General features: G+C 36.5%; 13 protein-coding genes and 1 pseudogene across 13 annotated transcripts; 12 read left to right on the plus strand and 2 right to left on the minus strand.

The window, feature by feature from the left end:
• Positions 1–7,988: 7,988 nt before the first annotated feature.
• LOC125192127 (receptor kinase-like protein Xa21) lies at positions 7,989–12,113 on the plus strand. The gene is made up of 7 exons (XM_048089598.1): positions 7,989–8,303; positions 8,392–8,700; positions 9,260–9,410; positions 9,494–9,712; positions 10,049–11,750; positions 11,863–12,004; positions 12,093–12,113. Exons 1-7 carry the CDS (start codon positions 7,989–7,991, stop codon positions 12,111–12,113), a joined length of 2,859 nt encoding a protein of 952 aa, XP_047945555.1.
• Positions 12,114–14,711: 2,598 nt separating this feature from the next.
• Positions 14,712–20,405, minus strand: LOC125192132 (annotated as a pseudogene).
• A 95-nt stretch (positions 20,406–20,500) lies between these two features.
• On the plus strand, positions 20,501–22,039 carry LOC125203781 (GDSL esterase/lipase At2g40250-like). The gene is made up of 3 exons (XM_048102226.1): positions 20,501–21,154; positions 21,320–21,602; positions 21,690–22,039. The coding sequence occupies exons 1-3, from the start codon at positions 20,543–20,545 to the stop codon at positions 21,893–21,895; spliced, it is 1,101 nt and encodes a 366-aa protein (XP_047958183.1). The 5' UTR covers positions 20,501–20,542; the 3' UTR covers positions 21,896–22,039.
• A 6,898-nt stretch (positions 22,040–28,937) lies between these two features.
• LOC125201039 (probable LRR receptor-like serine/threonine-protein kinase At4g36180) lies at positions 28,938–59,389 on the plus strand. The gene is made up of 7 exons (XM_048098916.1): positions 28,938–29,460; positions 29,660–29,756; positions 30,441–30,679; positions 57,554–58,039; positions 58,130–58,342; positions 58,609–58,951; positions 59,050–59,389. Exons 2-7 carry the CDS (start codon positions 29,731–29,733, stop codon positions 59,051–59,053), a joined length of 1,311 nt encoding a protein of 436 aa, XP_047954873.1. The 5' UTR covers positions 28,938–29,460; positions 29,660–29,730; the 3' UTR covers positions 59,054–59,389.
• LOC125201040 (LRR receptor-like serine/threonine-protein kinase RGI5) lies at positions 36,776–39,163 on the plus strand. The gene is made up of 3 exons (XM_048098918.1): positions 36,776–37,388; positions 37,473–37,685; positions 38,708–39,163. The coding sequence occupies exons 1-3, from the start codon at positions 37,118–37,120 to the stop codon at positions 38,833–38,835; spliced, it is 612 nt and encodes a 203-aa protein (XP_047954875.1). The 5' UTR covers positions 36,776–37,117; the 3' UTR covers positions 38,836–39,163.
• Positions 42,141–42,999, plus strand: LOC125201041 (receptor kinase-like protein Xa21). The gene is made up of 3 exons (XM_048098919.1): positions 42,141–42,236; positions 42,309–42,631; positions 42,712–42,999. Exons 2-3 carry the CDS (start codon positions 42,352–42,354, stop codon positions 42,777–42,779), a joined length of 348 nt encoding a protein of 115 aa, XP_047954876.1. The 5' UTR covers positions 42,141–42,236; positions 42,309–42,351; the 3' UTR covers positions 42,780–42,999.
• Positions 59,390–62,320: 2,931 nt separating the features above from the next.
• On the plus strand, positions 62,321–65,587 carry LOC125204550. Its single transcript, XM_048103244.1, has 2 exons — positions 62,321–63,034; positions 65,158–65,587. The coding sequence occupies exons 1-2, from the start codon at positions 62,619–62,621 to the stop codon at positions 65,399–65,401; spliced, it is 660 nt and encodes a 219-aa protein (XP_047959201.1). The 5' UTR covers positions 62,321–62,618; the 3' UTR covers positions 65,402–65,587.
• A 6,141-nt stretch (positions 65,588–71,728) lies between these two features.
• On the plus strand, positions 71,729–74,302 carry LOC125213218. Its single transcript, XM_048113634.1, has 3 exons — positions 71,729–72,128; positions 72,357–72,704; positions 73,530–74,302. Exons 1-3 carry the CDS (start codon positions 71,859–71,861, stop codon positions 74,145–74,147), a joined length of 1,236 nt encoding a protein of 411 aa, XP_047969591.1. The 5' UTR covers positions 71,729–71,858; the 3' UTR covers positions 74,148–74,302.
• Positions 74,303–79,703: 5,401 nt separating this feature from the next.
• Positions 79,704–82,423, plus strand: LOC125202420 (proline transporter 1-like). The gene is made up of 8 exons (XM_048100814.1): positions 79,704–79,821; positions 79,922–80,081; positions 80,604–80,828; positions 80,923–81,017; positions 81,110–81,299; positions 81,426–81,550; positions 81,632–81,847; positions 81,926–82,423. Exons 1-8 carry the CDS (start codon positions 79,738–79,740, stop codon positions 82,301–82,303), a joined length of 1,473 nt encoding a protein of 490 aa, XP_047956771.1. The 5' UTR covers positions 79,704–79,737; the 3' UTR covers positions 82,304–82,423.
• A 679-nt stretch (positions 82,424–83,102) lies between these two features.
• LOC125201690 (immediate early response 3-interacting protein 1-like) lies at positions 83,103–85,178 on the minus strand. Its single transcript, XM_048099904.1, has 3 exons — positions 85,050–85,178; positions 83,835–84,106; positions 83,103–83,400 (listed from the first exon to the last, which is right to left on the minus strand). Exon 2 carries the CDS (start codon positions 84,102–84,104, stop codon positions 83,871–83,873), a length of 234 nt encoding a protein of 77 aa, XP_047955861.1. The 5' UTR covers positions 84,105–84,106; positions 85,050–85,178; the 3' UTR covers positions 83,103–83,400; positions 83,835–83,870.
• A 3,499-nt stretch (positions 85,179–88,677) lies between these two features.
• Positions 88,678–92,004, plus strand: LOC125192142 (receptor-like protein 19). The gene is made up of 6 exons (XM_048089619.1): positions 88,678–88,993; positions 89,591–89,734; positions 89,816–89,959; positions 90,098–90,313; positions 90,392–90,535; positions 90,647–92,004. The coding sequence occupies exons 1-6, from the start codon at positions 88,678–88,680 to the stop codon at positions 92,002–92,004; spliced, it is 2,322 nt and encodes a 773-aa protein (XP_047945576.1).
• Positions 92,005–102,753: 10,749 nt separating this feature from the next.
• Positions 102,754–104,824, plus strand: LOC125192152 (receptor-like protein 43). Its single transcript, XM_048089631.1, has 3 exons — positions 102,754–102,847; positions 103,465–103,740; positions 103,824–104,824. The coding sequence occupies exons 1-3, from the start codon at positions 102,754–102,756 to the stop codon at positions 104,822–104,824; spliced, it is 1,371 nt and encodes a 456-aa protein (XP_047945588.1).
• A 19,883-nt stretch (positions 104,825–124,707) lies between these two features.
• Positions 124,708–128,659, plus strand: LOC125202484 (receptor-like protein 19). The gene is made up of 6 exons (XM_048100881.1): positions 124,708–125,407; positions 125,644–125,787; positions 126,166–126,309; positions 126,466–126,678; positions 127,000–127,143; positions 127,210–128,659. The coding sequence occupies exons 1-6, from the start codon at positions 125,203–125,205 to the stop codon at positions 128,568–128,570; spliced, it is 2,211 nt and encodes a 736-aa protein (XP_047956838.1). The 5' UTR covers positions 124,708–125,202; the 3' UTR covers positions 128,571–128,659.
• An 11,176-nt stretch (positions 128,660–139,835) lies between these two features.
• LOC125192179 lies at positions 139,836–141,587 on the plus strand. The gene has a single exon (XM_048089692.1). The coding sequence runs from the start codon at positions 139,836–139,838 to the stop codon at positions 141,585–141,587; it is 1,752 nt and encodes a 583-aa protein (XP_047945649.1).
• The last annotated feature ends 2,592 nt before the right edge of the window (positions 141,588–144,179 follow it).

Here is a 144,179-nt window from a genome sequence, read left to right on the forward strand (position 1 = left end):
TATTCCTTTCATTTCAAAATTTAAATGATGCTTTATTTTTGTACTCCCTCCGTCCGCCATTAGGAGTCCCGGTCACTTTTGCGCACTCGTTTTATAAGAATGATAATAAATAGGTAAAGTGGATAAATGTTAAGTAAGAGAGAGAACACTTTATAAAAATGATACTCCCTCCGTCCCAAGATAAGTGATTTACTTCTTTTGGGCACGGAATTTAATGAATGGTATTTAAATAAGTTAAAGTGGAGAGAGTAAAGTATGAGAGAGGGAAAAGTAGATGAGAGAAGAGAGAATAAAGTAGGTGGAGAACAAAGTAAGAGAGATGACTTTTTGCTAAAAATGGAAATAGGTCACTTATAGTGGGACATCCCAAAAAGGAATACAAGTCACTTATCTTGGGACGGAGGGAGTAATAAATAGTTAAAGTGGATAAATGGTAAGTAAGATAGAGAATAATGTTAACAAGAGTCTCCTCAATATTATTCTCTCTCTTATTTTACCATTCCTCCACATTAACTATTTATTATCATTTTTATAAAGCGGATGTGCAAAAGTGACCGGGACTCCTAAATATGTAAATTCTACTATACCATCTTTAATTTTCATTTATAATTTTTTTTTTCTAGCAAATAGTAATTTTATGTAATGAATTTCACTCACTGATATTTATTATCTTCACAATTTAAGAAAATAAATAAATTCACATTGACTTTATTTGTACTGCACATAAGTTTATAGTTTCTATTGTCTTTTAATTATTTTCACTATTTATGTGTTCCTTTCGATGATCTCTCCTATTGCTATGCGGCTATGACTCATCGGCTCTGAATAATATTAACAAAAAAAACTGAAAAATTAAAAATCAGAAATTTGGCCCCCCATAATTAAATTCCTGGCTCCGCCACTGACTAATATATAGTGGACTTACCCATGAAAATGATAGATTAGCTAACTATTATATGCCAAACTTCTCTAGACAAGAAACTTGAGAATTTTAATAACTTGAAATAACTTGAGAATTTTAATAACTTGCGAACTGGCGAGCGGTGTTCAAAGTTCGAGCAAAGAAAATGAAGACAATGATGAAACAGAAATTCAGAGCACTGCTAGTGCTCGGACATCTTATAGAGGAGTTGACCAAGTTTCCGAGCACGTTTCGGGTGCTCGGAAAAATTTGAGTTTTGCTCGGATAGGTGCTCGGAGATAAAACTATTGTGTTTTGAAGAAGTAAAAAATACTAAAATTTAGCATCTGTTGAAAATTTGAAATCATAATTTAAGTTTATATGTCACAACATTGTTATAATTAAATTCGCTATTTTTAACAAATTTATTTTGAAAATTAAAAAATTCGGAATATAATGAACCATATTTATATTTATTAAACGTAAAAGTTATTAAATAGTATAATGTGTAATTTAGTAGGTAAAGTATGTTCTAATTTTGGATTTGCACACGTTAATTATGGACATATATAGCAATAACTTAATCCATTTTTCATTAAACATTAAATTGTTATTAACATGTGTTTGTGGTTGATTTTTTCGTAGTATAGATCGAAAAATATTTTATTGACGTGAGTTTTAGGTGCAATTTATTATTTTGGAACTTATTTGGTTATACGAGGTTTTAGTGGTATAGTAAATGGTTAATATATCTATCTATACATATATAAAAGTAAGTTTTGGGACGTTTTGAATAATAATTTTGTGCACTGAGGCGTTACTTATGCCTTTTGTAACTCCTACTAAATGCATTAAAAATAACATAAAGTGTAATACTTTCTCCCTATGAGAATGGTATTTCATGAAAAGAAGACAAACATGGTAGTTATAAGATTTTACCTCTCCATTCATGGAGATGTACAGAATAAAGATACATCTTCAAAATAGGTAAAGAATAAAGATAATTCTTCAAAATAGGAAAAAATATAATACATTCTCAAATACATCTCCCCTTCGAGAATGATTTTTCATGCAAAAAAAGGTAAATATAGTAGTTATCTGATACGGTGCAACCCCCGCAGGAGTAGGCGAAGGCAGCGGAGCCGCGACAAGAGCAGATTCAGCCGGAGGAGGCAAGAGTTCAAGCTGCGCCGGAGCCCCAGACGTCCATCGCGACGTCAAAGGCCAAAAGACGGTCGACGCAGTCGTTCAGGTTCGAGGACTATGCCCCGAAGTAGAGTCGTAGTGGGATTTAGTTTTTGATTACATTTTTTATTATTATTTATTTTCATTGTTATTTTAATTATTTGTGCGAACCAACCCTAGGGTCCTTAGATTATAAATAGGGCACTTGTTCTAACTTTGAAGAATTAAATAAGAAATACACGTTTGTGCCCAAATTATCATGCGAGACAAGGTATTCTAAAAAACCTAGACTTGACGTTGTCCGACGGGGAAGAACTCCCGCACACAGCCTCCGTCTATCAGCCGCCGACCCTATCCTTGGCGCCGGCCGTTCGTTAGGGTCGTTGCACGCCGTTGCAGACCCTCGTTAGGGGGAAAACCCTTAACAACTAGTGCTTTCTCTCGTGAACTCATGAGTCGTTTCTACAACAACGGTAAGGGAGTTTGGGGGTCTCGCCCCGATGATTTTCCGAGTGGCTCCCGCCGTGGTCAAGGGAGGGGCCATCGGGAATCTTTGCATTCTCACCGATTTCAGGCGGAGGAGGAGACCGAATTCCGTTACACGGATGAAGGTCGGAGTGATGATACGTTAGGAAGTAAGTTGGATCGTCTGGTGGATAAATTCGATTCTTGGAAGGATGAGACGGAATGACGATTTGAGTCGTTACAGTTGACGAAGACAAGTGACGTCGACCGTCCGTCAGGTTGGGATGATGGTGATGACGTAGAGTTTGTCGAAGTTAACCGATGGAGATACGGCGACAATGGCTTGCGCCCCAAGAACCCTAACTTCGCAGGTGATTGGTCGCCAGAGGGGCGAGGTCAGCGCCGACAGGTGAACGCATAAACCGTCGCCTGTTAGCCGGGTCCGGTCACGCGATGAATCTCCCGGTTACATGTTGGGACCCTTCCCAACGTTCAGGGTATGATCAGTACCATCAGGTGAAGAGGAAGCCTCCCCGTTTCGATGGTACAGACGCAGTGAATTGGATCTCGCGCGTTCAATATTATTTTGATCATATCTTGATGCCAGACGCGCAACGCCTGCACTATGCGGTCATGCTCTTTGACCCACCAGCCTCGGAATGGGTCTTTAATTACTGTGCAAACAACGACTTTGTCACATGGCAGGAGTTTCTAGAGGATGTTCGTCACCGTTTTGACCGTCGGAGCTTTAAAGATTATTATGGTTTGATCGCCAAGTTGACGCAGACGGGAACGGTCTTGGAATACCATGACACTTTCGAAAAGTACCTTAACCGCGTGCGAGGCGTGTCTGAGACCGATCTATTCACTCTGTTTGTTGCAGGCCTTAAGGCGGATATCCAGGAGCGTTTACGGTTACGTAGACCACAATCTCTCCTTGAAGCAATGTTGCTGAATTTGGGGACGAACAGGCAGACCGAGTCCCCGCGGCGCAACCTGTCTCGGTGCAGAGACGACAGTGGCAGAACCGGGACGGGAGGGCGAGCTCGGGATCCACAACAGCGCAGCCGTCAACTCAACCCGTCACAGCCGCGGGTACAGCTCAGGGCAGTCGGGTCGTGCTCCTATCCACCCGAAGTTTCCACTGATTCGGGTTTCCCAGGCAGAGAAGGCTGAGCGGTCGCGCTTGGGTCTTTGCAAACAGAGGTTACTGTATTATGTGGACGAGGATGAGGAGATGGAGACGGGACCTCTCGATGAGTATGCAGACGAGACTACTAGGGTTGATTCGGTCCACATTAACTCGATACAGGGGGACCGCCGATCACGACCTTTGAGGATCGTGGGCTCAATCCAGAACAGGGATGTGGGTATTTTGATCGACACGGGTAGTGATAGAGATTTTATGCATCCAGCGGTGGCGGAGCAACTGCACATTCCACTATCCCCTACCCGACCCTTTAAGGTGTTTGTCGGGAATGGCGCCGCACTGCTTTGCACACACATGGCGAGACAGACTAAATTAGAAGTACATGTAACAACGTTCTTAGTGGACCTTCACATCTTACCCGTCCACGGGCCCGACATTGTTTTAGGGATGGATTGGTTGGAGTCTTTGGGAAAGGTGACGACAGATTTGTAGGGAAGACTTTGGAGTTTACTCGAGGGGAAAAGCCGATCACGTCACGGGGTATTTTGCCCCCTCCACGCCGCGTATCCCTCCACTCCCTGGTTTCTTGGCTGCCCTCACACGGGGACGTTGAGTTTTATGAGAACATGATGCTCAGGCCGGAGGAACTGAGTCCGGCGACATAGGTGCAGCAGGATTTTCCGCCGGATCTTCCTCCCAGGGTGGCGGCGGTACTGGGGCAATTTGGGGACGTTTTTTGCCTGCCCGAAGGCATGCCTCTGCAGCGGCCTTTTGATCACCACATCCATCTCTTGTCGGGTTCCCGCCCAGTGAATGTCAGACCGTACAGATATCCTTACTTTCAGAAGAACGAGATCGAACGTCAGGGCGGGAAATGTTGGATCAAGGGATTATTCAGCGGAGCAGCAGCCCTTTCACGTCACCAGTACTGTTGATTCGCATGAAGGACGGCACGTTCCGTTTTTGCATCGATAATCGGGCCTTGAACACAGCCACCATACCAGATCACTTCCCTATCCCGACGACAGATGAGCTCTTTGATGAATTGGGTAAGGCTCGGGTTATCACCAAGCTAGACCTTCGATCGGGCTACCATCAGATACGAATGCATGAGGGGGACATTCACAAAACGACGTTCCGCACGCATGATGGCCAATTTGAATTTTTGGTTATGCCGTTTGGACTGACGAATGCCCCGTCCACATTCCAAGCAGCAATGAACGCATCTTCCAACCGATGCTGCGAAAGTTTGTGATAGATTTCTTTAATGATATACTTGTGTACAGTGCGACAAAGGAATTGCACGGCCAACACTTAGCTTCGGTCCTTGCGGTGCTGCATGAGCACAAATTTTTTGTGAAATTGTCCAAGTGTTCTTTTTGTAGCACTTCGGTGGAGTATCTGGGTCACATTGTACTGACGGGCTGCTGAAGGCGGATTCGACTAAGATTGAGGCTATGACTGCATAGCCTGTCCCGAAGAATGTGAAGCAGTTACGGGGTTTTTCGGGCTTGACGGGGTATTATCACCGCTTTATTGCGAATTATGCACTTATTGCTGATTGATGCACTATTTTTTTAGCACTAAATAAACCTGCAAGTATACAAAGTATATATATAGTATAGCTAAAGGTCAGTACCAGATATCGAACACGAGGAAGGCAAACACGGACTGTCTATCTTCTACTAAGACTCAATTACTATCTGGAAAAACGGAAGGTTTTGAAAACCTTTTGAAAACAGAAGACAATGGAAGACAAATAACAACTAATTGCTAATAAACACAGAGATAAAATATAGAGATAAGGGAATTCCAGGTATGTGCGTTCACAATTATGGTTATACAAATTCCAAACTACAATACCCTAGCACAGTTATTACATTGATAGGACGAGTCGCCTAGCTTATGCTGATGCGATACAAACGTTGATTACAAGATTAAGGTTGTCAATCCTAACACATAACTCCAAAAAGCTCCTAAGACCCTTGAAAAGTTCTCACTCTCAATTAACAGTGTCGTTTTAAGAGAAGCTAACTGTAGCGTCTACTAAGTGGATCTAACTCGCTAGAACTCTCTCACAGTTATGAAGCAAGTTGTATTAAATCATACAAGATTGTGTCACTCAATTATGCAGCATCAGAATTACTTAGGGAAAAAATAAAGTAAAAACAAAACGGATATTAAATAGAAAATTGGAATTGTACAACCAAAGTTGTTACTAACACATCCCTAGAATCCTATGAGTTCAGTTACACATAATGGAATAAGCTAAACACATAGATTGAAGGGAAGACAATTTGAACATAAAACTAAAGCAAATAAAACCCGTAGGTTGAATCCTTGTCGTTCTTGATGTTCTTGAAATCCTTCTCTCAACTCCTTGCACAAAGACGTACTCTAGCTTTTAATCTCTGGAGATTTATGTTGCAACCAGAAGCTCTCTGGTTGATGAAGCTTGAGGTTCTATTTATAGTGAAAAACCAATACTTATTGTAGAAGGAAAAGATCTTCAAAATATGGTAAATCTTGTAGCAGATCTAGGGCAATTTGGTTCGCCGTCTTTCTCCGCGGGCCGCCGCACCTTGGCCGGCGGTCGCCGCGTTGGAGTCCAGAGTCTCTGTTCCTTCGGCGGCGGATCGCCGCACGACTTCCGGCGGTCGCCGGGCGAGACTCTCTTCTAAGTGTAATTTTTCTGAGGCAGGCCGCTGCATTGCTCTGGCCGCCAGGCGCCGGCAGTCGCCGTACAACTTCGCGCGGTCGCCGGTCGCCGTCTAACTCCGGATTTCTAGACTTTGCGTTTTGACTCCCTTTTTCGGCTAAATTATGCACATTTCTCACAAAACACGTCAAAAATACCAAAATAGATAAAATATACAAATAATGGACGTATATAGTGACTTTGACATAAAAAACAGACCAAATAATGGCCTTAAAATAGTGCAAAATCTGAGTGTATCACTGCTCCCTGACAGACTTGCTGAAAAAGGTCGCTTTCACCTGGTCTACGGAGGCGGAGGTGAGTTTCGGGAAACTCAAGGCCGCGATGACCACAACAACTGTACTCTGTTTACCGAAATTCGATCAGCCTGTTGCAAGCAAACCACCCTATTGCATTTTTTAGTAGGAAACTGGGCCTCGCAGGAGGGCCGCTTCGACATATCATAAGGAGCTATTCACTATTGTGGAGGCGGTGCAGAAGTGACGTCAGTATCTTTTGGGTAGGGAATTTATTATTAGGAGCGATCAGAAGAGTTTGAAAGAATTGCTGCTGCAAGTGGTCCAGACGCCAGATCAACAGTTATACATCCGCAAACTCATGGGGTATAAGTTTTCGATTGAGTACGAGAAGGGGAGTCTAAACAAGGTAGCCGACACGCTATCCCGGCGTGAGGAGGAATAATCGGCCGCGCCGGAAGGGGCAGGTTTGCGGCGGAATTGGACGAGGCGGGGGCTGCTAGTGATTGTGCGCTACTCGTAGTGGCGGCACAACCTATTCCCCATTTGCTGGATCTGTTGCGGAGGGAGACGAAATCGTCCCCAGAGATGCGGGAGATTACCGCTGCTATTAAGGAGGGGCGGAGCCCTATTCATTTATCGTTTGTTGATGGTCTGGTGTTTTACAAGCGGCGGATTTATGTTAGTTCCTGTTCTGAGGCAAGGACGCCTATTCTGACGGAGTATCACTCCTCTCCTTCGGCGGGCCACCCGGGGTTCGAGCACACGATGAAGCGCGTCGCAGGGGATTTTTATTGGCCGAACATGAGGAAAGAAGTGCGGCGTTTTGTTGAGGCATGTGTGGTATGCCAAACGTCTAAGTACTCAACCTAGAAACCGGCAGGTCTGTTGCAGCCACTGCCTATTCCGTCGCAGGTATGGGAGGTCGTTTCTATGGATTTCATCACTGGCCTTCCACAATCTCAGGGTTACACAACAATTATGGTAGTGGTTGACCGTTTATCTAAGTATGCGCATTTCGCCGCTTTGCCGACATGCTTTGATGCGTTGCGAGTGGCGCAGTTGTTTGTTAACACGGTCGTGCGACATCATGGCTACCCTAAGACCTTGGTGTCGGACCACGACTCAGTATTTCTAAATGAGATTTGGGAGGAGCTGATGCGCTTGAGCGGAACTAAGTTGAATTTTTCGACGGCAAGCTCAATCAGATGGGCAAACGGAGGTCCGTAATAGGGGTCTGGAGCAGTATTTGAGAGCTTTTTCAGCGGAGCGCCCGGCTAAGTGGGCGAATTTCTTGCCGCCCTCAATTGTTTCCACCACGAGGGGTTGGGCATGTCGCCTTTTAAGGCACTATATGGGCGCGAGCCGCTGAGCTTGATATTTGACCCACCGTCGTTGGCAACGCCCCCGTCTGTGGCAGATCTGATTCGCCAGTGGGGGGAACTATTGGTGGAGCTGCGGGGAAACTTGGAGCGAGCACAACAGAGGATACGCGAGTCTGTCAACAAACACCGTCGTCATGTGGAGTTTGTGGTGGGCGATCGTGTGTTATTGAAGTTACAGCCTTACTGCGAGCATTCGATGGCGCGTCCTCTATCTGCAAAGTTGGCACGTCGCTTCTACGGACCGTTCGAGGTATTGGAGCGGGTTGGTCTGGTGGCTTACAGGCTGCGTTTGCTGGAGGGAAGTCGTATACATAATGTTTTTCATGTTAGTTTGTTGAGGCCTTTTGTAGAAGGGGTTGTCGAGCAGGGTGCAAGTTTGCCAATTGAATTTTGCGGGGATAAGCCGCTGGACAGTTCGCGTATTGGATCGTCGTATGTTGTGGCACGATAGGGAGTCGAAGGAGCATGTGCTAGTTAGGTGGTCGGACGGCACTGATTCTCCATTGTGGGAGCCGCTGGAGGTGGTGCGTCGCCGGTTTCCGAACGTGTTCCTTGAGGACAAAGAGGTTGCTATGGAAGGGGGAGTTGATACGGTGCAACCCCCACAGGAGCAGGCGGAGGCAGCGGAGCCGCCACAAGAGCAGGTTCAGCCGGAGGAGGTGATGCACTATTTTTTAGCACTATTAATACCTACAAGTATACAGAATAGAAATAGTATAGCCAAAGGTCAGTACCGGATATCGAACACGGGGAATGCAAACACAGTCTGTCTATCTTCTACTAAGACTCAATTATTATTTGGAGAAGCAAGAGAATTTTGAAAACTTTTGAAAACTAAAAACAATAGAAAGCAGTTAACAACTAGATGCAATTAAAACACAGAGATAAACGATAGAGATAAGGGAATTCCAGGGTGCGTTCACATTTATAGTTATACAAATTCCAAACTACAATACCCTAGCACAGCTATTACTTTGATAGGACGAATCCTTATGCTCATGCGATGCAAACGTTGATTACAAGATTAGGGTTATCAATCCTAACACGAAACTCCATAAAGTTCCTAAGATCCTTGAAAAGTCCCCACTCTCAATTAATAGTCTCGTTTTAAAGGAAGCTAACTTAGCGTCTACTAAGTGGATCTAACTCGTTAGAACTCTCTCACAGTTATGAAGCAAGTTATATTAAATCATACATAATTATCTTTCTACGAATCAGCTAAGTGGCCCGATTCCATCAAATCTATCCCTATGCTCACAGCTACAGGTGGTGTCCCTCTCTAAAAACTCTTTTAATGGACAGATACCTGCAGAAGTCGGCTACTTAACATCTCTTCAAGTATTATTCCTCGGTTCTAACAATTTGAAGGGTATTGTTCTTGCTCTTATAGGATTAGATTCACATAAATTTGATGTATGTATGTTTGTTTGAATAGTCACAATTATTTGACAGGTACACTACCTCCTGAGATTGGCAATCTTCACAGTCTAGTTCGTTTTAGTGTTAAAATAAATAAGATTGGTGGTACTTTGGCCTCAAAATATTTCGTGAATATGTCTTCTCTTCAAGAATTAACACTATGCCGCAACAATTTCACTGGGAATCTTTCAAGGGATTTTGGGAATCTTACAATGCTAACAGCGTTTGATATTGGCGAAAACTACATGACAGGTAAGAAGAGAAGACCTTGTGATTTCCATGCTACACATATCATCTTATTAGTATTAATGATGCTCCATATTTCTACAACTAATTATATCTTATTTTTCATTTTCGTCGATCCAAAAAAATTAGTACCCTTCCATCTTTTGGTAACATGGCTCATCACTATTTATCACTTATGTCCTACCTTTTTAACTAATACTAGTATTCAAACTACTTTTTCTCCTTAAGTTTAAATTAAATCGGTGTCGTCCACTATAGCTAGACTATTACTATTAGACAGAAGAAGTTATATATTCGTTGCATTTGGCATTATAAGTTAACAACTTATCTAATCTTTGGCAGGGATTATTCCTACTGAATTTGGCCAACTTCGCCAACTGAAGAGATTAGCGTTAGGGTTGAACAACTTCAGTGGAACTATTCCACATGAGTTCTTTAACATTTCTACTCTTCAAGGCCTTGAACTTATTCAGAATGCTATGTTTGGAGTTCTTCCAACCAATTTATGCAATACATCTCCCTCTCTCAAAGACCTTTACCTTGGCATGAATTCAATCTCTGGACCAATACCAAACTCTATATCTAATTGCTCTCAACTCAGGATCCTCTCACTTGGTGATAACATATTCAGTGGTTATATACCTATGGATCTCGGCAACCTAAGACTTCTCAAAATTCTTCATTTGTTCAGAAACAATCTTACAAATCCACCATCTTCTTCAAACTTGGGCTTCATTACATCTTTGTCCAATTACAAGTCTTTAACTTATTTGTCTATTTCAGATAATCCTTTATACGGCGTCATTCCAGCTTCTGTCGGGAATTTATCTTCCTCACTCGGACGATTCTCTGCCGGCCGTTGCAAATTAAACGGTAGCATTCCTGTTCAAATAGGAAATTTAAACAGCTTGACGGACTTGGATTTAGAGGGCAATGAGTTATCCGGTAATATTCCCGTCTCCATCGAACATATGCATAAGCTTCAAGGATTATATCTTGGTTATAACTTATTGCAAGGCCCCATTCTAAAGGTTGTATGTTATTTATACAACCTCAATTTAATAAATATTGGCCAAAATCAGTTTTCAGGATCAATTCCTAAATGTTTGGGAAACATTTCTTCTTTAAGACATATTTATATGTACTCTTCTAACATGTTCAATTCAAGCATACCATCAAGCTTATGGGATCTGCAAGATTTGTTGAATCTTAACTTGTCCTCAAATTCATTGAGTGGGTTTTTACCTCAAAAAATGAGTAACTTAGGAGCAGCAATCTCTATTGATCTATCTATGAATCAGTTGTCCGGGTCTATTCCCAGCACTATTGGAAAGCTACAGAATTTGGCTAATCTGTATTTAGCAAATAACAGACTCGAAGGTTCTATTCCAGTTTCCATGGGAAGCATGATAAGTTTGGTGAGACTTAACTTGTCCCATAACAACCTCTCTGGTTCAATCCCAAAGTCTTTGGAAGCACTTCAACACCTCAACTACTTTGATGTCTCTTTCAATACTTTGAGTGGAGAAATTCCCAGTGGTGGTCCTTTCAGAAACCTTACTATGGATTCTTTTAAGGACAACGAGGCATTGTGTGGAATTCAGAGGTTCCATGTCCCAATATGCCCTGATGTTTCAAATCACAGATCCAAGTGGAAAAAGAAGGAACAAGGTTCATTTATTGCTTTTGGTGTTGTGGCTTTCATTTCAATCGTTTCTCTAGCTTTTATCTTTGATGAGATGATATCCATTGTGCCAGAAAGAATCTCTTATTATGAGCTTCTACAAGGAACTGAACAATTTAGTGAGAGCAGTCTGCTTGGCACGGGGAGTTCTTGCTGTGTGTACAAAGGAATCCTTAACCATGGGAAGGTTGTCGATGTCAAGGTGTTTAATCTTCAGTTAGAAGGCATTTCATCGAGATTTGATGTCGAATGTGAGATTCTTAGTAGCATTCGACACGGGTGTCTGAACAGTGTCATAAGTTATTGTTCAAATGAGGCATTAGTACTTGAATGTATGCCCAATGGAAACCTTGAGAAATGGTTATATTCCCACAACTATTTCTTGAATTTCATGGAAAGATTGAATATATTGATCGATGTTGCATCGGCTTTGGAGTATCTTCATGGTCTATTCGACCCCTATTGTCCACAGTGACTTGAAGCCAAGTAATGTCTTGTTAGACAAAGATATGGTTGCTCGTGTAAGCGATTTTGGGATAGCAAAGTTGCTATGCGATGGAGATAGCATGGTCTTAACCAACACCCTAGGCACATTGGGTTACATTGCTCTCCAGGTTAATTGTTATTCTACATTAATTACGTATATACTTTTTAATAAATGATGTCTTGTTTCATACTTTGTTTTTTTTTTGGGGATTGTAGAGTATGGTTAAGAAGGACTAGTCTCCACAAGGTGCGATGTCTATAGCTACGGGGTGATGTTGATGGAAGTCTTTACTAGAAAAAAGCCAAGTGACAACATGTTTGTTGGAGATCTAAGCTTGAAGAATTGGATTGAAAGGTTTGGATTGAAAGGTCTGTTCCAGAATTCACATATCAAGTTATAGATGCCAACTTATGAATGTTGATGAAGTACATGGTGATAAAATTGTGGATTTCATATCATCCATACTGGAGTTGGCCTTCAAGTGTTGTGCAGATTCTTCTTATAAAAGGATTAATATGAAAGAAGCTCTGAGCAGAGCTGATGAAAATCCAACATTGGGTTTTTGGGATGAAGCTTAAATATGATTGGGGAAGGCCTTACAAAGTGGTTTTCCTATGAATGCCAAGACTCTGGATAATATCTTACTATATCAATTCAAAAAAAAGGTGTTACTTTTTTTCATTTTGGGTCATCCACCAATTAGTTTATACAATTAGTTTCATTTTGGTAAGTTTTTCTCTTTACTAAGGTGGATCTCATTTCGCATTAAAAATAACTAAACCTTGTTCTCTCTATCTTTTTCCTACTTTATTAATTTTGCATTAAAACATTTCGCACTAAAAACATTGATATTCTCAAAACAGGTTTAACTTCTCTGTTTTATCTTGCAGTTTTCATTAGGGTATCCACTATAGGCGAGCCGCGGCTCCCTATAGTGAGGGGGTGGGCAGCCGCGGGGGGGTGGACGTGGGCGCGCCACGATCGTGGCCCGGCCGCGGCCCTCCTATAGCATTGGCCACGAGCCGCGGCTCAGCCGCGGCGATGGCGGTGTTTTTTTATCTTTTTGTTTGCGTGTTCTAAAATAATTTTCGTTGTATAATTTTACCCCGTTCTATAATACAACGAAGATTTGATTTTCGTTTTAGTTTTCATTAAATTATGCATTTTATTTAATTATTGTAGTCTAACAATTTTTATTGTAGTAGAATTAAAATATAAACAAAATGGAAAAAATAAATTTTTGGGTGGCTTGGTCATGTCCACTATAGTGGGAAACATGGGCATTGGTGGCCCGGCCACGATTTTGTGGCCTGGCCACACTTTGTGGCTTGGCCCGGCCAACTATAGTGGACACTCTTATACTCCCTCTATCTCATAAAAATATGGGCAATTGATATACCATGAGAATTAAGACAAAATCTGTAAAGTAAGAAAGAGGAGGAGAATGATAATTAAAATAGTGCTAGTGGATAATGGGACTAATATTATTAGTAGTGTTTGATGGTGGTATAAGTTGTAAATAAGTTAATGTATAAGGGTAATAAATTGAGATAACTATCCAAAAATGGAATACACATATTTTTATGGGACGGACGAAAATGAAAAGTGCACATTTTTTATAGAACGGAGGGAGTAAAAAGTTTCAAATTGAATACATGGGAATTATAGATATATTGTATTAGTCCAATATCAAAGTACCAATGATATTTTGCATTAGTCCTTTATCCAAATTTAGCCACATCTTCTCCCCTTTCCAAAAACTGATCTTTTCTTACTTCCATCAAATCATTATTGGCCTTTACATCAAGATGCAAACCTCAATACATGCTACTTCATTATGAAGAATATGTTACATAATGTAGTCATACTATCATGTTTCTTCTCTTTTTACAACTATAACCACATTAAGGCAACAAATATCATACTTGGTTGAGAGCATTAAACGAATAGAGTGAAAAATACAGTACCTTTGTACGCCTAACATATTGTGATATCAATAGCCTTTTTACTCGTGAACCTGTTCTTTTCTCGTCTTCGTGGCTAATACTCAATAATTTATCACCTTCAGTACAAATTACATGGATCACATATAAATTAATTACCATTATGCATCCAGTTACTACGATAAGAGACATACAGTAGATCATTTTGCACATATGCATATTTTTATTCAAAATAATACTATTTCTCATGTAATTGGCATTATAGATTACAACTATGAAAGCGGACATGCTAAGGATATCCAACCATTCTTATTACACATTTACAAGCTCAAAATGTGGGTTAAAACAAGTATAGCATTGCTTTAGAAAAAGCTTGAAAGATTTATACTCAAAATGGAATATTTTGGGAAAATCTCCTCTGTTCACAACAGCAGATACAGAGGATATCTAATAAAGAAAAGAGTTCTTCAAACATGTCTCAATCATTCATCATATATAGCTACAAGTTGAAAATTCTCAAATTAAATTAAATTTCGATTCCCCCTTTTCCTTTCTCAACACATAGTTATAGTGCTCATTCTCATCCAGCAATAAAAAAATTTCAAGCTCAATTCAACCTAGGATCCAAAAAACACCAACTATTCAAGAAATATACATACCATTTGCTTGAAATCCACATAAATGGAGCAAAGATTGAGCACCCAAAAGATGGAGAGATGTCGTTGGGTGTGTGATTATCGAAAAGGAGGAGAAATATTAACTAAACATTACTCCTTTTTGTTCTAAAAGTAGTGGGCTTGTTCATATTTCTTACCAATGCTAAGCCCAACTCAACATAGCTAGGTCAGCCCAACACCTATCTCCAATTAACAGTTCAAAAATAATGTTACTTAGCTTACTTGGAAAAATTGTCATACAGCCCAAAATCAATAGTACATTTATTATTTTCTTCTAAGCCCTTTCAAAAGAAATTTGAGATTTACATTACCAATGTTTATAATGTTATGACCAATGAAATAATATAGTCAATTAGAGCATCCAAATTGGTGTATGAGGAACCTCCTCTTTCAACAGCCTTCTTAGCCATTTTGGCCATACCATCTGCCCTTTCCAAAAACTTATCCTTCCTCACTTCCATAACCTCCCTAATTGCCCTCTCAATTATCAATCTATCACAAATATCTTTAATGTCAATACCTATCTTCCATACCTCACTCACAAACCTACTATTAATAGTTTGGTCACCAAAATAAGGCCAGCATATCATAGGCACACCAGCAACAATGCTCTCTAAAGTCGAGTTCCATCCAATGTGCGTCAAAAATGCACCCACCGCAGGGTGGTTGAGAACCTCCTCCTGCGGCGCCCACTTGACCAAGTAACCCTTCGCTTTAGTACCTTCCATCAGTTCCGCGGGAATTTGATCGTCCCTGTCTTCTCCGGTGATGGAATCCGGGCGCATCACCCACAAGAACCTCTGAGAACTATTAAGCAAACCATGCCAGAACTCCATCAATTGCTCTCTCGTCACAACTGTTATGCTCCCAAAGCTCACATAGATCACCGATCTCGGCAGCTGAGCGTTCAACCAATCTATACAGCTCCGATCTTCTTCCCATAAATTACCGGCAACAATCGAGGCTTTGGATTCCTTCTCTATGAGCCTGGATTTCTGGTGCTCGTGGATAGGACCAATAGTGTAGATTCTTGGTAATTTTTCAAGCATGATTGATAAAATCGGCCCCTCTAGATCCTCGAATGTGTTGAATATGACTGCTTGTGCTCGTCCGATTTGCCTAATCGCCACTGTTAAGCTCTGAAAAAGACGGACATTTACATCGTCGTCGCGGAAGAAACCCGGTAGGTCACGGCCGCGGAGTAATCCTTCCATTCCCCGTATGCCTTTAATTTCACTAATTCATCCATCGATTTACCTTAATAATCGAGAACCATTATTTCAAACAAGAGTTTAAAATTTTGTTACCGACGAAATAGGGGAACTCATAAATCATCAAATGATACTAATTTACAGTCTTCGCCTATGTCTCAGTACTATGATATACTCCCTCCGTCCCAAGATAAGTGACTTGTATTCCTTTTTGGGGTGTCCCATTATAAGTGACCTATTTCCATTTTTAGCAAAAAGTCATCTCTCTTACTTTATTCTCCACCTACTTTATTCTCTCTTCTCTCCTCTACTTTTCCCTCTCTCATACTTTACTCTCTCTACTTTAACTTATTTAAATACCATTTCTTAAATCCCGTGCCCAAAAGAAGTAGGTCACTTATCTTGGAACGGAGGGAGTATAATAATACATGAAATAGATTAATGAGTTTATTTATTACAAATAATAAAAGTAAAATACTAGTAATATATAATGATAGATATTTTAAAATGATAATATGAGACATTAATGACTGACCGTAATAAAATGATACTCCCCCGTTTTATTTTAAGTGACATTTTCCTTTTTGAGATGTCTCATTATAAATGACTATGTATTAAAATAGAAACATCACCTCTCGATATTTTTTCAGTCATTTACTTTATTCTCTCATCTTAATTAACAAAATAACACTATATAAAATTATATGCCGAATAAAAAGTATTCCACTTACAGTGGGACAAATGAAACCTTCACACTCTAAAAGCAACCTAAATGATATAGTAGCATTGAAATTCATAAGAAATTATGAATAATTAAGTATATATTGCGTCCTGTTCCTATTAATTGTCTTATTTTTTATCCATGAAAGTTTTAAGAATTCTTTTGATATTTTACGAAAAGTAAAATAAAAGTTAGTAAATATGAGTTTTATTTTTTTATATTGTTTTTCAATAATTGTGAATGGAATAGTTGATGGTATATAAGGTTTGGTTATCGAAGGTAGTAAAAATGAAATGAATCAGTTAACAATAACGAGATGAAAATGTCAAAAATGTGTCCATTTTTGGGGACGAGAGGGAAAATTAATTAGATTACCTTGAATGGGAATATTTTGAGGTTGAATGAATGACATCATCGCCCAGAAGTAGGAGGCGCTGGGAGTTCGGAAATAGATCAAGGGAATGCCGTTCTCTTCCGCAAAGTCAGCAGCGAAACTGAAAAATCCGTCGGCAACGAAGCACGTGACCGGCCTCCGCTGAGGGGAAGCAAGGAGGTTTCCGTCAGACATCATTTTCTTGAAAAGTGGTACCATGTTGTTTGTAACGGCGGGGACCACATCAGCAGATTTGTTACCCGAGCGGGGGTGATCGTCGGGGAGGCCGTCGGGTATAGCCCGGAACTGGAAGCCGGGATCAATGGCGAAGGTGGCGGGGACGGAGGTGTTCTTGAGGAGGAGGCGGTGGGTGAACTCCGAGACGATGAAGGTGACGTGGAAGTCGGATAAACAGAAGAGATGAGCAAGATTGAGCATGCAATTCATGTGCCCCTGCGCCGGGAATGGGAATATCACCACGTGCGCCGGCAGTTTCTCTAACCATTATTCATGTAGTGATGAATTCTAGCATTTTATAGATGATGAAGGGTAACGACTATTGGGATATTTTATTGCATTTGTTTAGTTGTAGATTGAGCTTTGTTAAATATGATAATGCTGCATTCCATGTGATGCAACTGCTGCAACTAAAGAAGATCTTTAATCAAGATGCTTAGCTGGCATTGGGCATTAATTATCCAAGAAAAAATGTGAATCTTCTTAATTGCTTTTGAGCTTTATGGGAAGGTGTAGAAGACAACGAGCATATATTTTCCACACTAAAAAGAAAACAATTGTTAAGATATTTTATAATTAAACTAACGAAGTTAATTTGTATTTCTAAATATATCAACAATACTTCAAAAAGTGTCATATTGTTAGTGTCTCAACTAAAATTAAAGGACGCAAATGGAAGTGTCCTAAAACACAAAAGATTAAGTTAATTTATCCTTGATTTAAGGGACGCTTTTATTTATGGCCTAAATTGTTATTTTTTAAAACTTTCATTAAATATTTCCAATACATGAGAAACATTGAAGAATATGTTTTTATGCATTTTGAACTCAAATGAAGTTTAGACCAAGTCTATTTAAATTAATGTCATTTGAATTTTGTTTATTTTATTTATTTAATTAATAATAATTAGAAAAGTATTTACAACTAATAATTTTTAAAAATATCAACAGTATGAAAAAAAAATCCGGTGATGGCATTCTCCGGCAGCCTGGAGCGGCAGAGGGACTTGCCTCTGCTCCTCTCAACGTGGCACCACTTGTCATTCTTTTTCTACTCGTAAGCATCTTGAAAAACTTTGGCATCGCATTGGTTTTTAAAAGGTTCGACAGTGACATGGATGGAATACAACATTATACTTAGTCTAAAAATAAAATGCAAGAATTCTTCACTGCATGTGAGAAGCACGTTGACAATTCTGCATATTAGCTGTAATGTTGTAGCTAAGAGGGACACTAAACAGATCTAATCGCTCATTAATTAGTTCAAACAAGGAGCCTTTAAAATCAACTTATTAGCCACATTGATTAATATTGTGTGCAAGTGAATAAATGTTGCATGTTGCATGCATGGCTCTATCAGTGAACTACACCTTCCAATTTGCAGCCATGGAGAAAATGTGGTACTCCCTCCGTCCCACAAAAGATGTCACACTTTTCTTTTTAGTTTGTCCCACAAAAGATGTCACATTTCTCTTTTTGGAAAAAGTTCTCTCTCACATGAATATAAAAATTATATTTTCTCCCTCCATTTAACACACAAAACAAAACCTCCTAAAATCTCGTGCCGTCCCACAAATGTGACATCTTTTGTGGGACGGAGGGAGTACTGCATTCTTGCATATGCATTTCTCACCTTAGCCCATGAAAACCCTTGTTTAGCCAAACGAGCCTTGCAACATATCAAACTGCACTTCTTTCACTCAAACAACACATCATCTGACCCTTATGGTCTACTAACAACAAATTGGACTAATTCGAGCTCCGTATGTAGCTGGATTGGCGTCTCTTGCAATAATCTTCCATTTCTTGCTGGGATTTATTTATCCGTAAATCAGCTGAGTGGCGCGATTCCGACAAATCTATCCGTATTCACAGCTGCAGTTGTTGTCCCTATCCTACAACTCTTTTATTGGAAAAATTTGTCACTTATTTCCATTTTCATCCATCCCTAAAAATTTATCACTTTTCACTTATACCAATTTTAGTAGTGGACCTCACATTCCACTAACTCATTCTTACTAACATTTTATTTTAAAACTAATATATAAAATTAGGACCCATATATTCGTACCGGATTAAATAGTGCCAAATTTTAAGGGAAAGAGATCCTCTGTTGTGTTAAAAAAACACAGCAGACCTTGCTGTGCTTGAAACGCACCAAACAACAAATGAAACGCAAGAGATGTGCGCTGCCTTTTATTTTCTCTTATTATACTCTTTATTAGTTTACTTCCTTCACATGTTTAATTATTATAGGACCACAAGACTAATTGTGAATCTTACATCATTTAAAAAATGTTTTTACCAATATTTTTCAAACGATCTATGAATGTTAACATTTGGCATCTTTTTTATTTTCTTTTTTATTCTAAGAATATTCTCAAATATCATATAGAATCTTCAAGTATGTTAACTTATTTATTTAGTTGAAAATGATATATCTAGTTTTAATAAAAATAAAAATAGTGTTTTAACAAAAAAGAAAAAAATGTTATGATCTTTTCTTTTAATTTCTTCACACCATTTTATTAAGTACATAGATGTAATCACTACGGCTGTAAGTGAAAGATAATAGTGTACTATAACATAGTATTTCAAAAGAGTGAGTAGTAAAAAAAGATAGTATAAGTATAATTTGTCTGCAAATATGCCATAAACTGTTCTCTTATTTTTTACTATGACATTTTATTTTTTGTTAAAAAACACTCGATTAATTTTCAATTAAATCAATAAACTAAGATACTTATAGATTCTAATTGTGTATTAGATATTAATATTATAATAAATGATTAGCTTCGAGTATTTAAGGATAAAAGGTTAAAGAAAATAGGATAACATATTAAACAAAAAAGTAAAAAAATTAAATAAAAATTTCATTAAAAAAACAAAATCTAATAGTGTAAAGAAAAGAAAAAGTATATTGAAAACGTGACTTAGATATTTTTCAATAAGTGCACATTTGGATAATATCGGTAAATATCTGAAAAGATTATGGACATTGAGCTCCTATAAAAGTTAATTTAATGGTATGTATTGAACAAACTCAATATGATGGAAATAAAAGGCGGCGCATATCTTTTCCTATGTCTTATTTAATTTTATTTCATACCACTACAAAATGAAGTTAAAAATAAATTAAATCTTTTCCTATGTCTTATTTAATTTTATTTCATACCACTACAAAATGAAGTTAAAAATAAATTAAATACCTCCTAAGATATAGGATTCAAACACTAAAATTCTCCACCTATGATTAGATCTCCCAGTTTACTACTAACCTTGAATCGGCATAGATATAGGATTCAAACACTAAAATTCTCCACCTATGATTAGATCTCCCAGTTTACTACTAACCTTGAATCGGCATTCTTCTTTGAAAATTTCTTGCAACAAATTCTCTCTCAAGTTTGTGTATAAATATATGGCCTCTCATAGCATTTTTCATCAGAGCTCATCCACTTAATCAATTCCTATCAAAACAAAGCCGTTCCAATTCAATCAAAAATGAAGAACAATAGCCCTCTTGTCCCTCTAGCCTTCCTCCTCTTCCTGTCCATCACCACCACTCCCTCCGCCGCCACAAACGGGCCAAGCGCCATCTACGCCTTCGGCGACTCCATTCTCGACGCCGGCAACAACAACCATATCCTCACCCTCTGCCGCGCCGATCACGACCCCTACGGGTCCGACTTTCCCGGCCGAAGCCACACCGGAAGGTTCAGCAACGGCAAGATCCCCGGAGACTTCCTCGTCGCCGCTTACGGCCTCAAGGACTTCTTGCCGGCCTACTCGGACGCCTCGGTCACCAACAAGGACCTAATCACCGGTGTCAGCTTCGCATCGTCGTGCTCGGGCTACAGCCAAATGACCGCGCTGCAGCTGGGCGTCCACAACTTGGATAGACAGTTCTGGCATTTCGAAATGGCGTTCGACCAAATGCAGAAGGCATATGGCCTTCAAAAGGCAACACAAACAGTGGAGAAAGCACTCTTCTTGGTTGCAGCAGGCTCAACTGATATAATCAATGATTTCTATATGCAGCCACTCACTAGGGCCAAGTACTCTTACCCTGCCTACATTCAAATGTTGCTCCTAAACATGGAAAATTTCGTTACGGTAAGTCTCATATTCTTCATCTGTCATCCATTCTCTTTTAAATAGTATATTAATTATATTAGTGGAGTATATAACTCTACTTTAAAGTCATCTTGAATGAGATGGATGGAATATTACTGTATTAGTGACACTAATGACTAATTCAATTTTGATGTGACGGTGCAGAAATTGAGAAAAGCCGGTGCTAGGAAGATAGCACTGGTTGGCGTTCCGCCGATTGGGTGTATGCCAGTAGATGCCTTCACCAACATCCCGCCAATCAAGAACGAGAGTGGCGACCCTCTAAGGCGCGAGTGCAGAGATGACCACAACTCTGACGCCCAACAATACAACACTAATCTCGCAACCCGAATTAAGAAAATGATGGAAGCAATGCCTGATCTTAAGATTGTCTATGTGGACTACTACAACCCTATGATGAACATGATCAACAAGCCATACCAATATGGTGAGCTACCTATTTAACTAATTAATTACTAATTTCAGTAACATATTTCCTAATAATCTTGTATATGTATATAATTTTGTGATTTAGGGTTCAAGACTACACTAACCTCATGTTGTGGAACTGGTGCATTCGAGGTGGGGCCTCTTTGCAATATTGCCTCCCTCATGTGTCATGATCACTCAGAGTATGTATTTTGGGATTCATCTAATCCCACAGAAGCTGCTTACAAAGTTGTTGCAAAGAGTTTCAAAGACAGAGCGCTTAGTCAACTTTTTCCTGGAGTTAAGAATTAATTCAGGCTAGTTAGCTTGATTCTAGTTTTAGTTAGTCTATTAGTTTTAGTTAGTCTATTCCATGCATTGCAAGAATTTCATTTTTAGTCAGTTTTTGGATCATTGTACTCAACCTTAGGTTGAATTTCTATTTATTTATCAATTATAAAGAGTTTTAATACTAATAATTCAATCTTGTGTTTCACTTATTTACGATGATGAAATTAACATCAAAGTAGTGGTAATTTCAATAACAATTCATTAATATTCCATAATTATCTATGAAATATGAGATAATAATACTGGATGAATTATTATAAAAAATGCTTATAGTTTGCACATTAAAGATGCACATTAAAAAAGGCTACAACCATTAACTTTTTCAAAAATATAGTATTTCTCATAAATAATAAAAGTGGTATGAAAAACTATAAACTTTAGAAACCGTGATTTTTACCCACGACGGGTTGGAGGCAGATTAGACTGGCTGCGTGTTTGGAATGGTTGCGTTGTTCAAGTAGTTAGTGTTTGGAATGAACTTTTCGAATCGTGTTTATTTTCCCATGAATTTTATGAATTTTACGAATTGTGTTTTTTGAATAAATCCATTCGCATAGCTTACTTGGAGAAGCAAATTTGGAATGGCAGTGTCGATCGTTCAAAGGAGCAGTAACATAATCTCCCAGTGCTAAATTTTTGGATTCTTGAAATTTTGGTGGAAACGACGTCATATGGCTTAAAATTCACCGTGAGTACACACGTCCACTTGACGATTGTCCACATTGGTTGTATATAGCTGAAATTTTCTTAATATTGGGTCGAGTTGAAAAAAAACACCGTTAGTAAAGTTCATGGTTTTTCATGTCACTTTTTAGTCTATGAGAAGTACCAGATTTTTGAGAAAGTTAATTATTTTAGAGATTAAAATCCCAACTATTAATTTTTTTTAAAAATTTATAAAGATATTTATAGGCAGTAACTTTTATTTAATATATTAAAAATAGTGGATAAAATGTTTGAATTACGTATTAAAAAAGAGCAGTATGGAAAATTAGATAATACTAGTAATATACTCTTTTCGTCCCATAAAAATATACACTTTTTCTTGTGTCCCACAAGAATATGCACTTTCTAATTGTGGAAAAAAAAAAATCTCTAATGAGGTGGAACTCATTCTCCACTAACAATATTTTAATTAGTTTTTCTCTCTAACTCTCTCTTACTTCACCAATTTTGCATTAAAACTCGTGTCAAACCCAAAGTGGATATTCTTTTGGAACGGAGAGTGTATTGTTTTATTACTCCCTCCGTCTGCCATAAAATGTCTCATAATTGACCGGCACGGGATTTAAGAAATTGTTTGACTTTATGAAGTAAAGTGGGTAGAAAAGTTGGTGGAATGTGGGGCTTACTTTTATATTGGTTTTATAAAAAATGTAAGTGGGATGAGTTAGTAGGGTGTATGGTCCACTTACCAAAAATGGTAAAAGTGAAATGGGACATTTATTGGCGGACAAATGAAAAAGAAAAAATGGGACATTTAATGGCGTACGGAGGGAGTAACTACTACTCACTCTGTCCTAAGATGTCTTACGTTCCTTTTTAGTTTATCTCACTAAAAATATCACATTTTTATTTTTCAAAAAAAATCTCTTAATACAAAAATTATATTTTCTCTCTTGTTTAACACAAAAAACAAAATCTCATCAAATCCTTCGTCATGAGATAAGTGTTATATTTTGTGTGTTAAGAGGAGAGAGTAAAGTAAGAGAGAGGGAATAAAGTAGAGATAAAGGTGTTTCCATTTTAAGTAATGAGTCATCTTAATTGGGACAAATCAAAAAGGAAAGTGGGTCATCTTCAATGAGACGGAGAGAGTAAGTCTTAGTGAGTACTCCCTCCGTCCCACAAAAGATGTCACACTTTCCTTTTTAGTTTGTCCCACAAAAGATGTCATATTTCCCCTTTTGGAAAAAGTTCGCTCTCACATGAATATAAAAATTATATTTTCTCTCTCCATTTAACACTCAAAACAAAACTTCCTAAAATCTCGTGTCGTCCCACAAATATGACATCTTTTGTGGGACGGACGGAGTATTAGTTAGGACTTGGAGAGCAATATGGCTTCAACTAGGCCATCTCCTTTTCTCATCCACTAGAGTTAAAAATAAGTTTATATCTCAAGGTAAGTGTGTTATTTGTTTATTTTTTTCGCATTCTCTCTCTTACTATTTTCTCTTATTATTCTATTTTACTTAACTAATAAAACTCTATTTTTTAAATATCGTATCTAAAAGCTACGTTTCTTTTAGGGGAACGGAAGGAGTAAATACCAACACAGATTACCTATATATATATTACAGTGCAAATAGAAAAAAAAAACTAGGCAATAAAGTACTACTTCTATTTTAAGTAATTTTTTCTATAAATAACTTTTTCATATATTATCACTAGTTTTAGAGAAAAAAATAATTAAAATATTATTCAAGGATAAGGGATAAAAATGACATTAATAATGAAAAGAAATTAAAATAATAAGAGTAAAGGCCAAAACTGGTCCTGAACATATGCCCATTTTATGTGGTCATATATTTTATCTTTTGAATTTTTGTATCCTGAACATTTCAACTCGGATCACAATTGGTCTTACACTAACAATTTCGTCAATTTTTAAACGGTTTTAACCTGATTTTGACCGATTTTGATGGTTTTAACAGTCTCATTCGGGTTAAAACTGTTTAAAAATCGGGTTAAAACCGTTTAAAAATCGATAGAATTGTTAGTGTAGGACCAATTGTGATTCGAATTGAAATGTTTAGGATGCAAAAATTTCAAAAGATAAAGTATAAGACCAAAAATCATAAAATCGGTATATGTTTAGTTTTGACCTTTACTCATTTAATAAATATCCGGAGTAATAGCAAAACCATATTTTACGAAAACAAATTTCGTTTTTACATATCACATGTTGAATTAAAACTCACATGTCTGCCGCAGCTATAAGATACTACCTCCGTCCTCCAAATTTTGACACACTTTGACCCGGCACGAGTTTTAAGAAATATAATGAAAAGTGAGTTGAAAAAGTTGGTGGGATGTGGTTCCTACTTTTAAAGTATTAGTTTTATAATAAAATGTGAGTACGAATGAATTAGTGGAATATGGAGTCCACTACCAAAAATGGTAAAAAGTGAAGTGTGTCAAATTTTCAGGGACGGACCGAAATTGTAACATCCCGAATTTTCGAACCCTAATTTTAGAGCCCAAAAATTTATTATTGATGACGTGGAGTCGTGAATGCATTTATTGCATGAGATGCTATGGCCGAGTCGAGTCTAGGGTTCTCGTTGGAAGTTTGAAGAGTCAAACATATTGATTATGTGATGTGGCATGTGATTTATTAATTTATGAGGTGAAATATTCGTTTAAGGGTGAGTGAGAATATTAGAGAAAATTTCCATAAATACTAGCCACTCAATTCTTGAGATTTTCGACCCCCTTGACTTTTGAAGAAGAAATTCTATTTTTTCGGATTTAATTTAATTCTTGGGATATTTATCCAAATTAAATCCAAGACCCAATTATTCCTTATTTTAATGGGAAAATCGACACCTCCTTATTTAATAGTGATTTTCGAAAATCACCATGTTGGGAAGGAAATAATATTTTGCTTATTTTATTGATTCCTTATTTGATTTCCTTCCATACCTAGAATTTAAATATTCTACCAAATCTTTCCATACCTCAAGAGATCTTATCATATCCTATTTTAATTAATATTAAAAAAAAATCCATTTCCTTATTGAAAGGCCAACTACACGCCTCTTTTTTTTCAATCTCAAGTTGGGAGATTTTTATTTTATTTATTTTGCTCCGTGATATTTTATTCTATTCCGTGAAAATACCAAATTAAATCCTAGGCTAATTAAATAGCCTAGAGTTCGAAAATTCCTTATTTCCCTACCCTAATTCACGCCACTTTTCTTCTTCCCTACTTCACAATATTTATTTAATTGTGAAGAATAAGATCTTACCAAATATTCTATTAATTTACCTAAAGATCTTATTGGACTCTATAAATAAGGAGCCAAAACCTAACCCTAGCCCCCATGTATTTTTCATCCCTCCCCCTCTTTCACTCTCTCTCAATTTTCTCCTACTTTACTCCATTAATCCTTCATCCATTGAGAAGAAATTGAAGTTTGATCCAAGAATTTTCGAAGAACCAAGTCTTTATTTACTTTCTACCGATCGTTTTTCTTAAAAAGGTAACCCTATGATTATCTTCTTCTTTCTACTCGATTCCTCTTCTTTCTAACCGATTGATCGGTATTCTTGAACCCTCATGCATCTTGTTTGAGAGATAGTGGGATAAAAAGGGATATAGAAAATATGTATGTGGTGTGTTGTGTGCGTGTGTGTGTTGTGTTGTACGTGTGTGTTGTATACTCGTGTGCGATACATGTTGATGTTAGATCTAGAGTTGAGATGCGAATGAATTATATATTTAGTAAACTTGATGTTGATTGGTCATAATAAGTTAAGTCGAGAGAAAAAGGGAAAGTGTCGAGACATGCATGTATTAAGAGTCGAGTTATGAATCTAATTTGTGATATGTGCCTATGTGCTTTAAAAAGGTGAAACCTTGGTTGCGAAGCCAGATAAAGGAAAAGAGAAACTTACTTGAAATCTAAGCAGTCGAGGTGGGCTATATTCTTAAACTCTTTTACTTCTTGCAAAATATTGATTGGTGTTATAAGGGTGGTTTAACTGTTATGTCATACCTATGTTTGTTTTATTGTGATATTGTGCGCCTGAAGCCTAGTTTGTGAGTTCGATCCATTGGGCTAAGGCGGTGGATATGTTATACGAATTCGGGTCTGAGTACGGGCCGCAAACCCTACCAGGCTGTGTACACGAGGGGATCGTGAGCCGTCCTTGCTAGTCGGTCGGTTTCGTGGGCGAAAAGTGTGGCCACACTTTCGTCGCACCATGGATATGATTGAGATTGTGGAATTTGATGAGAAAATGGGAGATATTTGATTGGCCAATCTATGAAAATATTTTGTGATACTCGATGATATTTTTGTTTTGATAAAATGTAAAACTCGAGTACACTTGGTAAGGGTGGCATAGCTTATAAAATGTTTTGGCAACGAGCTCACTGAGTATTTCAAAATACTCAGCCCTGCATGTGTTTTCCTTATGTGCAGGTTGAATGGCGACGAGCGGTGGCGGGTGTTGACCTCATTAATTAATTAAGACGGTTGTTCTGAACACTGAGTGTAGTCGTGTCTCCATACATGGCTCCACTACTCTTGGTCTTTTCCGCTGAATTCTTGACATATTCTAGTACTTTTTGATTACTTTGAGTTTGCCCCTTTTGAGTTAGATGTTTGAGACTTGTTGTGGTTCTGTTGACTCATGTTGAATCCCCTTCTGATTTCGATCACGTTTTATGATATTTATCCTTCATTTATTCCTCTTGACTAAATCGTTGACTTAGGGCTTGTTAGATCGTTTAATGCCTTAGTCGAACCTCTTTTATTGAAACCCTAGGCTTTATTCTCAGTGCTTTGAAGTCCGTTTTGGTAGCAGCCCCCGTATTTATTGTACCCTAGAAATCCGGGCTGTTACAGTTGGTATCAGAGCCTCAGTTCTTTCCGCTCTGGACCCAAGAGTCTTTGTTCAAAATATAGAAGTTTATCTTTGTACTCTTATACAAATGAACTAAATGTGAGAGGCTCAACACCGCACCTCGTCCCGTTCAACCATGAAGGAAGAGGTACAATGTATTACTATGACTTGTGATTTAAAACTTTATGCTTTTGAAAATCCGGGCTGTTAAAGAAATAGTAATCTGTGTCAAAATTTGGGCGACGGAGGTAGTACTTTTCGTGAACAATTATGTCAAAAGTTTGGATTAACAGAAAAAAGAGGGGGCAGAGGCGAATGGTTATCCCTAACACAGTCGGGATAATTACATATTTCATACAAAATATTTTACCTTTGTTTTAGTTTAGTACAAAAAGTATTAAGTTTACATATTTCATACAAATAGTTTACTTAGTGTACCAAAATAATACATTCTGTCAAGTCCCTACTAATACTGTTACTTCCAATTACTCCCTCCGTCCCACATAAGATGTCACACTTGTGGGACGACACGAGATTTTAGGAGGTTTTGTTTTGTGTGTTAAATGGAGAGAAAAAGTATAATTTTTATATTCATGTGCGAGAGAACTTTTTCCAAAAAGGAAAATGTGACATCTTTTGTGGGACAAACTAAAAAGGAAAGTGTGACATCTTTTGTTGGACGGAGGGAGTACATCATATATACAAAAAGTTTCATCGATGTTTCAGATTTGTACAAAAAATTTTAAAATAAAACTTTTCATTAATTATATCAAACACAGTTATTTTTATTACTCACAAAAATAAAAAACACATAAAAAAATCACCACTCTTCACCATGAAATTAGCAAATTGCATTTTATTGTCGAAGCTTTCTCGTGTAACAATGGAGAATACAACTAAAAAGATATTGAATCTTTTTGTAAAAATTAAATATTGACTTATTGACTAATGGAAGCTCAAATGAGCCATTTTGTAAAGATGAAATATAGACTTTATTTTATATTGTGTTCTATAAAGAATACAATAGAAAATGGAGTATATTGAAAGACATAATTTTTGTAAATCACAGTCAATTGCGGTAAGAATTGATATTGACATTTTTTTAGAGTGATTAATTGTATTAAATTTTTAATTATTCTTTTATTATAATGATAAGTAGGACAAATTATAAACTAACTAACGGTGTTTAAAATGTTTAATAGAATGTATTAACTTAAAAACACCAATGTAATTTTTTGTATGAAATATATAAATTTAATACTTTTTATACTAAATTGTACTAAATTAAAACAAAGGTAAAACATTTTGTATGGAATATGTATTATTCACAACACAGTGACACCGACGCTTTTTTCTTCTAATTATACAGAATTATTCATTGTAAGAACTAAAAAGCTTATTTCTTTGTTGGCTGCTCCCCCGTCCCAATCAAATGACAGTCTTGATAAAGAGAGGGAAAGAACAATAGGGTGATGATTAATTTTTGATATTCAGTCTTGTTTCTGCTGTTCATGAAGAATCTTGATCTGGGCTACTGTAAAAATGCAATCTTTACAGCAATCCAGTGATGCTGATTTAGTTTCAGCTAAAACCACTCATGTCGGCGGCGGCGGGGTGGTCCGGCAGTAGTAGCCGCCGAGAGAGGAGGTGATGCACCGCCTTCCGCTAATGGAAATGAGATTCATGTTAATATGAATGAGAAGGATGAGAGGAGGGATTCAGATGTTTCAAGAGTGCTCAGTGGAGATTGTGGATCTGGAATCTGGTGCAGAGGAATCTAAGCTGCATCTGATTAGAATCGTCAAGGATTGCTGGATTTGAAATCTCAGCAGGGATGCAACCAATCAGGAATCTAGGATCCCTATTGAGCTAGGTTGTTCTTGCAAAGATGATTTGGCTGCCTCCCACAAACAATGTGCAGAAGCATGGTTCAAGATTAAGGGAAACAAGTAAGTTTAGCTGCAATTCAAACAATTTTATGAGTTATTTTGTTTAAAGTTTACTTTTTTTGCTTCAAATTCATCATTACATGCTTGTATATCATAATTTAGGAATAAATGTGGGATTGTGTGGATTGTTATGTTATGATATTTATGTCTCTGTGTGCATTTGTAGTTGGGCTTTTGATCATTGATTCTTTGAATATAGTGCAATGTTGAGTTGAGGTGGATAATGGAAAAAGCTTAGTTTGAAACAACTGTAACTTTTGGTGTGGTCTCATGCAAATTGTGGGGAAAGGGAAGAGGTTAGGAAAGGAAGCCTCAAACTGATTCTGCTTTTTGTGGCAGCTGGTTATATTTACATTACTTTGTGAACATTGACTTTGATTTTAGTATTTGTGGGGTCATAATTATTTTAAATTGGAACGAACCAAGTAATTGCTTCTTCAAAATGTAAAACAGAGAAAATAATAAATGTTACTATTAGTAAATGTAAAAGCTTCACACAACACATACAATTTAGAATTATGACAGAAGATAATATCTACAAGTTTAACAAAGAGTCCAAATTTCACTCATATTAGGAGATTATTCTTTTGTAATGATGAAACTACATAAAATTGGTCTTAAAACCACATCCTTTGTTCATACTACTGTCACCTACTCAAATCGAAGACTTTATTTACTCAACATATAAATGGCCTTAAGATTAGGCTTCCTACCGTCAATGTTGCATGGCTCTTATTTTTATGGTAGAAATATATCTCTCTATCAATCAACCACACCTTCCAATTTGTAGACATGGAGAAAATGTTGTATTACTACATTCTTGCATATGCATTCCTTACCATAACCTTTCAAACACCTTGTTCAGCCGAAATAAGCCTTGCCACTGATCAAACTGCCCTTCTTTCACTAAAACAACACATCATCTCTGACCCTTCTGGTCTACTTGCAACAAATTGGACTGATTCGAGCTCCGTATGCAGCTGGATCGGAGTCTCTTGCAGCTCGCGCCACAACAGAGTATCCACCCTGAATCTCTCTTACATGAATCTCTCCGGCACCATTCCACCACAGCTCGGGCGCCTAACCTTTCTCGTCTCCCTCAACCTCACCAGCAACCACTTCACCGGAGCTTTGCCTCACGAGCTCTCTTTCCTTCACCGGTTAAAGATCATATCCCTCCGTCGTAACAACTTCACCGGAGTCATTTCTCCTCTCTTTGGTCAACTACCAAAGTTAGAGAGATTGGACTTCCGCAACAACAGCTTCACAGGTTCCATCCCCAAATCTCTCTCAAACCTAACAAACCTACAATTTCTTGGCATATCTTTCAATACTCTGAGTGGAGAGATCCCAAAGGAGTTAGGGAAACTCCAGAATTTGCAAACTCTGGCGATCGAATTCAATCATCTCTCCGGCGCTATACCATCTGAGATATTCAACATGTCGAAGCTCGTGAATATAGCGTTGACAGGAAATGAATTGAACGGAAGTCTTCCAGCAGACATGTGCAGTAATCTTCCATTTCTTGGTGGGATTTATCTATCCGTGAATCAGCTGAGTGGCGCTATTCCGAAAAATCTATCCGTATGTTCACAGCTGCTTTGTTGTCCCTATCCTACAACTCTTTTAGTGGGCAGATACCTGCAGAAATCGGCTACTTAACATCTCTGCGGATATTAAACCTCGGTGGTAACAATTTGAGTGGTATTGTTCCTGCTCTTATAGCAATAGATTCACATAAATTTGATGCAAGTATTTATGTTTGTTTGAATAGTCATAATTACTATTTGACAGGTACACTACCTCCTGAGATTGGCAATGTTCAGAATCTGGTTGGTTTTGGTTGTGAAAGAAATCAGATTGGGGGATCATTGAATATTCTCGTCAACATGTCTTCTTTGCAAGAATTAACACTACGGCGCAATAATTTCACTGGGAATCTTTCAAGGGATATTGGGAATCTTACAATGCTAACAAAGTTTGACATCGGCGAAAACTACATGACTGGTAAGAAGAGAAGGCCTTATGATATTCATGATACCCATATAATCTTATCAATCCACTAAAGTCAATATCTTTCCATTTTGGGTAAATGGCTCATCACTATTTTTCACTTCATCTACTAGTACTTTTTTTAACAAATGAAGTAATACTCAAACTACTTTTTCTCCTTCCAATGCTTTACCAATTTTACATTAAATCGGTGTCTTCGACTTTTAGTAATATGTTTGTTGCATTTAACATCTAATCTAACAATTTGTCTAATCTTTGGCAGGGATTATTCCAGCTGAATTTGGTCAACTACACCAACTGGAGAGATTAGTGTTAGGGTTGAACAGCTTTAGTGGATCTATTCCACATGAGCTCTTTAACATTTCAACTCTTCAAATCCTTGATCTTGTTAAGAATGATATATCTGGAGTTCTTCCAACCAGTCTATGCCATACCTCTCCCATTCTTGAAGTGCTTACTCTTGCAGTTAATTCAATCTCTGGTCCAATACCAAATTCTATATCAAATTGTTCCCAACTCAGAATTCTCGCACTTAGTGCAAACAAATTGAGTGGTTATGTACCTGTTGATCTCGGCAACCTAAGACTTCTCGAAGACCTTAGAATGTTCGGCAACAATCTTACATATGCACCATCTTCTTCAAACATGGCCTTCCTTATATCACTGTAGAATTGCAGGTCTTTAACTCATTTGTATATTTCAGATAATCCTCTATACGGCACCATTCCAGCGTCCATTGGGAATTTGTCTTCCTCACTTGGAATATTCAGAGCCGCCCGCTGCAAATTAAATGGCAGCATTCCTGATCAAATAGGCAACTTAAGAAACTTGACGCTCTTGGCATTAGAGGGCAATGAGTTATCTGGTAATATTCCCCTATCCATCAAACATATACATAATCTTCAAGGATTATATCTTGATGCTAACAAGTTGCAAGGCTCCATTCCAGAGGTTGTCTGTGAAAACCAATTATCAGGTTCAATTCCTACATGTTTGGGAAAGATCTCTTCTTTAAGATATATCTTTATGCAGTCCAACATGTTGCATTCAAGCATACCTACAAGCTTATGGGATCTAAAAGATTTGCTGATTCTTAACTTGTCCTTCAATTCATTGAGTGGGGTTTTACCTCAAAAGATAAGTAACTTACGAGCAGCAATCGATATAGATCTATCGATGAATCAGTTGTCGGGGTCTATTCCCAGCACTATTGGAAAGCTACAGAATTTGGTTAATCTATCTTTAGGAAGCATGATAAATTTGGTGAGTCTTAACTTGTCCCATAACAACCTCTCTGGTTCAATTCCAAAGTCTTTGGAAGCTCTTCAACATCTCAACTACTTCAATGTCTCTTTCAATAATCTGAGTGGAGAGATTCCAAGTGGCGGTTCTTTCAGAAACTTCACTATGGATTCTTTTAAGGGCAATAAGGCATTGTGTGGAAGTCCGAGTTTCAATGTTCCAATTTGCCCCGCGGTTTCTAGTCACATATCAAAGAGGAAAAAGGTGGAACTAGCTTCATTTATTGCTTTTGGGGTTGTGGCTTTCATTTCTATTGTTTCTCTAGCTCTTATCTTTCTCAGAAACAGAAGGAAAGATAAGACAATTATAGAAGTTGATGAGATGATATCCATTGTGCCAGAAAGAATCTCTTATTATGAACTTGTGCAAGCAACTGAACAATTCAGTGAGAGCAATTTGCTTGGCACTGGAAGTTCTTGCTCTGTGTACAAAGGAGTTCTTAACAATTGAAAGGTTGTCGCTGTCAAGGTGTTTAATATGCGGTTGGAAGGTGTTTCAAAGATATTTGATGTCGAATGTGAGATACTTCGTAGCATTCGACACAGGTGTCTGAATAGTGTCATAAGTTGTTGTTCCAATGAAGACTTCAAAGCGTTAGTACTTGAGTATATGCCTAATGGAAATCTAGAGAAATGGTTATATTCTCAAAATCATTTCTTGAATTTCATGGAAAGATTGAATATAATGATCGATGTTGCATCGGCTTTGGAGTATCTTCACAGTGGCTATTCGACGCCAATTGTCCACATTGACTTAAAGCCAAGTAATGTCTTGTTAGACAAAGATATGGTTGCTCGTGTAAGCGATCTTGGGATAGCAAAGTTGCTATACGATGGAGATAGCACGGTGTTAACCAACACCCTGGGAACATTTGGTTACATTGCTCCTGGTGAAATGTTATTCTACATAAATATGTATATATACTTTATAATAAATGAAATGTTATTCTACATAAATTCTAATTGGCCTCCTCGTCAGGATTATTTTCTTGTGTTTCTTTTGTTCGATTAATTCTAATGATCTCAGTTTCTGTTCTTTAAATCTTTGAGCTTCTTTCTAGTTTATATTCTTGTTCGTCAGCCTTTACTCCTATCAGAGTAGAATATATTTTGCCTTACTCTTTATAGCATCATTTGAATATATGGTTGGAAAACTTTGCTATGATAATATTAAATAAATTTGATGTGTTATTAACTTTCTCAAAAATTTGATCTGGGCTACTGTAAAAATATCATCTTTACAGCAATCCAGGGATGTTGATTTGGAATCAGCTAACACCACTTCTGTCGGGGGTGGCGGCGGTGGTCCGGCAGCAGTGGCCGCCGAGAGAGGAGGTGACGCACCGCTTTCCTTTAATGGAAATGAAGATAATTGTTAATGGGAATGAGAAGAATGAGAGGAGGGATTCAAATGTTTCTGTGTGCTCAGTGGAGATGGTGGATGTGGAATCTGTGCAGAGGAATCTATGCTGCGTCCGACAAGAATATTCAAGGAATCTGGGATCCCTATTGAGCTAGGTTGTTCTTGCAAAGATGATTTGGCCGTTTCCCACAAGCAATGTGCAGTTGCAGAAGCATTGGTTCACGATTAAAGGAAACAAGTAAGTTTTAGCTGAAATTCAAACATACTATAGTTATTTTTGAATAAAGTTTTCTCTCTCTCTCTCTCTTTTTTTTTTTTGCTTCAAATTCATCATTATATGCTTGTGGCTGGAGTATATCATGATTTAATTCTGTGGATTGTTATGTTATGCTTTATGTCTCTGTGTGCATTTGTGAGTTGGGCTTTTGATCATTGATTCTTTGAGTATAGTGCAATGTTGAGGTGGATAACAGAAACAGCTTAGTTTGAAACGACTACTATAACTTTAAAGGAAAAGATAAAGAGAATTTTGATGTGGCCATGGCAACTGTGGGGAAAAGGAAGAGGTTAGGAAGGAAAAATGCCTCAAACTGTATCTATTAGAGAAAAAGAGAAAAGATGTGATTATGAAACTACATAAAATTGGTCTTAAAAAGTAAATCCACATCCTTTATTTATACTACTATCAGTATCATATCACTTACTGAAATGGAAGACATTTTTTACTCAACCAGAGATATCAATGCCCTTAAGATTAGGCTTCCTACTGTCATCCAGCACTCTGTCGCCAACTTCACCTACTCCAGCTTGACATTCTCCTCTCAACGCGATGCCACTTGTGGTTCTTTTTCTCCTCCTCGTCAGCATCTTAAATAACTTTGGCATCACATTCTTCTTTCATAGGTGCCAAAGTTGGATGGAATGCAACATTTATACTAATAGTTAATAAAAATAATTAAAACATTTCAGTTGTTGTTATTTACTGCATGCATGTGAGAAGCACGTTGACAATTCTTCATATCTATACATATATAAAAATGAGTTTTGGCCTTCTTTTGAAATAATTATAACTTTTGTCCTTATTCTGTAATATTTGTAAGTTATGCAATCAATTTCAAAATATTTATGGAATACCTAATTATTTCCAATGGCCATTACATGATAATTAATATATATTGCATTTTGATGTTTCATTTAATTATTAATTAAAATTAAAATGCCGTTTTCTTAGTAACTGCCCAAATAAAGAGTGCTATAAGTAACATATAACTCTCAGTACGTTTCTTAATCTTAATTTGTAGTAAGTTGTAACAGCCATCAATCATGCTATAATTTCTCCATCTATGATAACTTCTTAATATTCTTTGTCTATAAATATGTATATATGGTAGCTGTTAATTCAATCTCATTTGTCTTCCTCCCGTTGCATCACAACTTTTCTGCAAAGAGAATAATTTGTTTTTAGTGTGGTTATTATGTTCTTAATATTGTGATCTTACTAGGGGAAGAAAATAGAAGCCATAGAGACAATATTTCATCAGTCTTCAGAATTTGGTGGTATGTGTATTTTTAGAACAACTAAACATAGAGACAAATCAAATGTAGCCTCCTTGGAATATGTTTTCCATGATCGTATGGTATGAGTGTTATTTCTTATTTAATTAAATTTTTATAGTTATTTATCTAAAATCATTCATTATTATTGTTTCCCATGTAGGGTAATAGGATTGTAGGATCGTTTCCCTGCATTTTACAAAATAATTGTGAACAAATTAGGAAAGGATTAAATGTTTCTATTTGTCAAATATGAATGAAAAGTTATATGGAGTATATATTTATATGTGGATTTTTTTTTAGTTTATTATTTTATCTTTTTTATGGCGATATCATTACGCTCCTAATATCTTTTAGTTGTATATTAAATATATTCTTTTGGCTTTTGTATAGAAGTATTTTAGTATGAAGTGTGTATGTTGTGAAGCATGGGTGGAACTACATGTATAGGGGAAGGGGCTTTAGCCCTTAATGAATTCATCTTTTTTAAAACTTTTTTCTATTATAATATTTTAAAATTTATTCATATTTTTTATATATAATTATATAAAAGTCTTTATTAATAATCTAAATTACATAAAAATTTATATTTATATTTAAGTGCAATTTTGAAAACTTAAACCCTGCTTTTGTATATGCATCCGCAACTGTTGTGAAAGATGATATTTTTCTTTGTTGTAATCTAAGTGTTGTAATTAAAAAATTACTATTTTCTTATTCATTTAATTTAGTTTATCCATGCAATCAAATTAATAAAACAAAAATATTTTATCTTGTACATGGCGCAAGTGTTAACACTAATTATTGGTAGTTCTGTACTTATATAAAAGAAGAATCTTCTAAAATCTATACTTATATGAAAGAGGTTTGCTATCATTTCATCCCTGAAAAATAGTATATATAAACATTTGGTTAGTAGTATATTTTAAAAAGAATATAATAGGTCATGCAACACACGGGGTTGATACTAGTTAGCTGTAATGTTGCAGCTGAGAGTGACTCTAAACAGATCTAACAACTCATTAATTAGTTCTAACAGTGAGTTTTTAATTAAATTCAACTTATTAGCTCTGTTGCATATATACATGTGCAAGTGAAGTAAATGGTGCATGTTGCATGGCTCATATAATATGGTAAAAAAAAAAAATCTCTCTCTATCAATCAACCACGTCTTCCGATTTTTAGCCAACTAGCCATGGAGAAAATGTTGAATTACATTCTTGCATATGCATTCCTCACCAACAACAGCTTCACAGGTTCCATCCACTAATCTCTCTCAAACTTAACAAACCAACGATCCCTTGACCTACCTTACAATTCTCTGAGTGGAGAAATCCCAAAAGAGTTAGGTAAACTTCAGAAATTACGAAGGCTGTGAATCGAATTCAATCATCTCTCTGGTGCTATACCATCCGAGATATTCAACATGTCAAAGCTGGTATATATAGCCCTGGGACTAAATGAATTGAGTGGAAGTCTTCCAACAGACCTCTGCGGTAATCTTCCATTTCTTGCTGGGAATGGGATTTATCTATCCAGAAATCAGCTGAGTGGCGCGATTCTGTCAAATCTATCCCTATGTTCACATCTGCAGGTGGTGTCCCTATCTGGCAACTCTTTTAATGGGCAGATACCTGCAGAAATCGGCTACTTAACATCTCTTCGAATATTATTCCCCGGTTCTAACAATTTGAATGGTATTGTTCTTAGCATTAGATTCACAATAAAATTTTGATGTATGTATGTTTGTTTGAATAGTCATAATTACTATTATTTGACAGGTAAACTACCTCCTGAGATTGGAAATCTTCACAACCTGGTTGATTTTGCTGGTGAAAATAATCAGATTGGGGGCACTTTAAATATTTTGGTGAATATGTCTTCTCTGCACGAATTATCACTATGGCGCAATAATTTCACTGGGAATCTTTCAAGGGATTTTGGGAATCTTACTATGCTAACCAAGTTTGTTATCTTCGAAAACTACATGACAGGTAAGAAGAACATGTGATTTTCATGCTGCCCATATCATATTATCAAAAATGATACGTGCTCCATCTTTCTACAGCTAATAATCTTATTTTTTTCATTATTGTCGATCCACAAAAATTAGTGTCCTTCGATTTTTGGTTACATGGCTCATCACAATCTTGTTTCCCTTGGAAAGAAAGAACAAGTTCATAATTTTCCAACAATATCTTGAAGCAATTTGTTCTGGTGGTGATTCTTATCTAATTGGAACCTATAAGTTGATTAGAATTCTGTTGTTGCAAATTTGCTATTCCTACTTGTCCCAGCATGTCGTCTCTTGTGTACTGCCACCAGATATTTGCATGATAATAATCATAGATCTATCGGTGAAGGAATCAACAATGCTGTTGCTGCTGCAATATTACCTGTAAATAGTGTATTAAGTTAACTAGACTAGAAAAGATTATACGTCATTTTTATCTATTAATGAAATAAAGTAATTGAGTAAATTGAATTACATCACAAATTATATGTAGTAGTATAAGATACTAAATTTAGTATTCATTTTGAAATAAATTAGATTTTACTCCCTCCGTCCCAGATAGTTCGACCCAGTATTCCATTTCGGCCGTCCCACATAATTTGTCCCACTTCACTTTTACCATTTTTGGTAGTGGACCCCATATTCCACTAACTCATTCCTACTCACATTTTATTATAAAACTAATACTTTAAAAGTAGGACCCACGTCCCACCAACTTTTTCAACTCACTTTCCATTAGATTTCTTAAAACCCGTGCTGGGTCAAAGTGTCCCAAATTGTTTGGGACGGAGGGAGTAGTAACTAATTGATTTGATACGAGTAACATAATTTGGTAACTTTTTATGTAATTAGTCCCATTTATTAGCAATTACTCAAACTAATTTTTCCTTTCACGTATTTTACCAATTTTTATTAACTCGATGTTATCGACTATTAGTAATGACCAGACATAGCAATATGTTTGTTACATTCTAATCTATTAAATCATCTACTCTTTGTCAGGGCATATTCCTACTGAATTTGGCCGACTGAAGAAATTAGTGTTAGGGTTGAACAACTTCAGTGGATCTATTCCACATGAGCTCTTTAACATTTCAACTCTTCAAACCCTTCTTGTTCCCTTTAAGTGATGGAATCAAAGTCACAATGGACTTCTTCACACTTGCGTATTTGTCCTCCATCGACTCATACGAAGTGGATGCACCATCTTGGCTCCTACTAAACTCAGAATCTACATGAGTTGTGGCATAACTTCGAAAATGGACTCCTTTATACTTGGGTATTTGGAGTCCATATAGTTTCCTTCGACCTCACTAGGCCCCCTCACTTCTATGCTTCTTGATGTTTTCTTCGACCTTTCCTTGACTTTTTCTTTTTTTCTTTTCATTTTCTTCATTGGTTGCTTCTTGCCAACAAAATTTGTTATATTCCGACGAGGTAAATATGTAACACCGAAAAATTCTTCTTCATTCAAAGACTTGATATATTTTGTTTTTAATTCATCTTCCGTCGGTTCCATATGTGTAACAATCAACTGTTAATGTATATAGACAAACAATTGATATTCATGTAATAATTTTAAGAAATATAATATAACAAAACTTACGTCTGCTTTATCCAACAAAGGGCCATATGTACCATTGTTTAGAATATGCCGCCATCTCAAACATCGAGGAAATTTTGCACCAGCAGCTATATATGCCTATTTGGGAAAGGTCTCATATACCCAATAATGCAAAACCCAAACCGGACCATTTAAACGGTATTTTTGTTTACTATCATTAATATGAACCTTGTCCACGTAATCAAACATCATCTGATATGCGTATGCACTCCATGGAAAATTATTCCATTCCTTCAAATCTTCAACCAACACCCAAGCCCATTCATCTATCGTGCAATCCTCTAGGGCAAGGAGGAAAGAGTATCAAGGAGAGGATTGCACGATAGATGAATGGGCTTGGGTGTTGGTTGAAGATTTGAAGGAATGGAATAATTTTCCATAGGGTGCATACGCACATCAGATGATGTTTGATTACGTGGACAAGGTTCATGTGAAGGATAGTAAACAAAAATACCGTTTAAATGGTCCCGTTTGGGTGTTGCATTACTGGGTATATGAGACCTTCCCTAACTAGCATATATGGCTTCAGAATAGATTGATGGTGCAAAATTTCCTCGATGTTTGAGACGGCAGTAGATTTTAAACAAGGGTCCATATGGCTCTTTGTTGGATAAAGCATTTGTAAGTTTTGTTATATTGTACTTCCTCCGTCCCGCTTTAGGAGTCCCGGTTGATCAATTTTGGGCGTCCCACTTTAGGAGTCCCGGTTGAGATAAATTAATAAAAAATGCTTACAAAGTGTTAAAAGTGGGTCCCAACATCCACTACAACTAATAAAAAAGTGTTAAAAGTGGGTCCCAACATCCACTACAATATTTATTTATTACACACTAAACACTTTTTTTTTAAAACATGTGCGCGACTCAACCGGGACTCCTAAAGCGGGACGGAGGGAGTATTTCTTAAAATTATTACATGAATATCGATTATTTATCTAATATACATTAAAATATATTTTGCAACTGATTGTTATACCTATGGAACCGACGACGGAGGAATTAAAAACAAAATATATCAAGCCTTTGAATGAAGAAGAGCTGTTCGGTGTTACATATTTACCTCGTTAGAATATAACAAATTTTCATGACAAGAAGCAACCAGTGAAGAAAACGAAGAGAAAAACAGAAAAAGTCAAGAAGGAGAGGGTCAAAGAAAACATCAAGAAGCATAGGAGTGAGGTGGCCTAGTGAGGTCGAAGGAAACGATATGGACTCTCCAAATACTCAAGTATAAAGGAGTCCAATTTCAAAATTATGCCACAGCTCATGCAGATTCTGAAATAGATCAATAGGAGCCAAGATGGTGCATCCACTTCGTATGAGTCGATGGACGACAAATATGCAAGTGTGAAGAAGTCCATTATGACTTTGTTTCCATCACTTAAAGGGTAAACTGATCAGTTCGGTTCTATCAAGGCTCCAATGGTAGTGTATCATAGGAACAAAAGGTCATACTCTTTTTTATAATTGCAAATATTTTACTCTTTTATAATTGAATAGAACTAGCATAATTTTTGACTTATTACTGCACTGGTCATGTGTTGGACAAATTGATGCTACGCGAGAAGGAATAGGAATAGTTAATGTCCGAAAGTTGGATATCCACCGGGGTAAGCAAGACCATAACACTTGTATAAGTAGTGGTAGCCATTTACTCTCTTTCACAGCTTTTAGCCATTTACTCTCTTTTAATTTCTATCCCTAACTATATACATCCCGAGGATTCTTTTAGCAACTCAAGATTCTTCATTTCAAAATTTGCCTTTAATTGAGCTTTCACCTTTCTGATTTCATTAGCATCTGGACTATCATAGAGTGATTTGCAGAATCCCAATTTTGCTAGACTTTCAACAAATTTTAAGTACCATTGCTGCTCTGCTTAAGGCCATAAATGTTTTTCTTGAGCATACACACTTTCTGTTCTGAGCCAGGAACTTCCAAAGCCTTGTGGCTGCGCCATATAGATAGTCTCTTCTAGATCCCCATTTTGAAAGGTTGTTTTCACATCCAACTGCTCTAGCTCCCAATCTCTTTTTGCTGCTATTGCAAACAAAACTCTAATGGAATTGTGCTTAACAAAACTCTTGGTTGAACTCACCTGATGTCTTTCCCAAACCCACAGTCCGCCGCAAATTGTTCGACGAAGACGTCGAGGCCACTGACAGGGAGTCCACGACTGCTAAGGCTGATAACATGTTGCAAGACTCCATTCCAGAGGCTGTATGTGATTTATACAACCTTAATATCTTAAGTATTAGCCAAAACCAAATATCTGGTTCAATTCCTAAATGTTTGGGAAAGATCTCTTCTTTACCTACAAGCTTATGGGATCTAAAAGATTTGCTGGTTCTTGACTTGTCCTTTAATTCATTAAGTGGGATTTTATCTCAAAAGATGAGTAACTTAGGAGCAGCATTCTATATAAATCTATCAATGAATCACTTCAACATCTCACTACTTTAATGTCTCCTTCAATACTTTGAGTGGATAAATTCCAAGTGGTGGTTCTTTCATAAACTTCACTATAGATTCTTTTAAGGACAATAAGGCATTGTGTGGAATTCTGAGGTACCATGTCCCAGTTTGCCCCGCAGTTTCTAACCATATACCAAAGAGGAAAAAGGTGAAATGAGCTTCATTTATTGCTTTTGGAGTTGTGGCTTTCAATTCAATTGTTTCTCTAGCTATTATCTTTGTCAGATACAAAGGGAAAGATAAGATAACCGGATATGTGATGAGATGATATCTATTGTGCCAGAGAGAATCTCTTATTATGAACTTCTGCAAGCAACTGAACAATTCAATGAGAGCAATTTGCTTGGCACTGGGAGTTTTTGTAGTGTCGACTGAGGAGTTCTTAACAATGGGAAGGTTGTTGCAGTCGAGGTGTTTAATCTTCAGTTAGAAGGTATTTCAAATTTGATGTCGAATGTGAGATTCTTTGTAGCATTCGACACATGTGTCTAAACAGTGTCATCAGTTGTTGTTCCAATGCAGAGTTCAAAGCATTAGTACTTGAATGTATGCCCAATGGAAATCTTGAGAAATGGTTGTATTCCCACAATTATTTCTTGAATTTCATGGAGAGATTGAATATAATGATCGATGTTGCATCGGCTTTGGATTATCTTCAAGGTGGCTATTCAGCCCCTATTGTCCACAGTGACTTGAAGCCAAGTAATGTCTTGTTAGACAAAGATATGATTGCTCATGTAAGCGATTTTGGGATAGCAAAGTTACTATGCGATGGAGACAGTATGGTGTTAACCAACACCCTAGGAACATTGGGTTACATTGCTCCAGGTGAATTGTTATCTACTTTAATTATGTACTTACTCTTTAATAAATGAAGTCTTGCTTCATACTTTGTTTTGTGATTGTAGACTATGGTTCAGATGGACTAGTCTCCACAAGGTGTGACGTGTATAGCTATGGGGTGATGTTGATGTAAGTGTTTACGAGAAAAAAGCCAAGTGATGACATGTTTGTTGGAGACCTAAGCTTGAAGAGCTGGATTGAAATATCAGTATCACAGTTCACATATCAGGTTGTAGATGCCAACTTGCTAATGAACGTTAACGAAGAACATGGCGATAAAATAGTGGAATTCACATCATTCATATTGAAGTTGGCGTTAAAGTGTTGTACAGATTCTTCTCATAAAAGGATTAATATGAAAGAAGCTCTAGCTGGGATGCAGAAAATCCAACGTGGATTTTTGGATTGAAGCGGAATGCAAAGTTGTTTTCCTATGAATGCCAAGACTGAGAAAATTATTTGTCCTTACTATTTATGTCTCTGTCATGTTAGCGAATATTAGCCCCATTCGAGAATTTATGTTAAAATAGTTCGTAAAACATTTGAATTGCCTATGTGCGCTTGTATGGAAAATTGTTTAGGACTTCGAGAGTAGTATTGACCAAACTAGACCATCTCTTTTTTCTCCACAGGATGAGTTGAAATCAATTTTTAAAAACAACACCTTAGTTTAAATATATGGAGTAATAAAGTGTAATTAACTTTCTCTTCACATACCAAACACCGTCTACTATAAATATTTTTTCATCTATTTCTCTAGTTTTAGAGAAAACATAATTAAAATATTATTGGAGGATAGATAAAGAAGAGAAAAAAGGTAAAAAATGATTGAATGAAAAGAAATTAATTTAAATATATGGAGTAATAGCTAAACCATATTTTACGAAAACAAATTCTTTTACGGACGGAAAAGTACAATAATATATGTCTGGGACTGGGAAAGTTGTAAGGACTCCTTTTAAAATCCACAAAAGTTGAAAATAGTATATTTTGATAAACAAAACAGTTACTGCCTATATTAGATGGCACATTGAAATAAAACTAGGCTATTAATTAAGTATATTAAATTTTCTCTTAGTATACACTTCATCGAATCTGCAAAATTTGGTACATGTTTTAAGAATATAATTGAGAATGAATTGAAAAAATTAGTGATATACCGAGTTCACTGCAAAAAAATGGTAGTAACATGTAACAAACCTAGTGAGACGATTAAGTTTAGCTAAAATTCAAACAATACAAGGAGTTATTTTTGTATAAATTTTCCTCAAATTCATTATTATATGCTTTAGGTTGGAGTATATCATAATTTAGGAATAATAAATGTGGGATTCTGTGGATTGTTATGTTATGATTTTTCATGTCTCTGTGTGCATTTGTGAGTAGGGCTTTTGATCATTGATTCTTTGAGTATAGTGCAATGTTGCGGATAATAGAAAAAGCTTAATTTGAAACAATTGTAACTTTAAAGGAAAAGATAAAGAGTATTTTGGTGTGGCCATGGCTACTGTGGAAGAAAAGGAAGAGATTAGGAAAGGAAAAGCCTCAAACTGTAGCTATGATAAGAATCAATAATAGAGAAAAAGAGAAAAGCGAAAGGATGAAAGAAGAAAGATGAAAGATGAAACCACTCCACTAGGCACTAGCAATAATGTGCAAGTGAAATAAGTGATGCATGTTGCATGGATCATATAATATGGAAGAAAAATCTCTCTCTTAATCAATCAATCAACCACAGCTTGTAATTTGAAGCCATGGAGAAAATGTTGTATTGCGTTCTTGCATTTGCATTCCTTACCATAACCTTTGGAAACCCTTGTTTAGCCCAAATGAGCCTTAGCACTGATCAAACTGCACTTCTTTCAATCAAACAACACATCATCTCTGACCCTTCTCATATACTCGCAACAAATTGGACTAATTCGAGCTCCGTATGCAGCTGGATTGGCGTCTCTTGCAGCTTGCGCCACCATAGAGTATCTGCATTGAATCTCTCTTACATGAGTTTCTCCGGCACCATTCCCCCACAGCTCGGGCAACTCTCCTTCCTCGTCTCCCTCGACCTCTGCAACAACAGCTTCACAGGTTCCATCCCCAAATCTCTTTCAAACCTAACAAACCTACAATTTCTTGGCCTATCTTTCAATACTCTGAGTGGAGAGATCCCAAAGGAGTTAGGCAAACTTCGGAATTTGCAAAGGCCGGGGATAGAATACAATCATCTTTTCGGAACTATACCATCTGAGATATTCAACATGTCTACTGAATTCGGCCAACTTGGTTACTTTTCTCATTTTTATTTGTGCACATAAATTAGTACTCCATTTTTGGTAACATGGCTCATCGCTATTTTTCACTTCATATCCTACCTTTTTATAAGAGAAAATTTTCGATTAAATTAACTTTTAGTTAACTTCTAATCAATCCCACAACTTAAAAAGATATCTAATTAAATCACAAATTATAGTTGTTTGGCAATTGTCCCATAACATAAACTTTTTTTTTGGCAATTACATGGCTTTATTTATTGACATGACATTTATGTGGCATTATTTATTCACGTGATATTCTAATGTGATATTTCTCTTCCATCAATGACGCGCATTATATAGTAATTAAAAAAGACGCTGCCTCTTTTCATTCTCATACAATTTAGCTCTAATTCTCACCCCCTCTTCGCATTCTCACACAAATTTAAAGAATTTTTTATCATATGCCATGTTTTTGTTGTTTTATTAGTCCTGTTCAGCTAAATTTTTTTTATCTTACGGAACATTTGCGAAACTTTTATAAGGTGTGATTTAATTAGCTAACGTTGTAATTTATGGGAATCTCAATGCTCACAGTTCAAACCACTGGTTCAGGTTTTCAAAATGGTGTAACCGTAACCGAACCGTCAAGGCATTAGCCGGTTCCGGTTTAGGGCCCGGAGCCGGCAGTTCCGGTTTAAAACCACTGAGTTTTTGCCGATTTTGGCGGTACCGGTTTCGGAACTGGCGGTTTGACTATTTTTTTAAAATAAAACATTTATTTTAGGATTCAAATCAATTGGTCATATTTAAAGTAAGATCTTTTGATATTTTTAGTTCCAACACTTAATGTTGGACTTGGACCTTTGAATATGAAGAGATTGTATAGGGTGATTCTCTTTAATAGCTTCACAAATCATTAGTGTTTTGCTCTTTCTTTCAATTAGGGATAAAAGTATTCATGATTTCATTTATGTATAATTCTTTTTTATAACTAAGATATTTATTCTTTATTTTAATGTAGGATAAAAAGTCATTCATTTATAAATTTATTTATAACTACATGATAGATTTCTCAATCATTCTTCGTCTATATGATATGTATCATTCATTATTTGTTTATCAATATCAATCATATTATGCGTACAAATTTATGTATTCAACTAATAAATTTATTTATTATATGGATTATACTCAATATGAGAAAAATTATTATACAAATGGTAGTAATTTATCAATATACAATTCTTATTATTTATTAATTATACCCATGACCTCACCAACGACAGCTTCACAGGTGCCATCCCCAAATCTCTCTCAAACTTAATTAGCCTACAATCCCTTAACCTAACTTCCAATTCTCTGAGTGGAGAGATCCCAAAGGAGTTAGGGAGACTTCGGAATTTGCAAAGTCTGGAGATCGAATACAATCATCTCTCTGGTGCTATACCATCTGAGATATTCAACATGTCGAAGCTGGTGTATATAGCGTTGAGACATAATGAATTGAGTGGACGTCTTCCAGCAGATATTTGTAGTGATCTTCCATTTCTTGCTGTGATTTATCTCTCTGGAAATCAGCTAAGTGGCGCGATTCCGAGAAATCTAACCCTATGTTCACAGCTGAAGGCGTTGTCCCTATCAAAAAACTCTTTTAATGGGCAGATACCTGCAGAAATCGGCTACTTAACATCTCTTCGGATATTATACCTCGGTGGTAACAATTTGAATGGTATTGTTCTTGTTCTTATAGCATTAGATTCACATGAATTTGATGTTAGTATATTTGTTTGAATATTCATAATTATTTGACAGGTACACTACCACCTGAGATTGGCAATCTTCATAACCTGGTTAAATTTGGTGTTGAATATAATCACATTGGGGACTCCTTAAATATTTTGGTGAATATGTCATCTTTGCAAGAATTAAGCCTATGGCGCAACAAGTTCACCGGGAATCTTTCAAGGGATTTTGGGAATCTTACGTTGCTAACTGACTTTTCAATCACCGAAAACCACATGACAGGTACGAAGAACTGTGATTTTCATGCTACCCGTATCATCTTATCAAAAATGATGCTCCATCTTTCTCCAACTAATAGTCTTGTTTTTCATTTTTGTCAACCCACAAAAATTAGTACTCCATTTACGGTAACATGGATCATCACTATTTCTCAATAGATCTGCTACTTTTTTACAACCTCCGTCCCCCAAATTTTATCCCTCTTTGACCCGACACGGGTTTTAAGAAATGTAATGGAAAGTGAGTTGAAAAAGTTAGTGGATTGTGGGTCCTACTTTTATATATTAGTTTTATAATAAAATATGAGTGGGATTGAGTTAGTGGAATGTAGGGTTCACTATAAAAAATGACAAAAAAATGTGAAATGAGACAAATTTTGGGGGACGGACGGAAATGGAAAAATGGACAAATTTTTAGAGAATGAGGTAGTAAATTATAAATCTCATTTATACATATACTCCCTCCATCAAAAGAAATCGTCTCATTTTAAAAATTAAAACTCTCATATTTTATTTACTTTTTCTCATCTCTTTTCTTACCTTTTCTCTTAATTTCCGTCCTATTTCACTAATTTCTGATTAAAACTCATAATGATGCAAATATTTTTTGTGACGTATAAGTTTTATGAATGAAATGTGACTAGTAGTAATAGTATTTAACTGACCAGTAGTGACACAAAGAAAAATAGGAACTTCTATTGCAAAGCAGAGTACTACAATAACTTGAAACTCACAATTTTGAGCATTTTGGTTCTGTTAAATAATGAATAATATAACGCTTAAGAAAATCTAATTATATAATAATGATAGTAATAAATAAAAAATCTTAATATATTTTTATTATTATTTTATTATTAATAAAAAAATAGTACTCCCTCCGTCCCACATAATTTTACACAATTTGACTTGGCACGGGTTTTAAGAAATGTAATAGAAAGTGAGTTGAAAAAGTTGGTGGGATGTGGGTCCTACTTTTAAAGTATTGGTTTTATAATAAAATGTGAGTAAGAATGAGTTAGTAGAATATGGGGTCCACTACCAAAAATGGTAAAAGTGAAATGGGTAAAATTATATGGGACGGACTAAAATGGAATACTGGGTAAAATTATGTGGGACGGAGGGAGTACTTATTAATTAAATCAAATATAAAATTAAAATCTTGATTTTTTTTCAAGCACGGGAAAGTAAAATTGTTAGTAACCGTCAATCAAACATGGCCAAAGTACTTTTTTCTCCTTCCGATTTCTAGTATCACGTCTGTGCTATGCACAGATTAATACTCCCTCCGTCCCAATAAATATGAAACGTTTACTTTTCGGCACAGGATTTTATGTAGTGTTGTTTTGTGAGTTAAAGAAGAGAGAGTAAAGTAAGAGAGAGAGAAAAGTAGAGATAAAGTTATTTCTATTTTAAGAAACGTTTCATTTTTAATGGGACAACCCAAAAATGAAAACGTTTCATTTCTAGTGGGACAGAGGGAGTATATTATTAACACGTTAATTTGCAATTTTAAATTAATTAAACAAAATTAGAATCAATATGAACAATGAGCAATATGAGTAACAATTTTAGTTATATGAGAATCAAAAATCCACGCAAATAACTTTAAAATTAATATCAATCCAATCTTTATAAACTAAACCTTCAATTCTTCACAATTCACTCTTCAACATAACTCATAGGTAAAATAATTTGTTTGTCAATAAGGAATAAAATCAATTTGACATGCACAAAATCAATAATCAATATGTATTAAAACGATCATCCGTAGAGCAAAGCATAAGATGAGACTTATGAAAGTACACAATCGAACAATGTGGTGTGAATTGTTCGATTGTGAACTTTTATGAGTCTCATCTTATGCTTTGCATGCTCTACGGATATTTGAGCCCTCGAACGTTGCAATTCCTCCCTCTTTGTTGAGGTAAGATTCAATCCATTCCGCTCAAAATCCTGAACCTATCACTATATGGAGTATTAACGATAAAGACTTGACAAATAAAAAGTGCTTTGAAAACCAATAGTAATAATACAATAGGAAAGAAATCCTCATCATGAATAAAGTTAGGCATAATATGCTGACAGGTGCATACCAAATACTCCCTTTGTCCCACAAAAGTTGAGACAAAACTTTTGAGCACGGAGATTAAAAATTTATATTAAATAAATAGGAGAGATGAAAAAAGTATAAAAGATAAGAGAGTAAAGTAAATGATGGAATAAAGTAAGAGTGATTAGATGTTTTGTCTTTTGTTAAAAAAAGGAAATAACTCAACTTTGTTGAGACGGACTAAAAAGAAATACGATTCAACTTTTATGGGACGGATGGAGTACTGTGCATAACGCTCGACTTCAGAACTCATTGAATCACCTCCTGTTGTGAAAGCTTTGATTACATGGTAAACATATTCCAGAATGCTGTGTTATTTCCAAGAAACAGACAACATAAGGATCCTCCGAATATATAAAAGTCTAATCAGGTATAAACAGATGTTTCCTCAACAAAAGCAACTATCAAAAACTGTTTTACTCTCTTTACCTTGTTCAAAATCAAAAGAAAGTAGTATACCACAATATTTTCAACGGCCCAGCGGGGCTACAAGATGAAAATTTTATTAAAGTGAAACCTGCATACGGAAATATGGGCATCAATCCTTCGCTCAGCTTCAATGCTTGCTTTACGAATATCTTCCGAAGAATGACACCAATTTTGGGAAGGCACAAGACTGTATTAGAGGAAATTGCCGTGCTTCTAATTTTGCCAAAGGTAGTATCGTGTTGGCATAAATTTGAAGCATAATGTTTAAACCAAATTTAAATAAAATTGTAAAACCTGCAACTCACTCCACTTAATCACGCCACTCATTTTTATTAAATGAGTGGTCCAGATTTTTCCACATGAAAAATATCTTTAGATTAATTAATTATGAAAGGGCAGAATGGTAATATCATAGTAAATTTTATTCAATAAATATTTTTTTTAATTTTTTATTTAACTTTTTATTAATTTTTTTAAAAAAAATTAAATTTTTTTTAATTTTTTTTAATTTTTTTTTACTTTTTTTAATTTTTTTTTAATTTCTTTTTTGTTTTTTTTTTATTTTTTTAAAAATTTTATTTTTCAACTACATATACAATTCATGTCAACTACACACATATAATGTGAACTATGTGTACAATCCATGTCAACTACATATACAATTCATGTCAACTACATATACAATTCATGTTAACTACACAATATAATGTCAACTACATGTACAATTCATGTCAAATAGTATTTTTGAATAAAGTTGTTGACATTTGATGTGTAGTTGACATGAATAAATGTATATGTAGTTGAAAAAAAATTAAAAAAAAAATTAAAAATAATAAGAAAAACGAAAAAAAAAAAATTCAAAAAAAATTAGTAAAATTACAATTATGCCCCTCTGTTAACATAAACTACATGCTGTTGACATTTCACAAATATTCTGGATGAGTGGTTGAGATTGCATCTCAATTCTCAATTAGGTTGATAAATCTCAACCTAACAAGACCCTATATATATATAGAGCTGTGATCAATGTCGAACCCTTGTTAAAGACCGAACTAGAGACCAAATTTGGGCCACTCATTTTTCTTTATCTTATAGTTATGATTAATTTAGAATTAATTTAATATTTTATTAAATAAAAACGTTTTTTTTTTTTAAATTTTTTTTTTTTTTTTTTTTAAATTTTTTTTTCTATTCAATTAAAACTTGCTAGAGTAAATAATGAACTATATTCACTACATAATGAACTAAATGAAAGTATGTTATGAAGTAATTTTTCGCATTCATTATATACTGAATTTACTTCAACTGAAAGATAATTATATCATAACACATGATGAAGTAATAAACTAATGAAATGAAGTAATAACATAACTGAATGAAGTAATAAACTAACGGAATGAAGTAATAGCATGGACTAATTAAGTACTCCCTCCGTCCCAAGATAAGTGACTTGTATTCCTTTTTGGGGTGTCCCACTATAAGTGACCTATTTCCATTTTTAGCAAAAAGTCATCTCCCTTACTTTATTCTCCACCTACTTTATTCTCTCCTCTCTCCTCTACTTTTCCCTCTCTCATACTTTACTCTCTCCACTTTTAACTTATTTAAATACCATTCCAAATCCCGCGTCTAAAAGAAGAGGGGTCACTTATCTCGGGGATCTTATGAAAGAATAAACTAATTAACGTAAAGAATAAACTAATGTAACTAAGACTAAAATAATAGAATGAAGTAATAACATGATCGGACGAACTTATAAACTAACAGAATGAAGTAATAACCCTAAACCTAACTGAAAGATAATTATGTCATAACACATTATGAAGTAATAAACTAATGTAATGAAGTAATAATGAACGTAAGAATAAATATGACTGAATGAAGTGATAAACTAACGTAATGAAGTAATAACCCTAAACCTAACTGCTTAAAGATAATTAATGAAGTAATAAGTTCATAACATACATTCATTAGTTCATTATGTAGTGAATATAGTTCATTATTTACTCCAACAAGTTTTTATCAAATAAAAAAACTAAAAAATAAAAAATAAAATTAAAATTTTTTTTAAAAAAAATTAGAAAAAAATTTAAAAATTTTTAAAAAAAATGTAAAAAATTTTAAAATTAAACCAAAATTTAAAAAAAAAATTAAAAAAATTAAAAAAACATTTTTATTTGATAAAATATTAAATTAATTGTAAATTAATCATAACCATAAGATTTAGAAAAATGAGTGGCCCTAATTTGGTCTCTAGTTCGGTCTTTAAGGGTGGATTTGTGGTTAATAGGACTCTATATAGGAATGTGATCAAATGAAAACTCTAAATATTGTACAAACTCAATACTATGATCTGGACCATTGAAAAATGTCAACAAGGTCACAAAAAAGCATCAACAGGAAAATATCAAGAGAATTTCAACGGTAGTCAATGATTGATGTTGTGTTGATATTGTGTTGATATTGTGTTGATACTGTGTTGACATTAAAATCTTGAAATTTTACACTATGTTTATATTGTATTGAAACTGTGTTGAAGCTGGGTTGAGGAGTTTTGAGTTTTTAAAATATATAAGTTTGCATTTTATCACTACCCAACCTATACATATATATATATATAGGTTTGTGTTAAAATGACAACCTCTCTTAAAATGACACCGTGACAACCGCTTATACAACAATATTATAAACGCTACACACCAATATTACAAACACTACACATCAATCTATAGATTGTTGTATAGTGTGTCATATATTGCTGGACAAGAAATATTGCTGGATAAAGACCAGCAAATTGCTGACCGTCTTTTTTCAGTTTTTTTTTTTTTTTTTTTGCCACGTGGCAGCTTATTATTCGTCCACGTATACAAATGATTGGCTAGGAATGGTAGTATGGTGTTATTTTAAGGGGTGGTGGTACCCTAACATGCCTATATATATATATATATATATATAGGTGTGTGATTAAATACTAACTAATTTACAGTAATAACTAATAAATAATATCAATGTTGTATGTTAAAAATATCAACATAGAGGTATAAATTTATCAATCTTCTTGTGCTGATAAACTTATGTCTATGTGTTGATATTTAAATTTTACATGTTGTATTGATATAATTATGTCTTTGTGTTGATATTTTTAATACACAAGAATTGAAAGTTATTAGTTATTAATGTAAATTAGTTAGCGCACTAGCATAACCATATATATATATATATATATATATATATATATATAGGGACGTGATCAAATGCAAACTCTAAATATTATACAAACTCCAAACTTTGATCTGGACCGTTAGAAAATATCAACAGATCATGAAATAATAGCAACAAAAAATGTCAACACAATGTCAACGGTTGATGTTGTGTTGAAATTGTGGTCGACATTGTGTTGATATCGACCTTCAAATTTTATAATCGCGGCTTCATTACTATATCGATATTGGCAATAAAAAAGTCGAGTTTGTACAATATATGGGTTTGTACATTAAATATGTAACGTTTGCTTTTGCGCACTTGTTTTGGAAAAATTATAATAAATAACTAATGTGGTGAAAAAATCATTTAAGAGAGAGAATAATGTAGAGAAGAGTCCCCTTTATATTATTCTCTTTTTTACTTTATTTTTTTTTCACTCTAACTATTTATTATTATTTTTTCAAAATACGTGTGAAAAAGCAAACGTTTCATTTCTAATGGAACAGAAGGAGTATATTGTATAGATCAATGGACTGAGTGAGTAATGGCATTCTAGGCTAATAATTTATCTAATCTTTGGCAGGGATTATCCCCACTGAATTTGGCCAACTTCGCCGACTGAAGACATTAGCGTTAGGGCAGAACAGATTCAGCGGTACTATTCCACATGAGCTCTTCAACATTTCAACTCTTCAAGCTCTTTCACTTGTTCAGAATGCTATGTCTGGAGTTCTTCCAAACAATTTATGCCATAACTTTCGCAGTCTAGAAAAACTTTATCTTAGTAGGAATTCACTCTCTGGACCAATACCAAATTCTATCTCTAATTGCTCACGACTCAGTATTCTCTCACTTGGTGATAACAAATTGAGTGGTTATATACCTATGGATCTCGGCAACCTAAGACTTCTCCAAATTCTCCTCCTGTACGGAAACAATCTTACAAATGCACCATCTTCTACAAACTTGGGCTTCATTACATCATTGTCAAATTGCAGGTCTTTAACTCATTTGGTTATTTCTTATAATCCACTATACGGAATCATTCCAGCTTCTGTTGGGAATTTATCTTCCTCACTTGGAGAATTCATGGCCTTCGAATGCAAATTAAATGGCATCATTCCTGTTGAAATAGGCAATCTAAGCAGCTTGATGGACTTGGAATTAGATGGCAATGAGTTATCCGGTAAGATGCCGCATTCCATCAAACATTTGCATAAGCTTCAAGGATTAAATCTTGGTAGTAACATGTTGCAAGGCCCCATTCCTGAGGCTGTATGTCATTTATACAATCTCCACTTTATAAGGATTCACCGAAATCAGTTTTCAGGTTCAATTCCTATATGTTTGGGAAACATCTCTTCTTTAAGATATATTGTTATGTACTCCAACATGTTGCATTCAAGCATTCCTTCAAGCTTATGGGATCTAAAAGATTTGCTGATTCTTAACTTGTCATTCAATTCACTGAGTGGGTTTTTACCTCAAAAGATGAGTAACTTAGGAGCAGCAATCGATATAGATCTATCGATGAATCAGTTGTCGGGGTCTATTCCCAGCACTATTGGAAAGCTACAGAATTTGGTTAATCTGTCTTTGGCAAATAACAGACTCGAAGGTTCTATTCCAGTTTCCATGGGAAGCATGATAAGTTTGGTGAGCCTTGACTTGTCCCACAATAACCTCTCTGGTTCAATTCCCAAGTCTTTGGAAGCACTTCAATATCTCATTTACTTTAATGTCTCATTCAATACTCTAAGTGGAGAAATTCCAAGCGGTGGTTCTTTCAGAAACTTCACTATGGATTCTTTTAAGGAAAATGAGGCGTTGTGTGGAATTCAAAGGTTCCATGTCCCAATATGTCATGCTGTTTCTGATCACAGATCAAAGAAGAAAAAGGTGGAACGAGCTTCATTCATTGCATTGGGGGTTGTGGCTTTCGTTTCAATTGTTTTCCTAGCTTTTATCTTTGTCAGATACAAAAGGAAAGATAAGACAGTTAGAGAAGTTGATGAGTTGATAACTATTATGCCAGAAAGAATCTCTTATTTTGAACTTCTACAAGCAACTGAACAATTCAATGAGAGCAATCTGCTTGGGACTGGGAGTTCTTGTAGTGTGTACAAAGGAATTCTTAACAATGGGAAGGCTGTCGCTGTCAAGGTGTTTAATCTTCAGTTAGAATGTATTTCAAAGATATTTGATGTCGAATGTGAGATTCTTCGCAGCATTCGACACAGGTGTCTGAACAGTGTTATAAGTTGTTGCTCCAATGAAGAGTTCAAGGCATTAGTACTTGAATATATGCCCAACGGAAGCCTAGAGAAATGGTTATATTCCCACAATTATTTCTTGAATTTCATGGAAAGATTGAGTATAATGGTAGATGTTGCATCGGCTTTGGAGTATCTTCATGGTGGATATTCGCCACCAATTGTCCACAGTGATTTGAAGCCAAGTAATGTCTTGTTAGACGAAGATATGGTTGCCCATGTAAGCGATTTTGGGATAGCAAAGTTGTTGTGCAATGGAGATAGCTCGGTGTTAACCAACACCCTAGGAACATTGGGTTACATTGCTCCAGGTGAATTGTTACATTTATATCGATTATGTATATAGAGTACTTTTTAATTATATGAAGTCTTGTTTCATATTTTTTTGTGAATGTAGAGTATGGTTCAGAAGGACTAGTCTCCACAAGGTGTGACGTCTATAGCTACGGTGTGATGTTGATGGAAGTCTTTACGAGAAAAAGGCCAAGTGACGACATGTTTGTTGGAGATCTAAGCTTGAAGAGTTGGATTGAAAGGTCAGTTCCACAGTTCACATATCAAGTTGTAGATGCCAACTTGCTAATGAACATTGACGAAGACCATGGCGATAAAATAGTGGAATTCACATCATCCATATTGGAGTTGGCTTTGAAGTGTTGCGTAGATTCTTCTCATGAAAGGATTAATATGAAAGAAGCTCTAGCACAGCTGCAGAAAATCCAACATGGGTTTTTGGGATGAAGCTTAAATCTGAGTGGCGAAGGTGTTACAATGTTGTTTTCCTATTAATGCCAAGAGTGAGAATTATATATGTACTACGAGTATATTACTTAACTTTTGCTGAAGACATGTAGTAGTAAAACATATTTGCTATACTCTTTATATGTCACTGTCACGCCAGCTTATAATGGTTGGAAAACTTTTTAGTTCTTTCGTCTTGTTCAAGATGTCTATCTTTTCGTTATAGTTTATCCACTTTTTATATTTAAAAATAATTTCTTTTATTTTCTTTCTTACTTTACTTTATCCATTTTATCCTTTAACACATCAATTTCTTAAATTTCAGGCTCAAAAGAAATGTTCCAATCATGGACTGATGATTCTCATAAACTATAAAAGTGGTATGAAAATACATAAACTTTACAAACTGTGTTTTTCACCCATGGCAGGTGGGATCCGACTGGCAGTGTGTGTGAAATGGTTGTGTTGTTCAAATAATTAGTGTTTGGAATGAATTTACGAACCGTATTTTTTTCCCATTAATTTTACAAACCGTGTTTTTTGAACAAATTTGGAATGATTGTGCCTTTCAGAAAACAATAACATAATCTCCCACTGCTAAATTTTGGGATTCTTGAAGAATATCGGTTACTTAGGATTTAAGATTTGGTGAAAACGACGTCATATGGCTTAAAATTCACCGTGAGTACACACTGAGTTAACAATTGTCCACGTAGATTGTATATTATCGAAATTTTGTTAATATTGGGTGGTTGGGGAAAAAAACCACAGTTCGTAAAGTTCATGGTTTTCGATACCACTTTTATAGTCTACGAGAAAGTAACAGATTTTGAGAGAAAGTTAATTATTTTATAGTCTATGAGACTAAAATTCTTACTATTAATTTTTTTAAAAAATTTATAAAGATATTTATAGGCAATAATTTTTTATTTAATATACTTGAAATAGTTGGTAAAACATTTGAATTGCATACATAAAAGAGCGGTATGGAAAATTATATACGTAGTATAATGTTTTATTAACTAATGTTCCCTCTATCCCAAGATGTTTGCCCGATGTCATATTTTTATTTTTGGAAAAAAGTTCTTAATTTCGTATAGTAAAAATTATATTTTCTCTTTCTATTTAATATACAAAATAAAATCTCATAAAATCATGTATCATTCTATAAGTGTGATATTTTTTGTGGGACCGAGTAAGTACTACTCTATTCGTTCCATAGTAGTAGAAACATTTCTTTTCGACACGCGATTTAAGAAAAATTGTGTTAAGTGAGTTAAATAAAGGAAGAACAAAGTAGGAAATGAAAAAAGTAGGGAGATGAAGAGAGAATAAAATAAGAGTGAGTAAAGTAAGTGAGAAGAAATGTGTTTAATTTTACTAAAAAAGGAAATAGCTTTACTAGAACGTACCAAAATGAAAAAATAACTCCACTACTATGAAATAGATGGAGTATTAGGGCATCCGCAACGCTTTCTCTTATCCGTCTCTTAACCGTCTCATCTCTTCACTATTCATGGGCCCCACTGTACTTTTCAGCTCATCTCTTAACTAAGAGACAACACCTACATCCCTCCATCTCTTAACCATCTCTTAACCATCTCTTAACTATTCATTCAATTTCATTTTTTATTTTTAATTCCAACAAATTCAATTAATAAAAACACACTTCATTATAAATAAAATAAAATTACAATTTAAATACCTAAAAAAATAAAAAAGACATAATTAAAAAACTAGAAATTACAAATTGCACACTTAAACTCAAATAAAAAAAAATGGAGGCAAAAAAGCAGAAAAAGGAGTTCTCTAGTGACGATCATCTAACGGTTGCCAAATTTTGCCCAAATGTGCTCCATTAGATCCTCCTCTCTTTGGTCAACTACCAAAGTTAGAGAGATTGGACTTCCGCAACAACAGCTTCACAGGTTCCATCCCCAAATCTCTCTCAAACCTAACAAACCTACAATTTCTTGGCATATCTTTCAATACTCTGAGTGGAGAGATCCCAAAGGAGTTAGGGAAACTCCAGAATTTGCAAACTCTGGCGATCGAATTCAATCATCTCTCCGGCGCTATACCATCTGAGATATTCAACATGTCGAAGCTCGTGAATATAGCGTTGACAGGAAATGAATTGAACGGAAGTCTTCCAGCAGACATGTGCAGTAATCTTCCATTTCTTGGTGGGATTTATCTATCCGTGAATCAGCTGAGTGGCGCTATTCCGAAAAATCTATCCGTATGTTCACAGCTGCAGTTGTTGTCCCTATCCTACAACTCTTTTAGTGGGCAGATACCTGCAGAAATCGGCTACTTAACATCTCTGCGGATATTAAACCTCGGTGGTAACAATTTGAGTGGTATTGTTCCTGCTCTTATAGCAATAGATTCACATAAATTTGATGCAAGTATTTATGTTTGTTTGAATAGTCATAATTACTATTTGACAGGTACACTACCTCCTGAGATTGGCAATGTTCAGAATCTGGTTGGTTTTGGTTGTGAAAGAAATCAGATTGGGGGATCATTGAATATTCTCGTCAACATGTCTTCTTTGCAAGAATTAACACTACGGCGCAACAATTTCACTGGGAATCTTTCAAGGGATATTGGGAATCTTACAATGCTAACAAAGTTTGACATCGGCGAAAACTACATGACTGGTAAGAAGAGAAGGCCTTATGATATTCATGATACCCATATAATCTTATCAATCCACTAAAGTCAATATCTTTCCATTTTGGGTAAATGGCTCATCACTATTTTTCACTTCATCTACTAGTACTTTTTAACAAATAGAGTAATACTCAAACTACTTTTTCTCCTTCCAATGCTTTACCAATTTTACGCTAAATCGATGTCTTCGACTTTTAGTAATATGTTTGTGACATTTAACATCTAATCTAATAATTTGTCTCATCTTTGGCAGGGATTATTCCTGCTGAATTTGGTCAACTATACCAACTGGAGAGATTAGTGTTAGGGTTGAACAGCTTCAGTGGACCTATTCCACATGAGCTCTTTAACATTTCAACTCTTCAAATCCTTGATCTTGTTAAGAATGATATATCTGGAGTTCTTCCAACCAGTCTATGCCATACCTCTCCCATTCTTGAAGTGCTTAATCTTGCAGTTAATTCAATCTCTGGTCCAATACCAAATTCTATATCTAATTGTTCCCAACTCAGAATTTTCGCACTTAGTGCAAACAAATTGAGTGGTTATATACCTGTTGATCTCGGCAACCTAAGACTTCTCGAAGACCTTAGAATGTTCGGCAACAATAATACAAATGCACCATCTTCTTCAAACATGGCCTTCCTTACATCACTGTCGAATTGCAGGTCTTTAACTCATTTGTATATTTCAGATAATCCTCTATACGGCACCATTCCAGCGTCCATTGGGAATTTGTCTTCCTCACTTGGAATATTCAGAGCCGCCCGCTGCAAATTAAATGGCAGCATTCCTGATCAAATAGGCAACTTAAGAAACTTGACGCTCTTGGCATTAGAGGGCAATGAGTTATCTGGTAATATTCCCCTATCCATCAAACATATACATAATCTTCAAGGATTATATCTTGATGCTAACAAGTTGCAAGGCTCCATTCCAGAGGTTGTATGTGATTTATACTACCTTAATTTATTAAGTATTGGCCAAAACCAATTATCAGGTTCAATTCCTACATGTTTGGGAAAGATCTCTTCTTTAAGATATATGTATATGCAGTCCAACATGTTGCATGCAAGCATACCTACAAGCTTATGGGATCTAAAAGATTTGCTGATTCTTAACTTGTCCTTCAATTCATTGAGTGGGGTTTTACCTCAAAAGATAAGTAACTTAGGAGCAGCAATCGATATAGATCTATCGATGAATCAGTTGTCGGGGTCTATTCCCAGCACTATTGGAAAGCTACAGAATTTGGTTAATCTGTCTTTGGCAAATAACAGACTCGAAGGTTCTATTCCAGTTTCCATGGGAAACATGATAAATTTGGTGAGACTTGACTTGTCCCATAACAACCTCTCTGGTTCAATTCCAAAATCTTTGGAAGCTCTTCAACACCTCAACTACTTCAATGTCTCTTTCAATAATCTGAGTGGAGAGATTCCAAGTGGCGGTTCTTTCAGAAACATCACTATGGATTCTTTTAAGGGCAATAAGGCATTGTGTGGAAGTTCGAGGTTCAATTTTCCAATTTGCCCCGTGGTTTCTAGTCACTTATCAAAGGGGAAAAAAGTGGAACGAGCTTCATTTATTGCTTTTGGGTTGTGGCTTTCATTTCAATTGTTTCTCTAGCTCTTATCTTTCTCAGAAACAGAAGGAAAGGTAAGACAACTATAGAAGTTGATGAGATGATACCCATTGTGCCAGAAAGAATCTCTTATTATGAACTTGTGCAAGCAACTGAACAATTCAGTGAGAGCAATTTGCTTGGCACTGGGAAGTCTTGCTCTGTGTACAAAGGAATTCTTAACAATGGGAAGGTTGTTGCTGTCAAGGTGTTTAATCTTCGGTTGGAAGGTATTTCAAAGATATTTGATGTCGAATGTGAGATTCTTCGTAGCATTCAACACAGGTGTCTGAATTGTGTCATAAGTTGTTGCTCCAATGAAGACTTCAAGGCATTAGTACTTGAGTATATGCCCAATGGAAATCTTGAGAAATGGTTATATTCTCAAAAACATTTCTTGAATTTCATGGAAAGAATGAATATAATGATCGATGTTGCATCGGCTTTGGAGTATCTTCACAGTGGCTATTCAACGCCAATTGTCCACAGTGACTTGAAGCCGAGTAATGTCTTGTTAGACAAAGATATGGTTGCCCGTGTAAGCGATTTTGGGATAGCAAAGCTGCTATAGCAAAGCTGCTATACGATGGAGATAGCACGGTTTTAACCAACACGCTGGGAACATTGGGTTACATTGCTCCCGGTGAATTTTTATTCTACATTTATATAGTATAATGCTTTATAATAAATGAAAATTGTTTCATAGTAGTACATTTTTTTGTGATTGTAGAGTATGGTTTAGAAGGACAAGTGTCCACAAGGTGCGACGTCTATAGCTACGGGGTGATGCTGATGGAAGTGTTTACGAAAAAAAAGCCAAGTGACGACATGTTTGATGGAGATTAAGCTTGAAGAGTTGGATTGAAAGGTCGGTTCCACAATTCACCCATCGAGTTATAGATGCCAACTTACTGATGAACCACGAAGAACATGGCGACAAAATTGTGGAATTTACTTCATCCATGTTGGAGTTGGCCTTAAAGTGTTGTGCAGATTCTTCTCATAAAAGGATTAATATGAAAGAAGCTCTAGCAGAGCTGCAGAAAATCCAACATAGGTTTTTGGGATGAAGCTTAAATCTGACTGGGGAAGGCCTTACAAATTTATTTTCCTATTAATGTCAAAAGTGAGAATAATGTTATGCACTGTATTATTAGTACTCCCTCCGTCCCAAGGTATTAGACCAACTTTCCCTTTTGGGATGTCCCAACATATTAGACTCATTTCCTTTTTTAGCAAAAAGCATCTATCTTATTTTATTCTCCACCTACTTTTTTCTCTCTTCTCTCTCCTACTTTTTCCCTATCTCATACTTTATTCTCTCCACTTTAACTATTTAAATATCAATTTCTTAAATCATGTGCCAAAAGAGTGAGTCTAATACTTTTTTGCTGATGACATGTAGATATATTTTGCTTTACTCTTTATATGTCACTGCCATGTCAGCTAGAAATTACTCCGCATCTTTTGAAATTATGGCTGGAAAACATTTTACTATGATAAAATTAAATAAAGTTGATGTGTTACTATGATAAGGGATTTTGGTCCCTAAAAGGCTACGATCATTAACATTCTCAAAAATCTAGTATTTCTCGTAAATTATAAAAGTGGTATAAAAAACTATGAACTTTACAAATTGTATTTTCTTATGAACTTTATGAATTTTACGAACCGTGGTTTTTGAATAAATCCATTCGCATAGCTTACTTGGAGAAGCAAATTTGGAATGGTTGTGACCATTCAAAAGAGCAGTAACAAAGCGAGTAAAAAACAACAAAGACTATATATTAGATGACAAATTGAAAAAAAAAAAAAAAGGCAATAAAGTATATTCTAATTTTTCTCTTACTGTTGACGGTAAATAATTTTTTCGTATATTATCACTAGTTTTAGAGAAAAAATAATTAAAATATTATTAAAGGGCGGATAAACAGGAGAGAAAAGGTAAAAATGAAAAGAAATTAATTTACTAAATTCGTTTCTCATAAGTACTCTCTCCGTCCCAATAAATATGAAACATTTGGTTTCCGGCACAGAATTTTATGCAAGTGTTGTTTTGTGAGTTAATGAAGAGAGAGTAAAGTAAGAGAGAGGGAAAAGTAGAGAGAGTGATATTTCCATTTTAAGAAACGTTTTATTTTTAGTGGGACAATTCAAAAAGGAAAACGTTGCATTTCTAATGGGACAGATGGAGTATATTTTACGAAGACATATTCTTTTTTATACAAATCACATGTTGAATTACGTGTACACATGAAAATGTCATTAAAACTCACATGTCTACCGCAGCTATAATAGATACTTTTCGTGAACAATTATGTCAAAAATTTGGATAAAGGTTTGGCAATATATCCCAGCAAAAAGAGGGGGCAGAGGAAGCGAATGGTTATCCCTCACACCGACGCTCCTGTTTCACTTGTTGCAATGCTTTTTTCTTCTATTTATACAGAATCATTCAATGTATAAAGCTTATTTCTTTGTTGGCTGCTCCACCGTCACAATCAAATGACAGTCTAGTGCCAGAAAAGTATAAACCTAGAAATAGAGAGAGAGAGAGGACAATTGTGTGATGATTCATTCTTGATGTTGAGTCTTGTTTTTGCTGTTCATGAAGAATCTTGATCTGGGCTACTGTAAAAATGTCATCTTTACAGCAATCCGGGGATGTTAATTTAGAATCAGCTAACACCACTCATGTCTGCGGCGGCGGCGGCGGTGGTGGTTGTCCGGCAGTAGTATCCGCCGAGAGAGGAGGTGATGCGCCGCCTTCCTCTAATGGAAATGAGATTATTGTTAATGTGAATGAGAAGAATGAGAGGAGGGATTCAAATGTTTCAGAGTACTCAGTGGAGATGGTGGATCTGGAATCTGGTGCAGAGGAATCTAAGCTGCATCTGACAAGAATCATCAAGGATTGCAGGATTTGCCATCTCAGCATGGATGCAACCAATCAGGAATCTGGGATCCCTATTGAGCTAGGTTGTTCTTGTAAGGATGATTTGGCTGCCTCCCACAAACAATGTGCAGAAGCATGGTTCAAGATTAAGGGAAACAAGTAAGTTTAGCTCAAATTCAAACAATTTAATGAGTTATTTTTGTATAAAGTTTACTTTTTTGCTTCAAATTCATCATTATATGCTTGTGGTTGGAGTATATCATAATTTAGGAATAAATGTGGGATTCTGTGGATTGTTATGTTATGATTTATGTCTCTGTGTGCATTTGTGAGGTGGGGTTTTGATCATTGATTCTTTGAGTATAGTGCAATGTTGAGGTGTATAATAGAAAAAGTTTAGTTTGAAACAACTGTAACTTTAAAGGAAAAGATAAAGAGTATTTTGGTGTGGCCATGGCAACTGTGGGGAAAAGGAAGATATTAGGAAAGGAAAAGCCTCAAACTGTAGCTATTTAAAGAATCTATAATAGAGTAAAGGAGAAAAGATGAAACCCCTCCACTAGGAATTCTGCTTTTTTATGGCAGCTGGTTATATTTACATTACTTTGTGAGCATTTGACTTTGATTTTAGTATTTGTGGGGTTATAATTATTTGACACTCTTCTCATGTCTCCACAATTCTTATTGCAGTCAATTTTTTAGTGGAATTCATACATATTAGGTGCTTTCTTGTTCTTAGTTTCTACTTAAAGATTGCAGCTCATACAGCCAATAACTTAGGACATAATTTTGTGTTGTATCTCAAATTAAGCTAATGGGTTCAGTTGCTAACCTTGTTTTATTCTGTCTGCGTTACATCTTGAGAGATAATCCAAAGTCGTATAAATCTTTAGTATTGTGAGATATTTCCACCTATAGATCCACACTTGCCATTATGTCAGCATAGATGCAAGTAGATAGTTTGTTCCACCATTCTGGTCCACTTAACGTGAAATATCTGTTGATTGCTAAACGTGTTGAAATAGGCTTATGTAGTTAGTGCTTGTCTCTTTTTCCTACATAGACAATATGGAGTGTCCAGATCTTATCATGTGAAAGAATGTACCGAATATTCTGCAATTTAGATGCCTATGTTAGTGCATCTTACCTATTTTGTACGGGAGTGACCGACTTGTTCTAGTTACTCTTAGAATAATGGTAAAATTACTTGAAAGTATTCCCTTATCAAAATAAGCACTTCATTTTAATTTTTACCCTTCATCGCACTTCTTGAATGTTCCTTTCGGGTACTCCTAAAACATCATACGCGGATCTTTTGGTGTACTGACATGACTTTAGATTCCTGTAACACATAGCTAGAAATATGAGGAATATAGTACAAGGTGTAGGGAACTCAAGGTTTGTTTGGGAAAGAATGGAGGAATCTTCTAACAGTGACACAAACATTTAGCATGTGTTTTATCCAACCAGTCTCACACACCACTTTGCTAAACATGTGCAAGTTGGCAATACAAACTTCAAACGAAGGGTAGTGATGATGAATCAAAAAGTTTAACTCAAAAAGTATCTGGACAACATTTTTTTTTTTAATTATTCGGACACTTTTTTCTAAAGCGATGTCAGCCATACCCTGATTGTCTTTGTAATTTCTCCTTATTTGACTACATTCAGTTCATAGCTATCATCAGTTCAATGATTAATGTGAAACCAGATTTTGTTGGTCCCATATCTTTGGGAAAAAGGTTTAGTCTGTGTATATGGTTATTTGCTCATTACAAGTTAGGAGATCGATGAATTAGGGCATGTTGTCTCTTCAATGGTTGCACGGTGCAATGTAGGCTAACTTCCTGTTTTTTTTTTTGTCACTGCAACTTTTCTGTTAAGGTACCGTTTGTTGTTGCTCGTATTGTCATGAACCTTTAGTTACTAAATTTATTTAGTCGTAACCTCACCCATTGTAGTAATATGCCTGTAAACAGTTAAAGACTATGCAGTCATCCTATACTAAGCTACTCCGGTAGCCTGTTATGAAGATACGTTATTTGAATACAAAACATCCAAGTTAGGAACAATTTTTTCAGTTAGTAGAATACAGAGATGAGAGATTTATCTACTGTTCACAATGATCTAGATTATAAGGCCTTTTGGATTTTGACTGTAACATAATATGATCGTACATATGAGTAAGTTACTCGTTGTCCAATCGTTATGAACTTTCTCTATTTCCATTTATAAGAAACTATCACTCTTGCTCATTTTTATGGCTCATTCTATACTTGCAGAATCTGTGAGATATGTGGCTCTATAGCACAAAACGTCGTTGGTGTAAATGAGGCAGACTTGATCATGGAACAATGGAATGAAGCAAATGATGCTGAAGCAGCTGCTGCAACTGCCCCGACTCGTGCACCCATTTTGGAGTCTCGAAATTTCTGGCAAGGTCATCGTTTTTTAAACTTTTTGTTGGCTTGTATGGTGTTTGCATTTGTAATCTCCTGGCTATTCCACTTCAACGTACCCTCGTGATTCTAACACGAGAGGTGAAAAGGCGAAATACCCGTGAATTGTGAGATATTTTTCGTGTATTCGCTGCTAGGTTGTGTATAAATAGTGTGGTAGAGAGGACTGAGATGGTTTTGTGCAAGTGTACATTATTTTCTCAAACCCTTTTTAATGTATGATTATATTAAGGTGGCATGCCTCTGATATTGAGTTCTTAATCTCATCTACAATTATTATCAACAAAAGTTTGTTGGCTTCGTTTTTCTTGATTTCGAGCTCTTTCTCTTAGGAATTTTGTAATCCTAAGTGAACGAACATAGGAATTTTTTTACTACTATTAAAAAGAGATAAAATTGTAACTTCACAATGTAAGTATTTAAAAAATTCCCAAGAGATTGTTGGCTTCGTTTTTCTCGATTTCAAGCTCTTCTCTGGGAATTTTATTCACCTTTTCTCATGATTAAGATCAGTGCCAGATCAAGAACATAGAACATAATTTTGGGAGTGAAAGAACATAGGAAAAGAAAAGTTTCTTTTATTATTATTAATAATAAAGGGTAAAATTGTAATTTTACAAGTATTTAAAAATTCCCAAGAGACCGTTTGATGTCTTCTTCAAAATTTGTTACCAAATTCCGAAGAGTCGGTATCAATCTATGTGGGATAATTACACTATACATACAAAATGTTTAACCACTATTTCAAATTAATACAAACCGTTTTAAGGTAACATATATCATACAAAAAATTTGACTAGTATTTCAAATTAGTACAATCCGTTAAAAACCACTAACACCGTTATTTTTATCTTATTTTTTATGCTATTCTTTCCAAAATTATTTCTTACTAATATTATTTCTTCAAATAATACCTCGTTCATTGCCATATAGGCATCTTATCACACAACAAATATGCAAATAATTGCAGCTAATCTATATAAATAATTTTCAACGAATTTTTCATCCTCCCTAACTGAACACATGCGCAAACAATTCCACCTTATCTTTGATAACGTATATAAGCCATATATTATACTACTCCCTCCGTCCGCGATTAGGAGTCTCGGTCACTTTTGCACACCCATTTTATAAAAATGATAAAAAATAGTTAAAATAGAGAAATGGTAAAGTAAAATAGAAAATAATGTTGAGAAAACTCTTGTCAACATTATTTTTTCTCTTACTTTACCATTTCTCCACTTTAACTATTTTTTATTACTTTACCTAAAAGTGACCGGGACTCCTAATCGCGGACGGAGGGAGTATATATTTCGGTGAATGATTCATCTCCTTCTAGCTGACCATGTAAATTTTTCTATTTCCTTTATCCTATTCTTAATTGGTTTTAGCCTTTTTTTCACATACAAACACACATAGATTCAATCTCTTTCTCTAAAAAATATTAAAAGAAAAATGAATGTGTTGCTGCAACTATAGTAGCTAGTTTTTGAATGACTTGCAGCACCGAAATGACCTTCTTCCACCCCAATCTCGTTATGCAAACTCCTCATGAAGATACTTATCTATTCTAATCATATTTTTAGATGATAATTTTAGAGTGAATAAGATGAAAAATAAGATAAAGTAACGGTGTTAATGGTTTTTAACGGAATGTACTAATTTTAAGCATTAATTAAACTTTTTTATGACATATGATAACTTAAAACTTTTTATATTAATTTGAAACAAAACATTTTGTATTCCTCAAACCATATTTTCTAAACTCATTTACCACAGAATACAACAATGCCTACCAAACTCATTATCATAATGAGTAACTGAATAATCGAAAAATGATTAAGGATATGTTGATTAGTAATTCAAATCATGAATCGTTAAAATAACTACAAAAATAAATAAACTAAATCAATATCCATGCATCTGATTTTAAAGCATATCACATGTATACCCATATAAAAATGCTTCATCCTCATACAACATATCCAAAAAATACACATTCCTTCTCGATCACATGATGTCAATTTTTGTCAATAAGTTCATTCTACTAATTTTATAATAATTGTTCGTTTTTTAGTTGAATAACGGATTAAGTGATCTTAAGCCGATGTGAATTATGTGACCATGTTCCCTTTCTCTCCCCCTTCATTATGAATATTTGTTGGAAATTATTTTCTTGTTTTTAATCCAACCTAGAATTATTTTCCGCATGTTGAAATTATTAATATTATAATTATTTGTTATTGACGTATATGTATATTATATATGTACTCTGGTAACTACTACACTATTAGTATAATTTATCATCAATCCTATAAATTACTACCCCCTCCGTCCCGGCTAAGATGACACATTCCTTAGCTGATATGGGGTTTTAGGAGTAATTGGTTAATGTGTTTAATTGCAGAGGGAAAATGTGGGTGAAAGTATTAAAATAGAGAGAAAGAAAGGTGAATATTTTAATAGGGGTGAGAAAAAGTGGTTGAGTGTATTAATTGGAGAGAGAAAGTTTCCAATTAAGGAAATGTGTCATCTTGGTTGGGACAAACTAAAAAGAAAAACGTGTCATCTTAAGCGGGACGGAGGGAGTAGTAAGTACTACGGTACTAGTATAATTTTTTAAATCAAATATATAAAATCACAACAAAACGTTGTTTTTTCGGAGAAAATGATGTCACTCTATTCGAGATGTTAGTTAAAACGACATTTTTTTCCGAAACAACGTGATTTTGTTTTCACATAATATTTGTTATTAACATCAGTACGAAGTAGTATTAATTTTGATTTTGACTATTATGGAAAAACTGCAAAAAATTGAAAATTAAATCTTTGATTTTATGTCTAACTTTTAGTAAAAGTTATGGAATTGATTAGAAGTAAAGCAAGTTGTATTTATATGTTATATTATTATTATTATTATTATTATTATTATTATTATTTAATCAGTTTTTGTTATTTGCACATAGTTATATTTGGCTGCAATAAATATTAGTTAGTCTTTCTCTATCCCTTCTTAAGTGACAAGACAACCAATTTATTGATGTTGGTCGCTCCATAAACATACATAAAGATGCAACTTTTAGGTACAAGACACTTTAGCCTCATCTCTTTAATTCATGAACATGTTATCCAAATTATTCAAATATAATAATAAAAATTGCAACCTCCATCTCCCACACCTTCCAATAACTTGTCTTTGTCTTTTATTTTTCTATTTGATGGTTAAAAATTCTATTTACGTCATCGCACATTTTAATATGTAGTGATATTTCATTCAAAAGGATATGCCCAATTTTTCAACTAAAGAAAATTATTAATTAAATTGCAAAAATAACTTACAACGAACCTGAACATAAAATTAATGTCAACTAGTAAGAACGTGCGTGACATGATTAGAGTATTTCTATGTCAAAGGGGGACACGTGGCCGATTCAGGTGTGATATGGAATCTGATTGATTATAGTTGCATATGTTTTAATTTAATATTTATGATAGATTTCAATTGAGATCTCGAATACATTAATTAGGATATTAAGAAAATTAAATGAAGTCGAATCTATAGATTGCCGTTTTAAACCGACCAATTTAAAAGTCGGTCGTGCATGTGATGATTCATGCTTGGGGTTGGAGTTGATGGTTACTCGAACTATTTTTGTCGTAGTTTGTTTCTAATTTATTGTCTATAAATTAAAGTTAGACACATTAGATTTAGGGGTGACGGTTTGCTAATAAATAACGTGGCCGACAAAAATACAACACAAATTAGGGAGTTTGAGGTGAAGTTTATCGAATTTATACTATTCTTCAACCAGATAATGGGTATATTAAATGCTGGAATCAATCAATCAACTGGAAGCAAGAATTGATGAATCAAATGATCAAGAGTTGATTAAGTATACTTGTATTAAATCGCATGTCATAAATGTTATAGCCTTATAGGAATTTGTTATATAAATAGTTAGCTATAATAAAAAAATAACTAAGTCTAATACGACAATCTATCAAGTTAATAATATCATTAATCCACTCAAACTATACGATGCAGTTATAAGTCGACATTGATACTTCCGAAAACTTCAACTGTATCAAAATAATTTGAAAGTTGCATGATGATTTCTTAATAAGGTGACAAGCCAAGCTCGTGTAGCTGTGACGTGCGATGAGTTTTGGATATTTGACATCATTTAAGAGGCAAAATCGTCATTTTATTATATTTCAAAGTTTTGTTTTTTTAATTTCATTTTAATTTCTTTTTTAGTTTGTTTTATTTCCAAAAAATCCTTTTTATATATTGGTTTGCATTGTTTTGCAATCAGTTTGATATTATTAATTTCAAATTCATGAAATCAGAGTTTTTATATTTTCTCTATCAATTTCAGTCATTCTCGTAGAATGGTTGCATCACTATTTTTTGTTACAATATGTACTTATTCTAAATTAATACAGAGTACTACGTTATAGTGGTCTTATCTTTCTAACTTCGACACCGATCTATCACTTATATCATCGGGATAGTATCATCAGGATAGTGAAAAAATGCAAACTTATATATTGTACAAACTCAAAACTCCTCAACACAGCTTCAAACACAGTTTCAATACAATATTAACAGTGTAAAATTTCAAAATTTTAATGTCAACACAATATCAACACAACATCAATCATTGACTACCGTTGAAATTCTATTGACATTTTCATGTTGATGCTTTTTTGTGATCTGTTGACATTTTTCAATGGTCCAGATCATAGTTTTGTGTTTATACAATATTTAAAATTTTCATTTGATCACATCCCTATATCATCATTACTACAAATTTACTAACTTTTGCCAATCTACAACAATATTTTTGGATATGAGTGGAAATGGTTGGATTTGTCAAAACTAACACTTGACTAAATTCCAAACAAAGGTTTTCTCCACTATTCTCGCAGCCAATTCCATTATAGAGTCTTTATCTTAAGAGTGGGATTTAATTCATGTATAGCTAAATTTTTCTATTACTATGAGCTATGTCTAAGAAGGATAACAACCAATTTCATTAGTTGGACAGTTTGCATTCATTTTTTCATATAAAGGTTTATTCCATTTCTTATAAACAGTTATTAATTTCTTCAATGAGATTATTCTTTTTTCTCTTTTGAGGTAATTAAAATTGTGACTAATTACTTATTTCTTTTTGTTCGTCCTTTCTTGCACTATTATTGCATTCATTTTGGTCATTGAATGAGCTGGTAGGGGTCCTAACACCGACCCCCCACCCCCCAAGTTTAAAAAAAAATTGTACTTTTAAAACTATAAAAATGTAGGTTTAACCGTTTCTTATTCGAAAATCAAATATATATGCTATAAAATTAAACTCCATAACCTTGGAAAAAATCTACAATTATACATGTACCAAAATTTTGAATTATGTTGCAATGTACTTTCTTTTTTTTTATCTCAGCTTTAATTTGCACTATCGATATAGTATTAAATTATGTGAGCCATTATAAATTTATAATCTTGCTCTGATATTTGCTGAATAAAATATAAATATATGTGTATGATGAATTATCATACAATGTAGATTATCTCTTGTTAATTGTTCACTTTTTGTCTCCTCCTCTATCTGAAAGACAAGGAAGTGAGCTGACATTTGATTTCATGAGATTGTGTCTCAAATAATGGTATTCCAATCAGTTCCCAATTTATGTATTTATTATATACGATCTCTGAATTATGGAGATTCATGTACTATTCTTTAATTAATTCTTTATTGTATATTTACTGGAAAATGTTTGTCTTCTATAAAATAAACTTTTGCCCATTCAACGAAATATACACTCTTCTAACCTTATTACAACACCATAGAATATTAATATATCTGAATTTAACAATAATTCTTAAAATAAATTTTCTCATCAGTTCTATTTGTCCATCATTAATTGTCGTATTTAAAACCAGCACATCTTTTAATAAATCCGATTAATATGAATGAAAAAAGATTAACAGAACGAGAGTCACATTTTTATATATTAATTTATAATAAAATACAAGTAAATGAATTAGCGAAATTTCAAGCGATACTAAATACAATAAAAAAGAAATAACACAAATAATGTCAAATACTTTCATATATTTGGAGTCAAATTGATATGATATTTAGTAAAGTTCATTAAATGATGAAATTATAGAAGGGTATATTTTCCAAATACCAATAAGATGCAGATTGGCCCACATTTTGTGAATCAGATAGAATCCCTTAGACAATAATGCCGTTGTAAAAAACAAATTACTTTAACACAAACAATTTGAATCCATGGAGAAAAAAAATACTAATAATATTCGAACTAAAGTTGCAATACGAAAATATAATTAAAAATTCCATTGACGAAACATTGTGCCCCCTACGATGAGAGAGAAGACTGTGCGTGCATCCACGATAACATAAACAAAGCCCCACACTCTCAATTTCTTCACAATTTAATCCTTTCTTCCACTCCTATCTTCTTCCTCCATTCCTCTCTTTCTCTCTATCTCTACAATGAGAACTTTGTGTCCGAACTTGGACCGGGAAGACGGCCTCGACACGGTGCTGGAGGTTCCGATCCCCGAAGAAATGCTCGCTTCCACCAAGAACCGGTCGTGGCAGAACATGAAGTCATGGATCACGCCGCGCCCGCCTCCCGCCTCCGTATTTGGCGGCCGCGCCGCCGAGATTCAGTTCCTCCTCGGAGTCGTCGGAGCCCCCCTCATCCCCCTGCCTATCCGCTGCGATCGCACCGTCCACAACAACTTCAAAGGCTGCCCCATCGTAAGCCTTTCATTGAGACGACACGAGTTTAAATATAAAATTAGTATAAAAATAGGACAACACGAGTTTAAATACAAAATTAGTATAAAAATAGGACAACACGAGTTTAAATACAAAATTAGTATAAAAATAGGACAGAGAAAAATTTATGGCTATATATTAAAAGTAGAAAAATATGACTATTGATTGTGGACGAGGAAAAATAAATTAACTAAATTGTGATTGTAGGAGAGTTCGATGGCGAAGTACATCGTGCAGCAGTACATAGCGGCCGCGGGGGGAGAGCACGCCTTGAACTCGATCGACAGCATGTACGCGATGGGGAAGGTGAAGATGGCGGCGTCTGAGCTTGTGGCGGGAGATGCCAAAGTGAAGAATAATGTGAGGCCGGGAGCGGGTGAATTGGGGGGCTTCGTGCTGTGGCAGAAGCGCCCCGATTTGTGGAGCTTGGAGTTGATGGTTGGTGGCTGTAAAATCAGCGCCGGCAGCGATGGTAAGGTGGCTTGGAGGCAGACCCCGTGGCAAAACTCCCACGCCTCTCGAGGCCCGCCTCGCCCCCTTCGCCGCTCTCTGCAGGTTAGTCGGCGTTTACTTTGAGTGATAGAATAAATCGACTATAAAAAAACACAACATTTTAGTCCTTTTGTGCACTAATATTTAAATTCGACTATAAAATTGAAGTTTATATATTAAATGAGTTCTCTTTCCTCAGTAGCCTAATTACTTGGGGCGTGTTCTTATATTTGATTTGTAACATTGATATTTTCATAAGAAGCCCAATTACTTGGAATGATGTGGTGTGGTCAATAACATGAGCATAGTGACATGATGTTTTTTGCATAAAGTTATCCATCTACTTTTAGATATTTTTGAAGTTTATAAATTCAGGAAGCCAGCCATTAATTTTCTTTGACAAAAAAAATGAAGTTTTTCAACAAGATTGTAATGTTGTTAACAACTCATTAAGTTCTTTGTCCAATTTTTGCTTGTCATGTGGTCCACCTACCTCACTGAGCTTACCTAATCATAAGCTCCATTAGACAAATTCATTATGACATGAACTTGTATCATTAAACACAATCATCATCACTTATAACACTAATATTCAACCCAAAAATAGTTATGTAAATTGTAATCTTAAATAACCTTTCCACACTAAAAATATTTGAAAAATTCCTAAATCGGTTCAATCGGTCAGCGGTTCATAGTCGACACGACGCGACTGCTTTTTTCCGATTCATATTAGCTCATTTATGTACGATTTTACTCTTTTTAGTGTGTCAATCGAATTGGACCAAGAACCACTTTGCCACTGAATCAGCCGAACTGGCTGGTCCGGTCCGATTTTTTAAATAGTACTCCTAAGTTTAACTAACTTGTAATGAAATGATTTGAAAACAGGGGCTCGATCCAAGATCAACAGCTAATCTCTTCTCCAACTCAATCTGCATCGGCGAGAAGACCATCAACGGCGAAGATTGCTTCGTGCTGAAGCTGGAGGCCGAGCCTCCGACGCTGAGAGCGAGAAGCAGCAGCAACGTCGAGATCATGAGGCACACAGTGTGGGGCTGTTTCAGCCAGAAAAGCGGCCTACTCATCCAGCTCGAAGACTCCCACTTGCTTCGGATAAAGGCCGCGGCCGGAAACAGAGACGACGTGTTCTGGGAGACGACGATGGAGTCGCTCATTCAGGACTACAGAACCGTGGAGGGCGTGAACATAGCGCATTCGGGGAGGACTTGCGTCTCCCTCTTCCGATTCGGAGAAAACAACGAAGGACATACGAGGACGAGGATGGAGGAGGTGTGGAGCGTGGAGGAGGTGGATTTCAACATTAAAGGGCTGTCGATGGACTGCTTCTTGCCTCCGGCTGATTTGAAGAAGGAAGACGAAGACGAAGAAGACGAAGAATGTGGCGTGGTTGGTGGTGGTGGTGGCAAGAACATAGGTGGGAGGATTCTTGGTGGTGGTAAATGTGGGAGGAGAGTTGTGGCTATTGATGAGGATATGGAGATGTAAGTGTTAATTTTTTGATGATTCAAAGATTTTGTATATATGTATATTATGGTATATAGAGAGATAGTGCTAGTGAAGCCAACCAATGCATCGTTTGTAATGTTGTTTTTTGCATAATAGTGGATTAATTCAAGGAGGCTGCGTTTTCGCCCCAATAAGTTTCATGTCACATTAATTTAGTATCATTGTCAATTGTCATGTGTAGTAGAATCAAATGCATGACTTATAGACTTATAGTATATGATGGATTTCTCACTTTCCCCTAAAAATCACTTGATTAAGGATGTAACGGAAGTAAACATGGGATTTGTAACATCTGTTCATGTAATAAACGAGGAAGTAAAATTTCAAGCTTCGGCCACGGCGTGATTAAAGGAGGTGTTGATGCAATGCAAGATAAGAACGAGAATCTCAAGACGATAAATCGTAGCTTAATTGGTAAGATACTTTTCTTCCACGAAAAGGCCGGAGATTCAAATCATCTTGAAAGGCAAATGAAGAACCGTAATTAATTTTTTTTTTTAAATGGCAATGTTTCTTTCTCATTTGGTCGGGCAGTGGTTATTCAGATATATTTGGGCATGGGCTTTCGTGGGCCTTCTGACAAGGCTTACTTCCTTCAAGAATTCGGCCCAAACCGTGAGTTTCAGAAATCAAACAAAAAAATATCTGCAGATCCAACCATAATAGAAAATGTTGCTAAAAATTTCATTGAAAAGATAAATAGGAGAATGTGCTTGAATGTAAGCCTTGTATCTTATCTGGCTTATTGGATTTAGACTTATGAGAGTTGTGCTGGAAATTAGGGCTGATAAAGTCAATAGTTTTTTTTTATTATTGTACCTTTGTATTAAAAAAATTTAATAGTGATAAAAATGTGTGTAAAAACACATTCCTAAGTCCATTTTTGAGAACTATAACATTGAACGAAATAACAAGCAAGACAAACCCACACCCACGTAATAAATTCAGAGCAAGAACAAAACTCAGAACCATATAATTAGAAAGCACCATTAAGCACAACAAGACAAAAAACAAAAACAATATAAAGACTTCAAAGACTAAACAAATGATTGGATCATGAACAAAGTAACAAATACCTCAGAAAAACTTGAAATCGGCTTAGCCTACTTCTTTGCAGTTTCTATGTTCATAGCTAATCCTAAATAATCATCCAAGCTATCAATCAAGAGACTCGGTGTAAAGGAGAATTTTGGCACTAGCCCTTGACCCAAATACAAAACGCCATAAAAGCCGTTTCTTCTCAGACCTTACAATTAAAATCTCAAATATCCACCTATACTCCAAGGAGTCATTCCTTCGTATTGAACATATTGACCTTAATTTGTTTGGGTTCCTTGAAGTATCCCATCCTCTAATCTAGTTAAATGTTTTTCATTGCCATGGATAATGGAAAGTCAAGTTATCATACTTTCACCAACATATCTAAACGCCAAAATAATTGTCACTCTCCAAACTCTCACTTTGGCTTGCAAGTTTGAAAAGTAATCTTATTTCAAAAATATTCCACATAATTTATGAGTGGTGTGGAATATAGATATCCATAATTGCTTGTCAAATTCCAAAAATGAGTTTCGAACTAGGAGAGAAGACATCATTGGTGTTTAGGAAGGCAGAAAGATATTACTAAAGTCTTATAAAATATTGGGATCGATTGACCCCAAATCCAAATTATTAGAAAATAATCGTATGGCATTGAATTAAGCTTAAAGCATCACCAGAATGAACTACTTTTTGCTAATATTATAAGTTTATGACAGTGCACGATAACATATATATTTAGTTCAATCATTTCTGCGTGCTGATATTTTTAGTCTACTAGTTTTTCACCTTATTTGGTGGTGGAGTGGTCGGGGCTACGTTTAATTTGTGAGGTAATATGATTGAATAATATTATCAATTAATTAAAAATTAAATATCGGACAGAATCTTTCAATTCCAGCTTAAAGAGAAAAAGTGGCATATTATTCGATTACTTTGTGTTACTTTATTTATGTTAATGGTGCACCTCCCATTGCATTTTAGACCACTAATCAATGAGATGTGACTATAAAAACACATTCGTCTATGGAAGTCCAGATATACTCAGTCAACCGTCTTAAATAATTTTTTGAGTGACCTTTTATAAATTACAATGTCGGACAACAATTCTAAACGATCGAATTTAATAAAGTTTTTCGACCCTCTTTAGTTGATGTTGGGATTGGTTGATTCTTGATACCAGCAGATATCGCATTTGCCCATTAATTGCTACAAAAATAATATATACTGTATACAAATAATTATAGATGCGTTTTCACTAAATATGCACATAATTGTGCATTAGCTATCAGATAATATCTCTCTAAAAAAGCTATCAAATCATAACAAAAATAAACAAGACAAGCTAGCTATAACTAAAAAGTATTATTGGAAATCAAAATCGACACCACTTGTGTTTGTTCGGGGCTATTATTGAACTTGGAATCACATAAAGTAGGAGATTCTTCAGTTAAAGAAAATGAAAGTATTCATACCATATGTACTGTATTTGTTATTAACTCATCAATTTGATCATTTGTTTAACTCCACTATATTTCAACAAAGTGTCTTCTTTTTTGTACTTTAAAAATCTAAAAGTAGAGCATGATCTCATCACCCACTTATGTATTAAAGTAATAATTGATGCTTAAAAGTAATGCACTCATATTGCTAGTCTAAATGAATGATTAGTTTTGAGTTTTGTGGCAAAAAGTTCACACCTTCGAAAATTAGTGTTTATATAAAACTGAAATATTCAAACAAAGCAAATAAGTGTATACTGTATAACAAATTGAAAAATTCGAACAAAGTAAAATAAGTGTATATTGAATAACAAAAGAATTACCCAAATAGTGTTATATGAAAAAAGATTGAATTATATTATTGAGTACTACTCCCTCCGTTCCATAGTAATGGAGGCGTTTCTTTTCGGCACGAAGATTAAGAAAAATTGTGTTAGGTGAATTAAGTAAAAAGAGAATAAAGTGGAAAATGAAAAAGGTAGAGAGATGAAGAGAAAGAAAAAGTAAGATATAGTAAAGTAGATGTGGAAAAATGTGTTGACTTTTACTTGAAAGGGAAATTATTCTATTACTATGGAACGTACGTTGAAAATAGCAAAATGACTCTATTATTATGTAACGGATGGAGTATTATTGTTTGTCCAAATAATTCAACTGAAGATTGTATTTTTTAGTCTAACAATAGATCCTGCCCCTTTTATATGGCCTAGTGGTATACTATTACATGTGCATATGAAATGTAAGACCAAGTAATAATTTTAGTATAAAAATTGAGTTGACTGAAGCAACAAAATTACTTTTTCTGGGGAAGCAACAAATTACGTACTTATAACGTATTGTTTCATATATATTCATGAAAATGTAGTTTTTTATAGTATCAATAACTACCTTGTTGTTCAATATGGCTGAATTAATATTCAAACAGAAGTTATTTGACTTTCCAAAAATTATCGATGGCGTAAGATATGAATAAGTCAGACAAAAATATTTAATCAACCATGTTTCTAAAGCTATTACGTAGAGCTCGAATAAATGATAATGTAATTCTCTGCCCACATAGATAAACAAGATAATTTAGCCATAAGTGCGACCTTTAAATTTAAATTTATTTACTAGTATAAAAATATAGTTTAGCAATTAGCATTAATTTGTTCTTCAATAAGAATAACTAATAAATTTTAAGAAAGCGCATGAGTTGTCTCGTTATTGAACATTAATTAGTAAGGGTAATTAGGTGGCTACTTTTGTCAAAATCATTCTCGTTAATGATATACATATGCATATAATTTATTTGCTGGCATGAAATTAATAACAAACCTTGTTTTGCTATTTTAGTATCGTTGTACATGGTAGGAAGGCTTAACAATATGCTGGTTTATAAATTGGGACAGATGCAAATTAGTCTACAATTTCATTTTCATACCTACAAATCAGAATAACTTTTCAACTATTTATTTCGTTTAGTTATTAGTCTACAATTTCATTTTCATACCTACAAGGCTACAAATCAGAATAACGTTTCGACTATTTTTTTCGTTTAGTTAGACCATTTGTAAAAGTATTGTACCTATTTGCTATTGTTGTACTTACCTTATACTTCTCCCGTCCCACAATAATTGTCACTCTTTTCCATTTCGGTTCGTCCCACAATAATTGTCACACTTCATTTTCACCATAAATGATAAGTGGGTCTCACATTCTACTAACTCACTTTACTCACATTTTATTATAAAACTAATATAAAAAAATAGTCTCATATTTCACTAACTTTTCCAACCAATTTTTTTTTTACATTTCTTAAAACCCGTGTCCACAATAAAAGTGATAATTATTGTGAGATGGAGGGAGTAACAAAGAAAAAAACAATATAATTTCAATAACATTAATATCAATTCAAATGAAAACTACTGTACTATGTTACATATAAAATTACAAATATAGAAGTTATATGAGTTGGCCAAGCGATAGAGTGGTGACGTCTGAAGCCTTAGATTTGAGTTCACCGTAGCAGTCTTTAAATTTAGACGGGGAAAAACTTAAGGTGCATATGACTATAAATTTTCCAATTTATGCAGCATTATATGTTCATCGATGAAACCATCATTTGAGACAAGATTTTTACAAACTAGATTAAAATGAATTAATTTTTACATACGTCCGACTTAAATGCTTTAATATTTTCAACTCAAGTCATAATTACTTATGAAACTGATGATGAATTGATGATAATTGATACGATTCCAGAATCAATATTCATCTCTATCTCTATGATTCTATATATTTCCATCCCTATCGCCATTAATCTATAGAACGAGTGATATGGTATATCTAATCTCCATAAAAAAAAAACTAATATACATAATCTAATTAATAATCCAACGTGTATGAATATTTTGAAATTAAATATCCAATTGATAATATATGCCCATAAATCGCTTACACATACGAATTGAACTTTTTAGGTAGTAATTTTATATTGAATACGTGTAAACTTATATCCATATCAAATGAAAAATCGCATGTAGCTAGATTTATCATAAAATTTTCAAACAAAATTTTTTAATAAAATTATTAAAACTATCATAGAGACATTAATTAATAATAAAAAAATAAGTACACTCCCTCCGACTACGATTTACAGTCTCATTTTGACTCTGGCGGATTTTAAAAAAATTGTGAAAGAAAATAATTTAAAAAATTTCGTTACTTCTATAATAAAAAAAAGTTAAATGAAATTTTAAATTGTGAATGTTCCAAAATGGAGACATTATTTCTTGGACAAAAAGAGTAATTAATAATAACATCAATTTAAGTGTTATTTATCCTTCCCAAAAATTGAGAAAACGGCAAGTGTGGGGCCCAACCGCAGAGTCCATAATTCCAGTTTGCACACGCTTCCATATAGATACAGATCAGTAAAATACCGACGTGGCAGAAGCTCAGCCGTTGATGGAGTCAAATCCACGGCGCAGCAACATCAACGGCCAAAAACTGTGCTTCAGTCAACGCATACAATCGAATCCGTTTACATGAAGGATCCCGAGAAGCGCGGCTATATATGTAACGAGCCCCCAATGAATGGAGCCCCGCAGCCATTTGTCCTCTCCCAGATCGTGAGCGCATTCCCACACACGCTCGTTTCTGTCTGAATTGTGTGTGTGTTGGGTTTTTCTTGATTTTTCTTGATTTTTTTACGGATACATAGCTTTGTAGCTTGATAGCGGCGGAGAGGAGGAGAAGGAGGCGACGCGGCTGCTGGCGGAACAAATGGAGTTTCCTGAAGGAAACGGCGTCGTTGGGGCCGATGGAAAAGTGCACTCCGATTACCATTTGGATGTTGAAATGCCTGATACTGCACATCAGATTAGCCACGGTTTTCTTTCTTTTTTATTGTTTCTGACATTTTATTTAAGGTTTTTTGTTTTGGCTTTACGTGTGTGTGTTTTGGAAGTTGGTTGGATTTCTTTTTTTGGTTTTCTGTTTAGTCTCTATTGGATTTTGATGTGGGGTTGAATTTGCCATTTTTCATAATTACTTCTAGTTAATAGTACAATTGTGATGATGCTATAATTCTTAAAGGTGTTTGCCGAATGAATTAATGGTAGTAGTACTTTTTTATCCGGAATAAATTTGAATAAAGAAAAAAAATTTAGTCTGGAATTCTTGATTCAGTTAAACTCTTTTATCTCTTGCAGTTTTTATGCTACATCAGTTGCTTTCTCAAAAACAATACTAGTATCTTGCAGCACTTATAGGAAAAACTAAGAAGAGATTTTTAACTTTAAAAGGAGTTTATATTTGGTGTATAGTAAAGTGATGCGGGAATTCACTATTTGTTATTTTTCTCTTAATGGAGTATTGTAGGCTAACTTCATCTTTGATAATCTCAATGTAGACTCGTGGTTTCAAGTCGGGTTTGTTCTCACAACGGGGATAAACAGTGCCTATGTGCTAGGATACTCGGGCACCATCATGGTTCCGTTGGGATGGGTAGGTGGCGTGGTTGGACTTATTCTCGCCACGATGATATCTTTGTACGCGAATACTTTAGTTGCCAAGCTTCATGAATTTGGAGGAAAGAGGCACATCAGATATAGAGACCTTGCTGGATTTATATATGGTAAGCAGAAATGTGGGACTTGCTGAATCTTTATCAGAATTGCATTACTTGGAAAATCTTGTTTTAACCGCGTGATGATGCTTTGGTCGTGCAGGTAAAAATGCGTATGCTCTTACATGGGGACTCCAGTATGTGAATCTCTTCATGATCAACGTTGGATATATTATTTTAGCTGGGAGTGCCCTTAAGGTAATCTATCGTTTGTTACATGTGATTCTGTTGTATAAGAATGGCTGTTTCCACCGTTTTCTTGATTCTTTCGATTGTGCTGCATCGTGCAGGCTGTGTATGTTCTGTTTAGAGACGACCATGATATGAAACTCCCGTACTTTATTGCTTTAGCTGGCCTTGCCTGTGCTGTCTTTGCTATTTGCATACCTCATTTATCAGCACTGCGTATTTGGCTGGCGTTCTCTACATTCTTCAGCCTTGTATACATCGTCGTAGGTTTCGCCCTGGCGCTTAAAGATGGTACACTTGCTCCCTCTTTTCTTTTTTCTGAGAATGCTGTTTAGCTGTTGTAGGCGTTCCGTATCCATTATTTCTACGGCTTTTTCTTGTTGATATCTTAGCTGATTGGATCATTCATTTTGGTAGGCATAAATGCTCCTCCAAGAGATTACAGCATTCCTGGAACAAAAGTAGGCAAGATTTTCACAATTATAGGTGCAGCAGCAAATCTCGTTTTCGCCTTCAACACTGGAATGCTTCCAGAAATACAGGTAGATACACAAACTGTAGTCTTTTGCACTTCTTAGCGCTTCCAAGAATGAGACTAACTCTTTAACAACTCTGCTCGACAGGCTACAGTGAGACCGCCGGTCGTTCAGAACATGATGAAGGCTCTGTATTTCCAGTTCACAGTTGGGGTTCTGCCAATGTATGCAGTTACCTTCATGGGATACTGGGCTTATGGATCCGCGACATCGGCCTACTTGCTGAACAACGTTAAGGGTCCGATCTGGGTGAAGACTTTTGCTAACATCTCTGCTTTCTTGCAAACAGTCATTGCTTTGCATGTAAGAACCTTCCTAATTTCATAATGTTTATCAACATCTTTCTAGTAGAAGCTGCGTTTAACATCTTCTCTTTTCCAGATATTTGCAAGTCCGATGTATGAGTATTTAGATACAAAGTTCAGTATCAAAGGTAGCGCTCTAGCTGTGCGCAATCTGTCTTTCAGAATCCTGGTGAGAGGGGGCTACTTAGCCATCACCTCGTTGGTGTCTGCGTTGCTGCCCTTTTTAGGAGATTTCATGAGCCTAACAGGGGCTGTGAGCACGTTCCCGCTCACCTTCATTCTTGCAAACCACATGTATCTCATCGCGAAGAAGAACAGGCTGAGTTTTCTGCAGAAGAAGTGGCATTGGCTCAACGTCGTCTTGTTTAGTTGCATGTCAGTTGCAGCTGCAGTTGCTGCTGTGAGACTCATTGTTGTGCATTCAACAACTTATGATGTTTTTGCTGATTTATAATTTTCATAATTTCCCCTCTAGTTTTTGCTTGAAGGGGGGTTGTGTTATCTGGCTCAAGGTTTGCTAGTGGTGTTACCATTTTAGTTCATTATTTATATATGCTTTGCTTGTTTGAATTTTGATGTTTCAACTGACTTCTATTGAGGGAGAGATGACTATACACATCAATTACAAAAGCACAGTGTGAAAACAGAAAAAATTCTACCAACTCCTTTAACAAAAAACATTAAAAACTCTGTTTAGGAACAGACATAAGGATTTTCAAAGTCAAATAATCAGCTTTTATCAAAAGTGTCAGAATTTCATCCCAATTTATCTTATTTTATTTTCATGAGTTTACCTGCTAATTTGACCATGCACAATGGCTTATAAATGAACACTAATATTTGAGGCACTAATTTATTGACATACACATAAGTGAAGAGAAACCTCTGTTCTGTTATACTACTAACAAGATTACAAGAAGATTAAGAAATAATATCCATTCATGAAGTTAAATCATAAATGGGGAAGTTTCTGTAAAGAAACCTAATTCATAAACAAACCAGAACTTCAAGCTTACAATATGATTGGAACAAATGTTTTAATGTAGTGGATCTATATTTATTTACAGAACATACAGAAAGATAACTCCATAAATCCCAGATACAGCCTATGTGTATTAGTATTGAAATTTAACAATATTGTGATGAATAATTATGTTCAATTTGACAAAGATAGCAGTATTAACATATTGCAATTTCCTTGTTTGACTCAGAATATTTGAATACAAAAACACAGCTGCACTTGCAGAAGTCAGTAACCAAAGAAGCAGATCATAGACATCCATTGCTAAAAGATGAAAACTAGGAGTCAGTTCAGAGTGTGCTTTTCCTGGAAATGTTTGTTAATGGTTCAAACATTATCAAACTAGACAATTAGCCAAAAAAATTACAGCAGCTCGATGAAGTTCTATGAATGTGAGACAATAGTAAGTTTCTACAACAGATTCTCAAGGTAAGATTAAACATCCTGTTTCAAACAGATAGTCTTGATCTTCAAAGAAACGTCACTTCTTGAAAGAACCATATAAAAATCCCTATCCCCCTGAACTATATCTGATATAAGAGAAAAGAATTTCCCATTCAGCATGGTAATCCTCAACAGTACATACTATAACAAACATAAACATGTCTGGCTTATATTAATTTGACCAAACAGGTAGAATCAAGTAAGAAGACTTCAAAAATTGTATATGAGTAAATCATAAGCGAAACAGTGCAACTTTTAATAACCTTTCTCTTTTGAAGCAACAAACTAATGTCGAGAAATCAACTATCAAGACAAAAGAAAACTATTCTAATGACCACATCTACAATGCATAGTTGGTAAAAAAACATACTGTAAACATTCAGAAGTATAGCAAGCATATTCTAATCAGCAAACAGAAATATAAAGACACACTGACACAAATTGCAACGTATAGTATTGACATGCATCGTAGTTCTTTGATCGACTTTTGTCCCACTTTCAAACTTATAAAGCCGCTTACCAACTAAAACCATCCCTTGAAAAAGGGTCACAAGCATCACCCTGACACCACCTTCACAATGATGCAGAGCAAATTAAGAAGTATAAGAGGCACTCTCATGTACTGAGTTGCGTAGATAAGGCCAAGTATCTGTCCCTTGAATGAGTTTCTCTTTATCCCAGAATACTCTTGGAAGCTCCATCCTCTAGGGGCAAGAAACCTGTCTTCATTTAATATCGCCAGGGCATTTGCAAGAAGCAGGAAGCCTTCTAGAAGTGTCCACAACCCCATTCCTGCATCATATAGCAATTCAGAATTTCTTTCCTGGACTATATGTGGAAAAACAGACTTTCATTAACTGATTGATGATATCGAAACAGATATATACAACAACGACAACATGTACTTAAGGACAGTCTACAGACCTATTCCAGCTTACAAACCAAAGTAACATCCTCATTACATTAAAAAATATAATAACATAGCTAGGCCTCTTAGAAACTAATATATATGATCCAACACAATCTTCCATTTTTAATGGTACAATTTATCTCTAGCTTAAAGAATGCCGAGCTTAACAATATTCGACCCTTGTCCATTAACATAAAGAACAGCTGTCATCATCAACATCCACACTACAATGCAGAAGCACATTGGCTAAAATGATATAACAACTTATCAATTAAGAAGAGTACTCTCCAATGCAAGCTATGCTGTTTATGGGAGTTGGGAGTCTTGGGACATATAAAAAACCAATCTTTATGGAAAAAGGAAATAATATTTATCATTCTATATGCACTAAATGATCTAACAAAGCATAAGGCATCACAAGCAGGTAGAGCAGTCTATCCAACAAAGTCAAGATCTAAATATCTAGCTGCTAAATTCTGTAAATTAGAAAATGAGATGAACCCACAACCTGAACAGGAATCTAAACTAACAAATTTGCATAATTCCAGTCTAATTCAATCGAGTTTAGATCAATTTCTTTTCTTTAGCGTTGTACAAGTGAAATATTAACATTTCCCCCATCATTTGGATCTGCATTTACTACTCCATAATCAGAAGATAAACACAGAAAAACAGCACAGAAAACAAGCCCTAAAATCGAAATACAACATGAATTAATGCGCTCGTTCCTCAACAAAGAGTTTCATAAATTAAATTTCAGTTATAAATCTAAATGGGCAATCTTCCGATATGTTTGCAGTTGGGAGAGAAGATGGAACATCTTACCGAAGAAAAACGCATACAATTAAAGGGATAGATAGAAAATTTGGTGATTGATCACAAAATCAAAAAATTATCGGCAGATCGCTACTGACGGAGGTGTGTTTGTTATAGGGACGAAGACTTTTGTTCTATTTTTACTCTAATAATTATAACTAAAATAAAACTAACTTTGGTTTGATTTATTAATTTTTCCCAAAAATAAAAAAACACTCCGTATAGTGTAGTCAGAAAAATCATGAATATTTTATCAACAACAATATTATAGTACTACTAGTATTAAGTAAATAATCAGAAAAAATGTCAATTTTGATAATATTCTTCGTTGGAGTACATTGTAAAGCAAGTATACAATTATCACTTCCGTTTTCTCAATTTTTCATTAAAAAAAAAAAATTCCAATTTCCTGATTTCAGTCTAATGACATAATCGAGTTATCTGCTAATCTTTGAGAAAAATGCTAAAATTCTTCTGTGGTGTTGTCTTAGCTAAATTTTTGCATGTCACAATAAATAGAATTTTATTGAAATTAAATCAGTGAAAAATTAAAAATAATGTTAACATTAATAATTTTATTATTGACTTTCAAAATTGCAAGATGAATTAGAATTTAACCGGTATGTGTTATTATATCTTGATTCAAGAAAAAATAGACAATTATTTACATCGGAGTTAATCGATTGGTTCTGGATGGTCGTTCTCCCATCACTGGGTATAGAGTTTCCGGAGAGCATAGAATGGCCTATGATCAGAGAATGAGCATAAAAAAGATGGCCGGGATGAGAATGTAGAAAGAGAATGTATATGATTTCATTCGCTCTTTGATAAATCAAATTGAAAATGAAAATATAAACTTCAGAACTTCTTATATGCATCTAAGCTAGTCCCTTCAATGATTTTTGTCCCACTTGCAAAGATATAGTACAACAACATTAAAATTGAAACAAAGCCTACTTACCACTAAAAACAATCCTTTTTAAAACCTAAGGGTGACAATCATCACCCTGATACCATCTCCACAAAAATGAAGAACAAATTAACAAATATAAGGGGAACTCTAATGTACTGAACTGCATGGATCAAACCAATCATCTTTCCCTTGATTGAGTTTCTATCATTCCAATACTCTTGGTAGCTCCATCCATTTGGTACGAGGAACCTTTCTTCATTTAATATGGCTAAGGAATTTGCAAAAAGCAGGCAGCTTTCTAGAAGTTTCCACACCCACAACCACAATCCTGCATCACACACCAATTCAGACTTTCTTTTGACAATAAACTGATAACTTTTGAGCATAAATTCTCATGATGCAAGTAATAAGAATACCCATTATATTGGAGTGCAATAATTGTCGTAGTCCAAGTTGTGTAGCGCCAACTGTGTTTTATCTTATTTATAGACATTCATGGAGAAGAATATATTATTATAATAAGGGATATTGGCATGAATATATTATTATAATAAGGGATATTGACATCTAATATTACGAAACTTTCAAAAAGTTAGATTTTTCCCACTAACTTTAAAATTGACAATTAATATCACGAACTTTACTCCTGGTTTATTTTTTCCTACGAATGAAAAAATTCCTACAAATAATATTATGATCGGATTTGTTTTCGTAATTTATCTAACAACAATTTTGAGAGCTTCAAGTTTTTCAATCTTTGAAGATAGTTTTTCTTGAAGCACACCCTCCAAAATTGTTCTTCAATCTATTAAAATAACATGAATTTTTTCATTCGTGGGAAAAAACAAACCGGGGGTAAAGTTCGTGATATTATTTGTCAATTTTAAAGTTCGTGGAAAAAATCCAACTTTTTGAAAGTTTCGTGATATTAGATGTCAATATCCCTTATAATAATAATGACAAAAACATAATCTTATATAGGTGCTGAAATTTCATGAATATATTATGACAATAATGATATAAATTTAATCATACAGATAGGTGGTGAAATTTTCTATGCCCTGAAATATATTCTTGTATTTAACATAGGTGTGCAATTTATTATGCCTTGAAATATAATTCTTTTATTTAACATGATGAGAGAGAAAAATTGTATTTTCACAGTGAAACTGAAAATCAAGGCCATCTTTAATTAGATGTGGTATTTGTCACTGCCGGATATCTAACTAGGGCGTGATTGGGGATTAAGATCCTGCTGTCTCTAATAGAATATTATAATAATATATAAATATTTAATTTTGTATATATTATTTACTTGATTATTTTATTGTATTATATCTAACCACAGGGCTGCTGTGCTAATTGCAGAGGATCCCCACCCCGTGATTGGTAACCTAGAAATGATAGGAACACTGGCGTAATTAATAGCTCTCTTTCTTAATCAATTTTTTTCCGAGAAATTCTAAAATTTTCGGTTCTCAATTCTCATTTGAAATTAGGGTTTTGAATTTTCTTTTAATTTTTGCAACTACTTAAGCGACGACCACTACTCAGTCTCTCTTGACAAATCCAACAAGTCAAGTTCAAGTTTCTTTGCCAAAAATCAATCCCAATACCCACATTTTCAAGCATCGATAGCATATTTCTTTTCGTAAAGTGGTTCTTGCCAGTAACTTATATTCTTACTTGGCTGGAAAGCTTAACCAGTGTGCCACGGATTCCACATAATCGTCACATATGTGACGCCATATATGGCTTAACTTAATAAATGCAATTAGCTTAAATAAATGCCACATTAATTAGTCATTAATTAAGCGGGCATCGAACGTTCAAATTTGAATTCTTTTCAAATTCTGGACTTGACTTCTTTTTGCATGTTATTTCTACTCAACTTCTGCTCAAGATTGAAAAAAATACTCCATAATAAAGGTGACACTTTATAGCAGCTAGCCAAATAACATTATAATTCTTCGTGTAATTATTTTTTCTATCAATATTTAATTACGAAATTAAAATTTTACTTTACAAAAGTTATGCATGAATATTAATTAATAATTTAACTGTTATATTAGTTAATTAATTGATTATAAATTTAGCTTATAATCAATTGGAGTTTAGAATAATAGTACTCCCAATTATTCTTGTCTCTTAATATCTAAAACTGGACCGAACACACTAGCATTCGAATTCCACAACAACATTAATTTTTTGCCAGACAAACAAGCCATATGCATCTTTCATAAAGTTCCTCACCTTTATAAACCCTTAGTATTCGAATTGATCCACAACAAATATCGATGTATTTTTTGTTTACATAATTTATTCAACGCGGACTATTGAATTATTAGTTACTTTAAGAGGCTATTTAAAGTATCTCCACTTCCTATTTTCTCAAGAAACACAAGTCTTATGGATATGTTTTCCCACCTTTTGTTACTTGCTCTTCTTTTGCCGGTCCATTGTTTAATGCATTGCACCGTAGCCTTTGTAACCGATACCAATATCGATCGCTCTTCACTTCTTGCCTTAAAATCTCATATCACATCCGATCCTCACAATTTATTGACAAAAAATTGGAGCAACGAAACATCTCTTTGTAACTGGATCGGAGTTACTTGTGATTCACGCAGTAACCGTGTGATCGGGTTGAATATTTCTAATATGCAACTCGTAGGCACCATTCCGCCTGAAATCGGAAATCTTTCTTCTCTCGTTTCACTAGACATGAACGAGAACTCCTTCTATGGTCCGATTCCTCCATCCATCTTCAACATGTCATCCATACAAATAATAACTTTATCCAGTAATGCTTTGTCAAGTAAGCTGCCAATTGACATGTGCATGCATAGTCTTCGTAACCTCAAAACGCTTAAAATATCATTCACTAAGTTGTATGGAGAAATACCATCGAGCCTGGGCCAATGTTCAAGCCTTGAAGCGCTTTCCTTGTACAACAACAGCTTGATTGGAGAGATGCCAAAAGAAATTGGAAACTTGACACATCTCACTCAGTTATTCCTTGGGTTCAACAGGTTAACTGGTATGGATATCTTCTTATCTCTATTTTTAATTTAATCTTGTCCCTCATGTTTTGTTTTTGTCGATCTATTTAGCATGCATGCATTATTTTGATTTTAGCAACTTATTTTATTTTATTTTTATCTTTTCTTGTGACTCGTAATCTTGTTATTTGTGACTTGAACTTTCGATCTATCGTTTGAAGTGTGTTTGTGTTTCGTTGTTGAACGTTAAGTTTCTAGACTTTGCGGGCAAGGTGCTGTTTTTTAAAATGAAACATAAAATAAAAAATTTTACGACGCTTTAGAGAGCCTTGAATAATTCACTAATCAGCTACAACAACAAAATTGCATATAAATGAAATTAGTGAAGTAATTAAATTTCTTTGCGAAATACTCCGTTTGGAGTTGGAATTTCTAGTGGAATCTATATTTTAATTACTTCAATTAATTCAACGCATGAAAATGACATACATGGAGTACTATTTATTTGTTTTTTATTTATGGAAACTCACTGCCATTATTTTAGTTTGCACCAGATAGATTCATATTCATTTGCAGAAGCCTAGGAAACCACACAAAACGAATAATCGTTTGAGAGAGTTATTATTATTCCACAGGTGATATTCCAAATGAGATTTGTCATCTTCGCATGTTAAATGCATTGTGGATGGAATCCAACAAATTGACTGGACCATTACCTCGAGACATTCAGAATTTGACTTCTCTTCGAGAGTTAGTTCTTTACGATAATACTCTTACTGGTATGTTTTACCTCTCTAGAACTCTTCTTTTTATGTATTCTTTATAGCGACCATTTTTTTATGAATTCTTTATTTTTGTAGGTAATATTCCTAAAGAAATTGGTTATCTTAGTAATTTAGAGACGTTAAGCATGGCATCCACCGGTTTTAATGGATCAATTCCAAAACAAATTGGAAACATGACAAACCTTCTTTATATATATCTTGAAGACAATGCATTAAGTGGTACGGTTTTGTTCTTTTTGTTAATCATTACTAGTATTATTGTTCTTGTTTTATCAATTCTATGGTTTACTATTGTTGTCACTTGTAACATTTTCTTATACATTTATAAGTATATATTGACTTTTGATTTTTCTATAGGTGGTATTCCACAAGAGATTGGCCAGCTTCATAAGTTACTAAATTTGTCCATTGATTCTAACAAGTTGACTGGCCCATTACCCCTGGCCTTTTTTAACATGTCTCATGTCCGGTTTATTTCCTTGAGACATAACACACTTAATGGGACATTGCCAAGAGAAATTGGGAACATGAAATCACTCCAAGAATTATACCTCATTAACAATACTTTAACCGGTAAGATTGTGTACACATACACACATTTTTATACTACATGTTTAACGGCTAAAATGACTAATTTTCATACTTTAATAGGTGTGATTCCAGATGAGATTGGTGGCCTTGATAAATTAGTTGAATTATACATGAATTCCAACAAGTTTATCGGCCATTTGCCTCCGGTCATATTCAACATGAAATCACTTACCGAATTATCTCTCGACAAGAATGATTTGACTGGTATATTATCATAAATCCTTAGTCAGTCAACCAACTAATCAGTCGGTTCAGTTATTAACCGAACTGACGAGTATATATATCTAACAAATACCAACTTGATATATATTACAGGTATCATTCCTAGAGAGTTGTTCACTGCCAACATTGAGAGTATTGATCTCTCCGGTAACCATTTTCAAGGCACCATACCTTCCACTGTTGAAACGTCCCTCAAGTTAACTTATCTCAACTTGGCAAATAACAGTCTCTCAGGCTTCATACCTTCCACCATTGGAAATCTCTACTCTCTCAAAACCCTAGTGCTCCACTCCAACAACTTCATTGGAGAGATTCCATCATCCATTTGCAAACTGAGTTCACTCCATTTTCTTCATCTATCATCCAACAGCCTGCATGGATCAATTCCAAAGTGTTTGGGAGAGCTAAGTAAATCCTTGCAAGTTCTGCATTTGAAGGAGAACAACCTTCATGGCCTCATTCCACCAACATTCCCAAAGGGTTGCGCTCTCAAGTCTCTGAACCTCAACGGCAATAACCTAGATGGAACACTGCCACAAACCCTAGGAAATTGTGGGAAGCTGCAAGTTGTTGACGTCGGAAGCAATGCGATACAAGATGGATTTCCCTTCTTGATGGAGCGTCTCGCTGATCTCCGGGTTCTTGTTTTGAGGGATAACAGATTCAATGGCAGTATGCATTTACCCATTGCTAATGGTGAGAGAACTAGTGATGCTCCATTTGTGAAGTTGCAAGTGTTTGATGTATCTCAAAATGAATTCAGTGGGCCCCTCCCAACTAGATATTTAACCACACTCCCAGCCATGATCAATGCCAAGGAAGATGTTTCAGACATTACTAACTGGTTCATCAAGTATGAGGAGTCAATGGAGTTTGTTTTGAAAGGCACAAATCAACCACTAGTGAGAATCTTGAAAACCTTCACCACTATTGACATGTCTGAGAACAAATTCTCCGGGAAGATTCCGGATTCCATAGGGAATCTTAATTCACTCAAGTACTTGAATTTGTCTCACAATAGTCTCACTGGGAAGATTCCATCATCCCTTGGAAGTGTGAAAGCATTGGAATCACTAGACTTGTCTTCAAACCGACTGAATGGTGAGATTCCTCGGCATTTAACGATGTTGAATTTTCTTTCTACGTTTAATCTTTCAGTGAATGATCTTGTTGGAGAGATTCCTCAGTCTGGCGGCCAGTTTCCAACATTCGATAACAAATCCTTCATTTCAAACTCGGGATTATGTGGACTTCCTCTAACAAAAAAATGCAAGCAAGATCCCATGGCTCCTCCTCAAGAAAGTGAGGATTCTAATTTTGTGGATGGATTCAGTTGGAGACCGGTGGTTTTGGGATATGGATGTGGTTTCATAATAGGAGCTTTGATAGGTTGTTTCGTAATGGAATATGGAAGCCCTAAATGGTTACTAGAAATTTTCGGTATTCAATAAGTTAATTTGAGCTTGTTTGAATGTAATCTAGGAAATATCTAATTCATGTTATTGCCAGTTTAATACAGTAACCTTTTTTTTCCCATTATGACCATTTCATGTGTAAAAATGCATCAAATAAGGAAAGAGTGAGTCAACTCATTGAGATCGCGGGAGAAGAAGAAAGAGTTAATGCAAGAGCATGACTAAGTCGAGTCACTCTGGGCAACAATGTGACTCGGCCAAGTCAGTTATACCATGTGCGGATCCAGCGTATCATAAGGTGGGGCAAATGCCCCTCCTCAAATAAATTAACCTATAGGAGTACTGTTTTATTGTCCAAATTTGTTAAATTATTTTATATTTGCCCTTCTTAAATTCTCAAATTCCCTTCAGTAACAATTTTGCCCCATTTATTTATATTCCTGCCTCTGTCTTATATGATAATTTTGGAAATAAACTTCCCTTTTGATGCCAAATCTGTAGGGCAATCTTTCTTTACCCTATATGTGATACACTTTTATGATTTGAATCCTATTACAATCGATATTGTTCAACACTACAAAATTTACAAATATGCCTACAGAGCTTTAAAATTAGGGAACAAAAATCAATACAATATCCAACAAATTAAATCCATAATCCATATTTTGGGAATACCAAGCAAGATAAGGAATTCGTAGAAGATTGATGAAGGCATGAAGCAGTGGCGGACGCAGGATTTCGACTCTGGGAGGTCCAATTTACAATTAACAGTAATGAGTACTTTTCGATATTTATCCTCACCGTAAGTAGTTGTATACGGATGGTTGGAAGTTACGAGATATATAGATGAATAATTAGTTCAAATAATAAAAGGGTGGTGACATTATATACTGTTACATTTTTTAGTTAAGTAAAAAATGATAAAGAGAGAAAAAAAATATAGAGATCATGCTTCCATTTTAATGGGAAGTATAAATAAGGAGATTTTTTTATTGCTGATTGTGGGTGAAAAAAAAATAATAAAGTGTGTGTATGTTAAAAGTAAAAGCTCGTGTATATTTGATAAAATGAGAAGTATTCTCCACAAGATTTTATAGAAGTGTTGGTATTTTTTTTATGTTAAATAAAAAATTGATAAAGTAAGAGATCTAGAGAGAGAAATTGAGATGATGTTATTTTTATTTTAATGAGAAGTAATAAATAAGAAGATTTTTTTATTGTAAGAAGTTAAAACTAAAAGCTTGTGTACTTGTAAACATGAGAAATATTAATAAAAAGTTAAATTCAGAGACTAAATACATTAGAAATTAGAAGTATTAATAAAAAAACTAAAATCAGAAAATAAATACATGAGAAGTATTAATAAAAAGTTAAATTCAGAGACTAAATACATGAGAAGTATTAATAAAAAATTAACATCACAGAATAAATACATGAGAATTATTAATAAAAAAAATTAAATTCATGCCTACTTTGTGCATGACAGGATCAGTAACTAACTGCGCATAAAGCATAAATAACTAAGGAGAAATCGAACCCTAAACCCTAAGAAGGAATTGAACCTGGATCACTCCAGTGGATGACTAAAGAGCCAGCCACTTGCGATATTGGAAAATTATGTTAACTAATGGTATGTATAGTAATAATTTTGAAAGTTGGGGGTTCCATGGGACCCAGGCCCCATTGTAGGTCCGCCGCTGGCACAAAGCAACTCGATTCAACCATACGAGCATAATACCATCTATTCAGAACGTCATCAATTTATATTGTTTAATTTCACAAATTAAATTTTTTGTCACTCATACAATCGCATAGACCAAGCAAGATTGCAGTAATCCCCACACAAGAGAAAATAGTCGAATGCAGTGTGCAAAGTCCTAAGCTAGGTACGTGTATTAAAGTATAAGAATATTGTACGAGACATTCTTTTAGGCGTAATATTTAGACAAATGATGTTTAATAAGTTAAGTGGAAGAAAATAAATGATTTAACGATTTATGAAGAATAAGACTTACATACGGTGTGACGGAGAGATTACTTTTTCTTTTTAGAATAAAACTACAAAAATGTCTCTGAATTATGAGTTTATCTCTCTCATAGTCCATGAATATCGTCAATAGTTCTTGGATTAAGGGTTTATTTCAAAATTGGTCATTTTGCCTATTTTTTATCTGAAAATGCCCTTTTGAGCATATAGGCAATTTCATCTTTTCACAATTTAAATGTTTCAATATGATATTATTTCAAGAGTGAACTACAAAAATAGTCAATGGACTATATGTTTATATCGCCAATGAACCCTGGACTTTAAAAATATTCTCAGACAACCCTGGACTAAGCGTTTATCTCGAAAATGGTCCTTTTTCACTGTTTCGTGACGAAAATACCCTTTTGGGGAGTTTTGGGGGGTTTGGGCAATTTGGTCTTTTTACATTTTAAATATGATATTATTTCATTGATGTACTAAATCTGATATTATTTCAAAATTATCATTCTTCTTCCCTTTTGCCACCATTCACTTTGTTCATTTATTTCAATATTAGATTTAATTTTATAAAATTAAATTTTAAATTTCGATTTTTAAATATCAATAAATTTTTTTAATTATTAAAATTACTATTAAATAACAAATTAATAGTTTTAATCAATATTTGATAGTGTCTAATATTTAATCAATAAGGTACGACGACGCCTTAATTTTAATCAATATTTAATAGTTTTAATCATAAATATATCATACAACACAATATATTCCGAAATAAATATGCATCTAATGTATAGGAGAATTTGACTAAAAATATTATGAAGTTGACTAAAAATTTGATACTACTAATAATTTGATATAGGAGAATTTTTGATGAAATTTTCTAGTTAATTTTGATTGTTTTCAAATTAATAAACGAAGATTATATTAGTCTTATATTAGATGCATATTTATTTCGGAAAAAATCGTGTTATATGATCTTTTTATGATTAAATATTAGACTCTATCAAATATTGATTAAAACTATGGCGTCATCGTACCTTATTGATTAAACATTAGACACTATCAAATATTGATTAAAACTATTAATTTGTTATTTAATAGTAATTTTAATAATTAAAAAAATTATTTATATTTAAAATTTGAAATTTGAAATTTAATTTTATAAAATTAAATCTAATATTGAAATAAAGAAACAAAGTGAAGGGTGGCAAAAGGAAAGAAGAATGATAATTTTGAAATAATATCAGATTTAGTACATTACTGAAATAATATCAGATTTAAAATGTAAAAATACCAAATTGCCAAACCCCCCAAAAGCCCTTAAAAGGGTATTTTCGTCACGAAACAGTGAAAAATGACTATTTTCGAGATAAACGCTTAGTCCAGGGTTGTCTGGGGATATTTTTAAAGTCCTTGGTTCATTGGCGAGATAAACGCATAGTCCATGGACTATTTTTGTAGTTCACTCTTATTTCAATGATAAACTAAATCTGATATTATTTCAAAATTATCCTTTTCTTCACTTTTCCATCCTCCACTTTGTTTTTTTTATTTCAAATATTATATTTAAATTAATAAACTTAAATTTAAGATTTTGATTTTTAAATATCAATAAATTATTCTAATTAAAATTATTAATTAATGTATTCTTTTTCATCTCATAGCTATATATATAGAAATAAAACTATACAGCCAACTCACACAAAACTTTTATAAGTTAAATACATAAATTAATAATTTTAATTAAAATAATTTATTGGCATTTAAAAATCCATATTTTAAATTTAATTTTATAAAACTAAATCTAATATTGTATTAAAAAAATAAAGTGAAGGATGGCAAAGTGAAAAAGAACATAATTTTGAAATAATATCAGATTTAGTACATCATTGAAATAATATCATATTGAAACAGTTAAAATGTGAAAAGATGAAATTACCCAAATGCTCAAAATGGCATTTTTGGATAAAAATAGCCAAATAGACCAATTTCGAAATAAACTCTTAGTCCAGGGACTACTGGTGATATTTTTAAAGTCCATGAACTATGAGCGAGATAAACTCATATCAAATACTCCCTTCGTCCCGGATGTTGGGAAATAAACACAGGCAATCACGAATATAAAAGGAGAATGAACACAACGAATTGTTTACCCAGTTCGATACAAAGTGTATCTACGTCTGGGGGCGATGCCAAGCCAGGGATTTCACTATATAATTTCAGGATGATTTTACAATGAGGGGACACCTCTATTTATAAGCAAAATAGAGAACCCTAATTCTAGTCAAACTAGGAAACATATTCCATAAGGAAATATCTTCTATGGAATAAATCTATCACAAGGAAATATACTTCTAGGAAACAAATCCTAAATATGGTAGGAGATTAGGCTCCATAATTAACAATCTCCCACTTGGAGACTAACAACTCCTACGCCACCATATCCTCGTGATCTCATCCCTGCATCCGCTTAGCATCGCCTAACCTTCTCTTCAAGTTTCAAGGCCAATTGAAGCTATGCATAGCTTCAATTTCTCTAAGGTCACCACCTTAGTAAACATGTCTGCTGGATTCTCACTTCCAAGTATCTTCTCAAGTTGCAGGATTTTCATCTCCACTAGGTGTCGAATGTAATGATACTTCAACTCCACATGCTTTGTCCTAGAATGAAACGCTGGATTCTTTGCCAAGAAAATAGCACTCTGACTATCACTGTAGAGTCTGCTACTCTTGTTCTCCTTACCAAGTTCATCTAAGAAACTTTGCAACCACACCATCTCCTTGCTTGCCTCCGTCGCGGCTACATATTCAGCCTCCGTAGTAGACAAAGCAACGGTCTTCTGCAACTTAGAAGTCCATGAAATAGCAGTACCACCATAAGTAAATACATACCCGGTTGTACTTCTTCTCCCATCAAGATCATTGGACGCCAAGTCTGCATCCACATAACCTGCCAACTCGACATTCTTGCCATTGAAACATAAGACTCTTTCTGTAGTACCTCTCAAGTATCTAAGGATCCATTTAACTGCTTCCCAATGTTGCTTGCCCGGATCACCCATGAACCGACTCACTACTCCAACTGCTTGTGCAATATCCGGCCTCGTACACACCATTGCATACATAATACTGCCAATTGCTGAAGCATAAGGAACTTTCTTCATCTCAGCACGTTCTTCTTTTGTACTCGGCGACTCCTTCTTCGATAGCTTGAAGTGACTGCCCAAAGGCACACTTACTGGCTTCGAATTATCCATGTTGAATCTTTCCAAAACCTTACCAATGTAAGCAGCTTGCGAAAGATACAATTTTCCTGCCGCCTTGTCACGCTCGATTCTCATGCCCAAAATTTGATTAGCCTCTCCAAGATCTTTCATGGAGAATCGTTCAGACAATTGCCTTTTCAACTTATCCATCTCCTTTGGATCACCTCCTGCGATCAACATATCATCAACATATAATAACAGGATAAGATAGCTCTTGTCAAACCTCTTGTAGTAACAACAATGGTCAGCATAGCATCTTTTATAGCCAATCTCCATCATGAATCCATCAAACTTTTTGTACCACTGCTTTGGAGCTTGCTTTAAACCATACAAGCTCTTCTTCAACTTGCACACAAGATTTTCCTTTCCTTTTACTACGAATCCCTCAGGCTGTGTCATGTACAACTCATCCTCCAAATCACCATGAAGGAATGCCGTCTTTACATCCATCTGATGTAACAATAGATTTTCTGCAACTACCATACTCAACACTAAACGAATAGTAGTCAATTTCACAACAGGAGTGAAGACATCTGTATAATCAATACCGTATCGTTGCTCAAATCCCTTGACAACCAGCCTAGCCTTGTAGCGCTTGCTACCATCAGCTTCACCTTTGATTCGATAGACCCACTTGCAATGCAATGCCTTTTTCCCTTTTGGAAGTTCCACAAGCTCCCATGTGCCATTCAGGAGAAGAGAGGCAAACTCGTCATCCATGGCAATTTTCCACCTTCGTTTATCAGGGCCTTCTCCTGCCTCTGCATAACACTCAGGTTCACCACCATCAGTAAGTAACAAATAGTAATTAGAGGGCGAGTACCTATCAGGTGCACGTCGCTCTCTAGTCTGTTTAGGCAGCGGAATAATCGGTGGTGGAGTGCTTGGTTCTTCTTCAAGCACCTCTTCAGCATTCTGACTCTCCTTGCTCCCACTCGAGTTTGAGATGTCTAGCTCGACCACTTGGGGCTCAGAACTGCTGGAACTCGACGCCTCCAATCTATCCTTGTACAATACTTGTTCATTGAAAACGACATCTCTACTGCGAATAACCTTACGGTTTTGCTCATCCCAGAGTCTATAACCGAACTCATCGCCTCCATAACCAATGAACGTACACTTAATAGATTTGGCATCCAACTTACTTCTCTCAACAGAACTAACATGAGCATAAGCAACACAACCAAAGATACGTAGGTAAGATAGATTCACCTCTTTTCTTGTCCAAACCTCCTCGGGTATCCGAAACTCCAACGGAACTGATGGACCTCTGTTGATTAGGAACGCAGCTGTGTTGACTGCATCTGCCCAAAAATTCTTTGGCAATCCACTTTTCAACCTCATGCATCTTGCTCGCTCATTCAACGTTCTGTTCATGCGCTCCGCGATTCCATTCTGCTGTGGAGTTCCTTTCACAGTCTTCTCCATGCGAATTCCATTCTCTGCGCAAAACTTCTTGAACTCTGCAAGTTCATATTCTCCTCCATTATCGGATCTTAGACACTTCACCTTCAGCCCGGTTTCAGTTTCAACAAGGGCTTTCCACTTTCTGAAAGTATCAAACGCATCAGATTTACTCTTCAGAAAATAAACCCATACCTTTCGAGTAGAGTCGTCGATGAATGTCATATAATATTCAGAGCCTCCTAGGGACTTCACAGGTGCTGGTCCCCATAGATCGCTATGGACCAACTCCAACTTCTGCGTCTTCAATTTTCTGCCTCCTCTTGAGAAACTCACCCTTTTCTGTTTCCCAAACACGCAATCCTCGCATAGGCCAACTTCAACTGTTTTCAGGCCCGGCAGTAAACCTTTTGAGCACATTATCTTCATCCCTTTCTCGCTCATGTGGCCAAGACGACAATGCCACAAATCTGCATTATTTGCTTCACTTGCAAGATCAATGCAATCTTTGGAGTTAGTTGTGGTATACAACGTACCCTCCTTCTTACCTCGAGCTACTATCATAGCTCCCTTGGTAATCTTCCAATTGCTGCAGCCAAATGTTACCGTGTACCCTTCTGCATCAAGCTGCCCAATCGAAATCAAGTTTCTCTGTAATCCAGGAATGTGTCTGACTCCATTCAGTTTTATTACGGATCCATTGGATGTCACTACCTTCACGTTTCCCTTTCCCACGATATCTAAGGGCTCGTCATCAGCCAGATATACTTTCCCTAAATCGCCAGAAACGTAGTTTTCCATTACCTCCACATTGCTGCATGAATGGAACGACGCTCCAGAATCCAATACCCACGATTCCATCGGACTACTCACACTTAGGACCAACGCCTCGCCATCGTCATCTGACATGGTAGCGTTTGCTGTATTCTTCTCTTTCTGATCCTTATTCTTATATTTCTTCGGTGCCTCACACTGATTTCTAAAGTGTCCAAACTCATCACAATTCCAGCATTTAACTCGATCCAAATCCTTCTTGGATTGGCTCCTTCCTCTGGATTTTGATCTTCCACGATTTTGCCTTCCCTTCGATCTGCCTCTCTGTTCTGTACTCAATACTGAACCAGAAGTAGAAGATCCTGATTCTTTCCGGCGAACTTCCTCACCAATCATCAGATCTCTTACTCTGTCAACTGTTAGGTTTGTCTCTGCAGCAGTAACTGCTGTCACTGTGCCAGCCCAACTCTCAGGCAGGGACGATAGCAAAATTAGGGCACGAATTTCATCAGCGAATTTAATATCAACAGAGTTCAGTTGCGAAGTAATCATGTTGAACTCGTTGAGATGTTGTTGCACCTCCTTTCCCTCTTGCATTCTAAAATTAAACAATCGTCTAATCAGATGTACCTTGTTTGCCGTTGATGGTTTCTGATACATATCCTCCAAGATCTTCATCATCTCCTTCGTCGACTTTGCTGCAGTCGTGTGATAAGCCACCTCCTTGGACAACGATAGCCTAATCGCGCTCATCGCTTTTCTGTCCAGCAGCTCCCACTCCTCCGGTTCCATCTTTTCGGGTTTGGCTTTTAAAGGTTTCCACAAATCTTTACCGTACAGGTAATCCTCAATCTGCATCTTCCAAAATCCGAAATCAGATCCGTCAAACTTCTCTACAGCAATCTTTCCGTCGATCCCCATCGTGATTTCTGCCTCTCAAAACCCTAGGCTCTAGATACCAGTTGTTGGGAAATAAACACAGGCAATCACGAATATAAAAGGAGAATGAACACAACGAATTGTTTACCCAGTTCGATACAAAGTGTATCTACGTCTGGGGGCGATGCCAAGCCAGGGATTTCACTATATAATTTCAGGATGATTTTACAATGAGGGGACACCTCTATTTATAAGCAAAATAGAGAACCCTAATTCTAGTCAAACTAGGAAACATATTCCATAAGGAAATATCTTCTATGGAATAAATCTATCACAAGGAAATATACTTCTAGGAAACAAATCCTAAATATGGTAGGAGATTAGGCTCCATAATTAACAACTTTTACTAAAATATGAAATGACTCTAATACTATGGAAATGGAACGTACCACAATGACAAAATGACTATTACCATGGAACGGAGGGAGTATATAACTATATATTTAATTTTTTTGCGTTTCCCTCATGATTTGCTTTTGGCGATCTATTTAAGCCTTCATGTTTTTGTTCTTAGGACACTTCTTAAAAGGTCCCACCTAATGGAGTAGAGGTTGCACTTTATATTGCTTGCACGTTTACTAATTTTCGATATGAATCTCAATAATCTTCCCCATATACAAAGACCAGAAGACCAAGACAGGCCACCACATGTCTTGATCGACCGGAGAACGTGCAAGCAATCGACCTGTTCCCAAGCTACATGGGTTCGTTGAACCTTGGCTCTGATACTTGTGTTGTCTGGAATTCGGTCAATTGCTTGCATGTTCTCCGGTGTTTCTGTGTGAACTCGATCAACGCGTGTGATCTTTGTCTTGTGGTCTTGATTTGAGAGAAATACTGTTGAGGTTAAAATCATCCCAAATATCTTCCTCCTCTATTTTTTAAAGTTAATGTGACCCACTTACTTACATCTTCTGCCTCAAAGTATCGATTGTGTGGGTCATCTAAAATCTCCGTGTGAATTGGAGGATCTAGCTCAAGCTCTTCTTGTAGTGGGGCCTTCCTCCCAAAGTTCTTTTTTCTTCTCATATTGTGTTGTCAAGGCTGACATCACATCAGACTGTTCATAGAAGGTGGGATATTCATAATTGAGAGGTAGTATTGTGCCACAAGAATGGTTCATCATCATCAGAATCTCTTAGTATCGTAAATTACTGATGTCATTGGACCAAGTATCGTGATTTGTTGGGTATCAATAAGTAGAAGCCTACTGCATAATAAGGTCCAAACAATTTGGGCCTTGTCGCCATTATTAGAAAGAAATGCAAAATGGGCTTTGATTTTCCATCCCAACCTTCCACCAATTTTTGCATTTCACTCCAATTGAGTCTTTTTTCCATTTCGAGAAGTTTGTTCATAGTCGAGTCATTTCCATATATGATAATTTTTTCCTCTTTCTTATTTTACTCTCTTTTACTTTATTCTCTCTACTTTATTCACTTTATACTTTATTCTCTCTACATTTTCATTTCTCTTACTTTTTAACTATTTATTTAACACACCCAACATTCATTTCTAACTCCGTGCCAAAAAGTTCCGCATCAACTATGAAGAAACGGAGGGAACAGTAATTAGAAAAAAAGAACAGCAGATCTTATCATAAAACTAACACTAGTTTAGTTGATTTATATCATCGGCGTTGTTAGAATTTCTAGGGGAATCCATATTTAATTACTTGAATTCATTCAACGCACAAAAATTAGATACTTCATCCGTCCCATAAAAAATGTTATACTTGTAGGACGACACGAGATTTTAGGAGGTTTTGTTTCGTGTGTTAAATGAAGAGAAAAAATATAATTTTTATATTAATGTGAGAAAGAACTTTTTTAAAAATAGAAATGTGACATCTTTTGTGGGACGAACTAAAAAGGAAAGTGTGACATCTATTGTGGGACGTCCCTCCGTTCTATAATAACAAAATGACTCCACTAATATGGAAGGGAAGGAGTATTTGATTTACTTATTTTTATTTGTAGAAACTCACTGCCGTTATTTTAGTGCACCAGATAATTCATGTTAATAAATTGTTTTCACAGGTGATATTCCAAAAGAGATTGATCATCTTCACCTGTTAAGTTCACTGTGGATGGAATCTTATAAATTTACAGGACCAGTACCTCAAGATATATGGAACTTAACGGCCCTAGAAAAATTAGTCCTCTACAATAATAATTTAACTGGTTAGTTATATATTTACCTCTCCAGACTTTTTATTTTTTTATTTTTTATTTTTTTATATCATATTACATTGTTATTGTGTCGAAGTTTAAGTACTTAAAATCATCTTAGGTGTAAATATATCTAGAAAAATATTATATCTTACATATTACTAATTTTTTTTTATGAATTATGTATTCCACAGGTAACATTCCCAAAGAGATTGGTCATCTTAATAATGTAGAGATGTTAAACATGGCATCCACTGGATTTGATGGATCAATTCCAAAAGAAATTGGAAACATGACATCCCTTCACTCTATATACCTTGATAACAATGCATTAAGTGGTATGGTACTGTTGTTTTTGTTAATCATCATCATCATCATCATCATCATCATCATTATTAAATTATTATTATTATTATTATTATTATTATTATTATTATTATTATTATTATTTATTTATTTATTTATATCAATTGTATGGTAGGGAGTTTAAAATTAGAGTATATATTGACATTTGATCATTCTACATTGTTATAGGTGCTATTCCACAAGAAATTGGCCAGCTTGATAATTTACTAGTGTTGTCCATTGATTCTAACAAGTTGACGGGCACTTTACCGTCGACTTTTTCTAACATGTCTTTCAGTGAATTATATTTCATTAAGTCATAACATGCTTAATGGGACATTGCCAAACGAAATTGGCAACATGAAAGCACTCCAAGAGTTATACCTCATTAACAATAGTTTAACCCGTAAGAATCCATTTATCTATAGTATATGTATGCACACATTTTTATAGGTGTGATTCCAGAAGAGATTGGTGGGCTAGATGAATTAATTATATATTATACTTGTGTTCCAACAAGTTTATCAGCCATTTGCCTCTAGTGATATTCAATATGAAATCACTTACTGAATTATCTACCTAACTAATACTATCTTGATATATATTTCAGGTATCATTCCTGGAGAGTTGTTCACTGCCAACATTGGGAGTATTGATATCTCCAATAACCATTTTGAAGGCTTCATACCTTCCACCATTGAAGCATCCCATGACTTAACTTATCTCCACTTGGCAAATAACAGACTATCGGGCTTTATACCGTCCACCGTTGGAAATCTCATCTTCCTAACAACCCTAATGCTTTACTCCAACAACTTCATTGGAGAGATTCCCTCATCCATTTGCAAATTGAGATCCCTCCAATTCCTCCATCTATCAGACAACAGTCTGCACGGCTCAATACCAAAGTGTTTAGGAGAGCTGAGTAAATCCTTGCAGGTTCTGCATTTGAAGGGAAATAAATTTCAGGGCCTCATTCCTCCATCCTTTCCCAAGGGCTCGCTCTCGAGTCTCTGAACCTCAACAGCAATAACCTAAAAAGAATACTTCCACAAACCCTAGGAAATTGTGGGAAGCTGCAAGTTCTTGATATCGGAAGCAATGCAATACAAGATGGATTTCCCTTTTGGATGGAAGATCTCGTTGATCTCCAAGTCCTTGTTTTGAGAGATAACAGATTCAATGGTAGTATGCTTCTACCCATTGCTTATGGTGAGATAAGTAATGATGCTCCATTTGTGAAGTTGCAAGTGTTTGATATATCTCAGAATGAATTCAGTGGGCCCCTCCCAACTAGATATTTAACCACCTTCCCAGCCATGATGAATGCCAAGGAAGATTTTTCAGAAAAGAGTAACTGGTTCCGCAAATATGAGGAATCAATGGAGTTTGTTTTGAAAGGCACAAATCAACCATTGGTCAGAATCTTGAAAACATTCATCACCATTGACATGTCCAAGAACAAATTCTCCGGGAAGATTCCGGATTCCATAGGGAATCTTAATTCGCTCAAGTACTTGAATTTTTCTTACAACAGTCTCACTGGGCATATACCATCATCCCTTGGAAGTGTGAAAGCACTGGAATCATTGGACTTGTCTTCAAACCGCCTGAATGGTGAGATTCCTCGGAAGCTGACGATGTTGAATTTTCTTTCAGCGTTAAATCTTTCAGTGAATGATCTTGTCGGAGAGATCCCTCAGTCTGGCGGACAGTTTTCGACATTTGATAACAGCTCCTTCATTCGGAACTCAGGCTTATGCGGATTTCCTCTAACAAAAAATTGCAAGCAAGATCCCATGGCTCCTCCACAAGAAAGTGAGGATTCTAATTTTGTGGATGGATTTAGTTGGCGACCGGTGGTTTTGGGATACGGATGTGGTTTCGTAATAGGAGTTTTGATGGGTTGTTTTATAATAAAATATGGAAGCCCTAAATGGTTACTGCAACCAATTTTCGGTGTTCAGTAACTTTAAGAGTCTGTTTCTTCATGTAATCCTCCGTGAAATATCTAATTCTATATTATAGTCGGTTTAATTTAATAGTACGTGTTATGATTCTGAATTCACAAAGTTTAGAGTACAAAAAGTTAGACCTAACCCAATGAGATCATCTAGAAAAGGAGAAAGAGTCCAAAGACTAGACCGAATCACCCCGAGTTAGTTATTACAGGGAAATTGTAGAATAAACTTGTCTTTGGACTCCAAATCTTTTCCTTACCTTGGATAGACATTATGCGATTTGAATCCTATCACAAATTAATGTTGCTCAACACTATATCCCACAAATCCATAATCCATATTCTCTACATCCGCCATAAAATGTCAAAATGAAGTATTTTAAAATTAATCAATGCTCCATGGGGTTGGCCCGAAATAAGATATTTCTTGTTATTCCGAGTTGAAATAATGAGAATTTATGTGTATTCATTTTTAGATACAAATTTTGCAATTGGATCAAATGAAAACTATCTCAAAAATAGAACTTGAGAATTTATGCTTGACAACGTAAAATATACTCCCTCCGTCCCAATCTAAGTGAGACATATTCCTTTTTGGTAACCTAAGTGAGACATTTCCTTTTTGGGAATAATTAAATCACTCATATATTCTACTTTATCCTCTTATTGCTCATACTTTACCTCCTTTCTCTTTCTTTCTCTCTTTACCTTCTCTCTTTCTACTTTATTCTCTTTTTTTTTTTTAACTTTATCCTTTTTTTACCCTATTCTTTCTTTCTCGTCTCACTTAGGCTAGGATAGAAACACCATTACTTTGACAACACACAACAACAAATCAATTGCTCATACTTACTCAATATTTTTAGAAATCATTAAAAATCTGACTTAACTTCACCAGTTGCCTAGTTTTCAACACTCAATTGAGAATAAACATAAACAGTGTTTTCACACTAATTCTCATAGTCATCATAGTTGAGTTATCATTATAATATTTTTATTGTGGACTCCAAACTAAAATAACCCGATATGATGATCAAATGTCTCTAATAGTCTCATGACTATCACAAAAAATTAATACATGAAGTATTGTCTTCTTGAAAATTTCAAAGTCAATTCACTTTTGTCCATGGAGGGGCCCTGTATTAAATTGCCAGTTTAATCCATGAATTGTCTTCTTTGAAAGTTCTCAAGGTTGACCGTGGCAGACAATCTGGTCCAGTTCACTCCTAAAAACCACTAGCACATTAAACCGTCGCGAATCGGTGGAACCGACCGGTCCAACCGTGAACTGATTTTTCACTTTACAATATACTCCCTCCGTTTCGCCATAGTTGAGGCGGAATTTTTGGGCACGGAATTTTAGAAATAAATGTTGGGTGTGTTAAATAAATAGATAAAAAAGTAAGAAAGATGAAAAGGTAGAGAGAATAAAGTATAAAGTGAATAAAGTAGAGAGAATAAAGTAAGAGAGAGTAAAGTAAGAAAGAGAAAAAAAATTACCAAATATGGAAATGACTCAACTATGAAGAAACTTTCCTAAATGGTAAAATGACTCAACTATGGCGAAACGGAGGGAGTAATTTTTTAAAATTTGTTATTGCTAGAACTTGAACACATGACCTCATATCTAAATACAAACTTACCACTCCACCACATGGTCATTTTGAAATATTTTATGAATATTAATTATTCTTATACATTAAATCTAAAATTCTTTTTCCACCAAAACTAATACTCCCTCCGTCCCTAAAAGTTTGTCCCATTTTCCATTTCTGTCCGTCCCACAAAATTTGTCTCATTTCACTTTTTACCATTTTTGATAGTGGACCTCATATTCCAATTATCAGACAAAAGCAACAGTTAAATGCCTTGACCAGGAGACGGGTTGTGTTCGGATCGTTGACTGCAACAGACATTTGATATTGTCCGCTTTGGGTCTAGCTCACACGGATTTTTTTTAGGTCATTCCCCTAAAGGCCTCCCCCCTCAAACCAATCACATCGGGAACAGACAGACTACCACTTGTTCGGATATCTGATTGTCGACTGCAACAGATGTTTGATATTGCCCGCTTTGGGTCAAGCCCGCACGGATTTGTTTTTGGGTCACTTTCCAAAAGGCCTCAAACTGATCGGGGTTGGATCGAAATTATATACATTCCAACTTGCCTCAGACTCTCGATGTGGGATGAGTTTGTACGCAACAGGCTGCGGGAGTAAAAATTTATCAAAACAACATTTGACTTTTATCAGTACTACTATATAATAATATTATTATGTGCACAAATTCAGAGTTTGAGTAATTCTGCTTTGATTAATTTATCCAAACACAAGGAATTCCACATCGGAAATTTGAGGCTAATTTAGCAAATTTGGACTTTGAATCTCATTGCCCAAAGTCATTAACCCGGATTGTGATTTGCTTCAACTGATTTTTGTTAATGTCAAATATTTTTCTATATATATGTGGCTGAACACTTGTTTTCTTCAATATGTGCATGCAAATTAAAACTGAGTAAGTAGTTTCAATGCATTTCTTTTTGACATTTTTGCTGATTATGCTTCATGTGATTTTCTCATAATGTGTGAGAAATCCATTCTCTGCCCTTGATATTTCTCTCTCGGGTCAAACCCCTTCATTGTCACACACATCTTTTGGTGTTCATGACTATGTATCATCGCCACCGCCGTCTCCGACCCTTGAGTTTCCACTACCGCCAACTTGGACTAAAGCAAAGAGAGGCTCTCGCTGGCCAGACCTTCCTCTGCCGTCAGAAGTAAGAAGACGTCTTCTAGAAGTAATGCTTCGACGACCACCTCCGCCACCTCCACCAAGTTGTTTGCCAGATTGTCGTCACTAGTATTGTTGTGTCTAGAGTTTCTTTATGTCAAAATTTACGTCTATGTACACATACACCCACCATGCACGCTCTTCTTCATACTGTAACATCGATCAATTTTAATATTATATATAGTCTTCAATCCTTGATGGATTCTTGCCTTGATTCCTGCTTTCAATTGTGAAGTATTTTTGCCAACGACTAGTTACCCCTTATTCCGATGAAAATTGTCCATGGTCAGCACCGTCCCAACTTCGTAGTGAATTTGTTACTTTGCTCCGACTTTTTTATCAATGTTATAAAAATTGGATTCAATTAACTATTCGTTTGGTTATGTTGTTAGATTACTAGTACTTCCTCCGTCCCTCTGTAGTAGAAGCATTTCTTTTCGGCATGAGATTTAAGAAAAAATGTTTTAAATGAGCTAAGTAAAATGTGAATTCTTTTATAATAAAAAAAGGAATTCTAAAATTTAGCAATTTTATTAAAAGGACTTTTTAAAATTGAATTTTATTTTCCTTTTTATTTGGCTAAACAAATACTCAATGGAATTTCCAATACTAATTGATCATGTTGTGACTTTTTGGTTTAATACGGAACAGTTAATAAATAATTCATAAACTGGTTAAAATCGTATGTAAAATGAATTGTTACATAAATTTGTTATAAAGTTAAATTTCTATTATACGAAATGATATTGTATTTGTATAAGTTCTTTCGAAAATTAAAAACAAACTTATGATGTCCTACTCATAGTAGTTAGTTCGTAAAAAATGGATAGGGGAATAATTGTAGATTCAAAGCATAACGGTTTAAACATTTTAAATACTTCAAAAATTGAGCTCGCAAATTTAACACTGTTTAAATATAAAAATCACTCGGTTCCAAATTATTTTATCTCAATTCAATAATAATTCAATTAAGTTAGATTTATTAATACATTAAACTATAAAAAATTTAAAATTGAATTGTAATTCGGTTCCCGGTTATAAATCGGTCGGTTCTAGTTAGAACCGAAACCGGTACAAGAACCGAAACTGATTCTAATTCCCGGTTCTTCAATTAACCGGCCGGTTCCGATTTCGGTTCCAGATGACCAAGAACCGAGTGAACCTTTTAAGCACCCCCAATTGGAATTGTGTATTGATTTTATTTCATTAGCTTAACGCATAAATTTGTTTTGATAAGAGTTAGGTATTGGAAAAGAAACACAAATAAAGGGAGGAAAATGTGAAAATTGAAAATACAATGCATAGTGTCGCATATTGCTTTGGTTGTTTTCTTTTCAAGTATGCTTCAGTAGTATCGCGAGATGAAGCCCGTTGGTTTTTATAGTTGGAAATGTTGTGATATATCTAATTAATACCAGCAATAACTTGTCGGAAGCTGCAAGAAAGTGAGGGTTCTAATATTGTTGATGGATTCAGTCGGAGACCCGTGGTTTTGGGATATGGATGTGGTTTCATGTTATTTGAAGCTGAAGATGTGATCAGATCATAAGCTGGAAGAAGAGTTTTGAAGAGAAGAGGCTGAATATCTCATTCATCACTAATAGTGTACAACAGCCGTCAGATCTCAATTAAAATTGAGATTGAATCTTAGCCGTAGGATTACAAATGTTGACTAAGATGGACTATTGCTTTTGATTTTAGTTAACTGGGATATTTTCATCTCCCTCACTTGTACATTTCCTTCTGAGAAGATTGAATAATACGATTCATTCAATTTCCCTAATATTCTCTCTCAATTCTCTCACACAAATTACACACTGCTATTAACAATTGGCGCCGTCTGAGGGAGATCGCCGACGCAAGGTTAATCGAGTTCGAATTGCAGTCGGATCCACGATTAAAGATGGCTTCTCGTTTCGAAGCTGAGAAATTCACGGGCAAGAACGACTTCGGCCTTTGGAGGATGAAAATGCGAGCTATGTTGATTCAACAAAGGCTTTCATCGGCGTTGGCATCCGAGAGCGATGAAGCGAAGGAGAAGGAGGTTCTTGACGAGAAAAGTCGACAAAAGAAGGACGAAATTGAGGCAAAAGCTCACAGTGCTGTTGTGTTATACCCAGGAGATAAAGTGCTGAGAGAAGTGTTGAAAGAAAAAAGTGCGGCTAGCATCTTAAAGAAATTGGAGGATCCATATATGACGAAATCGCTTGCAAATCGTATGTTCATGAAGCAGCGACTATATTCCTACAGATTCACAGAGGAGAAAGGAATATTGGAGCAGATAGAGGATTTCAACAAGGCGATCGATGACCTTGAAAACATCAACGTCTCGTTGGAAGATGAGGACAAAGCGATTCTCCTATTGAATGCGCTCCTAAAGTCTTATGATCAGATGCGCGATGCGATTCTATATGGTCGAGACAAATCGATCACTCTTCTTGAAGTTCAGTCAGCTATGAGGGCCAAGGAATTGCAGAAACAAGGGATGAATGCAGGGGATTCCATGGCTGAGAGCTTGAGTGTAAAGAAATTCAAGAAGAAATTTGGGAAGAAGGATCAAGAAAATGGCAAGGGCTCGGCAAGTGACAAGAAATAAACACGCTCGTGTCACTGGTGCAAGAAGCCGGGGCACTTGAAGTCGGATTTTGCACTATTTTAAGGCCGTTATTTGGTCCGTTTTTTTATGTCAAAATCACTGTACACGTCCATTATTTGCATATTTTGTCTATTTTGGTATTTTGACGTGTTTTGTGATAAATGTGCATATTTGAGCCGAAAAAGGGAGCCAAAACGCAAAGTCTGGAAATCTAGAGTCAGACGGCGACCGGCGACCGCCGGCGCCGGTGGGCAGAGCAATGCACCGGTCCGCCTCGGAAAAATACGCTTGGAAGAGATGTTTCACCCGGCGACCGCCGGAAGTCATGCGGCGGTCCGCAGCTGGAGAAACAGACTCCCTGGACTCCAACGCGGCGACCGCCGGCCAAGGTGCGGCGGCCCGCCGGAGAAAGGCGGCGAATCCGAGATGCCCTAGATTTGCTCCAAGATTTGCCATATTTTGAAGATTTTTTCCTTTTACAACAAGGAATGGCTTTCCCCTATAAATAAGACCTCAAGCTTCATCAAAAAGAGAGACCTTCTACTTGTAAAAATCATTCATAGAGATGAAAAGCTAGAGTACTTCACTTGTGCAAGGAATTGGAGAAGGATTTCAAGAACATCAAGAACGACAAGGATTCAACCTACGGGTTTTATTTGCTTTAGTTTTATGTTCCAATTTTCTTCCCTTCAATTATGTGTTTAGCTTATTTCATCATGTGTAACTAAACTCATAGGATTCTAGGGATGTGTTAGTAACGACTTTGGTTATATAATTCTTTTTTCTATTTAATATCCATTTTGTTTTTACTTTGTTTCTTCCCTAAGTAATTCTGATGCTTCATGATTGAGTGACACAATCGTGTATGATTTAATATAACTTGCTTCATAACTGTGAGAGAGTTCTAGCGAGTTAGATCCACTTAGTAGACACTACAGTTAACTTCCCTTAAAACGGCACTGTTAATTGAGAGTGAGGACTTTTCAAGGGTCTTAGAAGCTATTTGGAGTTACGTGTTAGGATTGACAACCCTAATCTGGTAATCAACGTTTGCATCGCATGAGCATATGCTAGGCGACTCGTCCTATCAAAGTAATAACTGTGCTAGGATATTGTAGTTTGGAATTTGTATAACCATAACTGTGAACGCTCATCCCTGGGATTCCCTTATCTCTATCGATTGTCTATGTGTTTTGCGAGCATTTAGTTGTCACTTGTTTTCAAATATTTTCTGTTTTCAAAGTTTTCCAAAATCTCCTGTTCTTCCAGATAGTAATTGAATCTTAGTAGAGAATAGACACTTTGTGTTTGCCTTCCCCGTGTTCGATATCCCGGTACTGACCATTAGCTATACTATATATACTTTGTATACTTGCAGGTTTATTTTGTGCTAAAAAATAGTGCATCAGTTAGTTTGAGGAGATCTATGAGACTGTTGGTTCTGTGATCCTGGGGCAACAACCAAGTTTGCTGTGTAAAAAGGGTAGGCACTGTGAGGATGAAGTTGGAAGATGGGAGTGTAAAATTACTGAATGAAGAAAGGTATATCCCAGATGTTAAAAGAAATCTGATTTCATTGGGTGTGCTTGAGAAGAAAGGGTGCATGATGGTCACTGTTGAGAGCAAAATGATTGTTAGCAGAGGAGAGAGAACACTACTGCAAGCAGAAAGAAAGGGAAATCTCTATTACATGAAGTCTTCTGTTGTAAAGGGCCAAAATGAACTACATTCTGTGACTGAGGATGATTTCAGATTATGGCACACAAGACTTGGTCACCCAGCTGCAGGCAACATCAAGGAACTGGTGAAAAGGGGAGTGATAATGGAAGTTGAGACTAAAGATCAACCTCTTTGTGAAGAATGTGACTTGGGAAAATCCAAGAAATTGCCCTATCCAACAGGTAAACACACATCTACAAAACCTCTAGATTATGCATATGGTGATTAATGGGGGCCGGGTCAAGAGAAATCAGTAGGGGGAGGAAGATACTACATGACTGTTATTGATGATTTCTCTAGGAAAATTTGGTTATACATTTTGAAAGATAAATCACAGGCCTTCAGTAAATTCAAGGAGTGGTGTTCTGATGTTGAAAGGGAAAAGGGGTGTGTGCTTAGATGACCGATAATGGCTTGAGTTCCTGTCCAAAGAATTTGATGAGTTTTGCAAAACTAAAGGTATTTAAAGGCATCGAACTGTCCCATTGAATCCCCAACAAAATGGGGTGGTTGAAAGAGCCAATAGGACCATCATGGAGAGAGTGAGGTGTATGCTCTTGGTTTCTGGAATGGAGAAAAGATTTTGGGCAGAGGCAGCAGCTACTGCAACAAGGCTAATAAATAAGGGTCCATCTTCCAGTGTTGATGGAAATACACCAGATTTCTTGTGGTATGGGAATCATGCTGATTATTCCAAATTGAGAACTTTTGGTTGCAAGGCCTTTGCACATATCAAACAAGGAAAATTGGAGGCAAGGCCTTTGAGGTGTGTGATGTTGGGCTATTAATCTGGTGTCAAGGGGTATAGGTTATGTATAGTGCATTGAACCTGGAAATGAGAAGATGTTGATAAACAGAGATGTGATTTTCTGGGAGAAAGATCTGCCTTTTTAAGTCAACAAATAATGTTCCTATCAGATAGAGAAATGCCTCTGAAATTGAGGTGGAGGTTCAAGAATCTGAAAAGGAGCATCAGGAGACATGAGACAGTAGCTGATAAACCAAGTAGCTCACCTAGCCATCAACCTGATGTACCAGAAGATCTCAGTGATTACATGCTGGCCAGAGATAGAGTCAGAAGAGTCTCCAAACCACCAGCTAAGTTTTCAGATTGTGAGATGCTCTATTTTGCTCTATTTGTGGCTGAAGAAGTGGATTTTGCAGAGCCCTCATCATACAAAGAGGCTATGCAATCTAAAGAGAAAGACAAATGGATGAAGGCTATGATAGAGGAAATCGAATCACTGCTCAAAAATGGTACTTGGGTTCTACTTGAAAGAGCACTAGGCAGAAGGGTAGTTAGCTGTAAATGGGTATTCAAACAGAAAATAGAAGGTCAAAATGTTGAAAGTGTCAGATTTAAAGCTAGGCTTGTTGCCCGAGGCTTAACTCAGGAGCAAGGTGTGGATTTTAATGAGGTTTTTTCACCTGTTGTGAAGCATTCATCAATTAGAATCTTGTTAGCAATTGTGGCTAAGAGAGATTGGGAGTTAGAGCAGTTAGATGTTAAAACTGCATTTCTACATGGAGACCTAGAGGAAACCATCTATATGGCTCAACCCGAGGGCTTCTAAAGACCAGGGCATGAAGATAAAGTATGCTTGTTAAAGAGAAGCATATATGGGCTCAAGCAGGCAAGTAGGCAGTGGCATAGAAAGTTTAATATGCACATGCTTAATAGTGGTTTTTCCAGATCAAAATTTGATGAGTGTGTGTATGTTAAGAAGGAAGATGGAGCTACTGTGGTATACCTTTTGCTTTATGTAGATGATATGTTGGTGGCTGGGATATCAAAGGAGGCGGTACAGAAAGTTAAAAATGATCTGAATGAAACTTTTGATATGAAAGACCTTGGGCTAGCAAGGAGAATTCTGGGGATGACAATAATCAGAGACAGAGAAAGGGGAGATATATAGTTTACTCAATCTGATTATGTTTCTAGGATACTCTCAAAGTTCAAGATGAGTGACATAAAGGAAGTTGGAATGCCTATGGGGCAGCATTACAAATTGTCAGTTGAACAATGTCCAAAGAATGCAGCTGAGAAACAGGAGATGCAGAGAATTCCTTATGCAAATATTATTGGCAGTGTGATGTATGATATGATAAGCACACGGCCATATATTGCTCAAGCAGTGTCAGTGACTAGCAGGTTTATGTCAAACAATGGAAATGAGCATTGGTCTGCCTTGAAGTGGTTATTGAGATACCTAAAAGGAGTTGCAAATGTTGGGATTGTGTTTAAGGGAAAGCAAGAGTATGAAGGTGATGCATTGAGAGGTTTTTCTGACTCAGATTTTGCTGGTAACATAGATAACCGCAGATCTCAGTCAGGATATGTGTTCACTCTTTATGGATCAGTCATTAGTTGGAAGTCAAGTCTTCAGAGTGTGGTTGCATTGTCCACAACTGAGGCTGAGTTTATGTCTCTCACAGCAGCGGTGAAAGAAAGTGCTTGGTTGAAGGGCATTTTGAATGATTTTGGTGTGCAACAGGAGGCCATAGCTATTGGGTGTGACAACAACAACGCTCTATGTTTGGCTAAACACCAGGTTTATCACGAGGGTAGTAAGCACATTGATGTGCAGATGCATTTTATCAGGGAGAAGATAGAAGAAGAGGAGGTTAAAGTGTTCAAGGTCCATACCTCAGAAAATCCAGCCGATATGTTAACTAAGTCGCTGCAAAAGGGAAAGCTTGAAACTTGTATGAAGTCGATTACCTTGTGCAAGCTGGATTTGACAGCAAATGATCGATCAAGGTGGAGAATTGTTATTTGAAGCTGAAGATGTGATCAGATCATAAGCTGGAAGAACAGTTTTGAAGAGAAGAGGCTGAATATCTCATTCATCACTAATAGTGTACAACAACCGTCAGATCTCAATTAAAATTGAGATTGAGTCTTAACAGTAGGATCACAGATGTTGACTAAGATGGACTATTCCTTTTGATTTTAGTTAGCTGGGATATTTTCATCTCCCTCACTTGTAGATTTCCTTCTGATAAGATTGAATAATACGATTCATTCAATTTCCCAAATATTCTCTCTCAATTCTCTCACACAAATCACATACCGCTATTAACATTTCATAATAGGAGCTTTGATAGGTTGTTTGGTATCGAATATGGAAGCCCTAAATGGTTACTAGGAATTTTCCGTATTCAATAAGTTTTAGCTTGTTTGATTATGTAATATAGGAAATATCTAATTCATGTTATTGCCAGTTTCATTTAGTAACCCTTTTTCTCGTTATGACCATTTCATTTGTAAAAATTAGACATAATAAAATAAGTGTTAGGAATTGAAAAATGGGGAGTTAAAAAAGAGTGATCCGACCCAATGAGATCGCAGAGAGAAGCAGAATGAGTTGAGAGATCGCATGACTAGATCGATAATAATGACATAATCATAGACATGGTGCTGAATTTTTATGAATATATTATAATAATAAATAAATAAGACATGGTGCTGAAATTTAGTATGCCCTGAAATGTGTTCTTGTAGTTAACATAGGTGTGAAATTTAATATGGATTGAAAAAATATTATTGAGGCCCGAAGGCAAACTAGGCCGAAACGCCAAGCATCAAGGCCCACTAGATTAGATTATACTCCTATTTTTTATGATTTCTCAGTTTTTATTCCAAAGTAAAATTGAATCTACAAGACCTAATTAGATTATACTCCATTTTATGTCTTCTTAATTTTTTATATTGGTTCTTTCCCAAGTTGGGTATGATTACTATTTAGATCATTATCCTTGAGAAATAATGGACCAATATTTTCTCAACCTCATTATCCTCTAAACATTTTGGCTCATATCACAAATCCAACAAATCAAGTTCACGATTTCTTTGTCAAAGTTAAGACTATGTTTATCGGTGGGGTGGGTAGACCGCCGCCTCACCCCATATTTAAAAAAAAAATAAAAAATGAAATGAAATGTCTCTTTCTCTACTAGATCGCGGTCTCTCCCAACACAAACACCAACCAGGCGGTCTCCATTCCATCATCCAATGAGATTGTGCCAAATGGCACAATCTCATTGGTTGATATATATATATATATATATATATACTTTTAAATTAATATATCTTTAATATAAAATATTATAAAATAATAAAAATTATATCAAAATTCATAATATTTCTTCCTCTATAAATAGAGACTACATTTGCTATAGTTTTGCATACAAAAAAAATATATCTTTCCTCCTATAATCCTTTTTGTTTGATAAAATTTCATATTTTTTAGTTTACTTTATTGCTAACTATGGAGGATGATGAGAATAATATATTCTCCGATTCCCCGAATTTCAATCATTCCCAAAACTACAACCCTTCCTAAAATTTTAATCCTTCTCAAGATTAGTTCCCTAGTTTTGATGATTTTCCGTATTCTGATCAATTCCAAAGTTCATTTCAAAACCAACATTCAAGCCAAGACATATCACCAACCAACTTGAGTGCTTCAAACACTCCACATGATTGGAGTGAGCAAGAAGACATGTTATTAATGTCTGCTTATTGTTTCGTGAGCAGGGATGCAGTTGTTGGCACCAACCAAACTAATGCCCATCTATGGTAAAACGTTCTTGATCAATATGAGGAAGCAAGAAAAGAAAATCCAGGAATGGACCAACAAAGAAGTCCAGAGTCATTGAGACAACGCTACAAACGACTCAACACAAATGTCAATAAATGGATTGGTGCATACAAAAAAGCGCATGATCGAGCTACGAGTGGCCAGTCTAAAGAGGACATTGAGAAAACCGCTCAACAACTGTATGGTAAGAGAAAATTTACTCACTATAAGGTGTTTGAGAAGGTGATGAGATACAATCCCAAGTGGGAATTGAAATTGAATAGTACTGGTTCAACGCGTTTCCAGCCAGATGAAGACAGTCTTGAAGAAAGTCGTGGGAGCTCAAAAAGGTCGAGGACTAGTGAGGAAGGAGGACCTCAAATTGACTCCATTCCTGAGAGTCGTTCTTCAACATTGCAACGTCCTACTGGAAGAGATCAAGCTAAGAGTAAGGTTAAAAGAAGAGGCAAAGAAGTTGTAACGCCATCATATACAATCCCTAATGATTTCACTGCAGCACTGCATGAAATGAGAGTCACACGTGAAAGGGGATGTGATATTCAAGAACGGAAGATCGAAGCAGCTAGTGATATTCAGGAATGGAACATCAAGACAGCGATCCTTACTCCCCTGATGGCTAGGAGGGACTTAACTCCAGAAGAAGAAACGCTGAAACACAATCTAATAGCAGAATTGTTTGGGAATTGATCGTAGTTTATCTGTTTTCAATGTATGTTTCTTATTATGTAAATTTCAACTCCTGTTGCTTAGTGTGTAATCTTCAATTTCCGTTGCTTAGTATGTAATCTTTAATTTTTGTTGCTTATGTAACTTCCAGTTTATGTGATAAGCCCTTCAATCAAAGTATGACTACATGACAAGTCATTTCTATCACAAGTGGGGGTGGAATCCAATGACATCCCATGTGATCAAGAAAATCAAAGTATGACCACATGGAAAGTCATTTCTGTCACAAGTGGTGGTGAAATCCAATGACATCTCATGTGATCAAGAAAATCAAAGTATGACCACATGACAAGTTATTTCTATCACAAGTGGTGGTGGAATCCAATGATAACCCATGTGATCACGAAAATCAAAGTATGACTACATGACAAGTCATTTCTATCACAAGTGGGGATGAAATCCAATGACATCCCATGTGATCAAGAAAATCAAAGTATGAGTACATGACAAGTCATTTCTATCACAAGTGGTGGTGGAATCCAATGACAACCCATGTGATCACGAAAATCAAAGTATGACTACATGACAAGTAATTTTCTATCACAAGTGGTGGTGGAATCCAAGGATATCCCATGTGATCACAAATGATAGTAGTGGAATCTTATGCTCAACAAATTACTTCTATATATTTACTTATATGCTTCAAGAAAATTACACACAAACCTCTCAAGATTATTGAGCCAACTCTCCCTAAAAAATGTCATCAAGTTCTAATTTTGAAGCTTTCAATCTTCTTGAAGACAATGAATGAGAAGAAAAAATTGTTGAACAAAATCAGCAACTCGATCAACTAATCGAGGATATAGCTATTTGGCCAAAAACCTTGCCTTCACAACCTACAACCCAGACGGCTAGAGCTAAAAGGAGATACATCGAAAGGAAACGCGAAGAGAGTCATGATACTATTTTCGAGCAGTACTTTGCTGAAGATCCAATCTATCCTCCAGATTTTTTTCGAACAAGGTATCGCATGCGAAAACCTTTGTTCGAAAAAATAATGAACAAACTCGTTGACACTGACAACTTTTTTGTGCAGAAGCGTGATGCTACCCGTCGACTTGTTATGTCTGCAATTCAGAAATGTACAGCAGCGATGAGGATGTTGGCCTAAGGGGCGGCGGCCGACTTGCACGAAGAATATTTGAGAATGAGCGCACAACTCATTCACAAATCTCTCATCAAGTTCGTTGAAGGTGTAATTTCTAACTTTGGCGATGAGTATTTGCGAAAGCCCAACGAAGATGACTTGGCAAGACTTCTGCATATTGGAGAACAACGTGGATTTTCAGGCATGTTGGGTAGTATTGACTGCATGCATTGGGAATGGAAGAATTGTCCCACTGCATGGGCTGGACAATATGCCGGAAGAAGCGGGAGTCCGACAATCATCTTGGAAGCAGTAGCATCTCAAGATCTGTGGATATGGCATGCTTTTTTCGGAACTCCAGGTTAGAGAAATGATATTAATGTGCTTGATCAATCTCTTGTTTTTGATGATATATTGGAAGGTCGAGCACCGAAGGTCAATTACAAAGTAAATGGCCATGAAAAAAATATGGGATATTATCTCACTGATGGCATATATCCTCAATGGGCGGCATTTATCAAATCTATACTAGGTTCACAAAAGATGAGGCACAAGTTGTTTGCTCGACATCAAGAGTCTGCGCGAAAAGATGTTGAGCGAGCTTTTGGTGTTTTGCAAGCTCGTTTTGCTTTTATCAAATGTCCATGTCTTATTTGGGATCATGATACTATGGGAAAAATAATGATTTCTTGCATAATCTTGCACAATATGATAGTGGAAGACAAAAGAAACACATATTCGAACTATTGTGATCCAGCAGAATTTATTCAAGATCGACTTGGACAAAGTAGTCATGAGAATGAAGATGGAGATGCGAATAATGATTTCATATATTCTACGAATATGATTGCGAGTCTAGCTTCTTACATGAAAAACATGTTAAGTTTGGTATACTGAAAGTAAGAGATCTTGATCCAGTTAGGCTTTTGTTGCAGTGGGAGCTATTAATGCTCAACTATTGTTTTATGGTTGATGCTTAAGGTATCATAGTATTAAAATAATATAAGTGCGACAAGGTTGAGTATTCAACAACACATCAACTTCTTAATCATTGAATGATAATGATTCATGGCTCTTAGCCTTAAGGCCAAGAAAAAACTTAGAAATTGTTTGAACTATCTAGACTATCAAGATTTTAACATTTCGTTAAATAGCTTGAGAGTTGAGAAAGTCTATTTGATGCACTATGAGTTAGAATCATTTGATTTTTCAAGAGATTCAGAATACTTATAGAAGTGCAACATAGAAAGACTAACAAGTTTTAATGGTTTACACCATAAGAAGACGTGCAAAGTGTTATGATCAGTAGTGGGAGTCTAATCTCCATTAACGAATCCAAGCATTCATCTAATGAATGGGATAGTTATGTAAGAAGGAATCGAAGTCTTTCTAAGACAAGTTTGATTATGTGATGAGTTGTACTCATTAAAATCTTATCATTGATGGGATAAACATTAAAGAAACTACCAACATCAGTACCTTCTACAAAACACGAGTTGTGGACTAGAGCGTCTCTAGTCTAGCACACCTCAAGGTGTAATGTTGTTCCAACACGTGTTGGAAAAGTGTCCAAGAAATTGGAGTTGAGTACTGAGGCATGTTTTATGGTTTGTCCCAAATGATGTAAGGTTATAAGTTCTGTAATCTTCAAAGATATAATTCTTGTATGAAGATCAAGAGATGAACTACAAGCCTAACATCGTGATAACTCTCAAAATAAAGAGAGAGATATAAGATTTTCCACATTACCAAGAAGTCATACCATTAGAAAATTTTGCACTAATAAAATCAACTTCAGTACCTAAGATTGTAAGAACCATATCGTAGTGGGAGCGTTCCACTGGAACACAACAAGTTCATGGGTCTAAGAGTGTCGTAAGACTCAGTCTTAGATTAACTTGAATATAATCCCTTTAACTACAATGTAGTATTGGTTAATTTGGATAATCATCTTTGAAAAGGTGATAGATTCCATATTACAATCTAAGATAGACAACATGTTTTACAAGACATGCAATACTATCTACAGGCTGTGTCAGTCAGTAGGAGGAAGTATCTTTACAAGTGGAAATGTGGATCTCAAATGGCTAGACAATGACAATGGGTTATGCCCAAAGAGAGTTATCTTCTCGCTATCGTTGTGTCAGGATTTATTCGATCCTATTGTCTATTAGAATTTACATAAATTAGAATGTATGTATTATGATTGTCAAGACAGCCTTCTAGTCTTGTGGAAATCATCTAATAGAACGTCCTAATGGAAATTAAGGGCAAGAAACGCATGATTTGAAGCTTATAAAGACCTTCGTGGTCTTAGGTAAGCATCTAAATCAGAGTATATGTGTTTTATTAAAATTGTCAAATATCTGGAATTTGACTTTTGCCCACAGCAGTGCTGTAAGCACAAGGAAGTTGAAAGTGCATTAAATACGGTATTATTGGTACTCTACGATGATGAAATCTACAAAAGTTGCAAACAACTAAGATTGGCGTCTGGCGTAGGAAACTGGTTGTCTGCCCAGTTTAAGATAAAGGATTAAAGAGAAACTAATTACATTCTGAGCATCTACGTCTTTTCAAGATTGCTAGAAAGAATGATGAGATTCTCTTAGGAATCCTATATCTATACATTGCTTGGAACGTTTTAGCATTAGAATTCCATGCAAAGGTTTTACCTTTCAAGATGGAATTGTCTTGTCTCTAGTCGTGTGTCGTTTGACACTTAGTGAGATCAAGAATATTGAGACTGGTTTTGGAGATAGATGTCTCATGTATGCTATAATATGCACTAAGTTAGATATTTGTTGTGCTTTTGCATAGCAAGTATATATCATATTAACCATGGCAAATGATTTTGATTGAGGTAATGAATATACCCTAGTGCTTGAGAAAGACTAGTAACTATATTCTAGTTTACCAGTCATTCATGTAATGTCCTTGGGGTTACACTGTCTCAGTTTTATGACTAATCAGTGGTCGAGTAAGTCATCCTCTGAATATGTGTTTATCTCAGGAATATTTTCCTAATAGCTTTAATCGTAAGTTTTGAGTATGCCTATGAGTATTATTTTTTATTACTCTAGTGAAGGCTAACTCAAGGGATACACGAGTTTATTATGCTAAGCAATCACATACGGGGATGAAATTAATTAAAGATTAAGTACGCAACAATGACATTATGGTGAAAAAGATATAATCAGAGAACAACCAAGCAGATTTTTCTTTCACCTTGTGAAATGAATGGTAGTTCGATATATCTAGTACAAAGACCTACTTTGAGTATAAGTGGGAGAGTTTTTGGCAGTGGGTATACTCGAAAGCATGTTTTGAGTATAAGTGGGAGTTTTGGCAGTGGGTATACTCGAAAGCATGTTTTGAGTATAAGTGGGTATACTCGAAAGCATGTTTTTGGCAGTGGGTATACAAAGACCTACTTTGAGTATAAAATATTTTTTCTTAATCTACATATGTTAGTATTGAGCATACGGTATTGATTATGCACTACTTTGACTTATCAAATGGTGCGGGTTTTTCGCAACCCAATAATCCCGATATATTGGGTAGTGGTGATTAATATCTAGCGATGCTAGGATTGCTATTATGTTGAAACGTTCGCGAGGTGAGTCTCGTTTGATAATGTCCTCAAGAGGAGCTCGAACAAGGTTTTATTATTCGGAAAACTGGCCAGTTAGAGTTTTATTACTCTATGAATAATAAATAAATGTTTCTTGCTAAGTCCACTCTTGGAATTAATAAGATATTAATTAATTAAGTCCATAGCAGAGACATTAATTAATTAATGGACATTTATATCTTAAGCGCGGGAAATAAATAATAAAACTGGAAACCCGGATTACTTGTAATTTCAGATTTGGATGGGGAGAGTTCAATATTACTTCTGTAGTGGCTGCTCGTAATATTCCAATTAAAGCTTGTATTAAATTGTGGGTTCAATTTAATTAGTAAAAAGCTAATTTGGGGAGCCCATATCCAAAACCTTCCATAGATCTCTGTCTGGCCCAAAAGGAACTTAATATAAATAGAAGAATACATGAGACAAAATATTCATTATTTCATTCACATGAAATTTTCGTCCCTTTTCTCTAGGAAGGAGAACGAAATTTTCAGCTACTCCGTGAGGAATTTTCTGTCTTCTTTATTCGAGTCCTAGTATTTTGATAAGATCAGCCCACCCTGATATCGAGATACAGTTCGGGAACCAGAGAGAAGATCCGTGGTCTAGTATTGAAGATCATCGTGGAGAAGGCGCAAACAATCGTCGATTCTTTGGAGAATCAAAATCGGTAAATCTAAACCGTAGAATTCATGTTTAGGATTTACTTTCTTTGAGCATGAATTATTTGCGTTCTAGCATGCAATTATCTGTTTAACATGTGAATTGATTAATCGCATAATCGGTCAAATAGATCCGTATCTGATTTATTTGTTTTGTACAAGTCTTCCGTTGTGCAAGGGGCACCAAACCCCAACAAAACAAAGCTCAACTTCAAAACAGAGAAACTCAAAGCTCTGCAAGACGATTTGGTTGAGCATATATGGGTAAAATTCGACAATTGCAATTGAATGTCTAGTTTTCATCTTATGTGTGAGCACCAATTATGTATTTTCAATTTCATATTTCAATTATTGTAATGCATATTTTTTTGTTTGTTTTTATAATTTTTAGTTTGTCATTTATTACGTTTTTCTATAAATTTACAATAATAAGTATTTCATGTATTAATAATACTATTAAAAAATAATATAAAAATAAATATATAATAGTGTGGTTGGGTGGTCATTGATAAACCATGAAAATGTGGGTGGTTGAGTTGGATGAATATTAATGATGTGGAGGAGATAGAAATGAATTAAATATTGAAAAATGGCTGATTGAGTTGGGTTGGGTGGTTGCTGATAAACATAGTCTAATCCAACAATCAACATTCTAATCCCCACATTTTCATGCATTGATAGCATATTTTCTGGCTCATATACATTCCTAAAGAAGTTATAACCTCATCCATCCCTCAATAATTGTCTCCTTTGGTTCTATTACGAGTTTTGAAAAATGTTAAGCAAAATGAGTTAAAAAAATTAATGGTATATGATTCTCATTTTTATATATTTAGTTTTGTAATAAAACGTGAATGAAATGAGTACATAAAATATGAGATATGTTTATCATTTATAGTAAAAAATTAAAATAAATAGTTAATAGGAAATAAATAAAAATGATAAAAGTAGACAATTAATGAAAATAGGAGGCGGGAGTATTAGAATTTTTGGGCGTAATGTCATACATGATGACGCCATTGTCATAAATGCTACATTAGTCATTTAGGCGGGCATCCAACCTTCGAATTTGATTCTCATTTTGTGGACTAGACTTATTTGACATGCTATTTCCACTCAACTTCTTCTTAGAATTGGAAAAATTTAGGCAGAATACTAAATAAAGGTGACACTTTATACCAGTCAATAACATTATAATCAATATTATTTTCTTAATCAATAATTTGTTTTTAAAGACTGAACTACAAAAATAGTTCCTGGATTATGAGTTTATCTATAGTCTCTAGAGTTTAAAAATATCGTCGGACATCTTTGAAATAAGGGTTTATTTCAAAAATAGTCCTTTTGGTTTTTTTTACTCAAAAATCCCTTTTTGGGGTGTTGGGCAATTTGGTCTTTTTACCCTTTTAACTTTTTAAATCTGATATTATATCAGTGATGTACTAAATCTGATATTTTTTTAAAATTATCATTCTTTTTCCCTTTTGTCATCCTTCACTTTGTTTCTTTATTTCAATATTAGTTTTAATTTTAAAAAAAATACTTTAGTTATCACAAAAAAAAAGAAAAAATGCATAGTGCTCCCTCCGTTCCAAGGAAGATGACTCCTTCCTTGGTTGACACAGGATTTTATGCAGTTTTATTTTGGTTGACTCCTTCATTTGTGTGTTTTCATTTTTAGCAATGAGTTATCTTGGTTGGGACAAATTAATAAGGAAAGTGGTTATCTTCCGTTAGACAGAGAAAGTAATTATAATTAATTATTATTATATATTAATTAAATACACTAATCAATTTTAGTTTAGAATTAGCAGTTATTCTTGATATCCAAACGCAATAGGGATTCGAATTCCCGACAACATTAATTTTGTCAAGGCAATTAAAGCGGCCATAAGCATCTTTCAAAAAGGGTTTCAAACTTACATTTTTCTTTATAAACCCCCAATTTTGAAAAACTATGTCGTTAAAAAATTTCAAAGCGGAATAATGAATTATTCTCACTTTACAGTCTATTTAAAGTATCTTCACTTCCTAATTTCTCAAAAAATACAAGTTCATAATATGGATATGTTTCCCCAAATTTTATTACTTGCTCTTCTTTTGCTGGTTCATTGTTTAATGGACTGCAGCTTAGCCTTTGTAACCAATACCAATACCGACCGTTCTTCGCTTCTTGCCTTAAAATCTCATATCACATCCGATCCTCTCAATCTATTGAGAAAGAATTGGACTACCAAAACACCGATTTGTAACTGGATCGGAATTACTTGTGATCCACGCAATAACCGTGTGACCGAGTTGAATATTTCTAATATGCAACTCGTGGGCACCATTCCACCAAAAATAGGAAATCTTTCTTCTCTTTTATCTCTAGATATAAATGAGAACTCCTTTCACGGTCCCATTCCGGCCTCCCTCTTCAACATCTCATCCATACAAGTAATTAATTTGGGAGGTAATGCTTTGTCAAGTAAGCTGCCAATCCCATTCCGGCCTCCCTCTTCAACATCTCATCCATACAAGTAATTAATTTGGGAGGTAATGCTTTGTCAAGTAAGCTGCCAATCGACATGTGCAAACACAGCCTTCACAACCTCAAAACGCTCCGTATATCTTTCAACAAGTTGTATGGAAAAATACCATCGAGCCTGGGCCAATGTTCAAGCCTTGATCTACTTTCGTTGTACAACAACAGCCTTGTTGGAGAGGTGCCAAAAGAAATTGGAAATTTGACACTGCTCACTCGATTATTCCTTGGGCTCAACAGTTTAACTGGTATGCACATATTCACCATTCTTATAATTTGTTTGTTAAATAGGTGAAATAATTCAATTTCTTGGCCAAAAATCAAGTGTAAGTTGTTAGAATTTCTAGCTAGGGGAATCTGTACATAATTAATTTGATATATCACTGCCTTTGTTTTAGTGTGAACTATAAATTCATGTTCGTTTATAGTAGTTTAGAAACTACACAAAACGAATAAATCGTTTGATAAATTTGTTATTCCACAGGTGATATTCCTAACGAGATTGGTCATCTTTATATGTTAAATTCATTGTGGATGGATTTCAACATATTTACTGGTCCACTACCTCAAGATATTGGGAATTTGACTGCCCTTCGACAATTAGACCTCCACAATAATACTTTAACTGGTTAGTTATATATACCTCTTTAATAGTTTTGCATCGACGTTATTGACTCGAAGTTTTAAGTACTTAAAATCACCTTCTATGTATTACTCTTTGTATCCCACAAATGTATGCACTCTTTCCTTTTTAGTCCGTCCTACAAAAGTATTCACTTTCTAATTTTGGAAACTTTTATCCCTCTAATAATGAGGTGGAACCCATTCTCCACTAACTATGCTTTGATTAGTTTTTCTTTCCTCACTGCTCTTACTTTGTCAATTGTGCATTAAAACACGTGCTCAACCAAAAGTTTACTACCATTCTCTTCGTTGTACATATGTATATCTAGATATTCTCTAATACTATTAAAACTAATTTTTTTATGAATGATTTATTCCACAGGTAATATTCCCAAAGAAATTGGTTATCTAAACAATTTAGAGATGTTAAACCTGGCATCCAACGGATTTAATGGATCAATTCCAAAAGAAATTGGAAACATGACAACCCTTCAGTATATATACCTTGACAGCAATGCCTTAAGTGGTATGGTTTTGCTCTTTTTGCAAACGATGGAGTATTACATTTCTTGTTTTATCAATTGTATTGTAGGGAGTTTAAAGTGCATTGAACAAAATTTTACATTTTTCTTGTTACTTTGATAACTATATTTTGACTTTTGGTTATTCTACGGAATTATAGGTGCTATTCCACAAGAGATTGGCCAGCTTGATAATTTAGTAACTTTGTCCATTGACTTTAACAAGTTGACGGGCACTTTACCTACCTTTTCTAACATGTCTTCTGTGAATTATATTTCAATATGTAATAACACACTTAATGGGACATTGCCAAGAGAAATTGGGAACATGAAAGCACTCCAAGGATTATTCCTCATTAACAATACTTTAACAGGTAAGATTATATTGATCTTATATATGTACCTATATTTTTTTACTTCATCCGTCCATAAAAAATAGTCTCATTTTTCTATTTTTGGATATCCACATAAAATAGTCCAATTTCTGAAAATGGAAAATTTCTCTTTCATACTTTACCCATTTTTCCTCCCCTCTTTCTTATTTTATCTATTTTCTCTATCTCTCTTACTATATCTACTTTTTTTTTCTCTTACTTTACCAATTTCTTATTAAATCCCGTGTCAACTGTAAATGGACTAGTTTTTGTGAACTAAGTATATGATTGACTACTAAATGATTATATATGTTTTCATAGGTGTGATTCCAGAAGAGATTGGAGTACTTGATTACTTAGTTACACTATACATGAGTTCCAACAAGTTTATCGGCCAGTTGCCTCCAGTCATATTCAACATGAAATCACTTACAGATATATCTCTTGACAAGAATGATTTGACTGGTATCCTATCACAAATTTTACAAGTATCAAGAATAAAATGAGTATCTAACTTGATGTATATTTCAGGTATTATTCCTGGAGAGTTGTTCACTTCAAATATGAAGGTTATTGATATCTCCAATAATCAATTTCAAGGTTCCATACCACAAGCTATTGAAAAATCCCTCACCTTAACCTATCTCAACTTGGCAAATAACAGTCTCTCGGGCTCTATACCTTCCACCATTGGAAATCTCATCTCCCTGAAAACCTTAATGCTCTACTCCAACAACTTCATTGGAGAGATTCCGCCTTCCATTTGCAAATTGAGATCCCTCCAATTCCTCCATCTATCAGACAACAGTTTGCACGGATCAATTCCCAAGTGTTTAGGAAAGCTAAGTAAATCCTTGCAGGTTCTTAATTTGGAAAGGAATAACTTTTATGGCCTCATTCCTCCATCCTTTCCAAAGGGCTGCACTCTCGAGTCTCTGAACCTCAACAGCAATAACCTAAAAGGAACACTGCCACAAACCCTAGGAAATTGTGGGAAGCTGCAAGTTCTTGATGTTGGAAGCAATGCGTTACAAGATGGATTTCCCTTCTGGTTGGATGGTCTCGTTGATTTTCGAGTCCTTGTTTTGAGAGATAACAGATTCAATGGTAGTATGCTTCTACCCATTGCTAATGGTAAGATGAGTAGTGATGCTCCATTTGTGAAGTTGCAAGTGTTTGATATATCTCAAAATGAATTCAGTGGACCCCTTCCAACTAGATATTTAACCACCTTCCCAGCCATGATCAATGCCAAGGAAGATGTTTCAGAAAAGAGTAACTGGTTCAGCAAGTATGACGAGTCGTTGGTGTTTGTTTTGAAAGGCACAGATCAACCAATAGTCAGAATCTTGAAAACATTCAACACTATTGACATGTCAGTGAACAAATTCACCGGGAAGATTCCGGATTCCATAGCGAATCTTAATTCCCTCAAGTACTTGAATTTGTCTCACAACCGTCTAACGGGGAATATACCATCATCCCTTGGAAATGTGAATCCATTGGAATCATTAGACTTGTCTTCAAACCGACTGAATGGTATGATTCCTAGGCAGCTGACGATGTTGAATTTTCTTTCTACATTAAATCTTTCAGTGAACGATCTTGTTGGAGAGATTCCTCAGTTTGGCGGACAGTTTTTGACATTTGATAATAGCTCCTATATTTGGAACTCGGGATTATGCGGACTTCCTCTGACCAAAAAATGCAAGCAAGATCCCACGCCGCCTGCTCAAGAAAGCGAGGGTTCTAATTTTATTGATGGATTTAGTTGGCGACCGGTGGTTTTGGGATATGGATGTGGTTTCGGGATAGGAGTTTCGATAGGTTGTTTCATGATGGAATATGGAAGCCCTAAACGGTTGCTGGAAACAATTTTCGATATTCAATAAGTTTGAGCTTGTTTGATCATGTACTCTGTTAAATGGAGCACTATCTAATTCTATGTTATTGTCAGCACTTTATATTGAATTGTTTTTGTAAGAAATGGATGCTCATAAGCAATTATGTCTCGTCCAATCCAATCTAATGCAAGTAAACTAAACAAAGGGATAAAATGTACAGTTTAAACCAAGTAAATTAGCTAAAATAAAGACACGGCTTAATTGATAAAACGCTTCCTCTCCCATCCAACCAATTGATCGGGGGAGGGGGTTCGAGTCATCTTTTATCAAAGAGTAGATTGGGGACCATTGTCGATCTTCTTAAAAAAAAACACTAGAATAACACAACAAATCCAAAAATTAAACTCATAAGCAAACTAGGCACAAACTACCAACACAAATAATGTAGCATTTATGCCTCGGCTAGTGCTCACGGATTGGCGCAACGTCCCCAAAGGTGAAACAACTTTCCTCCTACCGAGTTGAAGCACCTCAAACTCGTAGGCACCGGCGAACATGAATTAGAGGCGAGTATCGAGCTATGCTATGCTCTTAAGATGCGAACTAGAATGCTTGAGAGCTTAAAGAGAAGAGATAATGATTTGTTGGTGTGTTCTCTACTCCAAAACACTCATCTATTTATAGGATATGGGAGCCTACATGAAGAGTCTTGGCATTAAGTGTTGGGAAAAGGAAGAAGAATAAATGGCCGCCCACATTTATTATGTGTAGAGTTCCTAGTTGTAGTATGTTTCCAATACTCATTTATTGGTGTATTTAACGAGACTCAAATCTCCCTATAAATACTAGGGAGATGAGCATATCATTCTCATCAAGAAATACAATCTCTTTGCTTTCTACAACAATATGTCTATCCAATCTTTCTATATTTCTCTCGATTACCATCTTTAAGATGGTATCAGAGCAGGAAACGAATACAAAACCTCCAATGGGAGGGAATACGTGAACTCTAGGGTGACATCTTTCTTCACTGAAAAGGGCCTTGTCCACCAAACTTCGTGTGCTTATACGCCCGAACAGAATGGGGTAGCCGAGCGAAAAAACCGATACATCCTTGAGATCACCCGTGCACTCCTTATAGAGTCTAGTGTCCCTAAATCCTTTTGGCCGGAAGCCATCGCAACAGCTGTTTACCTCCTCAATCGTCTTCCCACATGAATCCTAAACTTTAAAACCCCCTTAGAAGTCTTCTCTTCCCAAAATTCGAAACCATCATCTCTCGCCCTTGAACCCAAAATTTTTAGGTGCATAGTTTTTGCTCACATACCCAAATATGACCGTAATAAATTCTCACCATGTCTAGTCAAATGTGTCTTTTTGAGTTATGGGAAAAATCAAAAAGGGTATAGATGTTATGATCCATCGACAGATCGCATGTATGTTACTATGAACTGTGACTTTGTTGAGAATGAATACTTCTAGCGGTCAGGGGGAAAGTGAGACAGGAAGCCCAAACAGTGACGCACTAAATTGGCTACCTTTGTGGGGAGAAACCATTCATGGGGAGGATATTCAAAGGGAAAACAACCAATCTAGCCTACCAGAGCCAAATCCTGTCACAGAAGTCGGTCCAACAGAGGAAGTTAGCAGTAACACCGGGCAGTCAGATTCCCAAGAACAGCACATGCCACTTCAGAGCACTGCCAAGCTATCTGACCCGTCCTTGAATCCTGAGGTAACTACTTCTCATCCCAATATTTGTACCTTACCTGAAACCACTAACAGTGACAGGGAAACCAAAAGCAATTCAGATACAGATTAGCCACCTACTGAACAAGAGACAGGGAACGGCAGATTGCCTCACAGAAGTACAAGAGGAATTCCTCCTCGGAGATACTCACCAGCACCAGACTGAAGGGGTGAAAATCTAAATACTCTATGGCAAATCTTACTCAGGGCCACCTCACCGAAATGGCTAGGGCATTCGAAGCTGCAATTTATGAAGAAGAAGAGATTCCGCAGTCCTTCGAAGAGGCAATGAAACACAAACACTGGAGGGAAGCCATGAAGAAAGAGATTGATGCCTTGATAAAAAAATGAAACATGAGAGAAGTGTACTTTACCTCCGGGAAAGAAACCAGTTGGATGTCGTTGGATCTTCACCATAAAAAGACCTCCAGATGGTTCAATCGAGAGATAAAAGGAAAGATTGGTTGCTAAGGGATATACTCAGGTATATGGAATAGACTGTGAAGAGACTTTCTCCCTTTTGGCCAAGCTTAACACAGTAAGAACTCTTCTATCTGTAGCTGCATGTAAAGAATGGCCGTTATACCTGTTCGATGTTACTAATGTCTTTCTTCATGGAGAACTTGAGAAAAATAAAGAAGTATACATGGAAGTTCCCCCAGGGTTTTATGAAGAATTTGGAAAAGGACAGGTGTGCAGACTAAGAAAAACCCTTTATGGGTTAAGCAGTCCCCCAGAGTATGGTTTGGAAGATTTTGCCAAGCAATGTTCAAACATGGCTTCGAACAGAGCCATTCAGATCACACACTGTTCCTAAAGAAGAGGAACGGCAAAATGACATGTCTAATCATATATGTTGATGACATGATCATAACATGAGATGATACCGAAGAGATCCAAAATCTGAAGGAGAATCTTTTTAAGGAGTTTGAAATGAAGGACTTGGGAGCATTGAAGTACTTTCTAGGAATGAAGTGTTGAGATCTAAACACGGGATATTCCTAAGACAGAAAAAGTATGTACTTGACATGCTAGTCGAAACGGGCCTACTGGACTGCAAGCCTGCGGAAACCCCAATGATACCCAACCATGGGTTGAAAATTGTGGATGGAGCTAAACCTGCAGATCGTGAAAGGTATCAACGGTTAGTAGGAAAACTTATCTATCTTGCTCATTGATAAGTCGAATTCTAAGCCTTGGTTACTGGTCAGTATGTCGCGAAATACATGTATTATCTGCAAAACAGTTGCTTAAGTGTGCATGATTGAAGGATCCAAGTCAGTAGGAGACGATTCAGGTGACGCAAGTGAAAAGGGCACTAGAAGGGTGCGATACTGACCAGGATGCATGCCAGAGAAAAGGCTCGAGATGGAGAAGGAGGATAGCTGGGATGATCATTGACAAGGGCAAAAAGGGTAAAACGCGGGAGAAGTCTACCCTAAAAGCAAGGGCAAGCCTCCCTATAAAAGAAGCCACTTGGTTCGCAGAGTTCGCAGAGTTCGCCAAGTTCGACAGTCACACTTAGTAGAATTCTCTCTAGAAAATCAATCCTTCAGCATTATCCTACCTCTCGTTCCTCGCCACAGCCATGGTCACTTGACGTCCAAAGTTTGCCGGAGAAGTCATCAGTCCGCGTTCCAGCCAGTTATCGTAGCAGTGTAGTAGTATTATCGCCCGGAGTGGCACAAACAATCTTAATCGCTTTATTAGTTTAAAGTTTACTTGTTTTCATCGTTAGTTATTTGCAAACACTCATCGTTGTTGCTCTTTTGAAGTACCTTGTTATTTTCCAGCCTTTACATTATGAAGTTTCTATTTCGCATGTCACTTTGGTTTGAGTTTGCTTCATTCTGCCTAGGAAAGTTAGATTTAGTTATTGCCTTCAATTTCTAAGTGTTTTCTTATCGAGAGTTGTTGATTCGAAGTGTAGCTATGTTTAGTCAAGTTTTCATGCATGATTTCTTTTCTGCGTTGTGATTGCCATCTTGCATGTCAGTCAGTAGAAGTAAAATTGCAGTTTTACCGTTTAATTTGAGTTTAAGCATTTTAATCGATGGATCTTGAAGTTTTGTTTATGATTCTGAAGTTTAGTTATGGTGTTTGAGTTTACATGATTCTTGTCAATACTTGGTGAAGAAGAAAATGTCAAAATCAACTTTATTTGGTTCACTTTTGCTTTTAAGTTACTTTTTGCTTTTGTTCCCTACTTTTCAGATGTACTGCCCAGACCTGTTAGAAAGCCCCCAGCCATCAGATATACCTTGTTGTCTAATTTTCATCTTTTAGTAACTGTCTACTTTTCATATGACTCTGATACACTTTGTCCCCTATTTTCACGAACACTCCCACATGTCTATTATTTTCATGCCTACTAGTCAGTAGAGTACCATCTTTATTTCCTGTCTAGGTAAAAATCCCAACCTAAGCGTGGTAGCTAACCAAAACACCTAGGAAAGTCACCGCAGTTATCAAAACGTGTCCATCCTCGTGGGATTCGACCCTTACCTCCATTATACTAATCAGTAGTAGTGGGTTGAGGAAATTTGTTTGAAGTGAGGTCTCGGTCGTCGTATCAACGACTCAGCTGGGTCGGGAATCTCTTCCGATCAGTTGGATACACTCCAAATTACATGAAAAACCATCGAGGACAAAGGCTTGTGCACTTCAAAATGGCGCCGTTGCCAGGGATGGATGGCGTTCATACCTGTTATTGTGTGTGATCTTTTTGGTGTACATACTGTTTATAATTTTTCTTTTCTTTTTGTTTTCAGTTTATGAGAAGTGGCTCGGCTCCTGGCTAATGGAGACCAAGGATACTTCCCCAAGGAACAATACTCGTTACCACTCGTTCTGGCCTGTCAACAGCACTGTCCGACCTAGGCACGAGTAGCGACGAAGAAAAGGAGGAATTAGAGTACCAATTCCCGGAGCTTCTACCCCAACCAGTAAGAACACTCGTAAGGAAGGTTGATCAAGGTGAGGACGATCCCGAGCTAGCAACACTTACCGCACACGCTGACGGAGATCCCCCACAAGCAATAGTGGTCCCCCCAGGCCAGACCGCTTGTGATGTGAAACCCCACGTGATAGCAATCCTACCGACGTACTGTGGGAAGAGTTATGAAGGACCCTACGAGTTCTTAAATGAGTTCTGCAAGATCTGTAAGGCGCAGAGGCGGCCAGCAGGAGCGAGCGAGGATGATTACAGGTTGAAGGCTCTACCTTTTGTCCTAAAGGGAGAGGCCAACACTTGGTTCATGCGCCTGCCAGCCGACTCTATCAATACGTGGGCCGACTTCAAGTCAGTTTTCCTAGCCGAGTTTTTCCCATCTTCGAAGACAAGTGCATTGAAGAGGAAAATATCGTGCATAAGGCAAGAATATGATGAAACCCTGAGCGAGTACTGGGAGAAGTACATGAGCCTTCTGGAGTCATGCCCCAACCATCGCATGAAGGAGATAGAGGTGCACCACACCTTCTATGAGGGGATGAACAAGGAGACCAAAGATCTGGCGAATTCATCATCTGGAGGAGATTTCACCCAGTTAAGAGTAAGTGAAGCCAAAAAGGTGTTACGCAAGCTGTTGAATGCGAAGAAGACGTACGACAACGCGAGAGATGGGTACAGCAGAGAAAGTGTAGCGAGTGCTTCGGCTACTGACCAGGAGGAACGAATGGACTTGAAGATGGAGGAATTAAAGAAGGAATTGCTGACTGCAATCAAACAGAACACTCCACCACCTTCTCCAACTGGGGGCCAAGACGCCCCAGCACTACCATATGATCAGCCGGACAACTCGCTGGATGTGGAGCAAGCAAATGCCGCAGGATACTACAATTCCAACGGCAATTGGATTCCGGGAAAACAAAGAGATGCACCGTGGAGGGACCACCAAAATTTCCGATGGGGAGATGGAAATCAGAATCAGAACCAAAATCAGGCTCCAAATCAATCCAACCCCCAACCGAACCAATATCCCAACCGCGGACCAACAAACCCTGACTACCAGCCGAATTGGGTAGGGAGAGACCAGCATCCTCGAAACCAAGGATCTCAAAACTAGAATCCAAACCCTACTTATGTGCCACCTCATCAGCGAAACTCTCAAAAACATAACCAAAACCAAAACCAATTTAACCCACCCCCTCAGCATAACCCCCACAATCAAAACCAAAGCCAGTACCAGTACAACCACGACCAGTATAACCCTCCTGCCCAGTATAACCAGTACCGACCGAACCAAAATCAACAAAATTTATCAGGCTATCAGTATAACCCTCCTGTCCAGTATAACCAGCACCCAAACTCGAATCAATTCCATCACCCAAACAGGTCAGGGAGGTCCGTGGAGGACATGATGGGAGAAATGCTTGCTTCGCAGCAAAGCATTAAAAATGATTTGCAGTCCAGTAATGAAAAAATGCAGGGAATGCAAAGCGCCCAGAGGGAGCATAGGGCAAATATGGATATGATGAACAGGCAGTTGGCCTAGCTCGCTAACTCAGTGGGCGAAATGAAGGGGAACTCAGGGAAACTCCCATCTACAGTCCATGTACCGGAAAAGGCAAATGTGAGCAAGATTACACTGCGGTCCGGAACAGCTTACAACAGACCTCAACTCAAGAACCTTATCGGGGAGTCTAATAGGGAAAGGGTGTTGAGCAACGTCATCTCAGCGGAAGAGCTCAAGAGACCTCTACCTCGGATGGAGGATCCATTTTTTCTAAATGAAAACCCTACTGCGGAACAAATGAAGGAATAAACAAAGCCTGGAAATGAGCAACCGGAAGGAGCAATGCCCACATCGGAACCTCGAACCCAGAAGGAACCAAGGGAAGGCCTACGAGGACCAACCGGAGAGGCTAAGGGAGAAAAACCGTTTCCCTACCTGTTTGTGACAAAAAGAAAGAAGGAAAACCCTGTGGATTTCATGTCAATCTTTGGGAAGCTGGATGTCACCATACCATTTCTCCAAGCCGTGAGACTGCCCCCCCTAGGGAAGTTTATAAAGGAGTTCATAGTTGGGAAAGCCCAGGAGGATGGAAAGATCATGGTGGAGGGAATAGCGTCAGCCATTGTACAGGAGAAGCTACCACCCAAGAGAGCCGACCCAGGTATGTTCACCCTACCCATAACGATTGGAGATGTGAAAATCGAGCATGCAATGTGTGATTTAGGGGCATCTATCAATGTTATGCCATTATCCATTTATAATCGATTAAAAGGGGTAAAATTGTCGAATACTAGGGTGTTAATTCAACTGGTTGATAGGTCATGTATCAACCCTGAGGGTGTGTTAGAAAATGTGTTGGTTAAGATACATAACTTTACTTATCCCGCTGATTTTTATGTCATTAAAATGAGTGAACCAGAAGCTAGGGAGTCTAGTGGGATATTGTTAGGAAGACCATTTTTAAGAACGGCAAAGACAAGTTGTAGATATGGCCGAGGGGACAATATGCATTGACTTTAATGGTGAGAAATTTGTCTTTGACATCAATGAAGCCATGAAAAGACCAATAGATTCTGAAAATCTATGTTATGTTGATGTAATTGACCCCCTAGTCCAAGAATTTCTTGAGACCGAATATTGCAGGAAAAGCTCCAAACCTTAGATGCGTATGCCCAGGCTGATGTGGAAGTAGCTGCATGGTGTGATATGTCAGTAGCCGAGGGTTAGCTGATGAGGAGATTGAAGAAGCAATTATGGAATTTTGTCAGAAGTCAGAACTAGCGGGATCCGCAGGGGCCGCATTACCGGCCAGTATGGAGGAAAAACCAGATACTAAACAAGAGCAAGATGAAGATCCAAATAAAAACCCTCTACCTACAGACACGCTACCCCCACAAGTGGAGTTGAAAAAATTGCCAGCAAACCTTAAGTATGCCTACCTCGGGGAGGAAGACTCGTTCCCCGTGATCATCAATAGCGGGCTGACTGAAGAACAAGAGGAAAGGCTACTGGCTGTGCTGGGTAGGAACAAGAAGGCTATTGGATGGAGCCTTACGGACCTGGTGGGTATAAGCCCGGACGTCTGCATGCACCACATTAGGCTGGAAGATGGAGCCAAAGCGCATAGAGATTCTCAAAGGAAGGTGAACCCAAACATGCGAGAAGAGATACTGAAGGAAATCTTGAAGTTGCTCTCATTGGGCATTATATACTCGGTGCCGGATAGTGAATGGGTCAGCCCAATCCATATGGTCCCCAAGAAGTGAGGGATCCAGGTGATTAAGAATGAGAGAAATGAACTAGTGCCCACCAGACTAGTTACTAGGTGGCGAATGTGTATAGATTACCGGAAGCTGAACGCTGCAACCAGGAAAGACCATTTCCCCCTGCCATTCATCGATCAAATGCTGGAGCGACTGGCTGGGAGGAAATACTTCTGCTTTTTGGATGGGTACAGTGGATACTTTCAAATTTATGTGAACCCGGAGGACCAGGATAAGACCACGTTCACGTGCCCGTTTGGAACCTATGCGTATAGGCGTATGCCATTTGGCCTATGCAACGCCCTCGGTACTTTCCAACGGTGCATGATGAGCATATTCTCGGACTTGATTGAAGATTGTATAGAGATCTTTATGGATGATTTCACTGTCTATGGAGACTCTTTCGACTCGTGCTTGCAACATTTGGATATGGTGCTAGGAAGGTGTCAAGCAAAGAGTCTGGTCTTGAACTTTGAGAAATGCCACTTTATGGTTACAGAAGGAATTGTTCTAGGACATGTGGTGTCGGAAAAAGGAATCCAGGTGGATCAAGCTAAAGTGGATGTCATATCCAAACTACCCTTTCCTATTGATCAGAAAGGAATAAGAGGTTTCCTTGGCCATGCGGGATTTTATCGAAGATTTATCAAGGACTTCGCCAAGATTGCCCAACCGCTTACCACGCTTCTCCAGAACGAGGTGGAATTCGTCTTCAATGAGCATTGCAAGGCTGCTTTCGACCTCCTTAAGGAAAAATTGATTTCTGCACCGATCATTCAGGCTCCTGACTGGGATTACCCCTTCGAGGTGATGTGCGATGCTAGTGACTATGCAGTGGGGGCCGTGCTGGGTCAGAAGATAGACGGAAAAAGGTACGTGATATTCTATGCATCAAAAACCCCGAATCAAGCCCAACGGAATTATGACACCACCGAGAAGGAGATGTTGGTGGTTGTCTATTCATTCGAGAAGTTCAGGCAGTACCTACTGGGATCCAGAGTCATCGTCTATACCGATCATGCGGCGATCAAGTATCTCATTGCGAAGAAGGAATCATAGCCCGGACTGATCAGATGGGTGCTGCTTTTACAAGAATTCACTGGGAGGTAGAAGACAAGAAGGGAGTTGAGAACAAGGTAGCAGACCACTTGAGTAGAATAATACAAGAAGGGAACAGTGAAGATGTAAGGGATCGATTCCCGGAAGAGCATTTATGTGAAGTGATTTTCTCCGCGAAAAAAATTGATTGGGAAGAGGTGATGAGACTTACTGGTCAGGACGCAGCAACCAAGGGCAAGGAGAAAGTGGGACAGGAACCCTGGTATGCGGACTTGGCAAACTACTTAGTAACAGGAGAACTGCCAATGGTGCCAAACGTAACAAAGGCTCAGAGGATGAAGATCAAGAGCGAAGCAAGGTATTATTTCTGGGATGATCCATACTTGTGGAAGGCAGGAGCAGATCAACTCATTAGAAGATGTGTTCCTGACTGGGAGCAACGGGATGTACTGACGCACTGCCACTCCTTGGCATGTGGAGGGCATTTCGAGCCAAGAAAGACTGCCAGGAAGGTGCTAGATAGTGGATTCTACTGGCCAACCCTGAATAGAGATGCATACGAGTTCTGCAAGGGTTGTGACCGTTGCCAACTGACCGGTGGAATCTCTGCAAGAGATGAAATGCCGCAAGTTCCAGTAATAGTTTGTGAGGTATTCGACATCTGGGGTATGGACTTCATGGGTCCTTTTCCCCCATCTTATGGAAACTCCTACATTTTGGTGGCAGTTGACTACGTGTCGAAATTGATACAAGCCAAGGCCACAAGCACTTGTGAATCTAAAGAAGTCACCAAGTTTCTCAAGAGTCATATATTCAGCCGATTTGGGATACCAAGAGCAATCATCTCCGATCAAGGGACTCACTTCTGCAACCGAACGGTCGAAGAATTGATGAAGAAGTACGGAGTTCATCACCGCCTATCCAGTCCTTACCACCCTCAAGCCAACGGGCAGGCAGAGATCTCAAACGGGGAAATAAAGAGCATTTTAGAGAAGACAGTCAACCCCTCCAGAAAAGATTGGAGCATAAGGTTGGAAGATGCTCTGTGGGCATATCGGACAGCATACAAAACTCCTATAGGGATGTCCCCCTATCGCATCGTCTTTGGGAAGATGTGTCACTTGCCAGTGGGAATTGAGCACCGAGCATACTGGGCAGTACAATAGATTAATGTGGATGCTAAGGCCTGCGAAGAGGAAAGAAAGCTACAACTACAAGAGCTGGAAGAACTCAGATTGGAGTCGTTCGACTTAGCCATGTGGTATAAACAGAGAACAAAGATGTGGCACGACAAAAATCTGAGAACCAAGGATCTCCAAATTGGTCAGAAAGTACTACTCTTCCAGTCAAGGCTGAAGCTGATGCCTAGGAAGCTCAAATCCAAATGGGTAGGACCTTACATTATCACTGCGTTACGTGCTAATGGAGCGGTCGAGATTTCATGGAGTATCCCTAACTCTGAACCTTTTGTCATTAATGGACATAGATTGAAAATATATAGGGAAAATGAAGAGGTGTGTGTAGTGGAAGAAATTCCACTACACTTTAAGAGCGTCTAAATGACCAGTAGGGAAGGGGTTTGAAGTTTCACTTGGTTAGTGGCATAGTATTGTACTTACTGACTGGGTAAAACTTCAAATACCCTTAGTAATGATGTAAATATTGTAAATATTTGGTAATATAATTTAAGTTAAGAAGGTAAAACAACAAAAAGATTTTTCGGATCTAAAATATTAATTCGGAGTTCGTACTGACCACGAGGATACCACTTGGGTGAAACTCTGAATTATATTAATGAGCCATTTATTTACTTTTTCTAATTCTAGCTAATTGAGTATAGTTTGAATTTTGAGTGTGTTGCAGCTTTGCAGGCGAGTGCAGAGACTGGGAGGCGTGTGAGGCAAGGACGTGACAAGCAACGTCCAATCGGCTGCCAGCAACCACAACCGCCTCCCACACGAAGCGTCTCAACCGAGCGACCGCCTACAACCGGTCAAAACCCTCAACTGCCCACCACCCTATAAAACACCCAACGCCTACTCCCCTTCACTTTACAAACCCTCACCTACACTCTCTCTCCCACAACCGCAACCCCCACTCCGAAAAACTACCACACACTAAAGAAACCACCGCAAACCACCACCGGTACAGCCGTGGCAAAGAGGAAGGCAACCATCAACCGAGCATCTACAGCCAGCAGGGCCTCGTCTGAACTCCAGCCAGCAGCCGAATCGCGGCCGCCAAGCCCACAACAATCACAACCACCACCGACGATACAAATTCCGGCGATGGTTCCTCTAGACGCGCTGGCAGCGTTTCTAAGCCAACAGGACCCCAATAGAGACTGGACAACAATCCTAGCCGGATTTGGCTTAACCGGAGGAGTACCGGCGACATCAAACCCTACCCCAACCACAACCACAGAAAATCCACCCACCACCACCCCAAAAACCTCAATTCCAACGTCCGAAAATATTTCCCCAACAATTGCTGCACAAGCAGAACCCTCCCACCCTTCTCTCATACACCAAACAGAGCCGCTAGACGTCAGCCCTCTTTCCGCTTATCAAGATCACAACTGGGGAGAAACAGAAGGCAAGGAGAGTGGAGGGGGAGCAAGCGCGAGCGAGAAGGGTGAAGAAGAAGAGATTAGGGCCACTGAGGTAAAAATCGATGCAGCGGAGGAGGAGATAGATCTGAACGAGACAGTCAGGAAGCAAGGGATAATGACGGATGACGTATTCCAAGCAGTTTTGGGCAAGGGGGATCGGATCGTGGTAAACCCTGCAGGGGTGGCAGAAGTAATGGACCTCGCATCCCAGGTAGTAGGGAAGGAGGAAGCAGCAACGGAGGCGGAAAAATCAGAAGGGATAGTCCACCAATCAGTGGAGGAGAGGACAGATGAGCAACGAGAAACAACCGAGAAACTTGAGGAGGAAAGGCAAGAGGCAGAAAAACATCAGGAGGAAGCCTCAGTGGTAACCAAACCCAAGCCAGTAAAGAGGAAGCTGGTGCTGAAAAGCGACCCCAAGGCGGAATGGCAGAAACCCCAAAGAGTGTCACAGAGATGCTTAGGAAGGTGGACGTCAACCAAGGCAGGAGCAAACACAGCAGCAAACACAATGGAGGTTTCAAGTGATGACGAGAAAACTACTCCTACAAAACCTGGGGAGGAGCCCTCGAATGCTAGCCAGGTGGACACACAATTGGCAAAAGGGACGGTATCATCTACGCCAACTGACCAGGAGGAGAAGACTGACAAGGTGGCTGAGGGTCTGGACCTCGCATCAGCGTCAGTCGGTCAGGAGGAGGAAGCAAGGAGTGATACTAGTGCCCGCATGGTAACCGAGCCTACCGCCCAGGAGGACATTTCAACACAGGCCGACGATGAAGCAGAGACAATGGAAATTGAAGTGACTACATGCAGTCAAGAGAGGAAGAGAAAGGGGAAAGCCCCTGTCAAAATGAAACAAGTAATGAAGAAACAGCGCACTGCCAATGCCGGCATAGTGATCAGAGAGCCGGAAGAGAGAGGGAAATCAAGCGACAGCGACTACACTTCCAGCGAGGAATCTGAATCAGAGAGTGATATCTCTCTAGAAAGGGAGGAGTACCGTGAGCAACAGCTCCCCAACGACCATCACAAGCTGGTCCACCCTCCGATAGAGAGGCTTGTGTACCGACGCTGGAGGGTAGAGCTCACCGACGAGCTGATAGAGGACATGAAGCGCTTCGACACTAAAAAGCTTCAAGACGCATTTGACGACAAGGATGACAGTAGCAAACAAGTCAAATGTGGAAAGGTACTCCATATACCCTCTTTGGATGAGTTGTCTGTTCGTGATTCCTTCCTGGCCAGTATAGAGGCGTTGGGCTTTGAGTGGCTGTTAGAGAATAGGGACCCAGAGATATCTGTGAGATTGGCGAAGGAGTTCTTCACCACGTTTAGGTTCCAAGTAACTACGGACCTAGACGAGGTGTCAATCTCCTTTAGGATATTCGGTGGTAAACTGTCGATGAGTCTGATTGGGTATGTGTAGCCTAGAGGAGGCTATAGGGCCGGACTGGAGAAGTCGTGAGAGGGAGGTACCGAGGCGACATGTAGAATTTGAGCCCCAGGAAGCTTGGGAGGAGTTAACCCACCCCAATGCTGTCCAGTTCGCCTCCACAAAATCCAGATCCACCCACTTCAACAATATCATGCTACGATTGGTGCAGCTCTACTTAGGCTACAACCTACTGGGACAGAGCAACTCCGCTGCCAGAACGTCCATGACCGAATTATACTTGGTATGGTGCGCTAAACATGGAGAGAAACTGCACCTAGGGTTTTGGACAGCCTACCAATGCCATCTGATAGCCACCTACCCAGCCAGAAACTTGTCCCTCTGCAACATCCTAGGAGCTTTCGTGCGCAACAACATCATCATAACAGAAGTAGAGGACCTGTCTCCAATGTACATGGTCGACGCTCCTGGCCTATTTAATGTACCCTTCTTTGTCCGCACCAACTTGGTATACTACAGAGAAGGAGTACCCCATTTCTACCAAATGGGAGAGGCTCCTGGGGGGAAGGGCACAACAAGGTCAGGAGGTGCAAGCTGGGCAGGTTGACCAAGCGCAGAGGCTAAGGCAAGAAAATCTGGAGCGGGCAGTGACTGAGCTGGCTCAGGAGAATAGACAATCGCGGGCAGAGATGGCGAAACTTACAGCCCTAATGGAGAGCATCCTAGAGGAGTTGGCAAGAGGGAAAGCAAGCAATAATCTGGACCAAGCGGACATGGAGGACAAGAAGCTGGAACCACCGGACCTGAGGAAGAAGAAGGTGATGAGCAAGAGGAGGACGATGACAACCAACCCGGACCTACTGAGAAAGAACCAACGGACCCACCTGCACAGACCCCTGCACCACGAAGGAGCAGGAGGAACATCTGATCGAACCACCCCCAACTGACCAGTTAGTTTTCTTTTTATTTTTTTTAGTTTTTCTTCTGTTTATGTTTTCTTATTTTAACTAGGTAGATTTATGTGTCTTAATTGTATGCAAACCCCATTCATAACACTTAGCCTATATAATAGTCTAAGTGTGAGAAGTAAAGGGTTTGCTACTTTGGTGCATATGTTATTATATTTTTCTTTGTGTTTTGTCGTGATGCATGTTACCTCACACTTAGCCTACTGCGTAGTCTAAGTGTGAGGAGTTTATATGTTTATATATCATGTTTGTAAATATTTTGTCCTGTTTTGTACATCTATGTTTATATCTGAAACTCTCCCACTTAGCCTATTGCATAGTCTAAGTGTGAGAAGTTTTTAGATATAATATGTGTTTGTTATAAGTGTGTGTCTGTCATACTAGTCATTCCCAATTTTCACTTCACAGCCCGTATCTGGGGCAGACACTTGTGAAGTGAGAGGGGGGGAGCAAATGGCCAGTATGACATGTATATATGTGTTATTTGAGTCAGTGCATGTTAGTTTTCTTTATGGGTTTGTTTTATGTTTTATGAATGGGCTTAAAACTCAACTGCCTCGAACTGACGGTGAGGGGAATTGAGGGAGATAAGGCATGCTTTGGAAAACAGAAACCACCCCCTCCAGTAACCCCTAGTCAGTATAGATGATGCAAGTATGAAGGAAAAACCCATCCCTTAGGTCAGACACGAAAGCCCTCTTAAACGGTGAGTTAGAAGCCAAAAAGTGGAACTACTTTCCACTAAATACTGAAAAAAAAAGAAGAGAGGCTACCACATGATGTCTAGGGCAAGGTGACCGCGTGTAGCAATCCCTGAAGGCAGTAGGAAACCCCCTCGCAAAACAAAAAAAAATAAACCACTACCCTTAGAACCCCATTTCCTAGCCTGACTTATACCCCGAAATAACCCATCAGCCACTGGAACTGTGTGCGTGCATGGCATAAGGCAAGGAGGCAACTGCCCAGGAGGACTTACAAAAGGAACCAGATGAAGAAAAGAAAAGCAAGGAAAGAAGAAGGAGAAAATCAATCTGGAATTTCCAGATCCAAAAAAATGAAGAAGGAATAAGGGTGGCAAAGCCACAGAAAAGAAAGTTGAAGAAAATGGTCGTAGATACTTGACCACAAAAAGAAAAAAAAGAGGAAGAAGGAATAAGGGTGGCAAAGCCACAAAGAAGTTACTGACCAGTTGGAAACCAATGTCAGAAATTGTCCAGCCAAAGAAGAAGCCCTAGCCAGAAGCCCAAATGCACACAGTTCTCCCTCATAAAACAAGTAGTTAGTTTTTGAACCCTAGAGCCTTAGGGACAACTACCCCAAATGCTACAAACCACTAACCCCATTACAAGCCTTAAAGACTTTCAGGAGCTGCACGTGAGATCTAAGTCCGAAGCATCTGTGGTTTAGCATTGAGAGAAAACAGTCCTAACATCCCCTGTGAGGAATGAGTGACTGAGTGAACCCAGCATTTGGCCTAGGATTGGGTGATCTTGACAAGCAGATATAGTGACTGGGGAGGAAAAGGGGGGCGGCGAAAGTTTAAGGCTGCCTAAGGCCGGATTACACCTGATCTCGAGGGGAAGGGTGATTGAAAATATAGCTTGTTCTATGTGTTTAAGTTAACTATATGTGTATGTGTTTGTGTCGTTAGTTTGTT

This window comes from Salvia hispanica, chromosome 1 (genome assembly GCF_023119035.1).
Source record: "Salvia hispanica cultivar TCC Black 2014 chromosome 1, UniMelb_Shisp_WGS_1.0, whole genome shotgun sequence".
NCBI lineage: Eukaryota > Viridiplantae > Streptophyta > Magnoliopsida > Lamiales > Lamiaceae > Salvia > Salvia hispanica.

Bases quoted from the DNA above. Each gene is read 5' to 3' on its own strand.
- LOC125201690 (XM_048099904.1), bottom strand. From the start codon at position 84,104: ATGGGGTTGTGGACACTTCTAGAAGGCTTCCTGCTTCTTGCAAATGCC.
- LOC125202484 (XM_048100881.1), top strand. From the start codon at position 125,203: ATGTGCAAACACAGCCTTCACAACCTCAAAACGCTCCGTATATCTTTC. The intron at 125,408-125,643 runs GTATGCACATAT...GTTATTCCACAG, and splicing joins TGGGCTCAACAGTTTAACTG to GTGATATTCCTAACGAGATT. The intron at 125,788-126,165 runs GTTAGTTATATA...TTTATTCCACAG, and splicing joins CCACAATAATACTTTAACTG to GTAATATTCCCAAAGAAATT.
- LOC125203781 (XM_048102226.1), top strand. From the start codon at position 20,543: ATGAAGAACAATAGCCCTCTTGTCCCTCTAGCCTTCCTCCTCTTCCTG. The intron at 21,155-21,319 runs GTAAGTCTCATA...GTGACGGTGCAG, and splicing joins ACATGGAAAATTTCGTTACG to AAATTGAGAAAAGCCGGTGC. The intron at 21,603-21,689 runs GTGAGCTACCTA...TTTGTGATTTAG, and splicing joins CAACAAGCCATACCAATATG to GGTTCAAGACTACACTAACC.
- LOC125204550 (XM_048103244.1), top strand. From the start codon at position 62,619: ATGTCATCTTTACAGCAATCCGGGGATGTTAATTTAGAATCAGCTAAC. The intron at 63,035-65,157 runs GTAAGTTTAGCT...CTATACTTGCAG, and splicing joins TTCAAGATTAAGGGAAACAA to AATCTGTGAGATATGTGGCT.
- LOC125201039 (XM_048098916.1), top strand. From the start codon at position 29,731: ATGCAAATTGTGGGGAAAGGGAAGAG. The intron at 29,757-30,440 runs GTTAGGAAAGGA...CTCCGTATGCAG, and splicing joins ATTGTGGGGAAAGGGAAGAG to CTGGATCGGAGTCTCTTGCA. The intron at 30,680-57,553 runs GTCAACTACCAA...CTCCTCTCTTTG, and splicing joins AGTCATTTCTCCTCTCTTTG to GTCAACTACCAAAGTTAGAG.
- LOC125192142 (XM_048089619.1), top strand. From the start codon at position 88,678: ATGAACGAGAACTCCTTCTATGGTCCGATTCCTCCATCCATCTTCAAC. The intron at 90,314-90,391 runs GTAAGATTGTGT...ATACTTTAATAG, and splicing joins CATTAACAATACTTTAACCG to GTGTGATTCCAGATGAGATT. The intron at 90,536-90,646 runs GTATATTATCAT...TATATATTACAG, and splicing joins CGACAAGAATGATTTGACTG to GTATCATTCCTAGAGAGTTG.
- LOC125202420 (XM_048100814.1), top strand. From the start codon at position 79,738: ATGAAGGATCCCGAGAAGCGCGGCTATATATGTAACGAGCCCCCAATG. The intron at 81,300-81,425 runs GTACACTTGCTC...TCATTTTGGTAG, and splicing joins CGCCCTGGCGCTTAAAGATG to GCATAAATGCTCCTCCAAGA. The intron at 81,848-81,925 runs GTAAGAACCTTC...TCTCTTTTCCAG, and splicing joins AAACAGTCATTGCTTTGCAT to ATATTTGCAAGTCCGATGTA.
- LOC125201041 (XM_048098919.1), top strand. From the start codon at position 42,352: ATGCCCAATGGAAATCTTGAGAAATGGTTGTATTCCCACAATTATTTC. The intron at 42,632-42,711 runs GTGAATTGTTAT...TTGTGATTGTAG, and splicing joins ATTGGGTTACATTGCTCCAG to ACTATGGTTCAGATGGACTA.
- LOC125192152 (XM_048089631.1), top strand. From the start codon at position 102,754: ATGGCATCCACTGGATTTGATGGATCAATTCCAAAAGAAATTGGAAAC. The intron at 102,848-103,464 runs GTATGGTACTGT...TATATATTTCAG, and splicing joins TGATAACAATGCATTAAGTG to GTATCATTCCTGGAGAGTTG. The intron at 103,741-103,823 runs GTCTGCACGGCT...AATAAATTTCAG, and splicing joins CCTCCATCTATCAGACAACA to GGCCTCATTCCTCCATCCTT.
- LOC125192179 (XM_048089692.1), top strand. From the start codon at position 139,836: ATGGTTCCTCTAGACGCGCTGGCAGCGTTTCTAAGCCAACAGGACCCC.
- LOC125192127 (XM_048089598.1), top strand. From the start codon at position 7,989: ATGTCGCCTTTTAAGGCACTATATGGGCGCGAGCCGCTGAGCTTGATA. The intron at 9,411-9,493 runs GTATTGTTCTTG...ATTATTTGACAG, and splicing joins CGGTTCTAACAATTTGAAGG to GTACACTACCTCCTGAGATT. The intron at 12,005-12,092 runs GTTAATTGTTAT...TGGGGATTGTAG, and splicing joins TGGGTTACATTGCTCTCCAG to AGTATGGTTAAGAAGGACTA.
- LOC125201040 (XM_048098918.1), top strand. From the start codon at position 37,118: ATGTCAAAGCTGGTATATATAGCCCTGGGACTAAATGAATTGAGTGGA. The intron at 37,389-37,472 runs GTATTGTTCTTA...ATTATTTGACAG, and splicing joins CGGTTCTAACAATTTGAATG to GTAAACTACCTCCTGAGATT. The intron at 37,686-38,707 runs GTAAGAAGAACA...ACTCTTTGTCAG, and splicing joins CTTCGAAAACTACATGACAG to GGCATATTCCTACTGAATTT.
- LOC125213218 (XM_048113634.1), top strand. From the start codon at position 71,859: ATGAGAACTTTGTGTCCGAACTTGGACCGGGAAGACGGCCTCGACACG. The intron at 72,129-72,356 runs GTAAGCCTTTCA...TTGTGATTGTAG, and splicing joins ACTTCAAAGGCTGCCCCATC to GAGAGTTCGATGGCGAAGTA. The intron at 72,705-73,529 runs GTTAGTCGGCGT...ATTTGAAAACAG, and splicing joins CCCTTCGCCGCTCTCTGCAG to GGGCTCGATCCAAGATCAAC.